The following is a 144,179-nucleotide window of genomic DNA, read 5'->3' as shown; positions in this document are numbered from 1 at the left end:
AGTGGAGAGTTACGTCAGATTGTAATCCTTGGTTACTCCAGTCCGGCATTTGCGGCAGGTGTCTCAGCCAATTCATCTGCCTACTCCATTGTCTTGCGGATTGTCTTTTTGAGAAAACAGGTCTAACAGACCAAATCGTGGAAATAGTGTCGGCGGATGCAGAGGTGATATTAAAATGACGCCGAGAGGAGCGGTGTAAATACCACAGACGAGCAATGCCAAGCTCCATACATAAGCTGTAAGTCATCGTATCTAGTCTGGGGTGCATACGGTAAGTGCACATTTGTGTTATGTAGAGTAGGTAATCATCTTCAGAAAAAGCAGTAACAGCTACCACCACATTAGCCAGAACCCACAAACTAACTCTATTTGAGCAGAAAACAAAGTCAGCTAAGAAAGTAAAGACTTACTCACCAACCATGCTGGCTCAGGGAGAGTACAGGGGAGAGGGCTCGTGGAATATAGGCAGCGAACGGAATAAAACTTTACAAAAGGACCAGTATGAATCCAGTGAGTATCCGTCCATAAAACATTAAAAGCACAAGCAAGGCAGAGGATGTAGTAACAGCAACAAAGCAAAACAGAGCAAAAAGACACTAGTAAGAAGCGGCAACCAAATTGTGCACAGTGTACTCTCATCCAGAACTGGAAGCAATTTGCACTGCTACTATAAAAGATGTAGTATGTTACATGCTCTGTAAGTTTCCAAAACTTTGTATAAACCAAAGCTTTATAAGCTTATAGGGTCATGAAGGTCATATGTAGAGAGTACAGTGAAATTCGTACTTGCATGTGCTAATGAACATGCGACATATCGACACTCTCTAGTGCTAGGATTAGCAGGTATCCCAAGTTTAGCTTGAAACTTCTGTCTTCCTGAAAAATCTTAACAGAGTTAATGTTTCCGATCAGCTGCTGTACAGCTATGATACCACACACACATACAATGGGTTAAAATACTCCAAGTGGTGCACTAAGAGTAACAGCACTGAAGCAGCTATGGTATTTGGAATAGTTTGTTTATTGCGTGCATCATTATATTGGTACAGAATGATTACAGTCAAGTGAATTAAATTTGTGAAAAATATGCAATCAGTTTTGGTGTATTTGATGAATTCCGTGTCGCTGATGCAAATCTGAAAAAAGAGAGACAACACAGAAACAGCAGTACTGTTTTGATACTGGGTGCCGCCAGTTTGCACATCTGTGCAGAAAAGTGCGTACACAAGGGGGAAGGCTGGCGTGAGAATGTGCGTGGCTTTACACCAAGTTCAGTTTTTATATATCGTGATGTGAGCATGGGAGCGGGCGTGCGCAACATTTTTGTGTGTACACACTGTTTATACACGAAGGCCCTGGTGAGGTGCGATGTCAAGGTTGTATCAAGCAAACATAGAGGTCCCTCAAGGATTGGTACTGAGTTCTTTCCTTTTCTTTCTGTACACCACCTCACTAGGGCCTGTCATGCAGTTTAATGGTTTTTCCCGTCAGTGCTTTGCCAATGACACTGTCATCGTTTTTGTTCAGGGTGGAAATAACCTTTAACTTTTTTTCTTTGCAGATGCATGCTGACATAACCTTACATTAACACTATAGTATAAATATTATTTTTTAAATACAAAACAATATTTCTTTGTCATAAAAAAAATTATTTATTGACCTGGCAGTATGATATGGCAGGCACTGCCCCTTGATGCCAGTCCAGAATGATTAGTCTGCTCTGTTTTATGGATTGGTGAGGGGCAACAAAGAGTTGTTTAGGGCAAGAAGAATTTATCCACTGATTTTTAACATATTTACATTGTCTGTTACTAAAAAAAAAAAATTAAATTAAAAACAATAGCCGTTATTTAAGATTTATTTTAGTAATGTAATGCATCTATATTTTGAGTCAGTCATCCCTTAATCTCCATCCAAGGTGGTAGAACCAGAGTATGTTTCTTTGTTTTCGCTTCTGATAGATGTGTCTCTGCAAAGGCTTCGAGCCAGCATGTGGATTTACCCATACTCACTCACCTCCCTACTCTGTGAGATGGCTTTAAAGCCACCCTTCATAAGTCATTTCTGACTAAATAAGGAAATTATCTCTGAGGCTAGGACAGTCCTTCTGTGACTAGAAGTATAGTGGTAGCCTCACATGACACTTGGTTAGCATTGTTTTAGCACTTCTTCATTTTCTAAATATTGCTTATGGAAATAATAAAGCATGTACTGTAAATGACTTATTGGAGGTGTTACAGAAGCATAAGTAACAAATACATGGGAGAGCCTTTTCTAATTTGTGTAGTACATAAGGAAAGACAATGCATTTTTTGTAAATTACTGGAATTTATACTTCTAGTAATGTTTACATGACATTCATCATTTGACATTTATTATTATTGTTAAAATAAAACATTTTGTTCTTACCATGCTGATGTGAGCGTGATTTAAACAAACTCCGAAAGAACAGTGCAATGTCAATCATGAAATACTTTATCAAAACTGCTGCACAGAGCATTACTAATGTGGCAACCCCAAAAAATGTTACCACAAAGTGAGCCTTGCTTCCCTCTGTTAAAAAAAGAAAGTATTAATTAGAGTGGAAAATGTGATGAAAAGGAGAAGATCTATTAAAAACAGACAAGTGAAAGTACTTGTAATACTAGGCTCGTGAGAAAAAGGCACCGTAAATTAGGAAAATGTTGTCTTCTCACTGTAGAGAGCAGGTTGAAGGTATAATGGATTTTTTCCAGCGTAGGTACATGTTCTTTGTGAATTTGTTCTTTAAGATTGCAGCCTTTCTGTGCCAAGACAAAGACAAAGCAATATGGCACTATAGAAAGACTTAGGAGCCTAACGTGTTATTTCAAAGCTAGCTGAGACTTACAGATTGAAAAAACAGATATACTTCATTTACTGATTTCAGATCATGGCATGCCTCTAGCTCTCAGTGCCCACAACAAGCCCTCTATTTGATAACATTTGGGGCCAGGCTGGACAAAGAAGCTTGATCTGTAGTTGGTGTCCATGTTCAATCAATGCACGGAGGCCTACATTCTTCATAACCATTAATAAAGCTAAATGAAACAGCCACTACCACTAAACAGAACATACATTTTAGTCATTAAAAACTAGACCTAACTTTCAATAACAAAATGACATACATAAAAATCGCTGCAGTGCAGGGTTGTGTGGCATAAGAACTTATCTTAGAAGCACTGGGTACAAGGCTGGAAAAACACCAAGGTGCATTAACAAACACAAAGGACCAATTGATAATCAACAATTAATTTTTGTGGATGTGAGAGGAACACCAATGCAGACATGGGGAGAACATGCAAACAGCCACCAGGATTCATGATGGCACCAGCTGCCCTTTTAAGTAGAGAGTACAAGTACTGTATATGTATTTGTCTTTTTCATATTATTTCTAATATGCATGTACTAGGCAATATTCAGAATATACTAGTACATGTACAATTTTTAATTTTACAATTGGGGCATAACCATGTTAGTGAATTTGCTTAAGCACACACAAAATGTAATACAATTCTTTTTGAGTTTTAAATTTTCTCAGCCTCCATTTACAGTATATATTTTGCAATAATTCTTGTTCTTATCTGGGGTTTTTGAAGGCAAGAATTTCAATTTTCTGTTTTATTTTTACAAATAAAATTTATTTAATGGTGTTACGTTATTTTTGTGTATTGCCATGAGGCCATGTTGTTTTTTTGTTGACATTGTTATTTTTACCAGTAGCCTTACTGTTACTAGCACGGCTAACCAAAACACAAAATTTGAGCATCAGAAATGCAACCATATAAAGGTCAAACTATAATTATCTGACTTTAAAGATAAACCTCTAAAAGGTTAGTGTGTGATTTTGATCTGCTTTTTCTCAAGTAATTAAATTGTTTGGCAACAATTTTTTTTGGGTAAAATTTTTGGGCTTTGTATTGGGTTATGCGACTGGACAGATTGATTTTTTTGGGCTATGAACTTTGAATGTTTTTGACTACATCTGATTTCCTGCTCCTGCTTACTAAAATGCTCTCCTGTCATTTTTTTGAGTCAGTATAATGGGACTCAAGCAGCAATGTTAGGATTTTAAATTCAGTATCTTAGCTATTAGATTACACTGTCATACAGTATATTTCAAATGTAAAAAAAATTAACAGTACAAAGAATTCAAGATACAAATGCTGCCATCTCATAAACTACTGTATATCATTATACAGTATATAGATAGTACTTGATTTAAAGCTTGCAGAAACTTTGAAAAAGTGAATAATCATGTTTGCATTTTGATGGATTCCTTCTCCAAAAGACAGTTGCATGGTAGGTGCCCAATGTGAATAGTCTAGGGTATTGCAGACTTTCGGACTAAACAGTGGATGTGCCAGCTGGGCCAATGAAAATGAACAGTCAGTTGGGGTGGGCAAACAAAGTTGACAAAGAACACGCCTGAACAATGAGGCTGAATGTCACAAGCAGTTTCAGTGGAGGATTCTTCTACTCAACATTGTGGTAATCTTCTGGGTACAAGAAGATTAAATAAACTATTAGTAGGTGTTTTCTCTTTATTAAATAATTTTCTACTAATGTTAAATTCCAAGTCCTGCGGTGGGTTGGCACCCTGCCCAGGATTGTTTCCTGCCTTGTGCCCTGTGTTGGCTGGGATTGGCTCCAGCTGACCCCCGTGACCCTGTGTTTGGATTCAGCGGGTTGGAAAATGGATGGATGGATGGGTTAAATTCCAAATTCAGTATATGGACAGTAGGAGGTGCTCTAATATCATCCACCTAAACCCAGAACAAGACAAAGGAGGGCACAATACTAATTTACTTGCAATAAATACAGACATACAATGAAGAGTTATACAACAACTGTACAACATAAAGAATATGGTGAGCAAAGGGAAAAATAACAAACTGATTCGCTCCCTGGGCCAACCTAAGCAGGACAGTCCTGTGTATATTTAGTGGGGTAGCTGACCCATCCCCTACCACAGTACTGCACAAGCACTCCTGTCTCACACCTTCTGTACATCCCTCGATACACCCCTGGCCCTTTGTTCTCCCACCATTTGAGCTCTTGTAAAAGATTATCCTCCCAACTCCAAGTTTACCAGATTCAGGTTCTAAGGTGGCTTTATTTCTCCTTCTAGCATCACTTGCAGTACTGCTCTGACTTACATCTGGGCCAGGGGCAGGTCAACATTAAGAACAGAGACATCAAGATGGAACTCTAATTATTGTCCCCTGTTGCCCCTTCAGCAGTAGATCTACTACTGGCTTTACAATTTTAGGACTGAATGGCAGCTTCTTAACTGTCCCTATCCGGGGACAGCCTGGTGCTATCTGAATACATATAGGAATAGGTTTCTCCTTTCTGTGCTGGGGCTCATATTTAATAGATGGTTGGTACACGCTGCAGACACACAACGCACAGTACAAGTACCAGATTTTGCATTGGCACTGCAAAGTAAGTAATCTGGCTCTTGACAATACATATCACCTTTGGCTTGGCAGGGTCTTCAAAGGGCCTTGTGCTCCCATTTACCTACAGTTCCTGCACCGACTTGTTACCCCACTACAAGTATATATCAGTCTTCAAAGTGCATTTGTCAGGTGGAGGGGAAGACAGTAATCTAGTTTCTGATCTGCCAAGGAAGTTCATTTTCACATGACAATGCTTGAAAATTCAACGTTTCATATCATGCTTTCTGTTCCCTGTAACACTGTGAAAAGTAAAATAAAACCTAATGCTCAACTTAAATGTGGGCAGAACACTTAGAAAATGAATTAATGAAGCAGTGGTAAACAGTGAGCCACCCATGTGAATATCTCAAAGCAATGCAAGTACTGATAAAATACATTGCTTCTATATTCCTTTAAATCCTGCAAAAATGAGAAAAAATGAAAACCAAGACACTTGTGCTGAATGCATGAATTCAAACACATCACTCTGAAATACAGGTATATTGTAGTATATTATCATATCCATTTATCCCCACCTCATGCATTCCTTAGAAACAAGCCACCTTTCCTGTGACCCACTGTAACAAGACTCAAATGTGAGAGCCTAGTCAAGTTATGCTTGCTGTCAAAAACATAAAAAGCTGCTTGAAGGAACTCTCCTTTCATTCAGTGGAATGGCAGGCTTTTTGTCCTATTCAGGACATGAATGTTTTTTGCCCTGTTTGTAGAACAATGCAGGGTGACAAAGTGTTATCTGTGGGGTCTGTTAATAGGAGTTGCTCATTGTGTGAGCAGCAGTGAACATGAACAACACGCTTGCCACTCATAACTCATAATGCATAACCTGGTCATGAAATACAATCCTTTCATATGCAAGATACATTTATTTCTACTTGTTATCTTTATATATAATACACCACCATGGCTATTCGTTTGTCTGTCCAGGATTTTAAGTCACCTGTAGTTCGCAAACCGTTTGACCTATTGACCTGAAATTTGGTACACATATACTACGTGACATCTACTATCCGCTTTAGGGGTGATGTTTGACCTCCAAGGTTATTCCTCTTTTTATTTTATTTTATTGTAGAATCAACTCTCGGCAGCGGCCAGCAGGGCAGCCGTGTGACGCATGTGTACGGGTGCCGTTCTCATCCCTACCACCTTTGCCGTCAATTCCCCTAACTATTCATATCTTAAATCATTCTTGAGGCAGATTGAAGACTTAAGTGCCAGCTTAAGTGAAAAATTAATGAAAACGTACTAAGTAATTGCAACACAAACACTAACTTAATCAGTTTTCACGCAAAAAGATGCCGACAAAGCGGGCCGCTAGGGTGGAGAAAATGAGCTGCTCAGGAAGCAGCAAGCGCATCAACCTCTGAGCAAATGAATGCTAAATGTACAAAGAAAGAGTGTGAAGACTATGAATGCTCAAGTCAAGTGTATTCACTGCACGTTATTGTGCAGTGCGCCGTTACTGGTTATTATAATGTTACATTACTTACTTTTCCTTTGTATTAAGCATTTTTGATTTATACTTTCATTAATATGATGTATCAATCTGTGAGAGAAACACTGAGAAAGTCCTGTTTCCAGAGATTTCTGCCAATAGCATGTGAAGCTATTGCGTTGAACACTGATTAGTTTATTGTACCTCAGCAATATTATCTACTACGGCACTTGAAAACCCCACAATGGCTGGATCCCAGACTCCATGGAGCACCATAACTGCCAACCTGCCCAACCTTGGGTCATTTGAATTGCTCTTATCTTTGAGCTTAGAGCTTTAAAGCAGAGCTTCAAGAGGATTGCATCCTAAATGATTCTTACACAATCTACAGTCATATGAAAAGGTTTGGGAACCCCTCTTAATTCTTTGGATTTTTGTTTATCATTGGCTGAGCTTTCAAAGTAGCAACTTCCTTTTAATATATGACATGCCTTATGGAAACAGTAGTATTTCAACAGTGACACTAAGTTTATTGGATTAACAGAAAATATGCAATATATTATCATAACAAAATTAGACAGGTGCATAAATTTGCGCACGCCAACAGAGATATCACATCAATACTTAGTTGAGCCTCCTTTTGCAAATATAACAGCTTCTAGACGCCTCCTATAGCCTTTGATGAGTGTCTGGATTCTGGATGGAGGTATTTTTGACCATTCCTCCATACAAAATCTCTCCAGTTCAGTTCAATTTGATGGCTGCCGAGCATAGACAGCCTGCTTCAAATCATCCCATAGATTTTCGATGATATTCAAGTCAGGGGACTATGACAGCCATTCCAGAACATTGTACTTCTCACTCTGTATGAGTGCCTTTGTAGATTTCGAACTGTGTTTTGGGTCATTGTCTTGTTGGAATATCCAACCCCTGCGTAACTTCAACTTTGTGACTGATGCTTGAATATCATCCTGAAGAATTTGTTGATATTGGGTTGAATTCATCCGACCCTCGACTTTAACAAGGCCCCCAATCCCTGAATTAGCCACACAGCCCCACAGCATGATGGAAGCTCCACCAAATTTGACAGTAGGTAGCAGGTGTTTTTCTTGGAATGCGGTGTTCTTCTTTCACCATGCAAAGTGCTTTTTGTTATGACCAGATAACTCAATTTTTGTCTCATCAGTCCAAAGCACTTTGTTCCAAAATTAATCTGGCTTGTCTAAATGAGCATTTGCATACAACAAGCGACTCTGTTTGTGGCGTGAGTGCAGAAAGGGATTCTGCCATACAGATGTTCTTTGTGCAAATTGCGCTGAATTGTAGAATGATGTACAGATACACCATCTGCAGCAAGATGTTCTTGCAGGTCTTTGGAGGTGATCTGTGGGTTGTCTGTAACCATTCTCACAATCCTGCGCATATGCCGCTCCTGTATTTTTCTTGGCCTGCCAGACCTGCTGGGTTTAACAGCAACTGTGCCTGTGGCCTTCCATTTCCTGAAAAGGGAATTGACGATCCCATGCTGTCACTCTTCAGAGGAGAGTCAAAGGGAAGCACAACTTGCAATTGACCACCTTAAATACCTTTTCTCATTATTGGACACACCTGTCTATGAAGTTCAAGGCTTAATGAGCTAATCCAACTAATTTGGTGTTGCAAGTAATCAGTATTGAGCAATTACATGCATTCAAATCAGTAAAATTACAAGGGGACCCAAATTTTTGCACAGCCAGTTTTTCACATTTGCTTTCATTTCATACAACTAAATACTGCTTCACTAAAAATCTTTGTTCGGAAAACACCCCAGTACTCAGTGTTCCTAGGAAATGAAAGACATACCACTGTTATCTTTTTTGTTCAATGTAGAGTAAATTATTATGCAGGCTGAGAGGGGTTCCCAAACTTTTTCATATGACTATAAGTATGAAATTAATACTTGTCCCATGACTGCTGTTTGTTGTTGTAGTTGTATTGTTTCTGTTTTGGCTTTGAGGCAATACTGTAAGCAATTCTTCTAGCTTGACTATTATTTTGCATTTTTCTGAAGAGTTTTCACCCTTACTGAATCCTAAAAATAACAATTAATAGCAATTTAAATCTGGGTGAATTACTCTGAATCCTAAAAGACATCTACTTTAATGACAGACCTCCTAGTTTGATCATTGGGAAATAATGGCTTAAACAATTAGAGAAAAAAGCGAAATGAAAGCTATAATGATGACGCTATTGAAAACCTTAAAAACTGAGATAAAAAACACTATCTCCATTTGAAACATGTAAGTGCTTGGAACACCGTAATACAATTAAGCAAACCTAGTTTTGAAATTTCTTGTATCAAGCTGGTCGTCATTTGTGTCTAGATGTAGTCTACATTAAGGTTATGTTGTAACATCTAATGGGAATCAGCAAGAAAGACCTTAGGCAGTGCTCCTTGAAACAGCTTGGTAGAGTCAACCATGTGATAAAGGTGTCTACAGGCTGACCACGGTGTCGTTCAAAATGCATTGTTTATGGCAACCTGCAGTTTAGGCTGCATCCTTCTGTTTACTATTCTGTGTCATGTTACAACCTCTAGGGAAGTGAAAAAACATGCTTTTCAAATGGCTGCCTGGTCCATGCAGATGGGAGTAAGCCCAGTAAAGTAGAAGGATGAGAGTGCTGTAGCCATTTAGTGCATTAAAGCTTTAGGTTAATGATTCAGCTAATTGAGCTGAACTCATATTGTAGAAATAAATAAGTGTACAACAAAAGTGTGATTTGTAGTCATATAACACTTGCTAAATATCTTTATTTGATGTTTTGCATTTACATCTATACACTACAGTACAAAGCATAAACTTCTAAATGTATATGAATTTCTTGTAAAACAAATAGCATAATTGTGAGTTGATTGTCAGAAGTTGGAATAATTTCCTCCAGTTTAAAGAAACTGCCAGAATAAGAGCACACATCCATATGAGAGGACCCCAATTATACATATCTCACCAAAAGAAGCATTTTTTGACAAAGAAGAATAGAAAAACAAGAAAGGGCAAGCAAAAGTCAACCTTATCTATAACTACTGTAACTGTGCTATTATGAATTGAAAATAATGAATCTTGGACTATGTTACTGTCATTTTTCATTGTTTTATATCCAGCTAAAAAGACTTACCTTTAATAACATGCAGAATGTTAATATTTGCTAATAATGAATACCTGACCACCTTTATCTTCCAATATCATTTGTAAAGTGGGGTTGAAGTCCTGGTATGGTTAGGAATATGGTACACTTTGACATCACTTTGTGTAAAGGTGTTCATGTAGCTGTTATTCATATGTAAGAGGATTGTAGTGACTTGCCAAGTTTCCAGAGATTCACCTGTCTGTCTCTGGTAGTAGTTGTCACATAGACATGGACTCAAACGCATATCCACTGTTATTTACTTTTACCACACCAATGAACCTAACAAAGTCATTTTTAAGATGTTTAAAGTGAAATGCTCACTTACCTCTTGGTTTTAAGGTTATGAAGCTTTGCACCCACTCCTCACTATTCGCAGCAAAACATCTGTAAGTATTAAAATGCTTTTCTGTCACTTTCTTGATGCTCAAAGTTAACCGGTGAATGGTCATATTTTCTTCTTCACCACTTTAGAAATCAGATAAAGCAGTACATTAGTGGATCTTTCCTGTAGTTGTAACATAATTTTTTTAAGTTTTGCACATATTTTTTGCTCTGTGCTTAGTCATTTTTCAGCACCATTAGTCAACTATGGTTAAAATATGGGCAGCAAAGTATTCTTCAGGTACCCACTACTAAAATGGTAAGTAATGCTTGCAAAAGGTAATTGGTAAAATCTGCCATTTTCACATCTCTTGTTCCTCTCTACTTACCAAGTCAGTTTTCATTAAATGTTCATATATGCTTTATCTTATATCTGCATCTGCATTGGAGTACATTTTTTTCCAGCTGACTGTCCCAATTCCTATTAGAGATGCTTCTGTGAGAATCAGTTTTGTTTTGACTCTTTAATGATTTATTTCTGCCTCTACCCGTCTTACCCATCTGATTAATTTTTCTTGTTGTGTAATTTCAGCATTGAAATATATTAAAAATAACCATTAAAGAAATAAAATATCCAACATCATGTTAGTGAAAAGACTCTACACCCATCAATGTAGCCAGCCATGCTTCTTCTTAACCCATTTGTTCCAATACTAGCTGTGTAACCCATCTAAGATGGGTTGAAATCATAGAAATCAATGTAGAACTTGGCTTTAACCTTTACAGTGCACCATCTATTAGAATGTATTTTGTAATGCATGTAGTACTAAAATGCATTGTATTTGCCATTCCAACATATATATATATATATATATATATATATATATATATAGATAGATAGATAGATAGATAGATAGATAGATAGATAGATAAATAGATAGATAGATAGATAGATAGATAGATAGATAGATAGATAGATAGATAGATAGATAGATAGATAGATAGATAGATAGATAGATAGATAGATAGATAGATAGATAGATACTTTATTAATCCCAAGGGGAAATTCACATGTATTACTACAAATGTTTGTGATGTGCCATCTGTGCCATAGTGTATTGATAAGCATTTAACCAATTTGCCGTGTAACCAATCAACATTTTTGATGTTAATTCGTTTGACTTCATCTTTTCTCTGTGCTAGGATTGCCCGTTAACTCATTTTTTCTGTTGATAACTGTTCGTGCTGAAATTCTTCAATAAGAATTGGACATAATATTGTTTTCTTCAATTGGAAACTTAAAGTGAGGGAAAACGTTCAAATTTATAAGAGCCAAGAGAGCAGGAACTGTGTCTAACAAAAGAATTCACACGAATGAGAGGTGTGAGTACTGTGTGCGTGTTTGAATGTGGTTGAGAGGAGGGTGTGACTTGAAAAAATCTCATGGCCAAAGTCTCACGGGACTTGAAAAAAATCTCTTCAAAAAGTCTTGTCTTGTCACAGGATTTTTTTATATAACAGAGAGACTTCCCTAAGTAAATTGGTGGGTTCCTGACTTCGACTACAGCTGTAAGGGTACCACTTTACATATCTTCAACCTCACTGCAGAAGACTAACAGAGCTGTTTCCTGCCTCATGCCCAGTACTGCTTTGATAGGTTCAAGCCCTGCCCAACATATATAGTTTCCACAAACATGAATGAGTGAGTCATACTGGTTATTTGCCATTTTCCCTTTTTTGTTATTCATACCAACCTCTGCTTGTGTAAAATATAATCGTCCTGGTTTTTCAAAGTGGTCCCATTTAATTTCCACTGTATATTGCTTATATCCTTTGAGTTAAATCCAAAGAAAACTGTGCACACAATGTTTTTAGGAGAACCTGATAATACAAAAGGGAAATGTTACAATAAACTATATTAAATTGTCACAACAGTGCACTTAAAAAACTGGAGATGATATGGTACATATCACAATCTGAATAAAATTATCTGTAATTTTGTGGAAAATTACTGGATTTCTTTAACTCTGTTTAAGTGTTATGGTTAGCTAGAGCTCACTGAGGTGAATACAGGAACCAAGCCTGGATGAAATGTCAGTCTACTTCAGAACCCCTTGACTCCCCCCAGCAGCAGTTTAGAACCCCCAATTAACTTAACATTCACACTTTAAACTGAAGTACCCAGAAATCCCCATCCTCCACAACCCCTCAGATACAAGGTGGACATGCACACTCCATAGAAACTTGAGACAGGTCCAGGAGTCAAACCCTGTGAGACATGAGTGCTGGACTCTGTGCCACTCTGCACATGTCCTCATAATGTCTAGATTAAATAATGGGTGCAGAGTGACTGGCATGACAACCCTGTAAAGGATGATCTAAAGGCACATACCAAGATCTACCTCCACAGTCTCATTGTTTGGACTCTTAATTATTGGGGGCAATGAAGCAGATGGAACTGTCAAAGAAAAACAGACATAAAAGTGAGAAGCATAAAGCAATTCAAATGTTAATATCTTTACATGTAATGTAGGACAAATGTAATACACCTGGTATTAGGACTTACTATGGACTTGGGGAAAATGGAGGGGCATTAGGATAAAGCAGCTCATTGCTAATTGTTGATTCCTTTTAATGTGGAAGGAGCAAACACACTAGGACGACAGATTTAAGCTCACTAAAACATGTACCTTTGTCATGAACGGGTTGAAACCATAGTAGTCGAGCAAGCTTCACAAAGCAGGGCCCCACCAAGCCATTGAAATGAAGTTGGAAAAGAAAAAATGCCATCATCCTTAACAATAGAGGAATCTTAACGGTCAAAGGCAGACCATGCTTGCTTGTTCAGCCAAAACAGCTTTATTAAAAATGCGACAGATGGATTATCCAGGCCTCTACTTTCTAAGGCTGCTTTTATCAGTACAGAGTTGCACACAGCTAGAGGGTATCCCAGTGGCACTGGGTGCCAGTCAGTTGTAGTGTACACTCACACTGGGCCAATTTAGAGCAACTAATTGACCTAAGAAGCACAACTTAACCTGGAAACTGCTCTAGGGCGCTGAACAATGGCTGACCCTGCACTCTGACCTCCCCCACCACAGGTCATGCGAAAAGACAATTTCTCCTCAGGGATTAATATAGTATATCAAATTAAAAAAAAATCTTTGGGATGAGGGAGAACATCAAAGCATATATACAGGAACATTTGAGAACTACCTACAATGACCAAAACTAGAAACCTGGAGATGTGAGGTACAGTAGCAGTTACAAAATCACTGACTAGTTCATAATTTAAATATACTTGGATTCAATAGTACAACTTAAATTTGTGACATATTTAAAATTACCTGTTAAAACAGTCCGTACTATTCCAGACAGCTGAAATGGTTTCCCATAATGCACTCCACTCTTGATACAAGTGTAAAGTGATTCATTTGAAGGGTTAGGGGAGTGGAAGTAAAGCTTTGGTCCCTTCTCTGGCAACTTCTCAAAAGTCTTGAAAGAAAAAAATCAAATATAATCAATGGCCTTCCTGCCACACAAGTCCAAGTTACACAGAAAAATAATATGGCTGAGCAGTCGACACAGCTTTCTGGCTTGATAAAGGAATGGGAAAGTATTGTAAAATAGATTGCATGGTGGTGGCCTTAGCTGGGCATTTGTGTGAATATCCTCTGGGGAGGTTTCTGTCTCTCTTGCACCAATGGCTGCTGCCAGGACAAATTCCCGCTTCCTGTCCCTACCCTTTAAAGGAAAATCACAGCACTTTGGCCAAATTGTTCTATTTTTCTTATTGTTTCCATCCAAGCCTTGAAAACAAAGGAATGAAGCTTAAATTTTAGGTAGCAAAATACAAAAGCCTTAACTAGCTTTCAAAGTTTATGGCCATTAAATATGAAGAGATGTAATTTATTTTATTTTGATTCTTATTTATTTATATTATTTATTTATGTAGGTATAATTTATTTTATTTAGGTGTTATTTTAGAACAAAATAAGCTTATAAAATTGTGGTAGTAGCAGTAGTAGTAGTAGTCATGTCACATGTAGTGAAATTCTTACCAACACACAGCAGTTTGCAACTTTTTAGTGCAATGATAAACAAAGTTGCATTAAAATATCTTAAAGATCTTCATTTTATTAATAGTAAGACTGTAATCAGGAAACTTCATCCAACTGCTCCAGTTGTGAAAATCTGGGACAAACTACAGTGAAAGTGAAACCTTGACTTGACCTTTGTAAAGTATCTGGATGAAATTCATTACTAGTACATTTATAACAACACCTCTGTGGATTGACTTCCATGGTAGATAAAGCACTGTTGTATTTAATCATTTAAAAACTACTGAAGCTTTCTGAACTTTACATTTATATATTGTGGTATAGGGCCGGCAGTTTATCCCGGCCAATACCCCCACGCCGCCAGATGGAGCCCTCCCTGCAACATGGAGGTGCCCCGAATTCCAGCAGGGCATCATGGACCTTGGAGTTTTAATTCACAGCCCTGCTGGATACCATGGTGGCCGCCAGGGGACGCTGCAGGGAGGCACAGGGACTTATGTTTTCAATATAACCCGGAAGTACTTCCCAGTCACGGGGACAAAGGAAATGACGTACTTCTGGGTTGAAGAGAAAGAAGAAGATTTCATCTGACCCGGAAGTGAAGGACTGAAGCATTTCTGGGTTAAGAGATATAAAAGGACTATGGGAAACCCCAGCAAACTGAGCCGAGTTGGGAGGAAGGGTGACCAAGCTGCTGGGAGTGGAGCATAGTGTATTGTGATTGATTGTTGATTGTTTATTGAGTATTGTGGAGTGGAGGGTGTTTTGTGCACTTATTATAATAATAAATTTAATATTTTGGACTTTTACCTGGTGTCTGACGAGTGGTCTGAGGGTTCAAGGGGATGACAGTGCCCCCAATCTGTCACAATATATAATAATATATATTATTATTTTTAGTAAATCTGCAAAGATTTCTGGGCAGCACAGTGGAGCACTGCTGCCTTGCAGCAAGGGGACCAAGGCTCACTTTTTGGGTTCCCCATGAATGGAATTTGCATGCTCACTCCGTGTTCCCATGGGTTTCCTCTGGGTGCTTTCTGTTTTCAGGGGTTGAAAATGCTAGGTTAGTGTGCTCAGAAGGTGCAAATGGAGATTAATGTCTGCATTTTTCAATGAAAATATGGTTGTGTGGATGCAGCCTAAGGCTAATGCACAAGTTTATCCTTCAATAGGACGATATTCCAAAGCCCAAGGCCAAAGTAACCTAGAAGTAGCTCTAAGATAAAGCAGTGGATGTTCTACAATACCATACCATTTTTATTTGTTGAGCGCTTAAAAACACAGCATTACAACTGACTGAAGCGCTGTACAGTAAAAACAAGCAAGACTAAAAATAAAATATGAAAAACAAACATTGAAAAAGAATTAAAACAGAGACAATAAAAAACAGGTCAAGGGACCCAATAAAACAGAGAAATAACAAAAAACAAAAGGAAATAAGACAGGTTAAGAATTAAAAGCCAGTGTGAAGAAATGCGTTTTTAGGTGTGATTTGAATGTGGCGACTGAAGCGGCTTGCCTAACCACTAAAGGTAAGGAGTTCCAGAGCCTGGGTGCACAGACGGAAAAAGCCCTTTCACCACGAACTTTAAAATGTGCCTTGGGAACGGTTAGGAGCAGCTGATCAGCGGATCTAAGAACACGAGGGGGATTGTGACGATGGAGCAAGACACTCAAGTAGGCAGGGGCTAGACCATTTAGTGCCTTATAGGTTAAGAGGAGTATCTTAAAATCAATTCTGAAGCTAACCGGCAGCCAGTGTAAGGTTTTTAGAATCGGTGTAATGTGTTGGCAAATGCTGCTTCCAGTTAAAAGCCTTGCAGCCGCATTTTGAACCAATTGGAGTCTCGAAAGAGTGGCTTTACTAATACCATATAGGCAGGAATTAGAATAGTCGAGCCGGGACATAATGAATGCATGGTTTACTGATTCCAGGAGGTGGTAAGACAGAATTGGTTTGAGTTTGGCAATTCGCCTGAGATGGAAAAAGCAGGATTTTACTGTGCTGTTGCCTTGAACATCCATTTTCAGGACCATATCCATTTTGATTCCAAGATTGGAAACAGACGAAGTTACTGGAATGGGAAGAAAGTCGAGGCCAAAGGGTAGGGTCTGTTTGCGGTCAGGACTAAAAACAATGACCTCGGTTTTTGAATCATTCAAGTGAAGGAAGTTTACAGCCAGCCAGTCCTTAATGTCAGATAAGCAGTTGAGAAGGGGTTTAGTGGAGTCAGTTGACTTGAGGGAGAAATAAATTTGGCAATCATCAGTATATAGGTGGTATGAAATTGCATGTTTTCTAAAAATTGCACCTAGAGGCAGGATGTAAATTGAAAAAAGTAGTGGCCCCAAAATGGAACCCTGGGGGACACCACATGGGAGTGGGACTGATTCAGATGAAAAATCATCTATCATGACTCTAAGAGTCCTATTGCAGAAATATGACCTGAACCAGTCGAGGGTTAAGCCAGATACACCAGCCCAGGATTCAATGACCCATTCTGATCTCAATCCAACAGGAAATTTGTTATGATTTATGTAAATTACAGTACACAAACATTATCAGACAAACCTGAACAAACTGCAGCACTTGTAACTGCAAGAAACCATCCTTGAACAGTGTGCAGAGCTGGTACATGCTCACCCCAAACACTGAAATCCAGTGCTTGTAGTAGGCCGGTACTCACCAGAGTGGAGTACGGGTATTCTCATATTTTGCTGGCACTCTAGCATACTGGGTCTCATCACAGTTGACCTCCAGCCCTTCCAGACTCTGTGCATTAAAATCCTAAGGTAGTCGCTACCCTACTCTTCAATCACAGTGCTTGAATTGGGCAGCACCTCAGTGCTAGTCTTAGATTGTGGGGAATGGGGAAAGCCACAGAACTTGTGCTGTGACGTTCAGCTACTGCTCCACACTCCTCACCCTACACATTATTACATCAGTGTAACAGACTCCACTTCAAGCACTGCTAAAACCTGTTATAGCTGCAAAAGATGGTTCTATAAATATTAAATCGTGGAAGTTATATTTCTTCCTTTCAAAAAACAATGTCATTTAAAAAATGTTGGTTTTAATGCTTCAAAATAAAAATATCCAGATGACATTTCTGAATTTCTTCTTCAAGTAAAAATGCAAAACACAGTGAAATTGTGAATTCTAGTGGGCACTGTGTATATCAAATAAGCCTTGTTAGAAACAATTTCACTTGCATGCCAACATATTTTTGAGATTAATATTCTCCATGAAGATAGTTTATAAAAATATCTCTAAGAACACATAATCCGGAAAGTCTCCAAATTTTTTTTCCGTTTCACTCATAATATAATTGACTAAAATGTTATATATGTATAAATGGCGCGTACGCACAAAAATGTTCTGTATGTCTGTTTTCATGCTCACTTTGAGATGTATAAAAACTAAACTTGGCATAAAGCCACACACATTGTGTATGCATTTTTGGGCTTGGTTTTGCAAATGGGCGGCACTGGGTGTCAAAGTAGTGCTACTGTTTCTGTGGTCTTTCTTTTTTAGATTAACATCCATGATGTGGGCTATACCAAATACAAACAAAATTAACTGGATATTGTTTACAAATTTAATTCACTTGATTGTAATCAATCTAATGGTGCATGGAATGGCCAAACTATTCCAACTACCATAGCTGCCTTAGCATTGTTAGAAGACATCGCAAATGGAAGAATTAGAAGACCAGAGTGCATACTTATAGGTGATGATGACTGACTTCTAATTCGATTTTCATTTCCAAGAGCTATATTCTAGGAGCTGTGTGCTGAACTGGTGCTGGTTTTACAAAGGGAGATGTGAACTTGCTGATGATCGGGTATTTCACAAACATCACTGAGTTGCACCATGCTAGCTGTATAGGATGGTATTATCCATTTGTCATCCAGATATATAAGATTTTCTTACACTGAGGCTGAACTGGGAAACATCAAAGTACAATTTGCAGCAATGTCCGGTTTTCCAAATGTAATTAGATCGGTCAACTGCATGCACTTTGCTGTTGGACAAGTTACATCAGCCAGGGGTGAATCACCAAAATGATGAGCGCGCATTACATGATCTATAGCATTGGAGCCTATAAAAACAGTAACTCCCCACAGTTGCAGGTGTTTTTTCCAACTAGTGCAGCAAAAGGCAAAAAGTCCTTTTAAGGATAGTGCTACCTGTCGAAGATGGGTCAAAATCTTAGTATTCAACGTAGACCTCACCGTTAACATTTGTAGTACACCATGAAATGCATTTGTCTCTGTTATATGCATATTGGTATGGGATTTGTAAAAGCAGCGTTAATGTTAGTGATGTGCCATCTGTTGGAAGAAACATTCTGATACCCGCCTCAGGTTTAAATAACCTATTGTTAAATAGCTATTGTTGCTACATGGTGTAGAGGCGACTTAAGGTGCCGAAAGCATAAAAGAAGCAGGAAGCAGATAGGAATCTCTGACCATATTTGACTTTATTTTAATTTGCCCAAAGGTGTGTATAGTCTATAAGTTATTAAACAGTAAAACATTAACATTTAAGAAGTAAAGATATATTGAGCACTACTGGAGTGGTTTGGGGTAAACTACATTTTAAAGGCGCCATAACACAACAGGTAATTAGTACTAACCGTAGTTAAAATGTATTTGGATTATCTCTTGGTAGTAGATCCCTTGTGAAAGGCGCTACACGACCGCTGTGGTATAGAAATTACATTTTCTATGTGATCGTCTAAATTTCTGCCTGAGAACCTTGCACTAAGTGCCTGTGATTTACTTCTTAAAATAATTCATCACAAAAGGAACTTTGAATGTTGCGGGGTTTTAGTGACCCGAACTCACCTTAAGGAACAGTAAGTAGTAGTGCAGGGTAATTTACAAAGAGTCCTGCTTCGATGGCGCCGATTACACTCATTCACAAAGATTTCCACTCTCCCAGGAGCCGATGGGGCAGTTGAAGTGTCACAAACAGTGCGAGAAGAGAGGACGCTGCCCAAAACTGCGAAGCTCTCGACCCCATGGAGCTGCCCGACATTCCGTGCCTCCCAGCGTCCACTTCGTTCTCACGCACATTGTTTACAGCTCGCTGCAGTTAAAAAGTAGAAAGACGCAAAGCTGTTTTCCTCATCTCTTCTACTATCAAGTACTGCCAACTAAAAAAAAATTACAATGTGGCAGTTTCCGAAACAGTCACGTGGACGAATAAATAAAACTTCTCTGTCAGAACGCGACTGGCGGCGGACGGCTCAGCGCTGTAGTCCAGAGAGGAGGGCTGGGAGAGGACGATGCGGGGTGTACTTCTATGGGATAGATCGGCGTGTTTGTGTTTACTTCTTTTCAATATCAGTAAAATAACTCTCATACAAATAATAACAGTTCGTAAAGACGATATAATAATGGCGTCCACAAACGAACTGATTAGTTCCTGTATTATAATATGTTCTGTGGTCATACGTAATTTCCGTTTCATACGTAATTTCCGTTTCAAATGCGAAAAGAATTTTATATATATATAAATATACATACTAGGGGGCTTCGCTCGCCAACCCCCCAGCCTGGGCAACATGCCAGCCACTTCGCATCTTTGCCGCTCGTGTATGTGGATTTCACTTTCACCAAACAACAAATCTTTTAATTCTCGTGGATAAGACTCTTCATTGGGAAGTAACACTACTTTTCCCTGATGGCAACACGAATTAGACGATCTACAAGTCTCCGACTTAAAGTTTAAAGCCAAACAATATTTACATATTTCTGTCATATCACCTATGTCCATATATTCGATCTCTTTTCGCTGTTCCGTTATTTCACAGAGTAATCATTTCCGTTTGTTTGCACTAATGCGATCTTTACTATCCTTTTTTTGAATTTTCATACTTCCATTATCTCTAACCTGCTGTGCAGGTGTACTGCGACAACGTTTTTGAATTCTTTACGACATTCTACTTTGTCATCTACCCTTTCTTGTATTTCCGGCCCTGGGCATGTTTAAATCTCTTGGCACTAAGACTCATCTCACAGGACGTGAAAGTGTCTCTCTGAGAAAATAATGTGTCGTTTCCTTCCAACCTTCCAAGATTTTTTTTTTATAATAGATAATATAAATATATATATGCTCAATTTTACTGAAACTGTTGGTGATGTGCCATATTTTGGTGTGACAGAGAGATAAAAGCAAGACAGGGAAAAAGACATACACACAAACACCCTTTATTTAAGGTGAATAGATTAATAAATAAAAACAAACAAATAAACAACTCTGATAGTGAACACTTAACATATATAATGGTAGTAGTAGTAGTATAACTATCAAAACTAACCATACATTAAATTAAATTAAACAGATTATTACCTTATTTCCATTCAAAACTGTAGTGTCCTTTGGCCACTGAAAGGAAAACCAATGAATACTTTCCGTCATAACACAAAGCAACAGGCTAATACAAGGAGTGACAAATGCTGCTCAGAATGAATCAGCTAGAAATATTTAGCTTCTTGTCCTCCAATTCTAACTAACAAAACAATTGTTCAAATTTAAGGTTAAACTGAGTTGAGATTTCAACTTTCAGTTTCAGCTATTGATATTAAAAGTCACACATTCTTGTTCAAAAGTTTCAGTTATGTAAAGAATTTCCCTTGCCTTGATCTTGTTTACCTTCTGTACTTTTGACCTTAACATATCCAGCATGTTTGTATAAATATCAAAAGCGCTGGTTGTGAAATGTGAAATCTAAATTTGAAAGTTTTTTCTTTAAACAGCAGCATGAAGGAGTCTGGTGAGCCCAGTCCACTTGGCTTTACAGTACAACAGTTAGCCCCAACAGCCTGAAGTCAGGTTACATGTCTAAAATAAATCCAGTCCAACCAGCTAGAGTTGCTAGAGTCACTAGATCACATTGCCATTTTCAAGCTTATTTTTTATCTGGCCACTATGAGCACCAGAAGTTTAACCAGCTTACTGAGAGTAGGTTATTGCTTGAAATTCCTTGTGTGTGTTTTACTGTCCAATTATTTAGCAATAAGGATGCTCAGCCTTCCTAATTCAAATGACCATTTTATACAGAAACAAATTATAAAGGGTCACCTTAAGTGTCGCATGTTAAATGAGACACAAATTTCAGTATTTCACATTATACTCTGAAATAAGAGCAACATATTTTGCATAAACATTAATATAACACATATTACCTTATACCAGGTCACATTTACATCAGGCAGTTCACCAGGACAAGTAATTTGTGAAGTTGGTAAAATTAATTTGCGAGTAAATAGCAGTGCTTCATTCATAATGTCCTTTTTATATACAGTTAATTCAAAATTATTCCTGTGAAATCAAAAAAGTAAAGAGGGAATTAAGTGAAAGGCCCCAACATGAACAATTCAAGTTGAGATCCGTCTATAAGCCCACCTTGAAAGTTCATTGTCTTTGACTTCGAGGGAAACAAAGATAAGGATATCTTGAAAAGAGTAAGCAATTTCTACCCACACCGCTTACCAATTCATTTTCAAATAATGTGTCTAAAAGAATGAGATGGAGTTTTTAAGTTCATTTGGGTGAAATGTGCCCTTAACCTGTTTCTATCTAAGCATCTGTCTCTTTGTTGAAGAGCAAGGAAACACTTGCATGTGGAGCACTTTATTCAATCCTGATGAGACAGCACTGCGACTCATCACTGCTTAATGGTGAGTAAGGGAATCTCAGGGGAGAAGCAGCAGCACAGGACAGAGGCAAGGCCCACCAACGCCAGAGCAAATGGAGAGGAGCTGAGGCTGGCACTGACAACACATGCTGTTATGCTGGGACAGAAATACTGGGACCGCTAGAGGGCCATTGGCCCTGTATGTGTGTGTGTGTGTGTGTGTGTGTGTGTGTGTGTGTGTGAGTGTGTGAGTGTGTGTGTGTGTGTGTGTGTGTGTGTGTGTGTGTGTGTGTGTTAGGATCATCTGAAGGTCAATTAATGTGGGGGCATTCACACAAAGCAGAGGTAGCAGCCTGGAGAGAAGCATGTCATGCACTTAAATTGAATATCGGGAGCTATCTGTTGATATGTAGCATGTCAGAGTGGCCACTCATTAATCAGTTTTATATTATCCAGTGCCTATTAAAAAACAAGGGAATCGTTACAAATAAAAGTGCCAAAGAAAGATTTGCAATTACCTCTAAGTACCAAACTCAGCAAAAAAATTTTATTTTTATAAAAGGATATCTTGGTTAAAAAGTTTAAGTTGCTTTTCCCCTCTTCCAGATGCATACTCTATGACTTTATGCCAAAGAATTTCATACAGTCTGCCACTCTGTGTTACCAGCATTCATGTGTGTGACTTAATGCATAGGACTAATAATAATCAAGTTGTAAGGGGTCTGTAAACTGTTAAGATGAAGGCCCCATCCACACTATTACATTTCCATTTAAAAACACAGACATTAGTTTTTGGTTTCACTTTTTGTTCACACTACCTTAGTGCTTCTAGCCCCTAAAATTGGAGATTTTTGAGCCATAGACTTTTGAAAACATGGCCTCAGTATTGTAATTTGGATGGGTGAAAACACAGACTTTTGAGATTGCAGACTTTGATTGCACTCTGATTGGCTACTGCTTATTATGTGGCCCTTCCTTGATTGGATCCTCCTCATTACAATGTCTCATTCCTTGACTGGTCACCCTTCACAGAAGAAAACCATAAACCAACACAATGGACAGAGAAGACTTGTTTGTAAAGATGAATATAAGCAGGAGATTTAAATCACAGTAATATTTTTAAAGGAATAAACAAAAATCATTGATGTAATTAGAGAAAAAAAGAAGTCAATAATTAGTTTACACAGAGAAAAATAGAGATACAGATAAAAATAAATCAAAATGCAGAAAAATTGCTAATAAAATAATAAATATATCAACAGATTTACAAAGATGGCAACAATATACTAATGAAATATATTATTCAATGTCTATCAGTGAGTAAACCAACTTATACACATCCAAAAAAAAAAGAAACAGAAAAATAAATAGAACACGAAATAATAACCAAAATCTAGTATTTCATTTTTGTATTGGACTGTGTTTTGTTATTGTATTTGTGCACGGTAACTGTAATTATAAATATTATGGATGTGTATGAGTTGCTGTACTCATTGATAGATATTAACTAACATATCATTAGCTCAATTTTGCTATCTATATCCATATCTGTTTATATGTTAGTTTATTATTTATAAATTATATACATTTAAAGAGTGTATACTGTATATATATATATTTATAATTTATGAAGTTTAACTAATCTTATTTAATTTTTTAATTTTTTGCATTCTCGATGACCAATTCATTGTCATCTGTATCTCTATCTCTATTTTTTCTTTATGTTAAGAGATTGTTAACTATTGTGTTTTTCTATGAATATACCATTGCTTGCATTTTTGCTTATTCCTTTAAATAGACTACTGTGGATGGCACCATTTGTGTCAGCACAATGTCCTTGTTTCTCCATTGGGGCATTGGGATCCACACACAGCTTCAGGTGGATTACCTGTTCTGTTGTATTCTATTCTAAATCTGAAGTAAGTAGATGGAGACCATAATACAAAATGAAAAACTCCTTGTCAGGATTAACAACATGAGATCCTAAAATTGGTTATCATTAGTTGTATGTGGTATAGAAAAGGAAAATAACACTTTGGACATATCAGATAGGGAGATATGTTGGACAGTAAAGGTATATTTATAAAAACATGTCTTGCCTTAAAATTTCATCGCTTCCAAATTTTGGAATCTCAGATTCGCTACTGTGGAAAAATAAGATTAAAGCGTGTTAGCCACACTCAGACAAGAGCAGTGAATAACTGACTATACATACAGCATGCCCACCCAGAAGTGCCTCTCACTCTCAGTCCTTTGACCTGCTGTGACTGTTACACAGAACCACATCATTCATTTTCTGAAACTTCCCATCCAAGGAGCCCCAGCCTAAATCAGCAGCATCAGGAGAAGACTTGGATCACAAAATTAACATCTAAAATATTTTTTTTCGGTATTAAAACCCCATTATATGTAACCATACTAAAACATTTCAATGAGGCACTAGAAAATCAACAAATAACCTCTTTATCAAGACAAAATACCTCTTTGTGTTATAATTGATCTCTTTTTCTGTCAGGCATGATAGTTCACAAAGAAACTTGATCCAAGTAAGTGTAATCTCATGCTTTAAAGCATCTGAAAATCCCTAATTCAACAAATATATTGCATTTTATTTGTCCACTAGGTGCAATTTAGAGAAGATATTGTTTCTGATTTGAGAATTGTTTTTTTTTATTAATACCCATCTAGCCTTGAAACTCTGTAACTCATAAAAACAGCACTCTTTGAGCGGGTCAGCTAGGACAGGTGAACTTCTCTACACTGTCTGTGTGGAGACAGTGGAAACGACAGCTGGAACTTCATAGTTTAGCTTTGTGCTCCAAATTGTTCAGTGTATAGCTCAGTCTGATATATTTACACAGTTTTCATTAACCTTCACAATGCAGTTGCCTTGTGTCAGCCCATGTATGTAGTAAATTCAGTTCAGGTCCATCTGGAAGAAATTTACAGACTTTTCGCTATCCTACACATCTATTGGCAACTTTAAATTCTTCATTTTTTTATTTTAATAATAGTGATTTCATTGCAAATGTTTCTGTACTGATCATCATGTGAACTTATTACTTAAGTGAGAAAAAGGATGTGTGCACCCTGAGTTAAAATTTTTTAAGCTTAAACCAATTCTGTACTCCTTAAAGCGTTGAATTCCTGCACAAACAAGATGATCAGTCTCTCTCATGGGGTGTGAAGATGAATACAAATTGTTTTAGAAGTCAAGTTAAATACTTTATTATCATAAGCTTGACTGTAATCTGATGTTGCTTCCATATTATATAAGTCTAAACTAATGCTAACTCTATCTTAACAAATTTTAATGGGATAATGTAACTGGTACCGAAGGTGATTGAAGCTACTAGAAGTTAAGCTACTAGATCAACACAGTAATCATTTTATCCATTGTGGCGTGTGGCTGGGGGTGGTACCCAGCCGGGACACCCAGGAGGACCGGAGGAGGGCTTACACCTCCTCCAGACCACGAGGGGGCAACCACCCTGGTGGCTTTGGGGACCACGGGAACTGAGCTTGGAAGCTCAACCTTATAGGGGCCTGTGGTCACCGACAGGGGGTGCCCCGATGCATGGAGAGCCTATATAGTGTCCATATCACACTAATTTTTTATGCAGGTCCCGGCCCAAATGGACGGACCAAAATCCTGCCGACTACGCCAGTGTGATATGAACGTTATATAGCTCCCGACCCGACACAGACTCACACTGAGCCACGTGTAAAACACTAAGAACTTATATTTTTCTTCACCTGTGGGGAACATCTCTCCCGTGAACCTCACAGGCAATACATAGTCCCAAAAGCACTTTAAGGCAACACAAAACACTTTTCTGGCACCACCACTCCTCCCGTCTAGCTTCGTTTTCCACCTCCCGACTCTGGCCATCGAACGGAGGGAGGAGGCCCCTTCTATAATCACCCGGACATGCTCCAGGTGCCTCCCGATAATCTTCCGCCTGCATTCCCCAGTGTAGCTGAAGTACTGGCTGCACACCTGGGAGCACTCCGGATGTCCCTGGTTGTCTTCCCCCCAGCACTTCCAGGTGTGGCAGAAGTGCTGAGGACCAGGGCTCTCCAGGCAACGGGGTGCCCCCTGGTGGTGACCACAGGCCCCTATAGGGTTGTGCTTCCATGCTCCTTTCTCGTGGTCCCCATAGCCACCAGAGCGGTCGCCCCCTCCTGGTCTGGAGGAGGTGTAAGCCCTCCTCCAGTCCTCTTGGGCGTCCCGGTTGGGTACCACCCCCAGCCACACGCCACACCTTATACACTTTATCAATTCTGTATCCAAGTTGTGTGGTTGCATTAAATTAAATAATTTACATTAAGTTCAATTTGCAAAAATAATTTATAGCACGCTTGATTTACCAAATACAAATGTACACTGCAGAGTCATTCAAAACAGCGGGAAGGAACCACAATTTGGATGAATGATAATGTATTCTTTCCTCTTCTTTTGATGATAATTCTTGGATCTGGCTGCTGTTTCTGTACCACTTTACATAAAGGACACCTTCACAAGCTCGACATTTTAAAATACAAGCCTCTTCTTCAATTGTGTTTACTTGATAAAAGTTGTCGTTTCCTGTTGAAAGGGAAAGACATAACATTGGTTTTCTGCAAAAAAAAAGGCAAAGTAAGCCCTGAATATATTGGAGATCTTATAGAGATGAGTAATAATTTCATATTGAAACTTTAGTACTAGGGTGTTGTACCGTGTTAGCCATTATGAATGTAGAGAAAAGCCAAGCAAAATGACACCTTTTATTGGCTAACTAGAAAGATTACAATATGCAAGCTTTCGAGGCAACTCAGGCCCCTTCTTCAGGCAAGATGTAATCTTGCCTGAAGAAGGGGCCTGAGTTGCCTCGAAAGCTTGCATATTGTAATCTTTCTAGTTAGCCAATAAAAGGTGTCATTTTGCTTGGCTTTTCTCTATATTGAAACTTTCAAAATAACAGTGCTTAAAAATTGGAGGAGGTCACAGGACAAAAAAAACAAATATCAGAGATCTAAAGCTGAAGAGGAAAAGTCAATATTAACTTTCAGTTCTAGAGTATTACTGGGTTGCAAATACACATATTATGAGATTATGGAAAATTTCAGAAATAAGAGAATTTCTACTTCTTGCCTTGAAAAGGAAATCCTGCCCTATATCTACACTGTATGCTTTGCTCTGTATAGATAAGAAGCTGACAAATAATGGAAATCCACTGATTCAACACTCTCTTAGAAAGTCAATCCAGGAGATGCTTCAAGGCTGAGATGTTACCTTCAATTGGACCTTCCAAGACTGTAAGATTATTCCACCATTGCTTAAGTGCACAATGTATATTACCAATATTGCATATTAGGACATATTAGAACCCTTCATCTATTGACAGTATATTTATATCATCTAAACAACTGTGTCTTTAATATAACCTTTCATTAACACATTTCTTTTGTTATATACAAGTTACAGACTTCGTTAAATGAAATCTGCCCAACCTTCTTAATATTCTCTTAGTATCAATTCTATTTTATTAATGTGATTAAAAACATAGGCAGTATCTAGAAGCTATTCCAGCATTTTCAGAAGAGTGCAACTCTAGGCAATATACACCATAAGACAGTCTTGGGATCACTCAGTACAAAGGAACAAGTTACTGTAATCTGACTGTATTTCCCAGTAACGAGGTAGGGTAAAGCATTACACTTTAAATTCTTGTAATCACATTAAACTTACTGGCCTAAATGGAATTGTGTTATTTGTATTACACATAATATTTTTAAGCAGGCAATATGTGAATATTGTAAATGTTGTGAAGAGGCAGTGTTATACCTCACATAACTTTCAAAGATACAAGTTGCACTGCTCATGCACACCGTTATCACACAAGGGCAGAACACATTGAGTTTTATGCTTCAGTCAGATCTGTACCGGAGATGTGTATTATTTTACAGCATTAAACGATAGCTCACTTTAGTTATATAAACCCTTGTTGAATATTTTTAATAAGTCACTGCGTACTGGGGAAAGTCTGAAGGATGGGAAAATGGAAAATATTATCCCGTTATACAAAAAGGGTAATCAGGCAGATCCAAGCAACTATAGGCCAGTAAGCTTAATATACATCACAGGTAAATTAATGGAAGGAATTATTAAGGATAAGGTTGTGCAACAAATAGAAAGAACAGGAGTTTTACTGAACAATCAGCATGGCTCAAAAGAGGGAGGTCAAGTTTCACTAACATGCTGAAATTCTATGAGGAAGCAGCAAAACGATACGATCAAAGTGGAGCTTATGATATTATTTATTTGGACTTTCAGAAAGCATTTGATAAGGTGCCACATGAGAGGGCGTGCATCAAACTAAAAGAAGTGGGAGTTCAGGGTGTTGTTTGTAGATGGGTGCAGAATTGGTCAGACACAGGAAGCAGGAGATTTTGATGGCTTATCAGAATTGGCTGATGTTAAGAGTAGGGTTCCACAGGGGTCAGTTCAAGGGCCACTGCTATTTTTAATATATATAAATGATTTACATAGGAATATACTGTAAGTAACAAGCTAGTTAAATTATCAGATGGTACCAAGATAGATGGATTAGCAGACAATCTCAATTCCATTGAATCTTTACAGAGGAACTTGGACAGCATACAGTCTTGGGCAGATCTGAGGCAGATGAAATTTAATGTGAGTAAATGTAAAGTATTATATGTAGGAAGTAAAAATGTTAGGTTTGAATACACAATGGGAGGTCTGAATATCGAAAGTATGCCTTATGAGAAGGATTTAAGAGTCGTAGTGAACTCTACGCTATCAACTTCCAGATGGTGGTCAGAAGCCATTTAGAAGGCTAACAGAATGTTAGGTTATATAGCGCCCTGACATGTAGAGTACAGGTCCAAGGAAGTTATGCTCAAGCTGTATAATGCACTGGTGAGGCCTCATCTCGAGTACTGTGTGCAGTTTTGGTCTCCAGGCTACAAAAAGGACATAGCAGCACTAGAAAAGGTCCAGAGTAGAGCAACTAGGCAGATTCATGAGCTACAGGGGATGAATTATAAGGAAAACTTAAAAGAGCTGAGCTTTTACAGTTTAAGCAAAAGAAGATTAAGTGAAAACATGACTGAAGTTTTCAAAATTATGAAGGGAATTCGTACAGTGGATCGAGACTGTTATTTTAAAATGAGTTTATCAAGAACACGGGGAAACAGTTGGAAACTTGTTAAGGGTAAATTTCGCACCAACATTAGGAAGTTTTTATTTACACAGAGAACCACAGACTCTTGGAATAAGCTACCAAATAATGTGGAAGACAGTAAAACTTTAGGGACTTTCAAAACTCGACTGGATGTTTTTTAGAAGAATTAAGTGGATAGGAATGGTAGGCTTTGTTGGGCTGTGTGGCCTGTTCTCGTCTAGATTGTTCTGATATTCTAATTCAGGATTGTGTTGAGGTTGACATTGTGTTTATTGAGAAATAAAAATTGCTAATTTTAGTTTGAAAGATAATAACTTCTGCGGTGGGTTGGCACCCTGCCCAGGATTGGTTCCCTGCCTTGTGCCCTGTGTTGGCTGGGATTGGCTCCAGCAGACCCCCGTGACCCTGTGTTCGGATTCAGCGGGTTGGAAAATGGATGGATGAAGATAATAACTTTTCAGTTTTGCAACATATTGAAAGAATATGATTAACAATGAGAATTTAATTCTAATTTAAGGGAGACTGAGTGAACTGAACTACAGGTGGAAACTTATATAATTAAATGTTTGCTAAGTTAATATTTTTGTTCTTTGTGATATATAGGCTCTTGATCAAAGAGTTCATAAGGAATTAGATTTATAGAGACAAAAAAGTCTTTGATATTTAATCAAAAGAAAAAGCTAAAAGCATATTGTGTCTTAAAACGGCACAGCATATTCAGACAGGCATTTCAATTTTTATTTCACATCTCTTTGACATTCCCACAAAAATGGAGAAGTCAGTTCACAAGTAAGTCAACTGAATTTTTACATAAGTTGCTTTTTTATGTGAGATATTGCAAAAGTATTGCCACATTCCTCTTTGATAGTGAAAACCACACAAAGAGATGCAAACACATTGACAGTGTTACACAATAAACACTGCACATAGCTCGCTCCACCACATCAATAAGTGCTCCTCTCTGCGGGCCATCACACCACAAAAAATGGTACTGATTACCAACTCCATGTTTGGAAGTGTTTGAGTGGTTAAGTCTGATTTATTTTTAATTATTAAGATTTTTTTTTTATTAAGAATTTTTTTTCCCGAATGGATACCTCTACTTACTGGTTTATATGTTTAAAATGGTACAGTGCTAATGTAAGTCATGCAGTTTATTTGTTTAACCGCTCAATTCATGCTTACTGTTATTTTTTTTACTCCTTATTAACATACTAAAAGAGCATGTGGGAGTCCTCCTTGTGCTTTCCAAATGATCCATATTTGAATAGGTTTATAGAGTAACAGAAAAGCAATTTGTAATATGATTAGCATTTCTACACAGTAATGAGTAATCCCATTACATTTCAAGAAAAGTGATTAGTAATGTGCATTGGATTACTTTGTTTGTAAGTACCTCACCTCTACCTGAGATAATGTTGGGAACAAGACCTTTCAATGGGATTTCATATTAAGACAAGGCAGCACTTGATCAAATAAATTCTTATTAGCATTTGCAGCACAATGTATAATTCAACTGAAATATCTCCCTTGACTTACTCAAATAAAACCATTCATAATGTACTTGGATCAAAATTCTATTTCAGAGCAATGTCTTTAAGTGCCTGTTTCACCACGTCATATATTTTAGGAATGTTCTCTGCTTAGACATCCATCTTAATAAAAGTTCAAGTGACTGTGTGTTTGTATGTGTGTGTCTATGCTCGTCTGGTTGCTCTGTCTCTGTTATATGCCATTTGGTATAGGATTCATAAAAGCAGTGTTAATATTTGAGATGCACCATCTATTGGAATGAAAAATGCAATGCATTTCATTACTACATGCATAACAAAACATATCCCAATACATTCTGCTCTACAAACATTAACATTGAATATGTCCAACAGAGAACAACTGCAGGACAGACAGAATCAGCTTATCCACCTTAATAAAAGGATAAGTGTCCAGGTGTCTGTGTGTCTGTCTGGTTGCTAAGGTTAAGAAGAAAATTTTTAAAATAGGCAAAACATGTAGAATAGGGTAAAAAAAATGGAAATGATAATAAAAATACCAAATAAGGCATATTTGGTTGTCTGACATTATATGCCAGCAATAACAGCATGGTAGCAACTTTCTTGCACTGGCTCAGACCACATGTATGAGGTTTATAGCTGTAATGGTAATGACTGACAATTATGCATGGTGGGCAATCGAATAGTGAAAACAACCATAAATCGACGTGCACATGGTGAAACCTAAGCCTGATGTGACTAGGCTAGAGATGCAAAAGCAGGCCAGTTAGAGGAAGTGAAAAAACAGGTGGATCTATCCAAAGAGGAGCAGACTGCTGTGAGGTAAAGGGATTGAGTGCATATTACTATACCAGACCAAATGGATAGCCCATATATCAAATGAAAACATGAGGTCTACATTGATTATTCAGATTTTAAACCATCTCAGCCTTGAAAACACAAGAATCCTTACAGCACTGTTAATAATAATTATAATTGATGTTGTCTCTGCTTAATGAACAATCTGTTGTGATACCTTACACTTCACTGCTAACATGCTATTGCTATCTTTGCATCTGTATTTTAGTATATTTTATGTTTTATTGTTGTTTTTAAAATATTATTTTTCACATTGTTATGTCTTCCTCATTATAATACAATTTATATACTGTGTCTTTGTGAATCCATTCCTTGCACTTTGTGGGTGGAGCCCAAGGAGGCAGGGCCACCCTGAAATCACTGCTGCTGGGTCTTCCCTCTGCTTTTATCTGGAGGACAGAGCAAGATGGCTAGTAAGTGGATCATTAAAAGATGTTTATTAGATTAATGTGAGTATTGCAATATTCTTTTATTCCATCTAGTTTTGCAGACTTCTTATTTAATTTTTAAGGGTAACCATTCTGGATTAGTGTTTTTGAATTTGTTTGCTTAAAGGATAAGTTTAGTATTTTTCAAGTTGAGGTAATTTCTAGTTACACATGCACACCAGAGGATCGCCTTCTAGGCTTGCGTAAGGTATGCCGTAACAGCCCTGGATGATAGGGGACACTGTCGCTAACAGTCTTGTCCCCTTTTTACCTCACAGCCTTAAAAAACTGCCCCACAAGGGCAACAGAGCCAGGGAAATGTCACTCCTTCTGGTCCGTCCTTTATATTTGGACCTGACAGTTCAACTAAGAGGGACAACTCCAGATGAAAGGTCTGAGCAGCTTAGAAGGCTTCAAGCCAGCACTTTTCTTAGCACCATCGAGCATGTGTTTTCATTTTTGACTTTTTTTCTTTTCAGATTAAACTGGGTTTGTCTGACTGGCACCCTAACTATTTTTGGACTCGCCCTGCCTCATCACTTGTTCTGCTACATTCTTCACAAATGTGGTATATATGCAATTGCCATGTGAAACTGTGATGTAAAGTTAAGCATTTTCCATAAATTTAAAAAAATATCTTGTCCGCACCGGCACTTTATAATGGAGGAAATTGGGCACGGAGCACCACAGGAAAAGAAAAGTTTATTTTCACTAGGCAAGAAGAACATCTGACATACTACAAGAACGGATCTAGGTAAATAATTATGTTGAGCATATGACAGATTGTTGGATGAAACTGCTTAAGAAGACAAAACTGGGGGCTGTTATAAATATTTCAATTATAAATTAAATAAATGAGGGAAGCTCATTACTTATTTTGCACAACATCTTGTGAGTTCTGTACCACATTGGTTCTTAATACAGGGACACCTCTCGTGTTTTGTTCTTTTGAGTTAAAATCATTTCAGTTCTTGTATCATTTGACCTCAATAAAGTGCAATCACAAAAATCAGAAAGTGAGCATGCTGAACCATCAGTAATCAGTAACTTTCTATAAACTTCAATATGTTTGAATGGTATTGTGAGAATAAGTCATCTTTCTTTCTTTCTTTCTTGACGGACAGAGGAGAGGAGAGGAGAGGGATTGTAAAGTAGAAGAAAAGATGCAGTATTTTAATATACTTACAGTCATATGAAAACGTCTGGGAACCCCTCTCAGCCTGCATAATAATTTACTCTACATTCAGCAAAAAAGATAACATTGGTATGTCGTTCATTTCCTAGGAACATCTGAGTACTGGGGTATTTTCTGAACAAAGATTTTTAGTGACGCAGTATTTAGTTGTATGAAATTAAATCAAATGTGAAAAACTGGCTGTGCAAAAATTTGGGTCCCCTTGTAATTTTGCTGATTTGAATGCATGTAACTGCTCAATACTGATTACTTGCAACACCAAATTGGTTGGATTAGCTCATTAACCCTTGAACTTCATAGACAGGTGTGTCCAATCATGAGAAAAGGTATTTGAAGGTCACCTTCAAAGACCTGCAAGAACATCTTGCTGCAGATGGTATATCTGAGCATCGTTCTACAATTCAGCTCAATTTGCACAAAGAACATCTGTATGGCAGGGTGATGAGAAAGAAGCCCTTTCTACACTCACGCCACAAACAGAGTCGCTTGTTGTATGTAAATGCTCATTTAGACAAGCCAGATTCATTTTGGAATAAAGTGCTTTGGACTGATGAGACAAAAATGGAGTTATTTGGTCATAACAAAAAGCTGTTTGCATGGCGGAAGAAGAACACCGCATTCCAAGAGAAACACCTGCTACCTACTGTCAAATTTGGTGGAGGTTCCATCATGTTGTGGGGCTGTGGGGCTAGTTCAGGGACTGGGGCCCTTGTTAAAGTCAAGGGTCGGATGAATTCAACCCAATATCAAAAAAGTCTTAAGGATAATGTTTAAGCATCAGTCACAAAGTTGAAGTTACGCAGGGGTTGGATATTCCAACAAGACAATGACCCACAACACAGTTCGAAATCTACAAAGGCATTCATGCAGAGGGAGAAGAATTAAGAGGGGTTCCCAAACTTTTTCATATAACTGTATTTAATTCAGTTTTTAAAAATAATAAAATATATTAAAGAAACAGAAATTAACCAAAAAATAAGAAAATAAGAAATGAGAACAAAGTCATTACAGTCAAGATAATTATATGAACATAATTAAAAGATGCCAGCCTTTACTGTCTTCCTAAAGTTTATTTTATTTTTTTTAATTATTCTTTTAAGTCACATAATATGTCTGTCAGTATAGAGTTTTAAGGTTTGATATTTGGAAGAAAGATAACATCTGTGTAAGGCTGCTCATTTAATTTTTATTTTTCTTGTGCCATTTTTCATGTCTGGCAATTTCTAGAAGTGCCTTTTAATTTAAATACAGTATAAGGAATCTTGAATTTCAGTAATTGTCAATAAAGTATGATGCATTGTGTGAACCTTTAGCACAGTTACATTGTGCAATTATAAGAAAGTATGAGAATGCATTAAAGGAATACTCCACCTGTATATATATATATATATATATATATATATATATATATATATATATATATATATATATATATACATACAGTGCATCCGGAAAGTATTCACAACGCATCACTTTTTCCACATTTTGTTATGTTACAGCCTTATTCCAAAATGGATTAAATTCATTTTTTCCTCAGAATTCTACACACAACACCCCATAATGACAACGTGAAAAAACTTTACTTGAGGTATTTGCAAATTTATTAAAAATAAAAAAACTTAGAAATCACATGTACATAAGTATTCACAGCCTTTGCTCAATACTTTGTCGATGCACCTTTGGCAGCAATTACAGCCTCAAGTCTTTTTGAATATGATGTCGCAAGCTTGGCAAACCTATCCTTGGCCAGTTTCGCCCATTCCTCTTTGCAGCACCTCTCAAGCTCCATCAGGTTGGATGGGAAGCGTCAGTGCACAGCCATTTTAAGATCTCTCCAGAGATGTTCAATCGGATTCAAGTCTGGGCTCTGGCTGGGCCACTCAAGGACATTCACAGAGTTGTCCTGAAGCCACTCCTTTGATATCTTGGCTGTGTGCTTAGGGTCGTTGTCCTGCTGAAAGATGAACCGTCGCCCCAGTCTGAGGTCAAGAGCACTCTGGAGCAGGTTTTCATCCAGAATGTCTCTGTACATTGCTGCAGTCATCTTTCCCTTTATCCTGACTAGTCTCCCAGTCCCTGCTGCTCAAAAACATTCCCACAGCATGATGTTGCCACCACCATGCTTCACTGTAGGGATGGTGCCAGGTTTTCCCTAAATGTGACGCCTGGCATTCACACCAAAGAGTTCAATCCTTGTCTCATCAGACCAGAGAATTTTCTTTCTCATGGTCTGAGAGTCCTTCAGGTGCCTTTTGGCAAACTCCAGGCTGGCTGCCATGTGCCTTTTACTAAGGAGTGGCTCCCGTCTGGCCACTCTACCATACAGGCTGATTGGTGGATTGCTGCAGAGATGGTTGTCCTTCTGGAAGGTTCTCCTCTCTCCACAGAGGACCTCTGGAGCTCTGACAGAGTGACCATCGGGTTCTTGGTCACCTCCCTGACTAAGGCCCTTCTCCCCCAATTGCTCAGTTTAGATGGCCGGCCAGCTCTAGGAAGAGTCCTGGTGGTTTTGGACTTCTTCCACTTACGGATGATGGAGGCCACTGTGCTCATTGGGACCTTCAAAGCAGCAGAAATGTTTCTGTAACCTTCCCCAGATTTGTGCCTCGAGACAATCCTGTCTCGGAGGTCTACAGACAATTCCTTTGACTTCATGCTTGGTTTGTGCTCTAACATGAACTGTCAACTGTGGGACCTTATATAGACAGGTGTGTGCCTTTCCAAATCATGTCTAATCAAATGAATTTACCACAGGTGGACTCCAATTAAGCTGCAGAAACATCTCAAGGATGATCAGGGAAAACAGGATGCACCTGAGCTCAATTTTGAGCTTTATGGCAAAGTCTGTGAATACTTATGTGCATGTGCTCTTTCAGTTTTTTTATTTTTAATAAATTTGCAAAAATCTCAAGTAAACTTTTTTCACGTTGTCATTATGGGGTGTTGTGTGTAGAATTCTGAGGAAAAAAATGAATTTAATCCATTTTGGAATAAGGCTGTAACATAACAAAATGTGGAAAAAGTGATGCGCTGTGAATACTTTCCGGATGCACTGTATATATATAAAAGTAAATGTATGTGTATATATATGTATGTTTTAGCATCATGTCCGAACGGCTGGTGCGATTCTCATGAAACTTGGTACACATGTTTCTCATTGGTCAACTAAAAATACTGTAGGGTCAGATCAGTCCTAACCCATTCCCTTCTGGGTAGGATGGGAGGTGATCTTACGGACTTGTATGCATGTTATCATCCAGTTGACACTCGGAACAACTACCAGAGGGTGAACTGGAGGTGACTGACAGCATTCTTTATGTTTGAGCAGCACCACGTCCCTGTTGCTTTTGAAATTAAATAGAGTTGGCCAGTTCCGAGCGTCAACTGGATGATAATATACATACAAGACCACAACACAAGCACATTAGTGAGTTTTCATTGTTTGTTAATTTATTTTTAAAGTTGTGTTTTTTTATTATATTTTTCTCAAACAATTAAAAAAAAAAAAAAAACACAACTTTATTTTCCTCCCAGGCAACGCTGGGTATTTCAGCTAGTGTATATTATATATATATATATATAAAACCAGAATCATTAAGACAAAACAAATGTGAAGTTAGAATATCTGTCAGAAAATAAGAAACCAGAAAATAAAAACCTAAAGCACTTTGTTTAGTGGAGGACTGCATTCAAGAAATTCAAATATTAAGTCTTTTGATTCATTCATTGATTTACTGGAAAGTTACAGGCTATACTGGCACCCTTAGGCACACGCTATAGAACCACTGGCTCCACCAAGGTGCCAGCTCATTGCTGGGTGCCCTCATTTAAACATCCAACTTGATGAGTAAAAATTTCAAATTATGAAAAGAATCAGCACAGTTGGTCCCATTTATTACTGTAAATGAAGTTCTTCAAGAAGAACACAGGGACGTAGATGGAAGCTTGTTAAAGCAGATTTTGTACAAACATTAGAAAGTTTTTCTTCAGGCAGAGAACCATAGACAAATGCCATAAATTATGAAGTAGTGTTCTAGACAGTAGGAGTTTGGGGGCTTTCAAAACTCAACACAATTAGACAAACAGCATTACAAAGCTTTGTTGGGTTGAATGGCCTGTTGTTTGCCAAAACCATGCTAATGTTCAAACAACTTAAACTTATCAATCAACATGAAGTGAAACCTTATGGAATGTTGGAGGGAAGCCAGACTACAGAATTCAGGAGAATGTGCAAACTTTGAACAGGCAATGCCTGACATTAGTTAGCTCTGCTGCCTTACACTGGAGCTCCAGGAGACAATTGGAAACAATTTGGATGAAATATTTGTTGTTCTCAAAACGTCTACGTGGACATCAATTCCAGGCCCTGTGACAACACTTCTGGGATACACAGTTTCACAAGAAGCGACTATGATGCCAATAACAGCATAAACAGGGTGAACATGATATCATCAACAACAAATAGCAGTCTAAATGTGCAAATGTAAATAATAAATATGAATAATCTATATATATAAAATTCTTTTCGCATTTGAAATGGAAATTACGTATGAGTGTTTGAAACGGAAATTACGTATTACCACAGAGGAACAGGAAAAACATTCTTAATAAACCTGTTTCTTGCCGAGAGGGCGAATGGTGACATAGCTCTGGCTGTAGCGTCATCGGGAATCGCTTCTACATTATTAGATGGAGGCCGTACAGCACATTCAGCATTGCAATTACCATTAAACCTCGCTCACGACGAAAATCCAATTTGCAACATACGCAAGGGCTCTGGAAAGGCAAAAGTCTTGCAACATTCAAAGATAATAGTTTGGGATGAGTGCACCATGGCACATAAAAGAGCTTATGAAGCCTTGAATCGAACAATGCAAGATCTCCGAAATCCTAGCAAAATAATGGGAGGTACTGTTGTTTTAGTCGCAGGAGATTTTCGTCAAACATTACCAGTTATTCCATGAGGGACACCAGTGGATGAACTCAACGCGTGTTTAAAATCCATGCTTCTCCCATGGTCAGTTATATGTCGCGTGTTCTTGGGTAGGTACACCAAAAAATGTATACATTTATGCACGTAATGGCCAAACAAAAAATGTAGTATACCCAAAAGCACTGCAGTAGTACTCAATGTATCTTTACTTCTTAAATGTTAATGTTTTACTGTTTAATAATTTATATGCTTCTTATATGTTGTTCAAATTCTTTTATCAAAATATTTTACTGTTTAATAATTTATATTTATATGCAATGTGCTTCTTATATATTACTTCATATTCTCATATGATAATGATGTTAATAATGTTGTTTATATTAATCTCTATGTTATTGTAAATGCTCTTTATTTGTTGAAAAATAAAATTGGCAATTAACAAACTTATTTTATAAATACTACATTTTATTTTTTTCCCTTGCACTCAGTGAGTGAAGCCACTGGTTAATCAGCTGGTATTTAATAATAATAATAATAATAATGGTGTGGTGCACAATATGGACAATGTAAATAGTGAAAATAAACGTGTGTTGGGTGACATGAATGTATCTGCCTGTCTGTGTCCGAGCCAGTCTCCACAATGGCTTTTATAGTTCAATTAAATTTTACCTAAATTTGACCTTTTCTAGGTAATAATAATAATAAATTTTATTTATAGCACCTTTTCCATGCTCAAGACTTGTTGTGCATGCTGACATAGCCGATATATATTACCATTGTGTTAAAAATTTCATAATCACATATTTGGGTAAGTGGCATATTCTCATGCACACTTTTCATCAAATGAGATAAGATATCACATAATCTTGTACTTTTTAGAAAACAACAACTAAGTCTGCCTGTTTCCTGTAGGCACAGTCAGCATGATGAAGGTTTCAGATACATCCTGTCAGGACTTCTAGTTCTATTACAGCTATTGAAAATGAGAGAACAACATGTGAAAAAACCTGCTTAAATTTCTCCAAATGTTATATTTAACCTCTCCAAAAACCTTTTCCCTTTCTTTTCCCCTGTGTAAGCAACTGATTTGAGATCATCCTACAACTTTCTCTTTATGGATTGTGGTTTTCACTTTCTCTTCAGTGATCTGAACATTCTTTTTTTTTACTAAATATGTTCATCTTGCCAAGCAGTTTTGCCCAGTTTCTTTTCCAAAAATGTTTCCTCATGTTAGTGTGTTACTGTGTTTGTCAGACCTGGTATGTTGGGAGCACCACTATTCCAGTTACTGTAATATGGTCTCTATGGGGCTCTGCACCATCAGCATCAATAGTGTATCCAATAAATCTTTTAATATGGAGTGGAAGACATGAGGCTGATGAGAGGCACTGTTACAGAGGAGAGCAGCCAAGTGTATTCCAGGACTTAGGACATGTCCTACTCTGACACATTCCGAGAATTAAACCTGTTTAATCGTGAGCAGAGCAGACTACGTGGGGACCTAATCCAGGTCTTCGGATTCTCAAAGGCATTGATAAGGTAGATCCAGCAGAATACTTTCAGCTTAAGGGTGAATCATGTTCCCAATGACATCAGTGGAAAATAAGGATGAAGTTTATTTAGAACTGGAGCCAGAACGTTTTTCTTTATGCAAAGATTTGTGGGGGTCTGGAACAAACTATCAAGTCATATTGTTGAAGCAGAAACCTTAACAACTTTAAGAAGAATCTGGATGAGATATTGGGAGTGGGACAGCTTAGCTATTAGCTAAACAAAGCAAGCTTGATGGACTAAATGGTCTCATCTTATTTGTCAAACTCCTTATGTCCTTAATTGGTTTTCATCATACTAAAGACATTAACATGAACAAGTGATCTCAAGAAGAAGACACTTCTCAATACCTGTTAGAAGATTCAAGCAAAAAGGGGAGCACTTTTAGGGGTGGTTTTGTTGCAGACTGCCAGAACAATGGAATCAAAACCTGTAGCTACTCTGGCCTTCTGGGGGAACTGGCACTCTGATGATTCAAGCATATTTTATTGCTTTTGACTCCTGACAAATGTGCTTCCACCAAATATTGACCCAAAGGGAATGCAAAACTGTGTAATTAGTTATGTTCTCTTTATTTGAAATGAATTTTATTTTCCCCTGAACATCATAGATTCATTGAGCATGAAGGTGGTACGGTGGTTTTTGCCATCGCCTCACAAGAGACTGGATTCAAATCCCAGACTGGACGTGGCCTGTTTTGAGTTTTCATGCTCTCTCCATGTCTGTATGTTGTTTTTCTTCAGGTACTCACGTTTGTCTCCCACACCCCGAGAATGTGTGTTTAGGTAATTTGGTGACTCTAAACTGGCGGGTTTATTTGTGGACTGGAATTCACCATCTAAGAATTATTCCCATTTTGTGCCTCATACAGCTAAAACAGGCTGCCTCCACAGCTCTGGATTACAGTAACTTTTGATAAGGATAGTCAGGCATTATAGAGATTTGCCAGTTGACCAATACCAAACAATTTTGATTAAGTAAATTCAAATTCCTACTGCAACACAGTCCACTGGATTCATGGCACCTATAGCCACATTATTTGAGTTATTGTCATTTAAAAACTGCCCCTCATTTTCATATCACTGAATCAAGAAGTTTGTGCCCAGTTAACACCTTCTTGTTTCCTCAATGATCAGTCCTAATAAAAAGATGGCTATCATTTGTAGTTCCTAACTACTAAGTTGTAGATGACTGAGACTGTCATTTATAAGTATTGAAATACTGTATAACAAAAATATGCTTTAACATTGCACTGTGTCCAGAACTAAAATGGAGGTTCATCCTGATGACCAAATGTGATGCTATTCAACATCTTTCTTTAATGAACATCCAAAGGTGCTTTGCAAATACAGAAATATTAAACAATTATGTACAAGCTGTAGGTACATTTGACACACTTACAGGGAAAGAGGCCTACTTGCTCCGAGTGACACAGAGCATTAAAGAAGTTTAAAGTCCAACACATCATAAACAAGGGGAGCAATGAAAGAGGGTAACTTGTCATTCAGGGTAACTATTTAGTTTCATGTTTAAAGAGCATTTTCTTGAATTCCTCTATGCTTTATCATCTATTATAGGGTAAGTAATATTTTGTTCTCATTTTCCAAAAAAGGTGTTACATCCTTACCTGAAGACATTATTTTAGGTGGAAGCACAAATGAAATGAGGCAGATGAGTAGCACAATTTCCATGGTCCTAAACAAAAGAAAAACCTGTGTTGGTAATGCTTGGATTATAAAAAAATCAGTTAATAAATATTGTAATGCACATCATTAAAAACAATGACTGAATTCTCTTATACAGTTGTACAAAAAGGAGACTGGTTAAGATAGATAGATAGATAGATAGATAGATAGATAGATAGATAGATAGATAGATAGATAGATAGATAGATAGATAGATAGATAGATAGATAGATAGATAGATAGATAGAAAAGGCACTATATAACAGATGGATAGATAATAGATAAATGCACTATATAATAGATTGAAACTAAAGACACTAGGTAAGAGATAACCAAACAGATATGAAAGGCACTAGATAGGTGCTATACAACAGATATGAAAGGTACTATATAATACATAGATGACTAGATACATACTATATAATAAAGATATATGACAGATAAAATGGCACCTTATAACAGAATAAAAGGCACTATATAATATTGACTGATGATGAGTTATCCCACTCTAGTTCTCGGGTACAACTATTCTGTGGCACACTCTACTGTGTGTCCTGTGCCACAGCAAGCGTGAACCTTTTCTTGCACCTTTCTATGTTATTCTAACATAGAGAAGAATTTTAACTTTAAAAGGTGATAGATTAAGTGTTTAGTCTCTTAGATAAACTGTATTCATCTGTCAGTTTCTGAATCTGCTTACTCCATTGCAGCCTGGCAGCCTGTTCAAAGGCTGGCCAACGTTGCCTCATATATGGCATTTTTAGTGTTCAATCTTTGAATTTCTAATGTGCTTACCAAGTTATAGTTTTAAATTATAATTTTTTATAGGTGCATATTAATACAGGGTGAGTCAAAATAATGTTAACATTTGAATAGTGGAAAAAATGTATTCACAAAACATACTGCAAGATGATTTACAGGAATGTCTCAACCTGATTGCCATCATGTTCAACACATGTACTATGTGGCACATAAATTGTCCACAAAAATTGTATATATTTTTTTTGTTCTTTATTTCACCTTATACAATTTCTTGTATTAGGAATTTGTTAGTTTTTGCATAACCCTTGGGGTCAGAGCACAGGGTCAGCCATTGTACAGCACCCCTGGAGCAATTACAGGTTAAGGGCCTTGCTCAAGGGCCCAGCAGAGTAGGATCTTTTTTGGCAGTGACGGGTATTCAAACCAGCAACCTTCAGGATACTGGCGCAGATCCTTAGCCTCAGAGCCACCACTCCACCCTGTAAGTATATACATAGCAGTACCATTAGAGTTAACATAATTTTGACTCGCCCTGTATTCTGATCACATATTTTGCATGCTTTCTTTTGAGGAATCAGTCCTAGGATCAGCCCTGACTCAGTCAAGAAGAGAAGTCTGATTGTTTCTTGCTCTTTCTTGTGAACTTATACTGTATATTAGTCAAGTTGGGATCAAATACTAACTCATTAAATGCTACTGAGTTAAAGATGGATTTACACCAAAATCTGACCCACATCCTCCATGAGCAAGCTCAGTGGCTTTGCTTGTGCTATGTCCCATGCTCTGCAAATTCTCAGCAGTTTGCTTTTTTTTGTGGTGATTACATTAGTGTAAAATGACCTTTTCAGCTTCCTCTGAAACATGACAAATAAGCAGTAAGTAGCCATTTCTTTTTAACTGAAGTACTGTAAATCAAAGGCTAAATTATGACAGTGCCATCTTTGACACCATATCGGACTGATCTGGATTTGATACACCTCAATTGTGTGCTCAGCTCCCATTTTAGCATTGTCTTCATATTCACAGATTTTAATTGCTGGATACGTAAAGCAGTGGGATTTTAAAATTTTACTTTTTACCATTTACCATCCTCACAGGTGCTGCAGTGGTAGTGCTGCTGCTTTGCAGTAAGGAGACTGTGGAAGATTGTGGGTTCGCTTCCTGGTTCCTCCCTGTGTGGATAGCGCTTTGAGTACTGAGAAAAGCACTATATAAATGTAATGAATTATTATTATTTATTATTTGTGCTACCCCAACTCCTTTAATGCCTCTCAAAACCATTTGCACACTCTTTGCACAATCTTTCACCAAGGTACACAGCTGTATTAGTTATCCACCAGACAATAAGAGTCATGTGTGAGACCCCCTGGAGTCTAAGTGAGAGAATGTTAGAAGTGGATATTTCCTGATTTCATAACAGTGATATCAAAGGTGAACACCATATTTCTACGCTCAGGGGATGCCTGACATTCACATACTTGAAGTTAAGAAAGTCTTTAAGAAATCCATGAATTTCTTAACACCTCCGGAGCTCTGGATTTACAGTGAAAGTATGACTACAGAAGCTCTAAATGCATCATCCTGTTCTGTGGTCACTTGTTTAACCTTATCTTATGTGCATTCTAGTAGCAGCAGCAACAACAACAACAATTTATTTCTTGTATAGCCCAAAATCACGTAAGGAGTACCGCAATGGGCTTTAACACGCCTTGTTTTTTGACACACCTCAGCCTTGTCTACCTAAGATTAGGCAAGAAATAAACTCCCCACAAAAACTACCTTTATAAGGGAAAAAATGGAAGAACTCTTGGGAAAGGCAACTCAGAGAGAGACACCCCTCTAGGTAGCTTGGGTGTGCAATGGGTGTTAGAAATAGGGTAAATAAAATACACAAAACAGAACACAAGTAATCTTCTTTAAAGAGCTAGATGGCCAATCTATCTTTGCCACCTCAGGAATACAACACAGACTAGTGCTGGGCTGGCCAATCTGATGGAGGATTCGTCCATCAGATGATTCCAGGGCTCAGAATTGGCGCCAAGAAATTATTAGTGTATTTGACAGATGGGGGCTGGGGGGTTGGGTAGGGCCACCAAGCCCGAAACCCTGAACACAACCAACACAAATACAGTCACAGGTTCAAAACAGAGGTTTGTATTATAAAAATATCTCACAAAGGTTTCTACAGCAGAAGTACCAGTAAATTACACTTCTTTTTCCTTCCTTCTCTTTTCTCTCCATCCACCTCCCTCCAGTGAGTGTTGCCTTCTATCCCTCCAAATTCTGACTCTCTGAGGAAGATTGGGTGGTTTCCTTTTATGTTGGGTCAAGTTGAAGGTCCCAAAAACAGGGATCATGAATCCCTGAAGCATGATTTTCAGAGAAGCACATGAACAGAAAATATCATTATATGCAAATGATGTGGTACTGTATATATCAAACCCACAAAATTCTGTGCCTGCAGCCCTAATGGCACGAGCAGAATTTCAAAAGATATCTGGGCTCAAAATGAATTTGAACAAAAGTGTGCTTTTTCCATTGAATTCTCTAGCAAACAGCAGTAGATTGGACACCTTCCCTTTTAATCATTGCAGATCACTTTAAATGTCTAGGGATAAATGTCACAAGTAAATATAAAGCTCTTTTTCAACTAAATTTTGCTGTCTGCTTGTAAAAATTGAAACAAGACATGCATAGATGGTCTACTCTCCATCTTACATTAGCAGGGAGAATTAACACTATCAAGATGAATATCCTCCCTAAGCTTCTTAGTTTCTGTTGTAAAACATCCTCATATACATTAATAAAAATTTTTTTAAGAAATTAGATTCAATCGTAACTTTTATTTGGAATTTGAAATATCCACGCAATTCAAAGGGCAACCCTACAACGACCTAAATCAGAAGGTGGCATGGCTCTACCTAATTTTCAATTTTATTAATGGGCAGCAAATATATAAACTATAAAAACCTGGACATTGACAAAAAAATACATGAACAAACATTAGCTTGATCCACAATAAAATTGAAATCCTGCAGTACTTCTTTATATTCCCTATTTTGTACACCAGTAAATACAGGATATCGTCAATATACTAACAACCCAATTCAATCAGAATATGGAACCAATATAGGAAGCACTTCAAGTCAGAGAAGCTTTTATTTGTGGCACCTCTATATGATATCCACCTTTTTCCACCCTCTCAAACTTACACAGTTTTAAATGTTTGGAAAACATATGGGATGAAATCATTTAGAGATTTGTATATAAATTATGTCTTTGCATCCTACAAACAATTACACTCCAAATTTAGCTTCCCATCAACACAATTTTTCCACTATCTCCAAATTAGAAACTTTGCTAAATGGAATCTTCCAAATTGTCCTCACTTCACACCTATTTCTATTCTAGAAGAGATATTGATCAGTCTTGAGGACTCAGACAGCATTTCTATAATATATAAAACCATTTTAAAGACCTTTCCTTTTAAACATCCCAAAGTACTTAGGGAAAAGGATCTCTTACTCAACATTTCAGAAAAGGAGTGGAAGGAAACCATGCACAGAATTCATTCGAGCTCCATATGCACAAAGCATACAATTATTCAACTCAAAATTATATATCAAGTGATTCTCTCTCGCTTAAAATTGTCCAAAAATTTTCCAGGGCAAGATCCAACCTGCAAACACTGCAATCAAGTTCCAGCCTCACTGGGCCACATGTTCTGAACCTGCACCAAATTTACATCATTCTGGACCAAAATCTTTAAATGCCGTTCAGACAGCTTTGGTGTCACAATCCCTCCTAACCCACTAACAGCTGTGTTTGGTGTACTCCCAGATGGGCTTAAAGTGGAGAAGGACAAACAAACTGTAACTGGCTTTACTACACTATTGGCACATAGACTCATCTCGCTCAACTGGAACAATCCTAACCCACCTCTGTTAAATCAATGGGTAACTGATGCTATATAATATTTGAAACTGGAAAAAGTCAAATTTGCACTTTGAGGATCTGTTCAAAACTTTTTTAAAACCTGGCAGGATCTAATCAATAACATTTTAGAATAAACATTTATATTGGGGAAAAAGACTTCCTTTTCTCTTTACTACTCTCAAAGTTTTACTCTGGCTGTTGGCCTTTCTCATGGGGGCGGGGGGGAGTTGAACTGAATTTACTTTTGTTAAGTTTGACTTGATTGTATGAGACGTTACATGCTTTTAATAACTTCAATAAAAGAAAAACAAATCCCTGAAGCACCCCATGGCAGCACCCATGGCACCCAGCAGGGCTAATTTAAGGTGCTACAACTCCCATCATACCCTGCAAGTGTCCATATGGTTACCAAGGTCCTGGGATGCTGCAATCTAGCAGGCTGGGGACAAACATCTTTCAGAAAACGAACCTTTCCCATTACTCCTTTGTTTTGTACTCCCATCTGTGTGTTAGATTACTGATATCTGTTAGGAATTTATTGAAAATATTTGTGTTTCAGTTGGTTTACTTATTTTGAACAACATTGTATTTTTGTGTTTAATATTTTACTTTCTTTGTGTGTCTGGTCTCTGTGATGCTGCGGTTATGATTCTAATTTTTTCCTAACAATTTTATATATCTTGGTTTTCCCTCACCCATTTAGGCATTTTGTTTAAAGAAACTGTGGTTTTCTGTATGGTTTTATTTTTTGAAATTTTATTTGTGCCACTTTATTATTATCAACGAATGGTACAATTTGTTTAGTTGTTTCCACAGAAATGAGCCAGATGTTATTCCCAGCAGGCGCAAGAGTATAGAGGGCAACTTGAAGATGAGGAAGAGGACAAAAAAAAACAAAGTGAAGGTCAGAACTAGGAGAACAACAATCAGTAACCAAAGCCAAGAATCACGAGAGAAATTTGAAGTCAGAAGGAGTGCAGAGATTTCAAACAACAGAGAAACAAAACAAAGACAACTCTTCAAAAAGGTGTGAAAGGTTTTGGAATTCGTGTAGGCGGATGGGGGAGTATACTTCAGGTGACCTTTCATTCCACTGCATCACGATTGACAGGCCATGGCCTTGAAGGACATGCCCACTCCAGGACATTCCTAGCAAAAGGAATAAACAGTAGCACCATCAGAATGGCAGCAATATAATGGTAAAAATCTAAATTAAAAGTTTAATTATACAGTATTTCCAAAAAAAAATGAACCCTACGCTTCCTGGGTCCTCCCTGCGTGGAGTTTGCATGTTCTCCCCATGTCTGCGTGGGTTTCCTCCGGGTTCTCCAGTTCCCTCCCACAGTCCAAAGACATGCAAGTTAGGTGGATTGGCAATTCTAAATTGGTGCTTGGCGTGTGTGTGTGAGTGCCCTGTGGTGGGCTGGCGCCCTGCCCAGGGTTTGTTTCCTGCCTTGCGCCCTGTGTTGCCTGGGATTGGCTCCAGCAGACCGCCGTGACCCTGTAGTTAGGATATAGCGGGTTGGGTAATGGATGGATGGATGAGCCCTATGGGTAACTTAGGGTATAAAATCCCCAAACAGAAGCGGCACATGATGTTATCAAAGCAACAGGATATAAGGCCATCCACAATAACCCTTCCTAATCTGAGACTGAGGTTTTTTCAAACACTTAGCACTTTGTTTATCTAGGGTTTGGTTGCTTGCTTGACAAAATTTTCTTCTTGGCTTTTTCAACTGATTTTTGATTTGATTAACATATTTTTGTTCAGACATTTGCATGTTTAAATGACTGCACTATTTCAAACCACTACTAGGTTTTTTTCCTCCTCTTCTGGTACAGCTGCAGGGCTCCTAGGCATACTATGTGACCCGTGAAAGCGTGCTGCCCATGACATGAGATGGTCACTCACATCATGCAAGTGTCCAAACTTTAAGGACTCCAATTAAATAAACTTGCTTAGAGAAGTTTTATTTTCTATGCCTGTCGTTATTTTGTGGGAAAATGTTTTATGGTTGCTACATGTTGCCATGTGGGAACAAGCAGAATTGTGTGACATGTGATGTTACTACTGCTATGCTGTTAAGGTCAGCATTGTGTATTTCTTGGTTGTCCAAGACTATGGCTATAATTTAACCAATCTGAATTGACTTTTTTCTGTTGTATTTCTGGCTATAGATCTGTTTACTCTTGAGATTTGGTTGCGATTTTTCTTAATGTTTTGACTTGATATCTCAGTCTTTTTGATCTTTCCTGTTTTAGATTTTTGAACACATTCATTCTCCTGATACCTTTTTTGTTTTTCTCATATATTTTTGTTTCAAGCAGAATATCTTGTTACTACCTGTGCTACACATCTAAGACAAGCTGAAATCTAAGAAATCAACCAAGACCTCATGTTTTGTATTTGATACATGGACTATCCATTCGGTTTGGTATAATAATACACATCCAATCCCTTACCCCCATGGCAGCCTTTTCCTTCCTCGTCTGTTTTCACCTCTTCTTCTCGCCGTTGCTTGTCAAGCTAACCCCTCTTATGGTCATGACATTTTGCTGGGAAAATGTGGCTGTGGTCGGTACTGCATTGGCCTGGTAGTCATGTTGAGGCTTTGGTTTCCCGATGTGCGCATTGATTTATGCTTATTTTCATTCATTCATTGCCCACCATGCAAAGTCATCAGTCATTAGCATTACAACTATAAGTCTCGCTCATGTGGCCCAAGCAGGGGCAAGAAAGTGGTTACCACGCTGCTGTTGCTGGTGTATAACTTTGGACAACAGAATAGGCCAATAAGAATACATTTTCTTTTTTTCAAACCCTTATTTGGTATCTTTGTTATCACTTTTGTTTTTTTTGTACCCTCCTTCAACATGTTTTGCCTATTTCGACATTTTTCTTCATAACACTGGAAACTGGATTGACACACAGATACAGAGACACTTGTGCTTTTATTAAGGTGGATGTTTGAATTGTGACTTCTAGTTTGCATTTTGGCTGTAGTCCTTTTTCAGTTATTGAGTCTTCATGTTACTGACTCAGGCTGTGTCTGACTGTCCTTCTGTTTCACCGCAAAAGGCTTCTTTATGTGTCTTTGCTCCTTAATATGCAAATCTTTCCTGACTGGACCATCTTATAATCTAATACAAACATAACACTGTCTGAACGAGTAATTTCACTTAATATCTAACTAAACAAAGGGTGGTTGAAATTCTAGATGATTTAGACATATCATGCATACTTATTTATGTCTAACAGCCCACTTCTAATGCTACAGGTCTGCAAGTATATCGCGGCTTTTGGACTCACTTTTCATACCAGTAACAAACGTACTATTAAGGGAGGACTCCTTTTATACTACTACTCCTTAGAAAGCCATCTTAATTCTGATTAAAGGGCACTATACAAGGTGTATTGCTGCTCATTGGCCTTGGTACACTTCAAGTTTTAAATGTGTGCATGAATTGAAAAGTGCAACATGGATATATTGAAATACAGCAATTTTATTTTACAGATTTGAACCTTTGAGATAGGACGAGAAGCACAGACATCTGGAGGAGGCTATGAGTAGAGCTGCTGATCCTCCACATCAAGAGGAGCCCATTAAGGCAGTTCAGCATTTAATACAGATGGCTCCTGGATGACTCTCTTTGGAGGTTTTACGTGCACAACCAGTTAAGAGGAGACCCCAAGGAAGACCCAGGGCTCACTGTGAGGATTATATCTCACAGATGACCTGGGAACACCTTGGGATCCCTCAGTATAAGTTGGCAAATGTGGCTGGGAAAAGGGACACATGGGGTTCACTGCTAAAAGGAGGTGGAAAATGAAAAAAAAAATTGAAGTAAAAATATTTATGTACAAGTATTCAACTTCAGTCTTTTACTTATCACAGGGCCAAAAATGCTATAATTGATTATTATATGAAGCAAAAGTATTTTCTGACATATAAGAGAATACAGTTAGGCTGCCATTCACAGTTATGATTTGAGCAAGGTCAAGTGAAGCCATCTTTTGACATGACTTAGAAGATAAAGAAGCAGGCTGCTCGAATGATAACTAATGGTACTCTAACAGGTAGCACAGATGTTCAACCACGGCTCAATGGCCTCAGTGTGATAGACGGATATTTGCCCAGCTTTCTCATATACTGGTTTAACCTGAGATGAAGCATTGCTTATTGAAAACTTTATTATGTAACTCTTTAGTGGTGTTGAATTCTCTCTCTTGTCCAATGAAGAGCACTGAAGGTCAACAACTGATAAGATTTATTGTATAATTCCAACAGCAATCTATAACATCTACTTATCAGCAGTTAAGAAGATTCAGGGATCTATTTGTTTTTTCACTCTATTTTGTTTAGTGGATTTCATTTAAGTTTCAGAGTCCACCATGTTATAAATTAAAACTACAGATATATAATACGCAAAATGATGAAATAATTTTGCATTAATTTATTGCAGGGTTTAAGAACAAAAATAATTTGACATTGCTCACTGTAAATGTTTGATGCAATAGTGATGAATGTTTACTACTGCCTTGGGTAAGCCTCTATGGTTAACTGCAGCTTTACCATCGATGTCAAGATGTCAAGTTCATGTGCATTAGTTATACATATTATAATGACATGCAAATTTTAGCATGGTACTATTTCACAATTCTTACAAAAATAAAGTGCAATATTTCCTTTATTACATAGCTGAACTCCACTCCAACCACTGCACTGGCACTGTATAGAAAGATGCTTTCCTAATCTCTATAAACATATAAATATACATGTGCATGCATCTCTCTCACTATATATATATATATATATATATATATATATATATATATATATATAAATATATATATATATATATTATAGTAAACATGAGTTTATATATAGCATATGGAGGAAACTTACCAGGCTCTTGACTTTGTAGTAAATAACCTGGCAGATTTTTTCTTCTCCTTCTTATAAAGCTGTCAGAGCAGTACAGTGCTCAGTATTCTTAGAATTTTAGAACCTGTGAGATAAGATCATTATGTGTCATATTATTATCTTACTAGCAAATTGAGCTTGCGAAAATTTTGCAAGAATAAAAGCGTTAATGAAATGATGATGAGGGAGAGAAGAACATACAATGCAATACAATACAATACAATTTATTTTTGTATAGCCCAAAATCACACAAGAAGTGCCGCAATGGGCTTTAACAGGCCCTGCCTCTTGACAGCCCCTCAGCCTTGACTCTCTAAGAAGTCAGGGAAAAACTCCCAAAAAAACCTTGTAGGGAAAAATGGGAGAAACCTTGGGAAAGGCAGTTCAAAGAGAGACCCCTTTCCAGGTAGGTTGGGCATGCAGTGGGTGTCAAAAAGAAGGGGGTCAATACAATACAGTACAATACACCGAACAGAACAAATCCTCAATACAGTATAAAAATAAAAATTTTAGAAGTACGGAGCAGAATTTAACAGTAAATTATATCACATAAGAAGATTTGAATATATTTAGAGTCCTGGAGACCTCATCCATCAAGCTGCCTCCCCCATTTGGCCATTCCATGGCTGAAACAGCGCTGGGCCAGCCAATCCGATGAAAGGACCCCTCCTTCCTATGATTCCTGCAATCCTCCATCAGGGATGACTTTACCTTGGGCAGGCAAAACAACATGGCAGGTGGGCCGTGGCACCAAGTGCCACATTTGAGTACCGAGAAGAGAAACAGAATAGGTGAGGGTTAGTATCCAATTATAACTGTCATGTTACTTATGTTTTAGTGCTAATGACTAACAACAGAGATGCAGTCTGTACAGTTAATCAGCAGCTCTAGTCAGGATATGCTAAACTGAAGTAGTGAGTCTTCAGCCGGGATTTAAAAGCTGAGACCGAAGGGGGATCTCTTATAGTAGCAGGCAGACCATTCCACAGTTTAAGGGCCCTGTAACTAAAATCTCGACCTCCCATTGTTATTTTATTAATCCTTGGAATCATAAGCAGACCGGCATCTTGAGATCTTAATGTGCGCTCTGGTTTGTAAGTCATGATAAGTACTCTTACTGTAACATCACACATTACAGTGTAGTGACTTGTTAGAGAACTCAGTATTACAATAGTCACATGATTAGTATGGGATGTTATTATAGTCAGTTACAACTGCATGAATATTTACAATACAAAATGTAACATGAACAGTTTAACAGAACATACTGGATAAGAAGGGAAATGTAGGGCACATGTCAGTCAGTATGTGTGAAGTGTGGCCGTCAAATAATGTAGTATACCGATGTCTATAATAATTGTTGGAAAACGCAATTTGTTGCAAAAACGTTATTGTCAGCAAAAATATTCCCCTGTGTGTAACCCACAAGTGCCTGTACATTTAACCCAGGTTTCAATATAAATGTGAAAAATGTAGTGTACAACTGGCCATGGGTAAAAACAGGGCCTGGCAAATAAACTCTGACGTTATTAAACGTATGTCGTTGTGATTTGGTGATATGCTAAACAAACGGGGAATTGCTTACACCGTAATATAATGGGAATATCTTGTTTTGAGTTGTCACTGTTATGGAATCACTGTAGTTTTTCCGTCATAATTTTTTCTTGTTGTCTGGCAGTTTGCCTCTGCTGTTCAGAAAGGTTGTGTGTTTAATTTGTTTTTCGTTCACTGTCTAGGTGTTAGACTTGCTGCTGCTGATCTTTGGATAATGTCGCTTTCTGGTTTGTCATACGTTGTGTTTGTTGTTCTAAGGCATCTTGCCTGTGCTGGTTGGTCTGGCGTGATGTAGATGTTTCTGCTTCTGTGTATTGGTCTCAGTATATAGGCCAGCGAGACCATTTCTGTTGGTCACAGCTAGGCTGTAGGTGCCTTTTCATTTTGTTCATGAGTGATATTTATCCGAAACCCTGCTGCTTACACACGAATTTTACTGAGCCATTTGGCCAATAATGCCGCCCCCAAAAATGTGCCGCCTGGGGTGGACCACCCCCTCCGCACACCACTAGTTACGCCAATGTGAATTACTTAACTGAATGTTTTGAAAACTATTCACTCAGTATAAAAGATTGACTAAGGAATGCATTTGGTAGAGCAGTGTTAAAAGATTACAGTAGTAGCAGTAAGATTATATTGATGAAAAAAAATACTTATCACAAAGTATCTTGTAACAAAATCGACTCCAGACAGTCACAAAGGTTTGGGGCAGCCACCCGTATAATATGTTCCTGGCTGCAAAAGGTTTGAAAAAAGGTTGAGATGTTTACAAGACTGAGTCCAAAACAGAACTGATTAAGTGGAGGTAAGATGGCGGTTTTAAAGGTAAGGAGAGGAAATGAGGTCATCCAGGCTGGAACCGGAAGTGACATCTTCGAGACCGGAAGTGACATCAGTGGCACCGGGACCGGAAGGGCCATCATCAGTGGCACCAGAACCGGAAGTGGCATCATCGGTGGTGCCGGAACCCGATGGGATTTCCCGAGAATGGTCTGCAAGAGACTAAGAGAGACAGTCAGCACACTCTGCCACCCCCTGTTCTGGCATAGTATTACCGTTACTTCCTAATCGCACGTATGTGACAATCTATTGTGATAGGAGTAACTTAATAACTTTGTTTTCATTAGTGATTTAAAATGGAACTCTCCACGTCCCCAAACACACACTCAAACTTATTTTCTGTTTTTTCTGTTTTAATGTTCTCCACTTTCAAGAAGTTAAACAATTTTCTGCAGCAATTCTGTGCTCTTTTTCATTCAGTTATTTCATCTCTCATCCTTTAGAAATGTATGAAAACTCTGTGGCTTGTCTGCATTACCACATTGCTCCCATGATAAGTGAGATTTCCTCCACATACTTCAATGTAATACAGCATTATGGTGTATAATGAAATGCCTTTCCCTTTCTCACAATGTGCTTCATCAAGCTGGTTGCAAAAATAGATGTATTCATGAAAATTACACACCCAGAAAGAACAGAACCATAATTTCTGAATGTTGTGATGGGGCAGTGTTTAGTGTTGATACTTTCCAGGTTCAGAGTAATGGATTCAAACCATGCTGGCCTGGTAGCAGCTTTTTGCCAGATGCCACTGGGATGTAATTCCACCTCTGCAGTTTAGAACTGAGTTACGTGATTTCAAAATGGGTAGGTGGATTACTGAAAGTGCCTGCAGTGTAGGTGTATACACAGAAATTGCTGCTACTCCATAATTGTTGCCGATCTTGATGTGAAGGTCTTTCACAGCTAAGGTAAGGTTAACAGGTTCTGTGCTTGAATTGGCTTAATGGCTGCCTACCTGTAATGTTCAGAGCACTCTGTACTTGTTGAGTATTGATCTATTTTTGATCTATTTTTGTAATCTAGTCTTACAAAACCTATCTTCAAAACACACCCTTAAATGATGGTATCTTGATTTTGTTGACTTCATCTCTAAGTCACTTGGGACAAAAGCACTTGCTAAATAAATTGATATAAATGTAAATGTAAAGAATCAGTGCTGGAAGCTTGAGAACATTATTTGCTAATGTTCAAAAAATCATTCAATTTGATTTACAATTGCTAAGAATCATATCTCTATATTGTTATCAGAGCCTAAAAGCACACTTGCCTCCTCCATATTATGGACTTGAATAAATGTCTACCAAAATGAAACTGTGAAATGTACTACAGTAATTACTTTTACTCACTCAAACACCCTTAGTTCCCTTTCCCTTTACCATATGCCCAAAAAGAGCAATGCAGGACACCCTATTAAAAAAAAGTAACTGGTTTGTTGTTCTTCATTCTGTTTCTCTGAGGGCTAGCGACATTTTCATACTTGTACATGTCATGCCACAGACAGCGCATAGCACTGAGTGTTGTTTGGTATTATGACCTTAGTGCATGTGGCGATTGGTATTGGCTTGTTGAGAAATCTAAGGTTCTGATTTGACAAAAAAATGTAATGTAAACATCAACTCAGTTCAGATTTATTGTCATGTGTATGGAGCAGAATGAAATTCTTATTTGCATACTTGACCAACATGGCACTTTCTAGTGCTGTAAATCTCAGTTGACAGATTATGTAAAATATAATAACATAGCACACATTAGGCCAAACGTAGCCCAAATCCGTATGGAAAACACAGTTCTGTGGTCCATTGGTGAACTTATTGCCATATAAATTTACTTATTTAATTCACCTGATCAAATGGCTTAAGTGCTTTTGTAGTAAAGATAAAGTTTAGTGAGAACAGGCTATTCAACCCAAGCCAGCCCACCAATTCCACCTTCAATAACTTCTGCAAAATATCATCAGTTTTACATTTGAAAAGCCTCTGAAAGTTCTCTCTATCACACTCCTTGGTAAATTATTTCAGGTTACCCTGTGAAGAAGTAGTCCCTGAAATTATTAAGAGATTTACCCTTAACAAATTTCCTTCTGTGTCCCTGTGTTTTTAAAGTCACATTTGACCACTCCCTTTATCTATTACCCTTCAGAATTTGAAACACTTCCATCATTTCTTCATTTAAACTAAAAAGATTCACATCTTTCAACCTTTCCTGAAACGTATGCCTTGCAGTGATGGAATCAGCCCAGTAGCTCACTTCTGGACTTTCTCTATAGGTGACATGTTATTTTTCGGCTGTGAAGGGGGTGACAGTGAAGAGTGTTCTCTTGCTTTTGAGAATACAAGCCTAGTCATGTGCTGTTTACACTGATTTGCACAAAGGAACAGAAACTTGGACACACATCTCAAGTTAGTTATGTGCAACAGTGGCTAGATAGCTTTGGGAAATGCAAAAGAAAGATCAAAGAGGTGTCCCACATGTACGTCAGAGGGTCGTCTTTCAGGCTCACCTAAGGTATGTGATTCCAGAGCGGGTGCTGCTACTAACAGTCTTGTCTCCTTTGTCCCTCACAATGCTGAGAAACTGTCCATTGAAGGCAATGAAGCCCTGCTCCTTCTGGTAAGGCTGAGATAAAGGGGAGACATCCCAGGAAGGTGGCACCTCATTTGGACCTGAGAGCGTGACTGTCAGGGATGACTCCAGACCAGCCCTTTCTAGGAATTTCACTAGAGGGTAATAAGAGGTTGTTAGCTGATTGTTTATTATAGCGCCATTAAGTTCTTTTTTTGTTTTGAATTAAACAGGATTTGCCCTAGTTGGCACCTCAAATATTTTGGAACTCACTCTGCCTTATCGGTTTCCCCACTACTGAGGTCAGGAAAGTGTGCTTTTATTGATGGGTGAATGGGAGAAGCCCTCTGCTCTTAAGAGCAGCTTTGGCTTGTCCTCTTTTAATGTTCTTAATTCATAACCCTTCCTTTTGTGAGACGCAAGAGCTATACGTAAACATGGGTAAATGAACACAGACATTTATCAGCTACTTTATAATATCAGCTATACTGTAACAACATGTAGGACAATGTCTTCTACAGATTAAGGCTTCCTTATTGCATGGGCAAATGGGTGAGCCAGGAATGAGACAACTGCATAGTTGGGCCCATTCAGCATGTATTTTCAGTCTGTGCTACTTGCCCAGATTGTGCCTATAGAATTTTATATTGTGCTATGTGTATACTTGTGGTGTTGTTTAAAATAGCTGAAATTGCTTCAGTGGCACTATATACTACCAAGTGAAGAATGACAAGCTAAAGATTTTGGCAAAACAATGCGGACTGGGTGATGAGAGGGATAGTGAGTCAGTAGTGATGGTGTTTGCTTTGCCATGATTTTGGTGAAACCATGGAAATGTTTGGGAACTTTGCAGAATTCAAAGAAATGCATTTATATCAGTGGGGAAAGAAGAACTAGTTTTGAGTGATTATACTGGTGCAATGGTCATTTAAGTGCTGGATTGAGTATTAGGTCCAAAAATGTGACCTGAGCTGTGAGTCAGCAGTGCTACCCACTGCACCACAGAGCCTCACACAACTAAAGATGCAGACTGAACAATAAAGACAGCAAACACAGAGATTCAGTCTTCAGGGCACAAAATGATGGCATGGGACTGGCTTATTGTTTGACATTGCTTGAAGTCACTAAGAAATATTTCTCTATCTTTATTTCACAGGGTCTCATGTGTGTTCTGACTCCATTGAGGTTTTTTTTTCAATCATCAATGTGCAGCATGGCTAATTGCACATGCATTCGGCCAGCATATGAATTTAGCCACACGGTGTGTCTGCGAATGAGAGAGTGCACAGGAATGAGTGCTGTATATTTGGCAGCAATACTCATAATATTCTCACTGTGGTCAGCTAATGTACCCCTTAAACTAAAATATTGCAAGTTGTTTTTTTAAACGCATGTAGGGAAAATACCAAGTATGAAGTAGGTAGGACATCATGTATGGGCAAAGCAGACTGGGCAGATACATAAAATGTTAACAAATATGACCTTGCATGCATCAAAGTTCTGGGCATGGCTGTGAGAGCTCTGTAATATCATGCTGGCCTTGAAAAACATCATGGAACACTGGGGAAAAAAACACTTGTCTAAGCTGGCCGCAAGGCAGATTTCCACGAAAACATTCAACCATCAAAGTCACTGATGAACACAGCTTATTTGCTGCAAAAAATCCTCTGGCGTAAGCAAAGCAAGAGTCAGCAGCCAGCAGAACAAAGAAAAAGGTCACCAAAGTCCAATACAGGAAACAGAAATAAAGTAAAAAATTCAGACATGAGCATCAGTAGGCCTTGCGCCCTAGGAACCAAGTTACCCCAACTTTTCTATAACATTTCAGTAATTATTTACCGCTCTGATGCTGACTGTTCAGATCATAAAATAGATTACGAGCTTACATACTGACAACAAGGTGACGTCATGTGTCAGAACTTCCTGCTGTTTTTAAACTATCAATGCTCTAAAAAAGACAAAGCTTTCAGTTAACAAAGTCAACTGTACTTGCAGAAGCTGGGAGAATCCAATGTCTGACATACAGGCTTTGCATTGCTGCATTGCATGTGCTGCATACTGTTATCATCCTTGGTGGTGGGTTGTACTGACGGTCTGGTGCTGCATGTTGTCTGTGTGTGAAACTTGATCAAAATAGAGTGTTTGCTCCTAAAATTTCATTTTTGTTTGCCACTAAAAGCTGGTTGGTCCTTTTTAATAGTTGTTTCTTCCCTAAATTAGGTTTTTCATCTGTTCTTTTAAACTACCCAGTGTGATCCAAGTAACTGTGGGCCTGTAAATTTAACATGTGTCACATGTAAATTACTGGAAGAAATTATTAAGAGGAAGATCAAGCAGCACATGTCTAAAACAGAAGTAGCAGAACATGCTCAACATGGGGGCAGATGAGGAAGGTCGTGTTTCACTAATATGCTATAGTTCTTTAAGGTAGCATCAAAAGCATATGATAAGAGAAGCAAACATAATATTCATCTTGAAGACTTTTCATAAGGTAGCACACAAAAAGTTAGTGATCAAAATAAAAGAAGTGGGAATTTAGGGCATGGTCAGTAGGTGGATACAAATACAAGATGTAAAGGATAATGGTGAGGGGAACTTTTAGTTAGATGATGTTAAAAGTGGCGTCCCTCAGGGGTCAGTGCCTGGCCACTGATGTTTTTAACAAATATAAATTATCTAGGTAGGAATATACAACAACCTGGTTTGCTTTGTAGATGATAACAAACTAGGCAGAAGAGCAGGTAATGTAGAATCAACCGAATCATTACAGAGGGACTTGAAGAGCATACAGGCTTGGGTAGATCCGTGGCAGATTAAATTTAACGTAAGTAAACGTAAAGTATTACATGTAGGAAGAATTTAAATTCACAATAAGATGTCTGAAACTCCTGGCTGGGGTCTGTTTTATTAATCATTTATATAAACACTAATCATTTATGTTTAAGCATATTTTATTATGTTCCCTGTGATTTGTAGGTTGCCCCCCAAGAGGTGGTGTCTATCACCATCAATGGAGTGCCCTCAGCTCTATAAAGGCCAAGGATAACCCACAGTTTCTTGTGGTTCATTGTGAATGCGCTTGTAGTGTGGTGAGTTTTCTTGAGTTTATTCTGTGCTTTTTGTGATTTCTGGATATTCTGAATCCTTGCCCTGATCTTTGATTACTCTATGGATTTCATATTGGGAATTTCTTCACTTTTGATGTTGCCTTTTGAAGGCATTACCTTCAGTGTTTTTGTGATCCGTTGAGTGTTTTTTTGTCCTACAGAGATTTTTTTTAAATAAATCTTTTTATTTATAAAGATTCTTTGCTGCCCTTTTTGTTTCTACAGGGTGGGGCAGAAATAACTCCCACATTTCAAAGGGGGATTGAAAAAAAAGATGTAGATATAAAAAAGTTTTTTTACTTTAAGTTTTAAAAATTATATCGTCCAAATGGTGGCCTTGATGGCTGATACACATTTGGAGCCGTTCTTGGAAGTTTTCCATCACTCTCACTAGCATGTCGAGCGAAATTCCTTCAGTTTCTTCTTGAATGGCCTCCTTTAGTTGGTCCAAGGGCCGAGGACGATGTTTGAAAACCTCGGCCTTGAGGTACCCCCTTCAGTGCATATCCTATTGCCCTTACTCTTTGAACCCAAAGCAAAATCGTTTTCCAGTCTGGAACACTTTCATTAGCATGTAAACCGAACCGCGTACGAAACGCCCTCTGAGTCGCAGTTACAGATTCACCATTTTTGAAAAAAGCCTCCACTACAAAGCCTCGATGCTCACCCGACCACGGCATGGTGACGACTGAAAACTTTATTATGTACCCTACCTAACAGAATTGACTGCACCCCTCTACCTGCTTTGGGGACCCCACAGTGATTTTTTGAAATGTGGGAGTTATTTCTGCCCCACCTTGTAGCTGGGGCCCAATGGTAATTCCCACACTAGTATACACTTTGAGTATTTTTTGATGGATTTGCTTGGGAACTCTTGAGTTCGTAAAACTTATAATGCAAACAAAACAGATCAATGGAAGAACATACTTCATTTAAAATGTTGTTAAACACATCACTAAAAAAATTAAGCGTAACCACTGAATTCTTTAGTTTCCCAAACCCCCAAAACAACATCTTGATGATTTTTAAAAGTGAAGGAATGAATATAAAAAATGAAAAACATGACAGTTCAGGGGCCTCATGCATAATGGCGTGCGTAGAATTCACACTAAAACATGGCGTAAGGACAAAAAAAATCCAGAGGCATAAATGCGTTCGCCAACTTCCACGTTCTTCCATTCCATAAATCCCAGTCAGCGTGAAAAGTAACGCACGTGCACGTGCCTGCTGCCACTCCCCAAACTCCTCCCAGAATTACGCCTCTTTGAATATGCAAATCAATATAAATAGCCCTTAAGCTCAGCATTCTGTGAAAAGGCAATGGCAAAAATAGAAGAAATAGAAGAATTTCAGCGAATACCAAGTGGAGGCAAGGAAAAACGTATTATTTATTTGTTTAAACAGTGGTTTAAACAACAAAAGGAAGTTGATTGAGTGAGATAGAGTGTTGGAGAAACTCGAAAGCTCAAGTTCACAAAGTCGCACTGTGCCCGAAATACAAAAATAAGTTGTCAGATATCAAAGTCGCCGTGAGAAGGCGAGTCGTAGCCCACCGTCTGAGTGTCATATGAAAGCTTATTAGGGTACAGAGAATTAAAATAGGCACACAGTGATAAAAAAGCACGAAATGTCAACTTTAATCTTGAAATTTCCACTTTAATCACATAGTTTATTTTGTCATTAAAGTAGAACATCATAAACTTCATCCCATTGTAACTATAAAGTAACACATTAAATGCTTTGTTTTGTATTTGATCTTCTATGTGCAGTATATGCTTCTTAAATGGGCTTTCTCTTCCTCCGACAGGACACAGAATCCATTACATTTGTAATATTACAGCTCTCTGAATAATTAAAATACCGAGATGTATACGTGATATCATTTTCATGATGATAGGAGTTAAAGCATGCTATTAAACATGGGAACATGGTGGCACAGTGATTGCTCATGTCTCATGAAAGATGCTTGCTGCAACGTGCATGACCTTCGATGAAATAATTTATTGTAGCAGTACTGTCTCTTTCAAATGTACTAACCCCCAAATCCTGTCCTTACTTTTCTTTCTCCAATTACCCAATCGCCACACAATCAGCTCTGTAATAGACGTTAAGCCATCTGTAAGCTTAGAACGCTGATTCTTCAAAACTTTTAAGGAACATTGAAATATCTTCGTAGTGCATGTTTAATTATTCTATCCTTCCAGTATTGCACCAGCCCCAGCTAGAATACAGCATGAAGCAGGAACAATCTGTGAACGGAGCACCAACTCCTTGCTAGCGCAGCGACACCATGTCCTCACGTGTTTAGTTATTAACAATATAGATTGTGGGGAACAGCCCGGACACAGACAGGTAGACATTATTTACATGCACCACACATTTATTTACAATTGTTATTTACAATTGACACAGCACAACCCAGTACCCTGTACCAAACACCCTCAGTCCAGGCCTCTCTCAATGCCTTTCTCTCTCTTCCTGACCACCTCCACTCCTCTCCTCCAAGCTCCGTCCTCTTCCACCCAACTCCAGCCCTCGAATGGAGGGAGGTGGCTTCTTTTATATCCACCCAGACGTGCTCCAGGTGCCTTCCAATGAGCACCTGCCGGCACTCCCTGGTGTGGCGGAAGTGCCGGCTGTGCACCCGGAAGTACTCCGGGTGTCCCTGGTCTTCTTTCCCCAAGCACTTCTGGGTGTGGCGGAAGTGCTGAGGGCCAGGGCTCCTCAGGCATTGGGGCACCCCCTGGCAGTGACCACAGGCCCCTATAGGGTTGTGCTTCCATGCTCCTTTCTCGTGGTCCCCATAGCCACCAGAGCGGTCGCCCCCTCCTGGTCTGGAGGAGGTGTAATCCCTCCTCTGGTAATTCTGAGCATCCCAGCTGGGTACCGCCCCCAGCCACTCGCCACAAGATTACTTAAATGAAGTTAAAGTTTTATCTGTATAATATAATAAACATATTTTGCTGCATTTCATCTTAAAAATGATATCGTCATCATATGTAAATACGCGCTTTATAAAGTGACTCAGGCTGTGCAATATTATAACCGTATCGCAAGTTTACAGTGAGGTAATTGTACTTATAAGTACAAAGCATTCTACAAGGAGCACTTGATGGACTGATTGAGTGTGTTTATAGTTCTTGGGATGAAACTGTTTCTGAACTGCAAGGTCTGTATAGGAAAGGCTCTGAAGCGTTGGATTGTGAGAGCATTTTAAATAGGCAGCATGGCTGAGGCAGTGTAAGCTTGATGCTGTATACCGGTAATTCTCTTTCTGATCAGCTGCTGTAGATCTGTGATTCAACACTCAGATACAGTGATATAAATACTCCGACTGATGCAGTAAGAGTAATATGGAAAAAGATGAACCGCTGTGGCAACACCTAACGGGAGCAGCTGAAAGAAGAAGAAGAAGGTGCAGTGAGAGTAACAACGCTAAAGCAGCTATAGTATTTGGAATAGTCTGGCCATTCAGTGGATCATTATATTGTTACAGGTTAATTACAATCAGATGCCTTAAACTAATAAACAATATGCAGTTAATTTCAGTGTATTTATAAAGCTGTGTCAGAGAAAGGGAAACCACACTTGAACAAAAGCACTGCTTTGACACTGGGTGCCGCCAGTTACAAAACCGAGCGGAGAACTTGCATACGCCAGGGTTTTAGCTAGCATGAAAATGTGCATGGCTTTACGTCAAGTTTAGGTTTTATACATCGTAATCTGAGCGTGGAAACGGGCTTACGCAACATTTTTGTACGTATGCACCGTTTATACATGAGGCCCCAGGACACCAGGAATCCAAGAAGTTCTGATCTTCTTTTTTAGACATTGTTTATTTGTCATACATAACATATTACACATAATGCACTATTTATATAGCCTATGTCCTGGATTAGCCAGGATTTTGGCCCTGAATTATGTATAGTTTCCTTTAATTTAATATATTTTTTGTTTATTGTACATTATACTAAATATTTTGTTATTGGAAATGTGTTTGTTTCTCTTATGTGTTATTGTTGTGTCAGTAAGCCAGCTTGCTTTATAAGGGCAAATGGGAGACTAGATGAAAGCTTGAAAAAAGGGTCAGAACCAGGGGATCGAGTAAACAAAAGCATCAAAACCAATACAAGAAGCAAAATATTAGTCTTTGAATGTAGCTAAAGTCAGAAAACTAGAGATCAAAAAATAAATGTTCTTTAAAACGACATGAAGCAAGGTTTGCTATCTGCAGCTTGGATGAGAACATGGTGAAATGGGCAAACTTTTTAAACTCATCACTGCAATTACCTGTCAGTCAGGACCCACACAGTGATAGGAAGCTACCAAGACAATGGAATACAACGTGGTGGCCAGAAATAAAAAAAAAATCCCAAATATATAACTAATTATATTTTGAATATTATTTTGTTCTTTCATTATTTAAGTATATATCATGTTTATTTTTATGTTTTTGCTTTCATGTTCAATTATGCTACCTATCCCCTTAAGAGAAAGAGAGAATCAGGAGGCGGGGCCACAATGACACTTAGCTGGAGGACCACCCTGAACTCATACTTTCAAGGCAGAAAGTCAGTATCACCCAGAACAGCATTGCGAGTTGAGCAGTTCTAATCATTAGTGAGTATTGATGGATTTTCCTTTTTATCCTTTATAATTGTTGACTAAAACTTTGAAAAATTATGGCACTATTTTTGTCCTGAAGACCAGAGGTTTACAGTAATCATAACCACTGAAAGACAAAGTAAATAATTGTATGATTATTTTGTACTTTTTAAGTCTTAGTCACATTTTGGGCCTGAAGCATGCATTCTTAGTTTGGGGTTAGACTTCCTAGGTGAGGCCTATTTTTGGATTCCTAAAATATGTAAGATGTTTTGATATATATATATATATATATATATATATATATATATATATATATATATATATATATATATATATATATATATATATCTGCAGTGGGTTGGCACCCTGCCTGGGATTGGTTCCTGCCTTGTGCCCTGTGTTGGCTGGGATTGGCTCTAGCAGACCCCCATGACCCTGTGTTCGGATTCAGCGGGTTGGAAAATGGATGGATATATATACATATATATATATATATTGTGAGGGATGGCAGGCTAAATATTCCGGTCCACACCTCCAGGCCGCCAGATGGAGCTCTCCCAGCAGCATGGAAAGTCCCCAAATTCCAGCAGGGCATTATGGACATTGTAGTTGTTATAAACAACCCTGCTGGATACCATGGGGACCACCAGGAGCCGCTGCAGAATGCTTACAGAATGCTACGTGCCCTATAACCCAGAAGTGCATCATGATCACATGACTGGAAGGAACGACGTGCTTCCAGGTTGAAGAAAAGGACTTTTAATCTGACCTGGAAGTGATGAGGACTTATGGATTGTTGGGATGGAACCACTTCCGTGTCAGGGACTATAAAGAACTCTGGGAAACCCCAGACGAGTGAGCTGAGCTGGGTGGAAGGGTGGCAACGCATCTGGGAGTGGAGGATTGTTTATTATTGATTATTGATTATTGTTCTTGGATTTATTGGAATAGTGGTGCTTTGTGCACTTATTTTTAATAATAAATATTCACTTTGGACTTTTACCTGGTGTCTGACGTCTGGTCTGAGGGTTCAAGGGGTCACGGGGACCCTTAAATCTGTCACTATATATATATATATATATATATATATATATATATATATATATTTGTGGTTAAATGGACATGCATGACTTGTGCCAGCTGCTACTGCCTTTAATTAGAGGACTGTAGGATTAAGCAAATCGATAGATAGATAGATAGATAGATAGATAGATAGATAGATAGATAGATAGATAGATAGATAGATAGATAGATAGATAGATAGATAGATAGATAGATAGATAATTTATTAATCCCAAGGGGAAATTCACAAATATATATATACTAAATATTTTAAATATTCCATACAATATATACTTGTATGGAAAAAAAACTTCACTAGGGCAAAACAAGCAAGGAGCTGGTAGAATTGTAACCAACAGTCAGACTGAAATCCCACATGTGGAATGGGCGAAGAGCAATATCAAAGGAGTGAAACATAGACCTGTAAAAAAGGTTGCATACAAAATCAGACAAAAGTAGCAAGTGGGCCAGTACTAACTGATACTCCATACCAGCACTTCCCTGTTCAGCCATTAGCTGTTCAACAATGAATGTACGCATATTAGAGCACATTGGCACTTTTCACAATGCACACCTCACTACCAACCCAAATGAATCCCACACAACTTTCTGTGGTCAGGTTCCTACTTTACAGGGCGCTTAACTTAATTTGGAAACTTAAGTTCACTCCAGCTCTCTCCATGGACTTGACGTAGCCTCAGACACCAAGGCGTTTATGTCACGCCTTCACAAGGGCCAACCGTCACTGCATCAGCCAGGGTCCTTTTCTCAATTTCCATTAAACACATTAAATGTATAACTCCTAGATTTTCAGACTGAAACAAAAGACAAAGTCTTCACAATAAAAAAAAACAACATTAAAATTAGAAGAGTGCAAAGTTCTTAAACAGCCCAGTAGCACCTCCATTTCTGTATGCTTCCCACTTGTGCAGCCTTGTTTTCTGGCTGTTTGCCTTCTGCTCAGCTCTTATTTATCCCCCTAATCAACAACCATCAAATCATTGTCAATTGACAAATTAAAATGGTAAAAAACAAATTAAGCAAAAAACAAACAAAAAAAAACCCCATTACATCATAAATAATTCATTGCCCCCCAAAAAAGACTAAGTGTAATCCAAACAAAAGTGGGAAATAATCTTAAAACTACATGCAATAAATAACAAATGTGAATAACTCTAATCTATTTAACACAAGTATCAACAAAACTTATACTGTCAATTAGCAGATGACACTTGCACTTCAGTTTCCAGAATTGCTGTTAGGTTGATTGCTTACTCTAAATTGGGAGAGTATAATTGGGTGTCATGAATGTGACCTGCGATTAACTGGCACCCCATCTAGGACAACAATTTGTGCCTTCCTTAGAACCCTTCCTGGCAAAAGCAGGCACAGAAAATGAACAGAGGACCAAAGCATATCCTGAAAATACTTTTGAACACTTGTGACTAGTTTTGATTATTTTTTAAAATTCAAATAAAAAATAAATTAAACTTTATTTTGCCTTTCAATGATAAGACTGTATGGTCAATATGCTGAGGACCAAGCAGTTTCACTTTCAGTAAAATGTGAAGATATTATTAAACATGAAACTTACTTTGCTAATTTTTATTGACCTTAATTGTTTCAATAATCATAAAAAAATTAAGGACATTTAAACGGATAGTGCAATTGTAGTAACCAACAGCAATAGAGAGTCTCTTTGTGAGGTGATTGTAACTTATTTATATGTTCAGTCACAACCTAGAGGGGCATTGGCATTTAAAATCTATTTTTTTGCTTTTCTTTACCACTTACAGTTCTACGCTGTAGATAATCCTGTTTTTACTCGGAAACGAGGTTACACAAACTTACATCCAAAAATCTCAATATGAATTTTTATGGTGAATTTGCAAATCAAGAAGTGACGATTGTACATTCAATCAGCAGAAGGTGTGAAGCTACGAGGGGGCCAGCCAAACACAAATGCTTAATTCTAATGTATGTTAATCGTCAATTGTCAATCATTTCAGTCGCTCACTTTGCAAGGAGACCACCCCCATGAACTTTACATCATCCATGAATGAATCGAGCCTTCAAGAGGGTAGAACTTTAGATGGATTGTTGATAAACTGAACTGCTTGAAACTTCAAGGGAATCCTCCCCCTCTCAGAACTCACCTCCTGGCCACAAAATGTTTTAGAATTTAAAAATGGCTTTTGGCCTGCCCTCCCAGTTGTTTCTAGCCTACCTTTGCAATTTCTGGCAAATGGTGGTCTCACGTTTGTCAATTTTCATATGTTCTTATTTAGAATATACAATACTTATTTGAACTCCAGGTTAGTAATTAAGAATTAATTAAGAAGTTATACTAGTTATACATGGGTGCTTAAAACAAGTTGTGCAACACACCATTTAAAAGTGCTATACAGTAAGTGAACACTTTATTATGTGCACCAGTTGTGTTATATTCAAAAAGAATGACAAGAGAGAAACCATCAAGAACCCTGGTAACTCAACAAAATTTAATAATTTACTAAACTATGTAAATTAAAAAAACAATTCAAAATTCTAATTTACAATAATACAAAGTTCAAAAAGTCAAGATAAATACTAGGAAAAGCAAAAAGTAAAAAATTAAAAAAAAAAACCGAAAACATAAAGATAAAGAAATGCATAAAACAGCAATAAAGAGCCTACTTAACAAGTCAAAAATCCAAAATCCAAAAGAAACAAAACAAAACACGGTGACAGAAAGAGCCTTAAGTCGGTTGATGAAAGACAATTGTAATCTATTTACAATGACATAATTAACATAAGATAAGGGGTACATCATTAAACTAGCTAAACAATATAAAAATATTTAATTTAAAATAATTAACAGAAATAAACCTTAACCATTTGAAGAAAGGAAGAAAAAAATACAACATCACAAAATAAAATAAAGAAACATAACAGTATCTTCTTAAGAACATGTTTCTCTTCCATTTTCTGCTATGTGAATTCATTGTAGTGTGGATTCAAAAAGGTGGTGAAAGTGTCCCCTGGAGATGCCATCGCAAATCAGCTGCTATGAATAATAAAAGTGAAGACATGCTTTATGGGATATTGATGCCTGCGATTGTCTGTACTTTATGCAGTGATTGAGAAACTAAGAAGCTTGAAGAGCCTAAGCTTTCCCTGGACAGTGCGGTTGGGTCCTAGCAGATGTGAGCATGAGTGCCTTCCTACAATAACTAGCTTCTAAACTAGCACAAACAACAACACAGTACTGACAAAAAAGGCAAATAACACAAATGTAGTGTGCTTTCGTCATGAGTTAAGCAATAGTGCTGTTTTATTATACAATTCATTTGAACATTTTTAGGAATTCTGTCAGTGACTTCAGTACCAGTAACATTTCTTAATTCTGTTGCATGTTGATAGAAAGTATTAGCACATGCATGAGACATAGATGTAAGTGTGCATATGTGAGGTCACAAGATACGGATTGTTTAGTGTCAGCACTTGGTTTGTCAAGGAAAAGACTTGCTGGGACTATATTAGCTTCTCCTTATTTGTTTTTAGGTTTTGATCTTTTACCATCTTACAATTGCTGGTCCCCCTTTTGATTGTCTCAGTCTTCTTGGAGATCAACCCTTTTCATCATTTACAAATAAATAAAATCTATGTGCTACAGCATGACATCTTTATGGTGCCACAAATGGGCTACTAAAGGCAAAACTTTAATAAATGACCAAACAATTGTCAGGAGAAGAAATCTGACATCTTAACATTCCTTCAGGTCTATTTGTATAAGGAGAAAATGGCTAGCAAGACATAATATGTCCCCATGACGATATCATTATGATATAATCACATCACAGTCATTGGGAATCATTGGAAATGATGGACAATCATCAGCCAACAAAAACACCTGTGAAGTAAACAATAAACAGGCCCAAAACTGTGAGTTTGGTAAATGAAAACATCCTTCACAAGCTACCCTAGTAAGTATACTTCCTACTGGAGCTAAACATATTTGTAATATCTACGAAACATGCCATCCCTTTGAAAAGAACACTTCAAATAATCTGTGAGAGCTTTGGGAACAGAGCTGGACCACAACAGCTGTTGGTAACTCCTGAACATGCAAAGCTGAGGCCAGTTCATGGAGAGCAGCTAATAAGAAAATGCTAGGAATAGCAGCAAGCACATTCAAAGGGCCTCACCTTGACACGAAAAGTTCAAAGCTCCTGAGACCTGACCCAAAACTCAATGGTCAAGTTCTGGGCGGCAGCCAGGTCCTACTATTTCACACCTATTGAGCAAGAGCGATTTTTGACACATTAATTAAATGATGAAACAAATAATAATAATTTTCTGTGATCTTGCAGGTAGGAAAGACAGAAGTTTCAAGATAAGGCTGATGGTTAAAGTAGGTAGGATGAATATCTTGAGGTAATCATGGCGCTGGAATGTGGCAATGTGTTGAATGCTGTTTAGCACATGCAAGTATGAATTTCACGTGACAGTAATGACCTTCTTAACCTGCATAGTTACACAGCAACCCATTTACATCCATCCATCCATCCATTATCTAACCAGCTGAATCCGAACACAGGGTCACGGGGGTCTGCTGGAGCCAATCCCAGCCAACACAGGACACAAGGCAGGAACCAATCCTGGGCAGGGTGCCAACCCACCGCAGGACACAACCCATTTACAATCATTCCAAATCATTTTACAGCAGTTTTAGTGTAATTAAAAATCCGTCTAGAGTAACTATCGATAATGTTACTACACTAGTACATTTTAGCATGTTGGCTAATTCAGCTCAGCTGGAATAATTCTAATGCACCCTCCATAACCCAATGAAAAAAAGGATATTTTATATTAGCAAAAACACGTGAAAATCCAATTTTCTTTGCATGGAACTGTGCAGAGGTTCGTTAGAATCTGGCAAGACTTTATTGATGGCATTTTAGAATGTGTCTGCTGGGCTCCTGCCAACCTTTTTGCTGAGCTCCTGTGGTTTAAAATCAATATGAAAAAGTAGAATATAATGGACTTTCATGACTAATTAGATTTCTGCCCTGGGTAAGGATGGGTTTTAATGATTTTTTTAAGATTAATGAATTTTAACTGTTTTTACTGGATTGATTTTCAATCTTTTATTAATAGTAATATGTCATTGCTTGTTACATTACAACTCATCTCTTGTAATGCAAATAAGCAAATAATTCTTAAAAATAAAAAAACTAGCATTTTTCTCTTTTTTCAGATGTATGCTGACACAGTTGTGCGATGCATGAGTCAAAAGGTTACACAAATCATGCTTATTGTTAATCAGATGAACAAAAAGTACCTGAAGGGGCCTCTGCCATATCAGTTACCATAGCACCGCCAGTGTCAGCCACCGCTTGACATGGATCTGTAACTGTTAACAGCCTTGGACAAGTTCAGATAAGACTAACTTTATTAATAAACCGAATGTGAAATTGGAGAGATCATTTTTGAAGAGCGTATTGAATTATCAGGTGTCTATTTCCTTTGGATTTCACTGGGTTGGTACTTACTTCTAGATAAGCTTTGTTTTACTTCCTCATATAGTTTTATCGTACTTTCTGAAAAGAGAAACTTGATAAAGCTTGTTCTAAAAATTTGCAATCAATCCATTTATCAATTTCCTAAACTCACAAGCTATCATTGTAGAATCACGTTAAGTACAAGACCTAAAAAATTTTCAAAAGGATGCCAATATGCAATCAAGTGTTACAGAAGAAAACATGAAGGCCAGTGACGCAGATGATGACTTGTTGTTACTGTGTGTTCTGTGCTCAAAGTGAAATGGTATACTGATGGGACAGACCGGAGTGTGTTTTAGCAGTCAAAACACCATAGTGAATTATCGGTCCACTCAGCCACTTTGTGAACTCAACCGATTGACTTCAAATCAATTAAACTAGGAAACACGTCAACTTTCAGTCTTCAAATAAGTTACAGCAACACGCACCTCTGATCATTAAACCTAGCAACTACACAACAACAATGGTGTTTATGCAAAAACAATATGGTGTCAAAAGGAAACATTCATAAAAAGGCCACAGACCCAAAAATAAATGAAACCACCAAATTTCTTGAATTCAGAAATCCCCTAAATGACAGTTTAATGACTTTTTGAGGGCAACAAAAGAATACAAAAAAATGAAAATAAAATCAAATTATGAGAGGGTCATACTCTGGCCTCCTGCCTGTGTTCCATGGTCTTCACTTTTTCCTCTCAGGAGTTTCAGGCATCCCTGTCAGCTGTTGGGTCAGGTGCTGTCTGGTGTCTGGGAGAATGTTGTCAGTTGCTCCTGGGTTACATGTCTGTCTCTGCCGAAGCTTACACCTTTGTTTTGATCTTTTGAGTATGGCAGCCCCACATACTGTTGGATGTACCAGCCCAAGCGATGCCCGTTTTCCCCTACTGGTGTGACAATGTGCTTAGCCACTGCTTTTGCACATTTTCATCTTTCTCCCTCTCTAGATGTTTTGCAGAGACCTGTTCCTGTCCTGTGCCTATCATTACTCCCAGGCAGCTGCTTACCCACCAGATAACCCAACACGGTCATGACATCATCCTGACTTTGTGCCTCTGCTTTGTTTTTCATTCAGCACTGCATTTGTCCATCTCTGATCTGTTGCTTTAGAGAACACATGAACTCCATTTCTTCTGTAAATTCTCATATTCCTCAGACTGACACCTCATACACTTCTCTCACTGTAGTGCTTGGTTAGGATCCTGGCCCTTCCGTCTGTTTTGATGGTAACCATTTGCCTGTCTGGGTTTAGAAAAACATTGTAAGATAACGTTTTTGTACATGTTCCACATCCTGTTTTGTAACATTTTCATTTAAACTCAAGATTCTAAAAAAGATATACAGTTCAGATCAGCTAAGCACTTTATCTTGAAATACCGTACATCCGTGATCTAATGTTTAGTAAAACAAAATCCAGGAAATTTTTGTTAGAAGAAGCTGTCTGAAGTCTGTGCCTAGGTGACAAGAGACCAGATGACTTTTACTATTGGTCACCCCTTTGCCCCCTTGATTTTAGAGTTAAGTGGAAGTGAGTTGGTAGTGTAGAGACCTCTGGGAAGACTGAAGTCCTAGTAGTCTGGATGGGCCCTGTGTGCCAAGTGCTGCCTGGCACTTGTGTGTGCTAACTCTCCATTGTGGGACACTTCCTTTTGTTGGCTAGGGCTTTACTTTCTATTAGAATTGTATTTTTTTTTGGAAAGGTGGCATTTTGTTTGCACTTCCTGCATCTTATAACTGTTGCTGTCAACATATTTAATCAAAGCAGCAGACTCACCAAGGCCAAATGAGGAACAACTTCATTAAGGTCCAGGAGTCGAGAACATCTAACACAGTGGCACAGACAAACCAAATAGCAATTTCTGTTATAGAATATGGTGATTTGTTTTTGAATGCCTTTCAAATACTTTTCAGTACAGGTACCATTTTTGGTAGGCATTCAGCTAGGTGCCGTCTCCTGTCAAAAAGTGGGTGTGAAAACAAGGTCATGTGAAAAAGTAAGTACACTCCATGGAAACGTTTCAACATATTTGAACAGGCAAACATTAGTTCTTCATGCAAACAGTGCCTACAGATTAAGGTGATGTACTCTAATATATTTACAAGAGAAATGTGCTTTTTTAATCATTTATTCAACAAAAATATCAGAACTGGGGGAACCCTTGGCCTCAGAAGCTGGTATTGCCCCCTTAAGCAGAAATGACTACCAGCAGTCTCTGGAATCAACTTGGTGAAATGTCTGACCACACCTCCATGGAAAATTCCATCAGTTGCAAGATGTTTGGGGTTCTCTTGCATTCCCTACTCATGTCAAATCCCTCCACAACATTTCAATGGGATTCAAATTAGGGCTTTGACCAGGTCAGTCCAAAGTCCTCCATGACTTGTTTTTGAGCATTTTATTGGTGGATTTGCTAGTGTGCTTTGGATAATTATCATGCTGAAAGGTCAATTTCTGGATCAGCTTGAACTTTCAGACAGATGGCCTCACATTCTCATCAAGCACAATTTGATATGATGCAGAATTCATAGCTGACTTGAAAACTGCAAGCTGACCAAGCCCTGAGGCAGCAAAACAACCCCAAACCATTTCTACCACCATGTTTCATAATATGTATGAGGTTTATTCTATATTATCTTATACTATATGTTTTATTTAGTTTCATAAAATGTTACTGTTAAATTATTATTAACTCCATCACCTAAATCTCTGATACCTGGCTGGGTCACAAACCATATCAAAAGGATCACCACTGACTTGTCTCATCCAGGTTATGATTTGCTTCAAAAACTTCCCACTTTAGATCAATTAAAACTAAAACTAATAGACACCTATAAGGTTTCTTTCTTACAGCCAAAGCCCAGGTAAACCAGTAATTTTGCCTGATTTCCTTGCTGACTCGTGTGTTCTCTCGTATACTGTACGACGGTGTGTATATGTACAGTATGTGCAAACACGCTATATACTCAAGCCATCACTTGCACAGCATCATTTGAACATCTCCTTTACAATTGCTCTAATCTGCAACTGTTTATGACGTATGTTATTTAACTTACATTATTTATTTTATTGTTATGTGATGTCGAGTTATGTTATACTAGTCGCCCCCCTCGGCTTCGCCTGCGTAAGAGTGAAACAAGACAGAGAGGAGGGCCCTGCCCGGCTCCCTACTCCTGACGTCATGCTTCCCCCTCCTCTCGGCCCACAGCCTCTGTCTCGGATTAGCACGAATATATTGCTCCTGCAAGCGAACTATGATTGTTAGCACGATGAGGGAAGTCACAAAATCAACCGGAATGTTCAAGCAAATTCTAGAAAAAAACCCAATCTAAATCCTTTAAGTAGTTCTCTCATTTGCTAGTTAAGCGAATGTAAGATACGCCCCGAGGCTGGCGCGTGAGTGAGGAGGGCCCTGCCCCCCCCTCCCCTCAGCCCGCTGCGTCTCTCTTGGATTTGCATAAATAAAACTGCAAGTGAGCTATAATATTTAGCAAAATGTGAGAAGTCGCAAAATTGACCAGAATGTTCAAGCAAATTACAGAAAAAAAAGATCTAAATCCATTAAGCAGTTCTCTCGTGAAAAGCAGACAGACATACAGACAGACAGACATTGGATTTTATATGCATAGAGAAGTAGCTCCAAAGCTGCCAAGTTAAATTCCTTGCAAATTAAAAGGATTCAGATTCTTTTCTTTCTCTATATTGAACATTTCAGTTTAAACATCGTTTTTGACATTTCGTGATTGTCTCATGTTGTCCGTCTTTCCTGAAAGATGTGCAGTATCGTAAAAGCTGTTATATTGCTCCAGGTCATTCCACTATATAATTATAAAATTAATAATTTTAAACAGCGGAATGATGCTGCCTCAAGGCTCCAATTTCTTCAGTTCAAATCCAACCCTTGATTGTGGTCTGTGTGGCATCCGCACGTTCTCCCTGGGTCTCCATGGTATTCCTCCAAATCCCCATTTTCCTGTCATGTCCCTGAAGACTCCAAATTGGCCAAATGTGTTTGTGGTGTGCACATGCATGGGGCTGGTAATGGAATGGCACCCTACCTAGAGTTCCTTCCATGGTTCTCCTGATGTTTCTTAGGTAGGTTATAGTCCCACCTGAGTTGGTTTGAGAACTAGGTTCAGTAGTCTCTAACCAACACTACTGCTAATTTCTTTATTTCTAATGTCCCACACCACTAGAAGAGGCTTTCTAACAGGGCAATTTGATTTTATGTGTTTTAGTTTTCATTCCAGTTATTACAGTTTATTTTTCTTGTATATCTTTATCCTGTCCCTCCTGAATTATTTCACCTTTATCTTATAGATGTAATCTGTTTTATTGGTTCTTCCTGTTTATAGCACACCTTCACCCATGCCTTGTGATTGGGGATTAACTAGTGAAGGAGCAGTTATGAAAGAATCTCATCAAGATAACCAATATCGATTTGTTTTTCAATTTATTCATCTCTGGTTTCACATATTGGTATGACAAGGCATGTGCACTTACACTTCCTATTTCTGTTTGTCACAAAATGATACAGCGTGCTTTTCAACATGTTGTCCTGGGCACCCTGCATATAGGGGTTCATGGCAATGGCCAAAGCTTTGAAGATTCACAGAATCTATGAATTTGACTAAACTGCTATTACTGATTACACCCTTCAAGAGAAAGCATTTCTGGATTAAACATTTAATCTCCACACACATAAATACATACATTTGTTGACTTCTTGTAATAGCAGAATATTTTATTAAGGGGGAAATGATTTTTGTGAACCCATTTATCCATTACAACAAACAGGCCATCAGACCATCAGTGGACAGAGCTTGACACCATATTCAGCTACACAGGAAGGGGTATGGAGATGGGAGATAACATTCAGGGACACATGAAGTGAGGACGGCCCCCCAAGTCCTGGAGGTGCATGGCAGCTTAGAGTGGATGGCAGGGCAGCTTAGTGTCTTGATACAGACATTCACTCTCTGTCAAGTCATTCCCTTCCCGAGTCAGTCATTTTGGTTTTTTTTTGTTTGAACTGAACTTCCAGCTTAGTAAATTAAGTCTAAAATATCATCGGATGATATGACACATAATTTTGCTTATGTGTCATCAATAAACTAAAAGCTTGCAATTCATTTATGTATCCATCTTGAGTCTGAGATTGGATTCAGAATGCATTCAGAACCCTTCACTTTCAGTACATGTTATTGTGTTGTAGACTTTTAAATGGATAAATTTGCCAGTTTTGCCCATCATTCTACACTCAATAATCCATAAAGACAAAGTGAAAAGATGTGTTCAGAAACATTTTCAGAATTTTTAAAATGTAAAAACTGAAATCTCCCTTTCATGTAACTATTCAAACTATTTAACTATGGCACTCCACATTGTGGTCACATGCATCCCGTTTGCTTTAATTCTCCGTGAGACATGTCTAGAACCTGACTGGAGTCCTCCTGTGGCAAACTGAATTGACTAAATATCATTTAAAAAGGCACATACCTGTGCATAGAAGGTCCCACAATGCACATTGCATGTCAGGACAAAAAAGTCCAAAGAACTCTAGTAGACCATCCATCCATCCATTATCCAACCCACTATATCCTAACTACAGGGTCACGGGGGTCTGCTGGAGCCAATCCCAGCCAACACAGGGCGCAAGGCAGGAAATAAACCCCAGGCAGGGTGCCAGCCCACCACTCTAGTAGACCTCTGCAATCAAATTGTGGTGAGGAATGGATCAATACAATGTGGGGAACAGCCTGGACACAGACAGGCAGACACCGATGGTTCAAGCACCAACACACGTTTATTCATATTTCCAACAAATAAACAGCACACACCCCAGTGCCACAGCACCAATCACCCTCAGTCCAGGCCCTTCACACAATGCCTCTCTTTTCTGACCGCCTCCACTCTTCTCCTCTCCTCCAAGCTCCGTCCTTCTTTCACCTGACTCCAGCCATTGAATGGAGGGAGGCTGCCCCTTTTAAACCCACCTGGACATGCTCCAGGTGTCTCCCAATGAGTGCCTGCCGGCACTCCCCGGTGTGGTGGAAGTGCCGGCTGTGCACCTGGAAGCACTCCGGGTGTCCCTGGTCTTCTTCCCTCCAACACTTCCGGGTGTGGCGGAAGTGCTGAGGGCCAGGGCTCCTCAGGCATCTGGGCGCCCCCTGGTGGTGACCACGGGCCCCTATAGGGTTGAGCTTCTAAGCTCTGTTCCTGTGGTCCCCAAAGCCACCAGAGCAGTTGCCCCCTCGTGGTCTGGAGGAGGCATAATCCCTCCTCCGGTCCTTCTGGGCATCCTGGCTGGGTACCACCCCCAGCCGCTTGCCACAACAAGCATGTAAAACCATTTCTAAAGTTTTCAGTGTTCATAGGAGTATAGTGCCATTAATAATTGAAAAATGGGTGAAGTTTATAACCACAACAACGTTTCCAAGAGTTGGCCATTTGGACCAACTGAATAACTGGACAAGAAGGTCCTTGGTCAGGGGGTGACCAAGAACCCAATGGTCACTCTTACATAACTTCACAAGTGCTCTGCTGATATAGAAGAATCTTCCAGAAGGACAACCATCTCAGCAGCACTCCACCAATTATGTGTTTATGGTAGAGTGGCTTGGCAGACATCCCTCTTGAGTAAAAACCATATGACATTCCAGTTGGAGTTTGCCAAGTGGCTTTAAAAGGACTACAGGAGCATGAGGAAAAAAATTCTCTGATCTGATGAGACAAAAACTGAACTATTTGGGCAGAACTACAAGCATTATGTCTGGGGAAGACCAGGCAATGCTGAATGCAGCCAAAACGGAGAGGTCCATAAAGAAAACCTTAAAAGTGCATGCGACCTCAGACTCAGGCTACATTTGAACTTCTACTAAAATGACCTCTGGAGTGAGTTCAGGACAAGTCTCTGATTGACCCTGAGTGCCTCAGCCAAAGTCCAGACTTAAACACCATAGAACATCTGAGGAGAGACCTGAAGATGGCAGTTTACAGATGCTACCCATTCAATGTAATTGAGCTTGAGAGAGTCTACCAAGAAGAATGGGATAAATTGCCCAATCAAGGAGTACAAAACTTGTAGAGACCCACCCAAGAGGGCTCAAAGCTGTAACTGCTGCCAAAGGGGCTTCAACAAAAATAGATAGATAGATAGATAGATAGATAGATAGATAGATAGATAGATAGATAGATAGATAGATAGATAGATAGATAGATAGATAGATAGATAGATAGATAGATAGATAGATAGATAGATAGATAGATAGATAGATAGATAGATAGATAGATACTTTATTAATCCCCAATGGGAAATTCACATACTCCAGCAGCAGTATACTAATAAAAACAATATATTAACAATAATTAAAGAGCAATAAAAACACAGTGCAAGTTAAAAAGTGCAAGGTGGAAAGTGCGAGGCAGGTATAACAGACAGTAACTTTGCATAATTTAACGTTTACCCCCCCGGGTGGAATTGAAGAGTCGCATAGTGTGCGGGAGGAACGATCTCCTCAGTCTGTCAGTGGAGCAGGACAGTGACAGCAGTCTGTTGCTGAAGCTGCTCCTCTGTCTGGAGATGATACTGTTTAGTGGATGCAGTGGATTCTCCATGATTGACAGCAGCCTGCTCAGCGCCCGTCGCTCTGCCACAGATGTCAAACTGTCCAGCTTCGTGCCTACAATAGAGCCTGCCTTCCTCACCAGTACCAAAGTACTGAACTAAGGGTCTGAAGACTTGTATGAATTAGTGATTTCAGTTTTTAAATTTGAATAGATTTCAAACCTTCTTGAAAACACGATTTTGCTTTGTCATGATGGGCTAGTGAGTGTAGATTGATATGCAAGAATGGCAAATGTATCCATTTAAAATTTAATTTACAACACAAACTGTGCAGATACTTTCTGAATCTGCTGTATGTATTAAATGTCTAAGTTTCACAATCTTCACATTTAATATCTTGATTGGAATTGAGCAGGTCATTCGTCATACAATTAATTAAAAGGAGATTAGGAGGTGGCATGATTGAAGTTTTTAAAATTCTAATACAATACTAAGTAGTATGGTATAAAGTAAGACTTTGGGGTGGAGTGGTGGGCTCTGAGGCTAAGGATCTGCGCTGGTATCCAGAAAGTTGCCGGTTCGAATCCCCGTCACTGCCAAAAGAGATCCTACTCTGCTGGGCCCCTGAGCAAGACCCTTAACCTGTAATTGCTCCAGGGGCGCTGTACAATGGCTGACCCTGCGCTCTGACCCCAAGGGGTATGCGAAAACTAACAAATTTCTAATACGAGAAATCGTATAAGACGAAATAAAGAACAAAAAAAAAAAAAAATCTTCAAGTTTGACTGGGTGTTATTTTGGAGGGATTAGGTGGATAGGATTGGTGAGCTTTTTTGGACTGAATGGCCTGTTCTCGTCACAATTTTTTCTAATGCTGTAATTTATACAGTATATTAGCCAAAAAACTAATTTAAAGCATAAATCTTTTTGCACAACATGACACAATAAAAAGTAACTATAACATGGGCTGAAAAATTGGAAAAATGTAACTTTATTTTACAAACTATATAAATTATTTTGCTTGCGGCAAAACATTCTCAGTTGTCCCAGTCTTCACAGCCTTACCTGCATGTGTAAACATTATGACAGTAATACTTCAGATGATTACGTTCAGTTTGCAGTTCATATCCAAAGCCATTTAAAACTGCTTTTATATATTTTATAATTTTATATGGGAAACAAGGCAATAAGCACAGCTCCATTTATTTATAAAATGGTCTCTCCAGAAGCATCCACCCATTGCAAAAATGGTCTAATCCAGTACAGGGTCATGGGACTGGGGCCTGTTCTTGCTGCCTTGGGTGAGAAGGAGGAACCAACAATGGATGAGCATGAGTCAGTTTAAAATGGTTAATTAACCTAACAAACATGCATCTTAGGAATATGGGAAGAAAACAGAACCTGGAAAAACACATTAAGACAATTAGTGAGGAGACTCTACAGAGACAGTGGCCAAATTGAACCCTGGACTCTGGAGTTGTGAAGAGACAGAACTAACTCCTTTTATTTTTTAATTGTAGCCTGAAAGTCATCTGCTCTCCTACATTCAAAAAGGATTTGCAATTCTGTCCCCCTCCACATCATCCAATAAGTGTCTTTTGATTCTCGATTGTGCAGGCATCTGGTATCGTAACAGCTTCCAGAACCTTCCATTTAACCCACAGGCTTGATTCCACTGCAGGACGCCTTGTCTTTTTTTAATATATTGGAGCGATTCTGGAAGGCTGGAATACTGGATATTCTTATCCAGCTCAATTAGAATTACTTTGTTTTCATTTTTAACCAATGAGGTGTATAACCCAATCTGCTGCTCACATATTGTCTGCCAGTGGTTCTCTGTGAGGCACCAGTTGGTGAGGACTATTATAAGTCTTCTGCTTTTAGAAATCGTTTCTTCAATGACAGTGGGAATTGCTGAAAGAAAAACAAATATTAATATTATGATAAAAGCTGAAGTCACTTTACATAATATTAGGTAACATACTTAATTAAGTGGAGAATTATAATCCTCTATTACCGCTATATTCTCATTATGCAAAAAGTTGTGGTGTCACAGCCTTTTCTCTGATTCTCCTGATATCTGCAACAGTTTTCATGCCAACTCTTTGGACTTTCTCTGGGCCTCAAAACCCTAGACAGTCATAGCCCACCTTTGTGCATGCATTTGGAGACACTGGAGCTAACTGTTTCAGGCCAGGTGCCCTTTAGCCCTAAGAAAGGTCATGAAAGTAATCATATGAAGAAAATCAAAATGATACATGTCCAGTCCTTTGACTAGAAGGGCTGAAAAAAAGGTTACCCTTACCATTGTTCTCAACGTTACTTTTGATTATGCCATGCATTGAATACTACAAACGTTGACATATTTTTAAATGTTTATAAAAAGACATTAACACAAATCATCAGTTGCATGTATATGTAGAATATAGAACAATTGTGTGTGCGTGTGTGTGTGTAATTATTTTAAAAAAAAAATCCTCCTGAAGTGGCTGTGCAAGTGTTTTTTTTCCCTTTATACTTTTTATTCGTTTTAACTGTCATTGTCATGATCAGAGCCGAACTTTAGGGTCTTATGGCCTATGGTTGCATCCCACGTGTCTAGTGGAGTGTTTTCCAGGATTATGACCTCAAATTTATGGGCACAATGGGATAAAAAGTCAGCACTCACCCCAAGCTTTATCTGATCTGCAGATAAATCCTTTAAAACTTCAAAACAAACTGTATCTTTGTTTTTGATATTTGTGTTTTGCCTGGTTTTTACTTCTTGCCTGATTTTTGTCTTTGGTTCTTGTCTCTCGTCAGGGTTGCAGTTGCTCCTTTTATATATTTTATTTGTGTTGTTTTATCTTTTGCATGCATCTTAGAAAATTATTTCTCTGTTTCCTGCCAAGCCAGGACAACAATGTTTAAAGGAGAAGAGTCTGTGGTTATGTCATAGGTGCATGGCTATAAGATGGACAGAATATATATAAAAAGATACTACACAAATTGTCATCAGTTTATGAACAATTACAGACCCTTTTAAACAATGTATTACTTTTTTCATCTTAATCACTTCATCTTCATTTAGTGTGCTCATGCTTACTTGTATCTGAGAACTGCATCACTCAGTCAAGGCTTATGTCGACGTATGTGGCCATAATAGTTCCAAAATGGCCAACTTTTGAACAGTAGTAAACTATGCGATGCACTCTATACTGGTTGTATTTTTGTGCTTTATTCAATAAAGGAAACATGACAAATGATGTTTCTTAACTACTGACTTGATGAGTCCTTACTTTTGCAAATTATTATATCTTTACAGACTTGTTTTATTCAAAATTTTCTGAAGTGCTCACCTGTAAATAAATATTACCAGGGAATATTCATGAATTGACTAATAATATGATGATTACAGAGAGGGAGAGGAGTAGTGTCACAGACAAAAAGGCTGAAATCAAAAAAAGAGATTCTATAGAGTGATACACTTATCATACATACTGTATATTAAAGAAGTATTTGGCCTAAAAATATTTTTTTATATGTCACTTACCTCATGTAGTTTGTAGAAAAATTTTTAATCTTATGTTTTCATGCAGAACATAAATAAAAACTTTCTGATGCAATGCTGCATGCATCATACAGTGAAGCTGGGAAGTCGAAAATCGCAATTGCATCATTTGTGACCTCCGAGTGGTCTCAGTGCCCAAGTGGGAAAGTAAACATGGATGTCCCTATTAAAGCTGGTGTTTCAGCAACAAATGTTAACTAACAGTTCTATTCTCAGAATCAACGAAGAAATCGATGAGCAAGAATGGAGCAAATAGTATGTTGTCATGTCTAAAAAAGATTTTCATGCTCTTGGTCACAATAAATAGTTCAATTTCTTCATGGATGCCGCAATTAAAAAACTGCACAAAGCAACCATTGAGCACAATGAACAAACAATAGCACATATCAAGTGAACATCAGTTAGTCTGTTACTTTTGGTTCTGGTAATGTTAACATTCCCCTTCCTGATATTCAGTATTATGGATTGAGCTGATTCATTTAAAGTAAATTCTTTGGATAAATAAATTAAATCTTTAAAGTTTTACTGTACTTCCTGTTTGTGGTGTGCATCACCATTTTGGACTGTTATCATAAGCTGAAGTTGGAGAAACTCTGACTTGAGAGACCAGTCCTGAGTTTGCAAATAGAAATTTTGAGTTTGCTGTGCGCTTTTTTTCCATTTTTGAAGTTCCGAGTTTTAGTTGAATGCAGCATAAATCTATGGTGACTAATGTTGGAAAATGGCAAACAATATTAAAATTTTTTATTAAAAAACATCAATGTTACTCATGTTGTGTAATCTGCATATTAGGTCATCCTTTTGTACGCTCACAATGTCCCAAATACATTTGTTTTTATTGAAATATTTTGTAAAATAAGTAACTTCCGTAAAATGATCTTTCATTGTATTGAATTGCAGACTGTCTCCCATCCTTAAAAATTATTTTCATATCCACAAGTTGGCTACCTCAGGATTTTTTAGCAGCAGGCTATGAAATGACCTTCTGTTTGTTGACGCGCCTGAGAAATGCACAAGTCTGAGGTATATTGTCTCTTTTTGCTAAACATTTCATAGTTTTTTCTTCATACTTTAATATTTAGTTTTACATGTCTGTCATAGAACTTTGCACTGTCAATATCATTTGAGATGCAATGTTAACCAATGACCAAACTGCTACTGGGCTGGACTAGCTGTGACCAATGTGGACGCTGAAGTCGAAATCAACGGGATACAAAAACACCAATTTAAAATAAAAAACAATTTCTTTAGTCTTGGTGAGTTAAAGAGACTGCATACCCCCCCCACCACCACCGAAGAGACTGGAGCCTCCCCAGCTCAATGCCACTGACTGGTCAGAACAGACAATCTGCCTAAAAAGAAAGAAATCCTCCCTTATATTACCAGGCTTATTCATTAACCAAAGAGAGAAAAACATGGCAGTTCATTTTGAGGTCATACATAGATTGCTGTAAATTATGGTTACATCCTAATTTATTACATGCAAGAGTGTACAGAGTTTATTACCAACTTAAAGAGTCATCAGGGCACTCACATTCCTAAAAATACGCTGTTATCAGCTCACACACACAAAACCAGTTTAAAGCAGTTTCTATAGTTCAGTACTTTAGTTACAAAGAAATTACATTCTTATAGCTTTAATATCTTCATTAGATTTTGTTTGGTTGATTAATAAATCCTTATTTATTAATCCATAAGTGACATGTTTCTTATAATTTTAAGCAAGGATTCAGAAACTATCACATTGATTTATAATATCACAGGTGTTCTGTTAGTATCAAGAGGTCGGCATTTTCTCATAAAGAATGCAAGTTAGTCTAATAATTCTGTGCACAAGCTTAATTATTTTTCTACCTAAATGAAGAACAAATCATATAGAAATAATAAATCATATAGCTCTCTGCAGCATGATTAATACAAAATACAGTCCTTGGTGTTTGTGAGTTAAATACTTATAATCATTACAGTCAATAATGTTTTTTCTTTCTCACCAATGAAGGGGCAGGAGGGGGCAGGTCTACAGTTCAAATGCTATATCACATCTGAGCACAATTCATTAATGGACTTTAGAGTAGGAAAAGGAAAAAGACTATCAAATGATTTAACAAGCTACCTAGTGGAACTGATGGCGTTAATTGTCGTGCTAGAATGGGTAGAAGTAAAGCCATCAAGTATAAGCATCTGTTCAGATTAACACTCAGTATTAATGTCAAATAAAGCAGGCAAATGTTTGTCAAGACAAGATATGCTTTTGGGAAATCTTGCATTTATAGATAGATAGATAGATAGATAGATAGATAGATAGATAGATAGATAGATAGATAGATAGATAGATAGATAGATAGATAGATAGATAGATAGATAGATAGATAGATAGATAGATAGATAGATAGATAGATAGATAGATAGATAGATAGATAGATAGAGACTTTATTAATCCCAAGGGGAAATTCACAGATTTTGTTTTTTTTTTCACATATATAACAGTACAAAGCAGTTGGGAATTATGATAGAGTCTGTCAGAGTTCCCGCACATGTTGGGGTGAAAGGAAATTAAATTGCTGGTACATTAGCTAAAAAAAACTGTGGAAAAGAAAAGAGTTGAAATTAAAGCAGGAATGGGTTGTAAAGAAATCAAAAGTAGAATAAAAAAACAGGTTTTGCAATTATAGCAAAATAAGTGGGAATGAGCAGTTAAAGGCACAGACTCTTGTATACGAATCATAATAATGTTACCCCCTTTAAATATGTAAGTAAAAACAGAAGAAAATTCGTCATACTAAGCAGGCTAAGGCTAGGTCTCTGTGCCTTAAATCAAGGACTGTATTTAATAGGTCGACATGGAGATGGAAACTGGGCAAAATGTGTCTCAAAGAAAACAATTGAACATGTGTCACTTCACCGTGCTCTGTATAGAAATCAAAGGTGAACACTAATTAAAAATCTCTGCAAAACTAAAGTGTAGACAATATCATTAAAGGATCTTCTCGGTGGAGGAAAGACAACAGCGGCGATAAATATCAGGATCAAGTGAAATGCATTAGTAACACGAGACTGGGAAAAAGAATTTAATATATTGAAATGGAATGAGCAGTTTCCCTCCGTACAGTAGGTGGCAGTAATATACCAAGAGTGTCCAAAGTACCTTAAAACAGAAGAAACACAATTCATTATAGTTCATGAGAGCATTTTCCAGAGGTGATTTATTTAACAATAACTTTTGTGAGCATATGACTGGATGGTTTCACATGTTGATTTTGCAACAAGAGTAAAATGAGATTTTTTTTATGTTTTGATATTGCTTACTGTTGTTCAACATTGGTTACCACAGACTTTGATTGTATCACAATCTTTCTTTATCTCTGTTTTACATGAAAACCTGACTTTACAAATTTGGCATCTTTCTCATTTTTGGCTAAATCGCTGCCCAGTGGGGGCTGGGTGGTCTCATGGCCTTGGAACCCCTGCAGATTTTGTTTTTTTTCTACTCTAGCCCTCTGGAGTTTTTTTTTTGTTTTTTTTTCCTCCTGGCCATCGGACCTTACTTTTTTCTTTGTTAATTAGTATTGCCTAATCTTTCTTTCTTCATCTATAAAGCATTTTAAGGTACATCATTTATATGAAAACATCTATATATATAATTCACAAAGTCGCCGCCAGAAGGGGAAGACACCCATGAAAGCACGCACACCAAAACAAGACACCCTTGAAAGCACGTAGGAAGGGGCGTGGATTCACTAAGCCGCCGACAAGTAGGAAGGAGCCATGCCCACCAACTCTATGACCATTGGATATGACGACAACTCGCAGAGCCACGCCCACCACCTCGGACGCGTGCCTCAGAAAAAACGGCGTCATTTATGTTCGTCTGTGCAACAGTACACATGGACCTCTGAGCCACGTTGACTTTTCATTAGTCAACCTCAGTGGAACCTTGGTTCACACAGAGGCAGCGCCAGAGAGAGACAGAGGCACATACAGGCAGCCCAAGAGAGAGAGCCACGCACACACAGGCAGTGCGACAGGGAAACAGAAGGACACACACAGGCAGCGCGACTGAGAGAGCCGCGCAATCCTTTAAAACTGAGGTTAAAACACAATGAAGGAAGCAGTCTTTAAAAAACAATAAGCCCTGTGCCTCTATTTTCATTAGCGTCTCACCTGCTTCACCACCCTGCAACAGTCAAGACGCTTTCTCAGCAGCTGACCTTTTCTGTGCCTGACTCCACTACTGTCAGTCGCCTGATTAAAAATGGTGAACTCCTGCAATGTTACTATCTTGGTTGGCTTTTAAATAAAGTTCGGATTTGTTAAAATGTTCTTTTTTTTCCCCTCTGTGCTTAAAACTCATTTAAAAAAAAAAGTGTTTATACAACTGCGGCAATGTTACAGAGAGAGAGAGAGAGGGCTCCCGTGCTTCTGAGAGACAGAGGGGGAGGGGGCTCGCGTGCTGCTAAGAGAGAGAGAGAGAGGGGGGGGCTGGAGAGGCTCCCGTGCTGCTGAGAGAGAGAGGGGGGGTGGGGCTGGGGATGCTCGGGTGCTGCTGAGAGACAGAGAGGGGGGGGGGCTGGGGAGGCTCACGTGCTGCTGAGAGAGAGAGAGAGAGAGAGGGGGGGGGCTGGGGAGGCTCGCTGTGCTGCTGAGAGAGGGGGGGTGGCTGGGGAGGGGGGGTGTTTGTGTCAGTATTATTCAATGTTTTTACTATTACACTGTTCATTCTATGGTGTAATAATTAACTATATTTGTGCTTAAAAATCTTTAAAAAAATATATTTACATACAGTTCGTACGGTCTGGAATGGATTAATTGTATTTACATACAATCCTATGGGGGAAATTGCTTCGGTTCATGACCAAATCGGTTTACGACCAGAGGTTTGGAACGAATTATGGTCGTGAACCGAGGTTCCACTGTATATTGAGTCTAGAAAACATGATCAGCAAGTCTTTGATAGGCTGCAACAAAATGATGAAAGAACGGACACATTTTTTTCTCACAAGCTGGGTGGGTGGGTGTTAGTTAGTTAATTAGTTACTCGAAGGATTTCAAGATTTAATATGCACAAGCGGTAACACTGCAAAACAAGCCCAAACCAGAAAAGACGGCTGGCAAATTAAGCGCGTGTGCATTGTACTTACTGAAAGTGGCATTACGGATTTTGCAAATGTTCATTTTTTCCCTCTGCTTAAAAAAATTAAAAAAGCGCGTGATTATGTGGCATATACTACGCCGCGGGTTGGTATGCAGCGTGTAAAACAGTTTGTTTGTCGCGGATAATTTGCCTTTTACTTTAACACGAAGACAATTTCCTGTTAGATTTGCCTTTGCGATGTCAATTGATAAGGCACAGGGCCAAACTTTCAAAAAGATATGCATGTATCTGCCAAAACCAGTTTTCAGTCACGGACAGTTGTATGTTGCTTTCTCCAGAGTTCCATCTTTTCATTCACTTACTGGTATGCCTGCAGGAACACGTGCAGCGAGCGAGAGAGAGCGAGCGACACACACACGCATACAGGTGCGCGAGACGATCCCGCTTTCAGTCACGGACAATTGTATGTTGCTCTCTCCAGAGGTCCATCTTTTCATTCACTCACAGTGGTATCCACAAACCCACCCCATTTGGACAACTGTGTCGTTCAGCAAGTGTTCACCCATCAATACATAATTATGTGGCGTATGTTACGCCGTGGGTTGGCTAGTGCTATATAAATAAATGTTGCTGTTGTTTCTTCACCCCTTAATTTGTATTTTCTGTAAATCTCTACATAATGGGAGAACTCCATGTATTTGCACTACACAAAAAAGGTGATACAGCTAACCATAGTTACAAGAGGACAGTTAGTCATGGTGTCACATAATAATATCAAGTAAACATTGGAATAAAGTGTGTCATTTTTTGTAGTATAAACATGTTGGTTTTTTTTGGAGGTGAGACCATTAAAAAATAAATTACTTTCTAATTACTGTGCATCATGCAGAAGAAGGAACATTCTGAAACAAGACAGAATTTAGTAGTAAGACCAATACAAGTTAAAACAGCAAGGTATCATGGAAAAAGGAATTAAGCAATTAGTACAAGCAATTAGTAAAAGCACACGCACAAAGATGTATAACATTGTTACGTATTTTGTAACATACCTTCTCCAGGCAGTTCATTTCTGCCAAGAATAAACAGCTTGTATCCATATTTGTTTTCTAACATCTCCGGTAGAATCTCAAGGGCAAAGGTTTCAGCTTTGTGTGAGTTCATCTCTTCAGTTTTTGGATAAATCACATATGCGTCATAAAGTTTTCCATCTGCAAAATGTCACAGGTAAGTAACTGTTAGAAATGCACAATGTGCTGTACCAAATGTGTGGGTGTCATGGGGAGAGCCGATAGTCGTGTTAACTTTTTTTAAAAAGAGTATTTAAGAAAAGTTTCTGGAAGATGTGGGTCCAGTTTCTGTGCTCTTGAAATCACTACAACTAATCGCAATATGCAGCTGTCAAGTGGTTTTATTTACTTGCTATAGTTTTGAGAGCAGCAGTTTATTTTTTATTGTATTTTCCATCCATCCATTATCCAACCCTCTATATCCTAACTACAGGGTCACGGGGGTCTGCTGGAGCCAATCCCAGCCAACATAGGGTGCAAGGCAGCCCAAACAAACCCTGGGCAGGGCACCAGCCCAGAGCAGATTTTTTATTGTATTTTTCATTATATTAATGGTGCAGAATCCTGAATAATTCCAAAAATGATAATTCCTCTAATAACAATCTACATTATTGGAGCAACAGTAAAGGACTCAATTAGCACGCACAAATAATGTGCAGACAGCCCAGTTTACTTACAGTTTTAACATCAGATCATAGGGTCTTAACTGGATTGGTTAAAGTAATTTTAGATAAATGGTGGCAGAAAAGTGAAAAGGGATGTGATGATTGTGACATTATGTCTCTCTCTATGACTTAGGATGAGTAAAGCAAACATTCATTAGCAAACAGTTTTACAAAATTGTCCCTCAAACTCATTTTGCACCCAATTTTGCAATTGTGAAACGTGAAACTCACTAAATTTTTTTTTTTTAGGTGGAAAGGATGGCTACCTCCGTAACCAAAATGCTGTCTCCTTCCTTGGCTGCTCTCCATTGATCTTTTCATGCAGCTCCACACACTCTCTCCTGCCTCATGTGTTACTTTCCTGAACCTTCACACTGCTGGTTTCAGCTCGGAATGCTCATTAGGGGTCAGCACTATCAGCGCTCATTTTCCAAAACTCTGTATTGAAGCCAGGATCTTTCTGGAGGAACACTGGCAGCCACATAACCAGGCCAACAGATTTCAGCAGCAGAAAAATGCTTGCGGGTAAAAGCTGTCTAACTGCTGCCCCTTTTCAATGTCTACACAAGAATAAAGTTTGCCTAGTTTTGCACATGGAGAAAAAGATGAAGATGAGATTTCAGATGAGATAAAAATATATGTGCTAATGGAAGAAATTTTGCTTGTGGCAAAATAACATTTCTTTGTAAAGTTCAATTTTGCTTGAATCTTTTTGATCATCACTAGCAAGTAAACTCTCTATTACTGTTTAAACACCTGCCCTTCCCATACAATTGACTGCTAAAGAAGAGAAAATCTCACTTGTGAAGACATTACTGACAATCAGTTATATTCTTTCATGGTGGCTAAGAAGGGAATTTTTCAGCATTACAATGCTCCAAAGGCTAGTAAGCCACTGGATTTAGGTTAATTTAGAGTCCCTCCAAGTCACCAGGGGCCTCATGTATAAATGGTGCGTACTCCCGTTTCCACACTCAAATAGCGATGTATAAAACTAAACTTGGCGTAAAGCCACGCACATTTTCACGCTAGCTCAAACCCTGGCGTATGCAAGTTCTCCGCTCAGTTTTACATACTGGCGGCACCCAGCATCAAAGCAGTGCTATTGTTCCTGTGTGGTTTCCCTTTCTTTTTTAGATCTTTTTTAGATCCACATCCCAGACGCGGCTTTATCAAATACACTGAAATTAACCATATATTGTTTATTAGTTTAAGGCATCTGATTGTAATTAACCTGTAACAATATAATGGTCCACGGAATAGCCAAACTATTCCAAATACCATAGCTGCTTTAGCGTTATTACTCTTACTGCACCTTCCTCTTCTTCTTTCAGCTGTTCCTGTTAGGGGTTGCCACAGCTGTTCATCTTTTTTCATATTACTCTCACTGCACCACTCGGAGTATTTATATCACTGTATCCAAGTGTGGAATCACAGTTCTACAGCAGCTAATCGGAAAGAGAATCATTGGGATACAGCATCAAGCACACACTGTCTCAGCCATGCACACATTCTATTGAACTGCTCTCATACGGCAAACACTTCAGAGCCTTTCCTGTACTGACCTCGCGGCTCAGAAACAGTTTCATCCCAAGAACTATAAACGCACTTAATCAGTCCATCAAATGCTCCTTGTAGAAATGTTTGTACTTATAAGTACAATTACCTCACTGTAAACTTGCGATACAGTTATAATATTGTACACCCTAAGGTACTTTAGCGCACATTTACATATGATGACAATATCATTTTTAAGATGAAATGCAGCAAAACATGTTTATTACATTATACAGATAAAATGTTAACTTAATTTAAATAATCTATATTGTTAATAATTAAACATGTGAGGACAAAGTGTCGCAGCGCTAGCAAGGAACTGCCGCCCCGTTCACAGATTGTTCCTGCCTCGTGCTGTATTGTTACTGGGGCTGGCACGACACTGGAAAGATAGATGGATAGAATAATTAAACATGTACTACAAAGATATTTCAATGTTCCTTAAAAGTTTTGAAGAATCGGTGTTCTCAGCTTACAGATGGCTTTACATCTGTTACACAGCTGATTGTGTAGCGATTGGGTATTTGGAGAAAGAAAAGGAAGGACATGAATTGGGGGTTAGTATGTTTGAAAGAGACAGTACTGCTGCAATAAACTATTTTATCAAAGGTAGCACACGGCACAGCAAGCATCTTGCGTGAGGCAGGAACAATCTCTGGACGAGGCGCCAGCTCGTCACTATCACTGTGCCACTGTGTTCCCATGTTTAATACATGCTTTAATTTCTAACATCATGAAAATGATATCAAGTATACATCTCAGTATTTAATTTATTCAGAGAGCTATAATATCATGAATGTAATGGATTCTGTGTCCTGTTGGAGGAAGAGAAAGCCCGTTTAAGAAGCACGTAGTGATTCACACACATAGAGCACATAGAAGAACACATACAAAACAAACCATTTAATGTGCTACTTTAGTTACGATGGTATTTGAGAAACTAGTAAATTAATCGATTTTATGATGAAGTTTATGATGTTCTACTTTAATGACAAAATAAACTACGTGATTAAAGTGGAAATTTCGAGATTAAAGTTGACATTTTTATATTTTTCCCCACTGTCTCCCTGTTTTTTTTTCTTTTCTCTGTATCCTAATAAGCTTTCATATGACACTCAGACGGTGGGCTACAGCAGATACTTCTGAGCCCCCTCCATGGCTATTTAAGGTGAGTTATAAGTATTGGTGTTTCACTTGGATTTTTCTGGGTTTTTTTGCTGACTACTTCTTTCAGTTTGAGCATGTTATTTAAGGATTCTGTATTGGAAATTGTTTACTGTAGAACTGCCTTTTAGGCAATTCCTTTTTTCCTATTTTAGCTGTTTTAAGTATTTTTGCTTTACTCTTCTATTTTGTCTAATAAATTCTTTATTTTTAAAGATCATTTTTGTCCTTTTGTGCACAAGCCTGGGGATTACGGTAATCCCCTCTCTTGTGCAGTTTTTTGATTATTTTGTGACATTTACATTTTTTTGCCAGCTCTTCATTTTTGAGACCCAGCCTTGACCAGAAGCCAGTCTTCTTAGGTATCAAAAAAATAACATATTTGACTGCAACTATTAAAAGATCTAACTGAATTAATCATGAAAAATATACAGTATAGAAGAAAATCAGGCATGAAAAAATTCATTTAGACAGCAGTATATAAGGATTTATTGTCACAGAATGGTTTTGTGAAGAAAACTGGTTAGAAAGTGGAATGCACCACAGAAATGTTGATCAGTTATGCTTTTTTATCTGTTGTGTATTTTGGCTTCATAATGGTAACAAAAGGTGTGCATTAGTAATCAATCTATATTTGCATAAGTAGAGCCAATTATAGAATGAACCATCATCATGAACTTCACAAACCTTAAACATTTCAACATATTACTTCTATAAGGAAAACAATAACTACCAGTTCAAGAGACCAATATGAGTTTCATTTGCCGAGTGGCTGGACTCAGGATGAACAGCTGGGCATGTCAGGAGAGCCGCTGCAAACCCCCCACATCAGCTGGCCTTGGGATACTTGGAAACAGCCTGGTGGGGACTGGGACTTGGACTGGGACTGGGACCATGGAGCTGGGAGTTTGGTATGACCTGCTTGGCCTCTTGTGAGCTGAACTTTCACCAGTGTAAGTGAATTTTTAATTTAACAAATTCTGTTTTTATGTGAAAATTATGAAAAACGCATTTTGCCATTTTATATAAATCGTACTAAACATATTTGTAATTATTCAGGAAAATAAAAATATTTGAATAACATAATACAATTTTTTCAAGTAACTTCTCTGCATAGATAGATACATAGAACTTTATTTGTCTCTACAAGGAAAATTTGGATTTTCACAGAAGCTCAATAAATTAAAAAAAAAATTATTATATTATAATAAGCAACAAACCCCTCTCAAATACGCACTGGAAAAATTAAAGTGAAAGAAAACAAAAAAGAAAGAAAACTGTGGACTTGGCTAAAGATAAAAAGAGCAGTCAGAGAGAGGGACTGTAGTGTGTATTGCTGTTGGCACAAAGGAGCCCCAATTGCATTTCTTGATGCACTTCTGCCAAATAATTCAGAACCAACCAGTTTGTGTTTTACAGGGCAGCATGTTCTGCAGGTGCATAACTAATGGATTGTACTGATGAGTACACACAACTTATGGGGGCTAAATTGGTTGAAAGTACTGGTGCCTGAAGGCCAGCCTCCTTCATCAAGGGTGGAGTGGTGGCTCTGAGGCTAGAGATCTGCACTGGCACTAAGAAGGTTGCCGGTTCAAATCCCGTAAATGCCAATAGGGACTCTGCTCTGTTGGGCCCTTGAGCAAGGCCCTTAACCTACAATTGCTGAGTGCTTTGAGTAGTGAGAAAAGTGCTATATAAATGCAAAGAATTATTATTATCAAAATAAAGAAGAATGGTTATACTGAATGTTTCTAAGATGCATGAAGCTTCATTTACTTTGACAAAATGACATTTGAATGCTAGAATCACCGTCAACGCAAGTTTGTAACTTTGCTTTTAGGAAGCAAACTAACAGTAACCAAGTTCCTGGGGAAGAGAAACCACACATGTATGAGAGAAATGAAGAAAGGAAAAGCAAAGAAAATAACATAACAAAAACACTTTCACGCCTGCTGAATCGAATTCAAGTCATAGGGTAGCCAGAGCTAATTCAGGTATTTTTGGGCATAACACAGTAAATAACCTTGAATCAGGTAAATGTAAAGGTAAAAAAGTTTAGAGATTCTAGAGCAGGGGTGTCCAGCTCCAGTCCTTGTGGGCCGCAGTGGCTACAGGTTTTCATTCTAACACTTTTTCTAATCAGCAAGCAGTTTTAACTGCTAATTAACTCCTTTTCCCTTCATTTTAATAGCCCTGTCTTTAAGGATTTAGTCTTCTGAACTGTTTTGTTTCTTCATTAAATGGCAGCCAAACAGAAATGAGATGTGAAACGAGCCAACAGATGACCAGCAAAATTGGAACATCAAACTTAAGCCAATTTCACTCAAACCTGTTTCTTAATGAGAAGCCAATTATTGCTGTTAATTAAAGCCGTTATTGAATATCATGACTTGTTGCTGCTCTCATTCTACCAGAAAGAAACAACTAAGGGGTCTGAGTCACATCAATTAAAACTAAGGCAAAAGAAGTTAATCAGCAGCAAAAATGGCCCAATAATTAAGAAGGTGGTTAGAATGAAAACCTGCAGACACTGTGGCTCACCAGGACCAGAACTGAACACCCCTGCTCTAGAGAGTATATGAAAATCCCAGGAAATCAATAGTTACAGAAATACTCAAGCGAGCCACTGAGATCACATTTTTTGTGATTTTTGCCCTTGATTTGAACATTAACTGAAGCTCCTGAGCAGTATCTGCATGATTTTATGAATTGTGCTGCTGTCACCTGATTTGGTAATTGCTTGGATAAGCAGGTGTACAGGTGTTCCTAATAACTTCCTCAGTATGTCGATGTGCACCTTCTCAACACATGCATCAATGTGCAGGACCATTCTCCATTTCAAAGTGAGCATATGCAGTAACGTTTAAGACCTTTCCTCCATGTCAGCACATGGGCGTCTATTGTAAGTGAAGTGAGAGATGTGGTATTGCATGCATTTCTGTTTACTCAACAAAGTAATTGTCTGGCGCGATTCACAGCAAGCCACTACTGTGATAAAACAGCCCCATCTTCAAAGATACCAAACCGATTTTTCATTTGTGTGGTTTCACAGTTGGCTAAATATGCTAGGTGTGTTACTTTTGATTTTTACTCAGCTTATATTTTTGATGTTTTTCTCTGCACTCCTACAGCTATTACACCAGTGTAAAATCAGATCAGGAATACGTACACTGCAAGGTATGCTGTTCTTGCAGGGTGGCCCAGAGTGTTTGTGGCATTGTGGTAACCCTTCATGATGCTCTTTCACTGTTGTCTTTGAGGTTTCATGTAGCTGTGTATTTTTGTTTTATTTGTTTTGGGCTTGTCAGCCCTCATTTTGATGTCTGTACTGCATGTTTTGGTGCTTTTGTAATATGATACACTTTGGAGCAAGTTTGGTATAGCTATTTACAGGGCTTTATAGAGCTTAAGAAATTTTTAAAAGTCTTTGCTGGCACAGCTTAGAGATCTCATTTAAGAAAATGATAGAGCTTGTTAGGATTACCTTACTTAACCTTTTATCATAACTGAAAATAACTGAAGTTCATAGGCCAGACATTTTTTTATTCTGTTCCGGCTTGGCCCTGATGTTAATATTGTAATGAATTCACATCTCATTTACTCTAAGCCTCATAGTCTCGCATTGCTTTAATTCTCATTGTTAATGGTTTTGCAGCTTAGTTAATGCATTTTTTTAATCAAAGTGCATATTAAAATGTAGCCAGCATAAACCTTTAGAATGGCTACAAGAATCTTGAATTTCATTGTGCTTTTAAAATGTCATTGTGGAATTGGAGAAATGCTCCTTCATATCCATAAGTAATTTTATCAGCATATCAAATGCCTCACTGCACAGAGATGAATAAACACTTTGCTAATGTTGTGAAAGTGTTATGAAGTGTTTGTCATGGCCTTTGTACATAAGAGTAAATGAGTCAGGGATGCATTTTTGCATTACCTAAAGTGTTACTGGTATTTCCCACCCTCCCAGTAAAGTGTTACTAGAAGTCAATAACCCGTACTAGCACTTCTAGGATTTAAGTTCAGAGGTTATCTGGTTAATGATTAAGTCTCCCAGTATTAAATGTTATCCATCCATCCATCCATCCATTTTCCAACCCGCTGAATCCGAACACAGGGTCACGGGGGTCTGCCGGAGCCAATCCCAGCCAACACAGGGCACAAGGCAGGGAACCAATCCTGGGCAGGGTGCCAACCCACCGCAGTATTAAATGTTATACATTTGAATTTTAAGGTCTAAGATGATCAAATTAAATGTGTTGTTAAGGTTTTTCCCAAATTTAGGCTGAAATTTTCCTTTATTTCTTGGATTATTTTACCTTAAAGATTTTGTAATAGTTTTGAATGTATTTTGTTTTTGTTCTACTTGTTTTTACGTGTATTATATTTTCCATTTTTATGTCTCTAAATATTTTTATCTTAAAGTATCTGCTTAATTGAGCTTTTGAGAAAGGCATTAACTCTAGTGGGATTTTTATATATATTCTTATACAGGTTTGCGTTTAAAGGCTTAATTCATTCCCATGTCTGTATTCTTATGTATTAATGCCTAGCCTAGTTTGTTCATATGCCATTCTACATATGGACATTTATAAAAGGTGACTCTCTCCAATTCATCCCTCCAAAACATTTATCTAATTTGTCACTTCTTAGTTGCACTCCAATATTTTGGCTGCATAGAACTCTCTGTTTCACCCACAAAGACCTGTTCATCAACACACCTTTGTGCGGACAGGGCTGGTGTGATGTTCCGCTTGCATTTAGCCTCACGTGAGCATGGACAATGCGTCTTAGAAATGCTTGCTTTAGCATCATGTAGATATACTCACACTTGTGTGATGTTTCTCTCCTTGTTGATTCTGATATTTTAAGAAGCCATATATGCTGTGTGCCAAATTCATGTGCCTTTTAGAAGGCAACACTAAAAATGCAATTAGGAGTAAAATGGAACTTTTTCTGGATGTGGTGTCTGAGCACAGAAACCCAGAATGCAAATGTTCATTTTGTGATTGGTATGAAAAGTGGGATGGGAACTTTGTTTTTTTATGTACAATGCATACTGGGTGTTTATGGTAGGAAACAAATTAGAAAAATGGAAGAGTAAGCATCACTGAGGTCTGAGAGAAATAAAAATTTGTTTATTACCTGAAAGGTCTGCTGCCAGTGTCTTTGGCATAAAACCGTGAGAACAATCACCCCCAGTTGAAAGCCATCAAGAGTCACCAGGAAGTTTGTGGAAAAATCAATACCATGCTGACCTCTAACCTGAAGGCAGTGTCAGTAAGCAAGCTGAGGTTAAGTGCCAAAATAACAATGAGAGAAAAAACAAGAGGCAAAAATTGCAGCGGAAAACAAATACTGTACCTCAGCCTGGTCTACCATGCTTCCCTATCTATCTAAAATCACACTTAAGATATTTATAGAAGAATCCAAAGATTTGAAAATGTAGCAATCCACATCTCCATCTTCTAATGTGTTCACGTCAAATGACCTGCCCACCTGACCTCATGTGCACATGACCCGTTCCCACCATTATTGCTACGAATAACATGGCAATACCTTTACCTAAACAGTGCAAAATGGAGTCTGCCATAAAAACAAAACAGACATTGGACAACTGTTAATTCCTAACTGGTTTTGTCCATGCTCTTGGCTCTCCACTCTTTTCTCAGGTGGAGGTTGAATTTTGTTTTGGTAGGTTGTGTCATTATTTTTTTTTTGTTATGGATTTCTTTATTTACCTTTCTGGTGTTTTTTTTTTCTTCTTATTTCTAGTTTGACTATAAAGTCATTTGTTGCATAAGTTGGACTTGATTGTGTGCAATGTTATTTTGTTCTAATAAAATAAAATTTAAAAAGAAATAAAATACCATTAAAACAGTAATAATTAATTTCAAAAGTTCTTAGATTTATAAAGAATAATCAAAATATAATTTCCGCATTGTGGACAGGATACTTACCTGTTGTAGTTTTGAAGGGCTGACACATTTTTCTGTAGTAAAGGACAATTTCAAACTTGAAATATTTGCAAACAAATACTGCAAGTAATAAAATACATCCAGAAATGGCCAGGAACAGAATTAACCGAATATGGTGGTTGTCCACTAGGAAATAAAAAAATAGAGAGAATTACATGGCTCTAAATATGTATATCGACATTGCTTGTCTTAATTATTATACAAATTATGTTTCATTTATCCATTTTCTTTGCAGCACCATTCAATTTTGATTAGTCTGAAAGTTTATACAAATGAATCCATATTTACAATTGGGCATCTTAATCCATTTTGAAATCCATTTTGTTTATTTATTTTATTTTTTTTTCAAATCAGAGGTTTAGTGATCTAAAGCAGGAATATATTGATGAAACTCCAGTCCATGTCATCCCACACACCAGCTGTTACTCAAACCAATTTAGAATCACTTTCCAACCTAGGCGCATGCCTGTAGACCACCACAACAGAGCCAAGGCACCATATTTAGAAAAGTAACACTTTGCGCTCCAGCCTGAAGTCAATGCAGGATTTATAGTAAGTGCTCTGAGGTGGCAGCCACTTCTCAGACTTACTGGTTTCCAAATGTTCCGCCGTTTGAGTGTAGAAATATATGTTCCTGTACACAGCAATAAAAATAATTTTGAAATGAATGAATATCTAGGCCCATAGATCATTGGATAATGAATACACAAATGACAATTCAGTGCTTAATTCTTAATTTAAAGTGTTGTAAAAATGATTATATTGGTTAGCGGATGTGTTTCCTGGGAAGGACTAGGCATTGCTTTGGCAGATGGCCATGAAAGGCTTGTATTGAGCTCAGAAGAGGGTTTACTTAACACTAAAAAGACCTTGACATACCACAACAAAGAACTGGAACGCTTTGTTTTTATTTCTTTCTGCTTAGTGGTTCTGGGCCTCTCCACTGTGTAGCAGTTGTGTGGACACTAAGATTCACACTGTCCGAAGACCGAGATTTCATTACTTTCTTATGTTGACCCCAGGAACACACCCATTCTTGACCTGGCACATGTACACTCACAAACAGAGACACTGATAAGCAGCTCAATGAATAGATCAATAATAAAGATAACAATATATATGTTAATTAAATAATAACAAGAAAAAAACAATATTAAACAAAAAAGCTTGCGCAAAAGCCTTCTCCAGTTCCCTGATGGCAATAATTATTTATATACACTACATGCATGAAACTGAATCAAACAACAGATTCAGTAAACAAATAATGCTAACAATAAAGTCCAAAACAGTACAGTACAGCAGATGCAGATCACGATGGTGTGTGGAATGAAAAACCCAGTGAACAGCCCTCAAAATGAAATGTAAAGTTTTGTCCTACCAGGTTCCAGTTGTAGCAAGAAGATGTGGCATGATTTGGAGCACTCCCCAAATGAAGAGAATTCCAACCAAGACAAAATCACATGGACAAGCAGGCACAGGACACAATATATATTTAGAAGAAACTGTAATGTACTGTGGTTGCAGTTGTAATCTAATAGTGTGTGTGATGTGTAGAAACAAATACAGAGCATTGATTGTGATCCCCTCTGTGTCTTTCTGGCTCCTTTTTAAAGAGCCCACTTAACTATCCTTCTTCCCAGTAACTCTTGTGCCCTCTGAATTTGCCCAACAGTGTAATACTGCCAGGGCTGCTGGGAGCTGTAGGCAATTTTAAGTAGGGCTGCTACAAATGTAACTAACTAAGTTAAAATTCAGTACTCTGGATGTAGATTATTCATTCTAAATTAATAATAAAATATTGGACTGTTTTACTAATAGTGTCTTTTTTCAATTCTAGCTCAGTTTTGTTCTAAAAACATCTCTGTGAACTTTTTTCTTCCTTTCAATAATATACTTTTAAGTTTTGGTCAAAATGAAGAAAAAAATCAGTTTATGTTTGTGTGGATTGTAAAATGAGAACATTCTGCTCCCAGATAAGCTTCTGGCCTCTCTTCTGTAGCACACTGTCAAACTTAACACACTAATCTGTTTTCTTACTGTTTGATCTTTCACACTGGCATTCTAATATTTTCTTGCTCTGATTAGTAATATTAATTTGACAATTTTACACTTGTACTGTAATCTGAATAAAAGTAGTCAGCTTTTCTCAGCTCAGCCAGCAGAAACTTCAAAAACTGACTCACATTTCTTGGGTGTTTCCGGTCTATGATACATTCTAAGAAAGGATGTGACAGTTCCACTTAAACTGGATAATTAACCAATCACAGTGAGGACTTGATCAGACAGTTTTTTTTCTTAACAGTGAAGCTCTTTGCTCAATTAAATATTCATACAGAAAGTAAATCAATATCCTCGTAAACACAAGCTCTATTTTTCTTTCGCAAAATTTATAACATTGAAATCTTAATGAATTATTAAACATCCTAGATACACTAAACACACTTTCTGATAAAGTTTACAACAAGCAAAAAATTTCTACTCAGTTGATTCCTGCCTTGTGCATGATGCCCCTTTCCCCTGTAAACCTCATTCAATTTAATAGTTCTAACAAGGGAAGCATATTTAGCTGTATGCATTAAAATACACAAAAATGTATATATATGAGGGTCTTGAGATACATGTGTGGCATGAATGAACATGTTATTTTTATTCAACAACAGTAATGTCCATGCCATATTAGATGACCTTTTCAGCAATTTTCAGTCATTACCTTCATTTACATAATCTTAAAGAGTCAGAGGCGGATGGTGGTACAGGCCTGTAAAACTGATCGCATAAATTGACATACCCAGTGATTTACTCCAACTAGTCTGAATTGTGTCTAATAGCATCAAACAAGTTTGATTTTGTCTTTAGTTTAGGGATGGGATGGGCTCTGTGTACAGGAGAGCTGACAACCAATGAACGCTCATCTGGAAGTACGAGGAACGTTCAATTATAAACAAGAATTTTAATGCTCTGTCCTTAAGAATGCAAGGAAAACATGACTCGTTGAACAAACACATGCATGTTTAAACTTGTCGTTAGTAGTGCTAGCTGATTCTTCCCCACTCCCTGTCAGTTATAATCAACATGTCAGAGCAGGAGGTACACAGTAGTGTTATGCAACAAATTATTACATTTTTGACAAATGAAGGAATCATTCCATCTCAGATTTCTTTGAAACTTGAGAATTAGTTTGAGGATGAGTGTCTCTCTCAGTCTATAGTGTATGATTAATGCAAATCATTCAGAGAGGGACTATCATCTCTTCAGTCCGGTTAAGGAATTTTTAGGAGGGAAGAAATTCAAGTCGAATGAGGAGGTTACTGACGCTGTACAAGAATAGGTCAAAAATTCTGCAGTCAAAAGACTTCTACTCTTCTGGGATTAAGAAGCTTTCTGAGCGCTGGAACAAGTGTATTGCATTGGCAGAAGACTACACAGAAATGTAGTGTGTAAGTTGCTTCATTGTATTCAATTCATAAAGTGTAGTGCATAAATTCCTGTTTATATATGAATGCCCCTTGTACAATTCCTGCAATGCAGTGACGTGGAATAAGGAGTGTGGGAGGTTTGGATTTTGCAAACAGAGGTTTGTCTGTCTGATGTCTCATGTGTTTTATGTACCACAACAGAATGGAATGAAGAAAAAAAGGCTGAGATTGCAGCTGACCTCACCGTAGCTGTTAACCCTTCATAGAGCACCAGCTCTATCAGGCAACATGATTGGCTGTCACAAAAGGTGTGCTAGAATGTTAGCACAAAGTTGGTAAATGTGACATGCCCAGCAATTTTCAATGGTGTAAACAGACATAGTCTGGCTATGAGCTCAGCAGCTGCAGAAAACAAGTTTGGTACACCCAATGAGAAGAAGTCATGCTATGTGACATTAGCTTAAAGAACGCTCCAGTGTAAGTATGTGATTAGAAATTTTACCATATTACAAACTGAAAACCCAAAGGCTTTCCCAATTAAGTAGTAAATACTGTAGAGAATATTTGTAGTGAAGGTTAAAATCAGCATGTCGTATTGCTGAGTTTAATTTTATACCGCTGGAAGATAAAGCTGAATAATTCCACCATTATTGAAGATAATGATGGAAAATGGCAAAGATGTAACAGCAAATGGAGGAGAAAAATTGGACTAGGGGACTGGAAATGACTGTTGTAACTGTAACATTTCAGGCTGACCAGGAGGTGTCCTCTCTGAAACACTATAGATTAGGACCAGCTGGTGATTACTTTTCATTGAGGTTTTTGTAGCTTTGTCACATTTTAACCAATGTACTTGGATTCTGGCATGAAATCTGACTGTGTTGTCCCCTTTGTTGATTTGAGTCCATGTGGCCTATGGGTATAGACTTCAGTTTTCTAAGTCGACTGGCCATTTTTCTATGCTTCTAAGTCGACTGGCTACTCAAATCTGCCTAATGTGAGTGAAGGTGAGCTCTCTGTCCTGCACTGATCCCTACCTTTTGCCCAGGTATTTTCCAAATAATTAATTTAAGGAGGACTGATTCAGTAGGCTGTATGGAGATAAAGCATGTGTCTCTAAACCAGAATGCTGCCGGTTCAATTCACACCACTGACCTAGTGAGCAAATCACTCAGTCTGTCTATGCTTCAATGGTTAAATTACATCAAAATACTTGAACTGTGTTTCTGTATTTGTAGTGTACATTGGGACAATTTTTAAGCATACAAAATAAAATAAAGGGTGCGTAATAATTCAATTTAAGGACCTACCTGATTTTAAGGTAATATTTCCTGTATGCCTGGCTAAAGCATTCATGACAACGCATGTCAAAGGAATTTCATACAAATCAGCTGTAACTCCTCTTATTAAAAGATCAACTTCAACATATTTTTCATTATTCCATTCATATTCTCTGAAAAAAAATATTAAAACATTATTAAGTATATTTTCAATATTAATTGCTGAGTTTTGGACCTTTTTTATTTTACAATCCAAATAATTGTGCCAGGTTTCTTTTGGATTGGGTGCTTTATTTTTGAGTAATCATCTCTACCTCTCAGAATGTGGTCAAATTGTGTTCCAAGACACTTAAAAGGTCTAAATTGGTTGAAAACTGTAAGATAATACTTTGGGCCCCTAACAGTACTGTATACAGTGGAACCTCGGTTCACAACCATAATTCGTTCCAAAACTCTGGTCGTAACCCGATTTGGTCATGAATCGAAGCAATTTCCCCCATAGGATTGTATGTAAATACAATTAATCCGTTCCAGACCGTATGAACTGTGTGTAAATATATATATTTTTTTAATTTTGAAGCACAAACATAGTTAATTATACCACAGAATGCACAGCGTAATAGTAAACTAAATGTAAAAACATTGAATAACACTGAGAAAGCCTTGAACAACAGAGAAAACTAACACTGCAATAGTTCGCGCTATAGTGCTAGGCACCACTCGCTAACAACACTTTTTTTTTAATGAGTTTTAAGCACAGGGAAGCACAGAAAAAATGAACATTTGAAAAATCCATAATTTAATAAACTACCAAGAAAAGTAACATTGCAACAATGCACGCTACGAACCGATCACTGTAAACCGAACTGAAAACAAAAACAAGCCTTCTCTACCATATGCGTCCCTCCCTTACTTGCTCGCTCTCTCTCTCTCTCTTTTGCGAGCCTGGAGAGCCTGTGTGTGTGTGTCTCTCTAGCGCGCTCCTGTGTGTGTGCGCATCTGTCTCTCTCTGGCGCTGCCTGTGTGTGTGTGCACGGCTCTATCTCTCTCTCTCTCTCCCTGTGTGTGTGTGCGCGGCTCTCTCTCGCGCTGCCCGTGTGTGTGCTGCCTGTGTGTGTGTGTGTGTGCGTGCGTGTGTCGCCCTCTCTCTCTCTCTTTCTCTCTCTCTCTCTCTTGCTCGCTGCACAGGAAATGCACAGGGAGAGACTGAACATGTACAAACCGAAAGGGAACCTGGCTTGTTCGTATACTGAGTGTGTGGTCGTGAACCGAGGCAAAAGTTTGGCGAACGTTTTGGTCGTAAACCGATTTGTGGTTGTTTTCACCTCTAACTCAAACACTAACCAAACTAACACTGCATAAAAATGTATTTAATCTCTCATTATAAACTTGTTTGATTATTTTCTAATCTGTCAGTAGTTTAAATCATGGATTTCAGGGCAATGATGAAAAACTCGACAAGTTTATAAAATATGCCCATTGAATCTTGATCACTGTAGTTTCTTTCTGCTGAACTGTAGATATATGTAAAATTATTCCTGGATTTTTCTGAGCTTATCTGGCACTGCAGTGACTGCATTTTAAGGAACACATGATAGCTACATATTAAAAAGTACTGTTTATTCCGATTAAAAATCCACAAACATTTGAAGAGGCAGTGTGATACCAGCGTGGAAGGACTGGGAAGCAAGCGTGGTCAGATTGTTATCTCCCCCAAACGCTAGGGGGGCATCGGTGTCTCAGACACCCGCAGGGCTTCATGGGAGTTGGAGTTGCATACAGCACTGTTGGGATCTGGGGTGCCACCAGGGGGTGCTGCTGCTGAACCCTGGAGAGCAGCTCTTCTGCCACACCCAGAAGTGCTGCCAGAAACACACCATCAGACACCTGGAGTACTTCCAGCTGCCTTATTTAAGGGGCCAGCAGGCACTACTCGGGAGCCAGAGTTGGAGTGTAGAAGAAAGAGAGAAAAGGACTGAGTGATAAAGAGGAAAAGAAAGAAGAGAGATAAAGAAGAAAAGAAGGAAGAAACAGAAAGTAAAGAGTATGTTTGAGCTGTTGGGGACACTGTAAATAGAAATAAATCATGTGTGCTTTTGGTACTTGTGCCTCTAGCGTCTGTATGTGTTGGGTTAGCGTGTTATAGTGCCATCTATCTGCCACAATATACAGAGTTCAAAACAGTCCTTTGCCCGTTGTAGTTTCAAAACTGGTGTTTTTAAGACTGCAATCCAGAATTTTGCAGCACAAAACAAAACTGACATCAACTGTGTGAGTATCATGAGTTTCTCATAGGGGGAGATTTTAAGAGTTCCTATTTGAACTGTGGGTGGTGAACCAGTAAAAGAACATTAACATCACTTCAGGCCTCACCTCTGTTCCTGTCCCTTCAGGTATTCCTCTTTAAAGATCCCAAGGAACAGGAAATGAACTTCATTTGAAACACTGGCAGGGGACAAGGCACATCAGTATTGCCCTAATACTCTGTCATTTTTAGTTCAGTCGTTACCTTTTACACCACCATTTAAATTAGCACTTATCGCTTATCATTTTCTTCTTATGCGATCAACTAGAAGGCATGCTTCATTGACTTTGCCAGCTCATCAAGCTCTAAATCAGCGGTTCTCAAACTGTGGGGCGCAAACGCAACAAAAAAGGGGGCGCGAATGTTGCCGTATGTGGCGTAATTTCGCTATTCATAGGGAAATTTTAAACTTGTAGTGGTGTATCGGCAGCAAAAAATATAGGAATAAATTTTATTAGGGTTTCAAAAAAAAGTTAGGGGGGCGCAATTAAAACTGTTATGAAACTCGGGTCACAAATACTTTTCTCTAAATTGAGGATATTCTCAGTCAGTAGAGCAAAAAATGGACAGTTCTATCAGGTAGAGTTATGTGTAAAATGTAATGTTAAAAGCATGGTGTCTAGAGTGATCTGTGCATCATGTGATAATAAATTCTGTGACTTTCTTTACTTTATTCTAAAACATATGTAAAGAGATAGAACAAAATCTGAAAATCCTGGAGATCTTTTGAATGACTAAGTAAGACAAAAGGGCTCAATAATGGCAAAACACACTGACAGTAGAAATCAAATATTTTGGACATGGGAATGTACTAATAAATCAATCATTGATATTTATTTTATCAGGGACTTTTGCAAGTATCTACATTGTCAAAATTGAGGTAACTCACCTGTTAGGCATTTGTGTAATCCTTGAATCATTGAAGAATTCAAGTAGTTTGTGGTTTATTGTCCAGTAAATTGTGGTATGTGAAATCATGTCACCTCCAAGATATATTGTACATGTCAGATTTAAGTCGGACCCTGTAAAATCAACATTTACAAAGTTATGTCAAGGTTTCATATTTATTGTTAAATTTCTCTTGAAAATACCTTGACTTTCCTGTTCAATGAACAATCTTTGGGTTGCAAAATATGTTCATATTTACAATGATATCATTTTGCTACAATTTATGTACTAATATGGATATACAAGTGATCCCCTGCCTATCGCGGAAGTTACGTTCCAGACCCATCAGTGATAGGTGAAAATCCGCGATATAGAAAGACCATATAAATAAGCATTTTTTTTATAGTTTAAGCCTTAAAATACCCCTCCCACACACTTTAAAAACATGTAAACTTATTAAAACACACTTTGTAAACACATATGATATGTGGATGTCGGGCTAAGGATATGAGTAACATCTCTCTATTATAAAATAAAATCTTGGCAGGGAGACCAGGGAGACAAGGCTTGATCTTCTCAGAAGACAATTTGACATCCCGTGAGAGACATTTTAATATCATGCAAGACAAGGCAGTGAGACAGAAGGACAGCTGCTGTACAGACTTTTAAATGATTGACGCACAGAGCGACAAGCAGAACAGGCATCTTGGCAGAAGCAACACAAAGCCAGTAGCTGATCTGTCCACTTCTCCTTAGCGTGTGTTCAGCTCCCCCCTTCACAACGCGAACGGGAGAGACGTGAAGTGGCAGGAGTGTAGCGCGCCTCCAGGGGGAGTTGAGCAAAGCGATCGAGACTTTGACGACACGCAAGACTAAACATTACAACCTTAGGAAGCAAAACCCCTACTTACAAACAATTTAAAACAAGTTCACTGACATCTAACCTAGTAGTTGTTGGAAGGCTTTTGGCAGACACACTTCAGGTGCTCCCAGCTCTTAAAACAACAACAAGCGTCAAGCAGAACACACAGCTCGCCAGCAGCAGCTGCAGCAAGCCAGCAGATGATCCCAGCACTTTTCCTTAGCGTGTGTTCAGCCCTCAGTCCCCAACCCCTTTCCCCTTCAGAACGCCAGTGGCAGAGGCGTGAAGTGGTAAAATGACAGCTGCTGTATAGGCTTTTAAGTGATTGACACAAAGCGTGATAAGCAGAACACACAACTAGCGAGCAGCTGCAGCAAGACAGCAGCTGAAACGATCACATCTCTTTAGCGTGCATTCAGCCCCCTCTTCACAACAACAGCAGTGTTAAAAGTCCCATGAGAAAGAGATTTAACCATGCCCGGGGCAGGAAATAAAGAACAAATATTGTTTTTACAAAGGTTTTAAAGTAAAAATGAAAATAATGCATATGTAACAATTCCCATGAAAATAACAATCTTTTTAAATTGTTATACGGTAAAGTTTACCGTATAACAATTTAAAAAGATTGTAAAAAAGATTTTAAAAAAAATTTAAAAAGATTGTAAACCAAACCCAGGGGTGGGCAAGTGAAGCCCCCTAGTAATAATAATAATAATAATAATAATAATAATAATAAATCCGCGATGTAGTGGGGGTGCGATAACTGAACCACGATATAGCGGGGGATCACTGTATTGTAGAGTACCATCTTAGATTAAGCTATTTTAGGCACTAAATTTTTGGATTATTTTGTTGTTATGCATAGCTCACTTATTCTTTTTTTAACCTTTGTTGGTGTTACTTTATAGTTTTAGCTAAATACGCACACAATGCAGGTGTCAGATACCTAAAAGGATAAAATTCTGTTGTGAAACTGCAGTACCATAATATTGAAAACAGTGAACAAACCTACAAAAAACACAAGTTAGACTGGGACTTCACTGAGTCTGAGCCTCAGAAACAGGCCTCACTCAATGCAGCCTGGCTCCAAACTCACAAACAGGCTTTCCATCCTGCACAGACCCAAAATGGGGCTCAGGTTTTTAAAAGTTGAAGACAATGTCCATTAAGGAAGAGGATAACCATCAGCCTCTGGGTTAAATGGAAAACAAAAAACATATATCCCAAAAATTCAAAACAAGAAAATAACAGAAAAGGCAGGGCACAGAGGAAAAAGGCTCCCAACGTTAACAAGTCCAATACGTTATCCAGTACTCAGAATCTAAAAACAAAGCAACAAAATCCACTATATCCAGAAAATAAGAAATGTACTCAGGAAGAACTACAATCCATAATACTCCTTTCAATGACACCCTGAGCCTGAGTTTAAAGGCTGAGGGTTGTCCCTCAGGAGTGTTGTCAGGTGGCACCACCCACAAGACACAAGAAATTTAGCTTTGAGGCACATATAACATCATACATAATAACTGAACAATATTTACAATAAATAATATTAACAAGAATGACATAAAAATAAAAAAGCATGAAAAATAATACTTCAAAATTAACAGAAATAATGATAAAGAGACATAAATAAGCCAGAGAACAAACCCAGGCTGTAACATAACAACATCATAGACCAGGTCATGGTGTCAGCAATGATCTTAATATCCCAAAGTGATGCACAGGGGTATTTGAAACAAACATTGTGTTATAACCAGAATGCCTACTTGGGTACTTGATGTTTTTATTTTAGTGGTACAAAGGTCGTGGGGTCCAGCGGCTGTGGGGCATCTGTTGGTGAAGAAAGCTTCACTGATCTTGACTTTGCTGAGTCAATGTAGGATCTGATCAGGGCTCTTGAGAGACTGAGTGAGGAGTTTGAGTGTCTGGGCTTGCAAGTGTCCTGGATAAAAACCAAGATCCAGGCCTTTAATGACCTCTTGGGCATAGTCAGCAGCAGTGTGTCTGTTTGCGGAGAGAGTGTTGACCTTGTCAAAAGGTTTACTTACCTTGGCAGTGACATTCATGTCTCTGGTGACTCTTCCTATAAAGTCAGTAGACGGATTGAGAGAGCATGGGGGGGGTCATGAGGTCGCTGGAAAGGAGTGTGTGGCGCTCCTGATATCTATACAAAAGGATGAAGGTCCAAGTCTTTGGATTCCTGGTGTTTCCTGTTTTGCTATATGGTTGCGAGACATGGATGCTATCCAGTGACCTGAGACAAAGACTGGACTCCTTTGGTACTGTGTCTCTCCAGAGAATCCTTGGGTAACATTGGTTTGACTTTGTGTCAAATGAGCAGTTGCTCATGGAGTTCTGAATGAGGCACATAACCTGCATTGTGAGGGAGCATCAGTTATGACACTACAGCCATGTGGCCTGATTCCCCCGTGGGTGATCCAGCTCATAGGACCCAAGGGGTCGCCCACGTAACACCTGGCTGCATCAGATAGAAGGTCATTTCTGGAGGGTGGGACTGGATCAAGTGTCTGCCTGGGGGTTCGCCAACCGGGATTCCGAGCTGTTTCGTCATGTGGTGGGTGCGGCAACGCACTTTACCAGTGCATGCTCCCCAACCTGACCTGACCTGACCTGGCCTGGTACAATTTTGAAAAATGAATCACAAATAACTGGAGAAAATTTATTTGGCCTCAGTCTCCAGGATTGTGACTGTGTCCAACTTTGTCTGTCATAGTTGACTGTGAACACCCAGAGGTTTATTTTCTTCTCTTATGATGCTGACTGGAGGTTTTGTTTTCCACTCCTCCGCTATCTATTGGCTATAGATCAACAATAATATCAATAGGCATGCACTGTGTATTTGAACTAATCTGTATTTTTACATGTGTGCATTTTGTAATTGATAAAGTTTGTAACTGTATTTAACATGTGTACTTGTTACAGTGCTCTTACCCTGCACTCAGGACAAATTGTGGAAGAAAAAGTAAGCCACGATAATAATTAACAAAAAAAGGTCTTTACCTGAAAACATTCTTATAAGACGTGATTCTGTTCTCTGATAAAATATCATTTTCGTACATCATGTCTTATCTTATATACGTAACAGACTGAGAAAAACAGGATTATGCAGAATTCGCATATCCTGTTTTCCAGTTCTTTTATTTTTTATTAAAGAGGAAAGGAAATGTCTTTTTTTTTTAACATAGCTCTAGCAGACATAGGTATAAAGTCAAAGGTAAATTGCAAATTCAACATGTTAAAATAATATGTATTATTTTTAATTTGCCCCAAGAGCAAAATACAAAAATAAACTTAGAAAGACTAGACTTAGAAAAAAGCAGACTTCTAATGATGCACAGAAGCTACATACACAATAATAACACTAAATAAATAAACTGAAAACATGAGAAAATGTTGAGGTGGAAACACTGTTTTTAGTCCAGCAGAGCTTGTCAATTACTATTCACTTGTCTAAATTGTCATGGTCTGAAGATCTTGGAACCTACCCAAACACAACTCAAAAATGTAATAAGTAAATGTATTAAGCTTAATTGCCTAATTAATTACCATTGTACTTGTGATTATTAAATGTAAAAAGAAACAATAAATAACTCTAGCCATCGATATTACAGCAACAAAAAAAGCATGTAAAATCCAACTTTAAAAGATAAGAACCCCCAAAACAAAATGTACGTAAAATCCTACATCTTCACCATACAACACACACAAAATGCCAACCACAAAATGCAAAATACTCATACTAAGAAGTATGTCCTAAACATCTGAACTTTCTAAATAAATACAAAAGGTGGAATGAATGCTTAAAAGGAAAAGCAAAACTTAAGAATTTTCATATGTTTCTCTTAATTAGACAAGAATGAGATGACACTCTGCCAAAAGGTAAATACCAAACACAAATCACAATAATATCAAACAAGGGGAAAAACAATGAAGACAATTTAAACAACAGTGAAGTTCTGACAGAAAACATCATTGACATTTGGGTCAGATTAACTTCACCGTTCAGAAAACTTGCTATACATAGTTACAGCCCTCTAAAAGAAGAAATACTTGTAACATGTAAATGAAACTACCAGTCTTGTCACCATGTGCCTTCATGTTCTTGCTGAAGAGCTGATTTTGGGATGCTGTCTGGAATCCACCTAACAAACCCAAGTCATAATTTTAAAAATTTCAGCTGTCTCTGCTTTATGAATTAGCACAATGAAGTACGTAACTGGACTAGAAATGTAACTGCTTTCACAAGCAAAACTTGGGGAGAGCACCATTTGTTTTTGTTTGCTGCCATCTTCTGGGTGCCAATGCACAAGTAAAATGAGTAAAACATTAAAAATAGCTTGCCTTAATGCTAGAAGTATCAGAAATAAAAAGGTGAGTTGGAGTTGTATGCAGCAGAGCATACATAATTATGATATTATAATGGAAATCTGGCTAAATAACAAAGATTGGGATGAGTATAACATAGACAGAAACACAGTTGTGTAATATAATACAGTTCTCAGTGTTTTGTGAGAGTACAGATGCAAAGACTAAAATTGTTAAGTTTAACTTTGGTAGGACAGATTTGGCAAAGTCCAATGATGATAGCCTGGGATAAGCTTTTAAGTGTCGACAGTCAAGGAGCAGTGGAACAGGTTTAAAAATATTTTACAGATAAAGCAAGACAGGTACATATTAGTAGGGATTAGTAAGAAATTAAAAAAAAGGGTAGACCACTAGTCTAAAAAGAAGCTGCAAAACAAAAAAAACAGCTGTATAAGGCGTATCATAGGGCGTATGAGAACATGAGGGCAACCATTAAGAAGGATATCAGTGAGGCTAAAAGACTGTTGGAGAGGAATATGGCAGATAAGGCGAAAGACAATCCTAGGAGATTCTTTCAGTATTTTAGAGGTAAAATAACAGTCAAGGAGGAGGTGAAGTGCATCAGGAGTAGTAAAAGGACAAAGAAATAGCAGATGGTCTAAACTCACATTTTTCTGAGGTATTCACATGTGAGGAAGTGAATAACCTCCCATCGGTAAAAGGGACTACAAAGGAGGTACTGAGGGATTTGGAAATTTTAGAGTGCTGCTCAGAGTAAATATGCTGAAATCAAATGAATCACCAGGACCAGATAATATTTACCTTTCAGTTCTTAAAGAGGTTAGCAAGTTCATATATAAACACTAGATACATATTTTTAGAAAGTCACTGCACACTTGGGAGATTCTGAAGGACTAGAAAATGGCAAATAGTATCCCATTATATAAAAAGGGTGCAACTATAAACAACTATAGGCCAGTAAACTTAACATGCATCACAGGAAAATTATTGGAATGAATTATTAAGGATAAGATTGAGCAGCACATGGCAAGAACAGGAGTTTTACTAAACAGTCAGTATGGTCGTGTTTTAGTAACATGCTAGAATTCTATGAGGAGGCAACAAAAGGATGACATTATTTATCTTGACTTTCAGCAAACATTTGATAAGGTGCTACATGAGAGGTTGGGCATCAAACTAAAAAAAAGCTGGAGTTCAGGGTGAGGTTTTTAGATGGGGCAGAACTGGGCCAGACATAGGAAGCAGAGGGTGATGGTGCGAGGAACCTCATCAGAATTGGCTGATGCTGAGATTGTTGTTCCACAGGAGTCAGTGATAGGCCAGTTGTTATTTTTAATATATATAAATGATTTGAATAGGAATATAAGTAACAAGCTGGTTAAGTTTGCAGATGATACTGAAATAGGTGGATTGGTGGATAATCTGAAATCTGTTAAATCATTAAAGAGGGAATTGGACAGCATATAGGCAAATTTGTGGCAGATGAAATTTATTGTCAGTAAATGTAAAGTATTACAGCTAGGAAGTAAAAATGTTAGGTTTGAATACACAATGGGAGGTCTGAAAATCGAGAATACACCTTATGAGAAGGATCTAAGCTATCGACTTCCCAAAAGTATTCAGAAGCCATTAAGAAGGCTAACAGAATGTGAGGTTTTTATAGCACAATGTGTGGCGTACAAGTCAAAGGAGGTTATTCTCAAGGTGTATAACACACTGGTGAGGCCTCATCTGGAGCACTGTGTGCAGTTTTCATCTCCAGTCTCAAAAAGAGATATAGCAGCACTAGAAAACGTCCAGAGAAGAGCAACTAGGCTGATTCCAGGGCTAAAGGGGATGAATTATGAGGAAAGATTAAAAGAGCTGAGCCTATACCGTTTAAGCAAAAGAAGAATAAGAGGTGACATAATTGAAGTGTTTAAAAGTATGAAGGGAATTAGTGCAGTGGATCGAGACTGTTATTTTAAACTGAGCTCATCAAGAACATGGGGACACAGTTGGAAATTTGTTAAGGGTAAATTTCACACAAACATTAGGAAGTTTTTCTTCACACAGAGAACCACAGACACTTGGAATAAGCTACCAAGTATTGTGGTAGACAGTAAGACTTTAGGGATTTTCAAAATTAGACTTGATGTTATTTTAGAAGAATGGAATACATAGAAATGACAAGCTTTATTTTTATTTATTTTTTTTTTTGTTCTTTATTTCGCCTTATACAATTTCTTGTATTAGGAATTTGTTAGTTTTCGCATACCCCTTGGGGTCAGAGCGCAGCCATTGTACAGCGCCCCTGGAGCAATTACAGGTTAAGGGTCTTGCTCAAGGGCCCAGCAGAGTAGGATCTCTTTTGGCAGTGACGGGGATTCGAACCGGCAACCTTCGGGATACCAGCGCAGATCATTAGCCTCAGAGGGTTGAATGACCTGGGCTGAATGACCTGTTCTCATCTAGACGGTTCTAAAATGCTAATAAAATGTGTTTTTCTATATTCTTTAAATGTTGTTACATATGAAGCATAAACCACACAAACCAAGAACACAGAACAGCTACTTCCTATTATACTCACTTTTAGTCTTAGCAGAATAAATGGCTGGTTCAGAGTTAGCAGTGGAGATGTTAGGATTAACAGTTCAACAAACTACCACAGCTGAAGAAGTGGCTGGAACTTTACTGTGAACTAGACCCATTCCTCCAGCTAGATTATAAACTTGAAATCAGTATTTGTTATTAGTTATATATTTTTTATCAGTTCATGTTTTACATTACTCCATTGCAGTCGTGGAGGTTGTTAGTGACACGTGTGCCATTGCTTAAAAGTAAGCTGAAATTTAATTCAATATTTTTTAGTCAAAATAAGAGAAGAGAATGTTAAGAATTTTACTAGGACATTTTTAACTTCATGTTTATTAGGCCCATTCAGATTTGACTTACATTTTATGTTATTTACTTTCTTTTGTTATTTACTTTCTTATGTTATTTACTTGCATTTTTTGAAGATAAGATTGCCCAGCATCCTTCATCTCTCCACTCACATATAAATGTGAATATGGTAGATCTATGTGTCGTTCAAGGACACACTCACAACACCAGGACTCACCCATGCTGCTTTGTGGTTTTAAACTCAAATCAATACAAATTTATTAACTCCACTGAGGTTTAGACTACAGCCTTGTCAGACACAGAGATGAAAAGTTCACATCTGACTCAGACTTCAGTCAATTTAAATGCCCTCTTTTAATGAGCGTGCTATATGAAGTTAGTCTGACTGGACCGATTTTATAAGACAATTCTTTATGCCGGCTTACTTTAATACAAAACACAGTTGACATTTGATTTTTCAATTGCATGACGAATTTTTTACTTAATTACAAAATATTGTATGTGGATCTAGTTTTGCAGTTAGTAGTGTATTTATAAATATCACAATCCTGTGCAGTGATACACAACAAGATTTCATTGTATGGTATGTAAAGTCTTTTATTTATATATGTTTTGACACACATTAGCTCACAGCATCTACAAAATTTATGTAAAATTGTGTAAAGACAGATATTATAAAGCTGAAAAATATAAAACACAGACCAAATTTTAATATCAGCTAGCTTTGCTACCTGTCTAAGATGCGTTGAAATCAATATAATCAGTGTAGACCTCAGCGTTAACTTTTGTAGCACACCATGCAATCCATATGTCTCTGTTATATGCCATTTTCATGGGATTTGTAAAAGCTGTGTGAATGTTTGTGATGTGTTCCCTATTAGAATGACTACTGAAAATGTTTGTGATGAGACAGCAACCGGATGGACACACAGACACTTATCCTTTTATTAAGGTGGATAAGATTATAAGATTTCCACTTAAAAGTAATGAAGAAAGAGTCTTTGATGCGTTGTCATAAGGAAGTTTACCACAGTACTGCATGTCTTTATATTTTAGGTAATCAAAATCACCTCTGTCTTACCTTCAGCAACTTCCATTGTTTTATTTTGTGGATATATCACAAGTGGTTCCTGGATATTTGATTCACCTTTATAAAATAAAAACAAATGGGATTTGAAGATTAGCACAAGTTATGCAAAAAGGATACAAAAATCTACACCATATTTAGAACATAAGAATATGTTTAGATGTTAAATGGGCATTCAGCCAGTCCAGATCTGAAGTGCTGTTCTCAGATATGCAACTTGTTTCATGTATCTAAAGTTCAACAAATGCTCAGTATAAGAAGGATTTCTTATCCTTCTTATACTTTAACCTGCTTCTGCTGCCATCTGGCCCTTGCATTATTGCTGAAGGACTCACTTTAATGTAAAGACAGGTATCCACCCTCCTTATTCTCTTTAATTATACTGAACACTGCTCTTATATCATCTCCCAATTTTCTGCCTAAACTGAAAACGTTTAATTTCTGTCCTTGTTCCTCACTGCTCACACCTGAGCTCTCCACTGAATGCTATTAAGTGATTTTGCTACTTACTAGTAAAGATACCTTCCACATTTATACTCTTTCTGTATTCCATTGTTAATGTCATGTACATGTGTTTAGTTAGCTGACACTTTCATCCATTGTGGATAAGTGACTTGCTCAGGGCCAGCCAGTGTGTCAGCAGGGGACTCCTCATGCATTACAATCCAGTGCTCTGCTACGTTCCCTGAGAGTAACAAGAAATTATTTGCAGCAAACTACCAGTCACATAACTAATCATGGATGCATCCTTCAGCCAATGCACATCTGTCATTAGTGGTCTGCTAATACAGGTTTCAGGGTCTCTTGGAAGGCAGGAGAGGACTGCAGTCTCCTAGTGTCCACCAAACTCAATCCAAATCTCATTAACTTGACCTTGTATCTCTTGCTAATTAGTTGCTTTAACTTGTATGCTTAGTTTACCCCACTGACATTTTTCACGTAACTCCTTACTATGTTCCAGGTTTGTTCCAAAATCTCCTGCTGCTCATGTGATTGGATAGAATTTGGTTAACCAAGGAGACACATTGGCCTTGCACTTTGTTGTCCTAGCAAAAATACACCTTCATCATGAATCCATCATTTAAATCCCCTTGGTTATGTTAGTTGGTCCTTTTCTGCTCAACCTGTTTCATCCCGGAGACTCTCTAGTTTAGGGATTCCTTCATGGCAGCTCAGCTAATCTGGTTATTTACCACAGGATTACTGAGGCTAACCAGTTTGCATCTCTCAATACTCACACCATTGGCGTTTTTTGTTCAAATGGAATCTAATTGTGTGGTACACAATGGCCTTTATGATTGCTTTTGTCCTTAAAGATGCAGCATGTAGAGGTCTGTCCCTTTGGCATGGGTGACTATGATTGTAATTCTTGATAAATCAGTAAATTTAAAAAAAAAAAACTATTTCTTTGTTTAAAAGCTTAAGGCTTTAATGCGTCATGTCTTGAGCAAGGCTAGCTGTAGGGCTCGTTTATACTTCACGTTCAGAACGCATACGCGTCCGCATCATGGCTGCCACACGTTCCCAGCATTCATTTAATGCGTCCTCTGAGCAGGTCCTCAGAAATGAACGCGACACGTGCGCGAGTTGCAGTACCATCAAAAAGTCGGGGGGCGCAGTGTGCTAAAAGTTGGAATGTGACATCACAGTCTCTGTTTACTATCTACATGTGACAGAAAGCTTTGCGGATCTTACGAGATTGGTGTGCGCGCTTCAATGTTTGATAAATGGTTCGATGTGTGAAGCAAAATGCCGACATACAGATGTATTCGTGGTGCTTTTATATTCAAGCGTCTCATATTCCCGATCGTAATGACACGATACATTTTAAAAGTCTCACATACTGTCTTCTGTGCCGTCTTTTTTTCTAGAGCTTCCATCCGGTCCTGACAGCAGCGGATCGCTAGCTATAGATCGCCACATCGAGCACATTAAATATATGATATTCTAACTCTCTGCACATTTAGAATCCTTAGATTTATATTTGATATCACTTTCATGATGAAATGCATTAAAGTATATATGTTACAGATAAATCGGTAATTTCGTTTAATAATGAATACTGTTAATAATGACACACATGGGGGTTACACGGTGGAGGAGCGTTAGCGCTACTGTCTTGCAGGGAGTCACATCGCTGATATTCCCTGCCTGGAGTTTTCATGTTTTCCTGCTGGGTTTCTTCAGTGTGCTACGGTTTCCTTCCAATGATATGCAGATTTGGTGACACTAAAATGACACTAGTGTATGTGAGTGCTTGTATTCACCTTGCAATGAGCTGATGCCTTGTCCAGGGATTGTTTCTGCCTCGTGCCCAATGCTAGTCATCGGAATTTAATGGGTGTTCCAGGCAATTCACAACACAGCGAGGCCAAACCTGTTCTCACCGTGATAATATCTCGCACTGCCACCTGGTTGATTCCTCCAGATTTACGCAAAGTACGCGTGCAAGTATAAACAGTACAACGCTTGCGTAGAAGGAGCGTCCGCTCCAGCATGCGTTGCATCGCGTTAAGTATAAACAAGCCCTTACAGTTATGGTCAATCAGCATCAGTAATTGCACAGAAGCTGTCAGCAGGGAGGAACCTCTTAGGGTCACAGCACTCTGCATTTCACATCCTCAGACAGACAGGATGGCTGCAAAACCAAGACTTCCAAGTTAGCAAGTGGCAGTTCATCCAGGTGAGCTAAAGAGAATTTCCCTCCCCCAAGTGAATCAGTGGGCCTGCAAGTTGTAAACTGCAGCTGGGATGGTATCATATTACTCAGCGGCAGGTGCTATCTCTGTCTGTCCGCCCTAATAAAATCTCTAAGCTTAGTTAATGTGATGACATTAATTCACCAAAAAGAACCTGCCAGAGCCTTCTCAAGTGCATACAATATAAATCTACATCCCATAAAGAAGGTTACTTTAAACTAAGTCTGCCATCTTGTGTTCCCAAGAGTTATGTGCTGGGTGAGGGACCTGGCAACATCACTACAAATAGTACTCATTTCACTTAAAAGAGTATTACATTTTCACAATTCTACTAATGTTTTGTGAAATTCTGAATATCTTTTTAAGTAAGGCCATTGATCCAGTTCTCCATATCTGTTAAGTAAGGTTGTTAATACTGTTGTGTGTTTCCTTGTTGTGTGTTTCCTTGTTGTGTGGGAAAAAAAACTAGTCCATGACAAAGATATCCATCAGGAAGCCTTGCATCATTAACTGCACACTACCCAGATGTATTCACCAGTACATACAAATTGAATTTAGGGAAATAGATACTGCTTAACAGGTCGTTGCTCTGGCTGAGGGTATGGAGCTCTTTTAGCGTGCGTCCATACCCCAAGCCTGTGAGCAATCAACTAATCTGAACTTCTGCTGCACCAAGATAACTGCACCACAAGTACAAGTCACCCTGAACATTTGAGTAGTACAACAACAACCCCTAACGTTTCTGGTCACTACAATATACAGCGCCACACTGGTTCATTCTTGACATGCACATGTCACTATATCCAGGTTCTGTTTACATTCTTCTACAAACAACCAATCCAGCACCATTATTTTTAAGAATGTGGACAGCACTCTTCTTGTCAGCTGTTTCTACTGACACCCATGATTGAAATTTGGGACTTGTCTTCTGCATGGAAAGCTCTAGCTTTAACAGCTTTAGCCAACTGAGTCAAATGAGAACTCTTTCAGGGAATATTCATTCTTTTTTGACAGTGAGGGTGTCTTTTTCCAATTGCAGGCTGATTAGACTTGAACTCTCCTACGCCATTCACTCCAGTTGCATTGCCCGCTAACTGCTCATTTATATTTGCATGTTGAGAAATCTGCGGATACTTTCCCCAGTCTTTAGGAATGTTTGATAGTGTAACACTGTATTAGATTATAAGCTCTTTCAAGCAGAAATTAAGTATATGTTCAAGTAAATTCCTCTCATCTGAATAATAATTTGTGTTTTGTCCAAAATGTATGGTGTGATTGGATCTAAGTTGTCTGCTACACACATCATGACATTTTTCACACACGGTACAACTGCAGTACAGACTATAAATGATCTTACCTGCAATATTTAAAAAGCTAGTACTGGAAGTTACATAATCATGTCCTTTGTAGGTAAAATTAATCAAGCAGGTATAATTCCCCATATCGTTGCGGGTCACATTTGGTATAAGAAGACCATCACTTGTTTGCACCATTTTGCTTGAGACTTCCTGAACTGGCCGACAGTCCTAAGAAACGGAAACAAAAATCAGCCTGACTTGTGGAGTAGCACCCTGGATAACTTACATGTTGCTTGTCTTTGTACAATAAAACTAGAACCACATATCTTAATATTTTTGGCAAATTTCTTACTGTATGAAGGCTCAACAGCTAAAAGTCTTCATTTTATTTCACAACATGACATTCATTTTCTGCTTTTTGCTTTATCAGATGCTTCTGTGCAGCATTAATGTTTGTCTATGACATGAAAAATCATGGCCTGTATGCACTTTCTTCACATTTATAAAACTTTTAAAACATCTACTAACCTAACAAATTTAAATGTTGACAGATTTTTTCCTTCAAGCCTAGAGGGTTTTACATTCATTTTAAAGGAGAGGTCTACATCAGGGGTTCTCAACGTCGGTCCTGGGGACCCTCTGTGGCTGTGGGTTTTTGTTTCAACCCGCTTCTGTTTTTAATTGGAATCCGCGGCTAGCTAAGTGAACTGTTATTGCCCAGATTCTGTGTTTTGGGAACAATATGGAATTTAGAAAACTAAGTTTGGTTAAAAAAAAAATATATTAAAATGTACTAAGCAGTTATATGGGAATAATGTATTTTTTTTTCTTTTTAACAATATTTTCATCTTGATGTTCACTCTGTTTTTCCAGGTGTTCTAATTGTTTAATTAATCCATTGTTTTCCAATTAGTGGGTCTAACGCTAAAGTAGTTGCAGTCTTTCGTGATTCAGTGTCCTTTTCCTGGGTGTCTGCTCTGCTAGTTTTTAATTGTCATTAATAAGATACAACGAAGGGGGAAAACTGCACAGAGAAAGGGCAAAATATAAAGAAAGCAACAAAAGTGAGTTAAGCATTTAAATCTATAGCAAAAATGGAAATATTTCTAAATGTCTTATAATAAATGTAAAAATCATGCCTCTGTGCTTTCTTAATAATTAAAAACACTGTCGGGCAACCGGTGCGTCGAATTTTCTAGGGGCGCCGCAAAAACTTTTGTAAAATATTTAAAATTGCTAGTGTTTTTGAACTTTTGGTTGATTAAAAAGATAATGTTTTAAAAAAAATATTTTATGTTGGAAAAACAGATAACGGTTAATCAGACTGTTGAATAAACGAATGTATTTATTTTGAACGCAAGTTAAAATTTTCGCTGTTCACCATTTACGGAAATGAAGTCTAAGAAACGCGAGAGACTTCAAATGATCGACAAGGAAATGCGCATCTGTCTTTCGAAAATTGATCTTCGCATCAATCTCATATGTGCTGAAAAACAATCTCAACGTTCACATTAATTAAATTTAAGATTTATCCTTTGATTCCTTTATTAATAAAATGTCTTTCAAACTTGTAAAATTAACTGTTTTTATTGGCGATTGTCCATAGATTGTGTCGTCACGACTTTATTTATGGGCAGTTCCTCAGGTGCGCCGCGAAAGAAAATTTTTGGACTTAGTGCGCCGCAACTCGAAAAAGGTTGCCTTTCGCTGATATAGAATAAGAGAAGAGAAAAAAAAAACCCAGCTAATTAATTGAGATCAGTGTTAGCAGTTTCTCACTGATTATGAATCTGGTTGAAGCAAAAACCTGAAGCCACAGTCGGCCCCCAGGACCGACTTTGAGAACCACTGGTCTACATATATATATTTTGTGAACAAGAGATTTTATGTACCTTTAAAATCATTAAATCATGTGTAAAGGTGAGTGTTTCTTCATGCAGTTCCTGCTTTATCATTTCAGAGGCTCTCTTGGAGTGGCAACTGTATTAGGATATATGCAAGAATAACATATACACAGCGGTGTCGTCATGATACTTAGTTTGGAAACACGTAGACTAGAGTCCCATCTGAGTCATTTTCGAAGATTTTATTTGGCAATCCTTACCATTTTGTATAGTTTTGGATGGGTGAAGCCATTTTGAGCATTGTAATGATATCTGTTCCTAGCCATGTTCCTAGACATTGTAGCAATGGATGAAATCAACACTATTTAAGATGGTGGCACAGTGTTATTCAGTGCCCCAGTGCTGGGTTCTTTTAAAAGAAAAATTTGAACTTAGCCTCAATGTTAGTTCAAATTCAAGCTCAAGTTAGAGGATCTCTTGGCTCAGTTCTGCTTTGTGATTTTTGACTCTGACTCAGCCTCAGGTTGTTGTTTCAGTTACTCTATTTTGTTGACTTTCTGGTTTATGAACTCTAAGTCATCTCTAATTACAAATTTGGCAATCCTTTTTGGTGCTTTCTCTAACCTGGTATATCATTTGCTCTTTTCAAATTCACCTTGAACACCAGCTTCCTCTCAATGTTCATAACAGGTATCTGCTCTACCATAACCATAAACACCAGATGCAGTGTTCTTCTCTTCCCTGCACACATTGTCTCTGCTCCACCAGGATGTCATTCATTAAAGTTACTACTGATGCCAACAGTTTTTATCATTACAATTTAGCATCTGTATGGAATCATAATACTGGCTTTTAGAAAGTCTTAATAGGCTTTTGTATGGTTTGATTTTATCTGTTACTCCAGCTGCTTGTGTAAAAAAAATAAGGTAGTTTACATCATAGGATATTCTTCTTTGAAGCTGGTACTAACTGTCATTTACAACACTTGGTAAGGATTTTTACAATACTCTCCGCTTCTGCACAAAGGTTACGTAACACAGGGTGTTGCAAATGCTACAAAAAACATGAGACACTATATTACATTAATTTTTAATTCCTCACAGCTTGACTTCCTCATCAGAGAAGCTATGCCTGGAGGTGTGAGTTGAAAGAATGACTGTTTCTGATAATATGGTTGAGGAGAGTGCTGCTGCAGGACACATTTATTTGAACTGATCATTGCATATACTAAAGGTATTCTTATGAAATACAGACAGATTCATCAGTGTCTAGTAGGGATTCAAATGGTTAAATGTGGTTGGGAACGCAGATCTTCATAGCTCAGGTGGAACAGCTGCAATGGTTACCAGTCAGACACAGTATTGCCTGTCAAACTCTTTCAATATCTTGTAATGCTGTGAACAGGCACAGTAACCTGTATAAATCCACTAGACAGCCATCATCTTCCAAATGCCTGTCTTTTTCACTGTCCAAACACATTCTGCACCATTCTTGGAGAAACTTTGCTCACCTTTACAGCTCCGGACCTCTCTCTAAGGTTGTTCATGAGACTCTTAAAGCTGTAACATTCAGGCCAAGGATGAAGACCTATTCTTGTGTCCTTGAACTGTTACTTTGCCATTAATTTTCTGACTAATGTGTTTTACAGTTCTACAAATTATCCTGTTTAATTTAATATGATTGTGTCTTTTCCTTTATTGCTCATGACATATCTAGTAAAATGTTTAAAATGTGACAGCCCCACATTTTTGCGTTTATTTGTGTAATGATTGAAACTTTGCTTTATTCTTGCATTTCATTCAGTTGATAGTTTGGTTATTTTGTTTGGTTATCATGGTGGTCGACACTGTTAATGGTGGCATATAAAATGTGAAACTGATTGCATGATATTTTAGCAGGCACAGTAGTTAATGAAATGCCAACAATTACCATATAACTATGCTTTGAAGAATTTCTTTGTTTACAACATTAACTGGATTGTCCTGCTTAGGTAAAGTTTGTGAAAAAGCAAATTCACATTTCTGCTGCTACGTTTCCAGCTTACCTTCAGCCATTCAATGTTTGGGTTCTTGTCTAAAGCAATGACATCTTCCTTTGCAAAACACTGGACTATGGTGCTTCTTAAAGGTGATGCAAATGACAGATATTCAGTAAAGAAACATGGAAAGTCTTTGACTAGGACTACCTTTTTTGATTTTGTACACATCTGTGGTGTTCTAAAATTGAAATAAAAAAAAAGTTTAAATAATGGATACAGGTTGTAAGCAAATTCATGTAGCATATGGTGACATTATTCAATGTGTAGTTTTTGCATTGCCATACCACACACTACCATACACAGCATATTTATAAAGGACGTCATTCAGACTCTGGGCGAATGTGTTAACTTCAACCAGATATGGCTGAGAACTGAACTCAGGACCTCTGCTTCAGTGAGATGTTATTTACTTGGGCCATAAGATGGATGGACAAGGAGTAACAACTGAAGAATATAAAGTTTGGGCCAAACATAATTAGACAAACCCAACGAAGAAATAGGATTGAGAATTTTTGGCTCTGGGTTCTTGTTAATAACGATTTATTCTGGGGATCAATATAATTTCTATTCACTTCCACTGGTTAACAAGGAAAGGACCTAAGCTTCATTGTGGAAAAGAAGAGCAAGAGATTTTCGAGGCTTTGAAGGAGGCATTGTATGGACCTCCTCTAGTAGACCCCTCGAGACCTTTTCTGTTAGATACGGACACCAGTTGTGTGGATATAGGTGCTGTTTTGTCCTAACTTAATCCTACAGGTGAACATATGGTTTTTTATTTTAGTAGGGTGATCAGCAAAGAGGAAAATAAACATTGTGTTACAAGACAGGATCTGTTGAAGTGGTGGATTCTATCCGTCATTTTAAACAATATTTGTGGGGAGTACAGTTCACCCTGAGCGGCACAGTGGCACAGTGGTAGCGCTGCTGCCTCGCAGTACGGAGACCTGGGTTCGTTCCCGGGTCCTCCCTGCGTGGAGTTTGCATGTTCTCCATGTATCTGCGTGGGTTTCCTCCTTGTGCTCCGATTTCCTCCCTCAGTACAAACACATGCAGGTTAGGTGCATTGGCGATCCTAAATTGTCTCTAGTGTGTGCTTGGTGTGTGGGTGTGGGTGTGTCCTGCGGTGGGCTGGCACCCTGCCCTGGGTTTGTTCCTGCCTTGTGCCCTGTGCTGGCTGGGATTGGCTCCAGCAGACCCCCATGACCCTGTGTTAGGATATAGCGGATTGGAAAATGACTGACTGACTGACGGTTCATCCTTCAAAGGAATCATTCAGCCTTGCAATTGCTACTCTCTTTTGAAGAACCAGGAGGACAAATAGATAGATAGCTAGAGTGACTGCAAGACTTAAACTTTACAGTGCAACATCAAAAGGAGGGCAATCATCACAATGTGGACGCCCTTCCAAGTTTGCTCTGCTGGCACTTAGATAGATAGATAGATAGATAGATAGATAGATAGATAGATAGATAGATAGATAGATAGATAGATAGATAGATAGATAGATAGATAGATAGATAGATAGATAGATAGATAGATAGATAGATAGATAGATAGATAGATAGATAGATAGATAGATAGATAGATAGATAGATAGATAGATAGATAGATAGATAGATAGATAGATAGATACTTTATTAATCCCAAGGGGAAATTCACATACTCCAGCAGCACCTTACTGATACAAAAAACAATATTAAATTAAAGATTAATAATAATGCAGGTAAAAACAGACAATAACTTTATATAATGTTAATGTCTACCCACCCCCGGGTGAAACTGAAGAGTCGCATAGTTTGGGGGAGGAACTATCTTCTCAGTCTGTCAGTGGAGCAGGACAGTGACAGCAGTCTGTCGCTGAAGCTGCTCTTCTGTCTGGAGATGACACTGTTTAGTGGATGCAGTGGATTCTCCATAATTGATAGGAGCCTGCTGAGCGCTCATCGCTCTGCCACAGATGTCAAACTGTCCAGCTCCATGCCAACAATAAAGCCTGCCTTCCTCACCAGTTTGTCCAGGCGTGAGGCGTCTTTCTTCTTAATGCTGCCTCCCCAGCACACCACCGCGTAGAAGAGGGCACTCGCCACAACCGTCTGATAGAATATCTGCAGCATCTTATTGCAGATGTTGAAGGACGCCAGCCTTCTAAGGAAGTATAACCAGCTCTGTCCTTTCTTACACAGAGTAAATGGAATGTAAAAAAAAAGCAAAACAAGAAGACTATGCTTGTCATACAATTAGACTGGCTGATGTTCAGGCTGAGTGGAATACAAGGCAAGGATAAGACCTAGATTTATAAAGTCTGTGACTGTTTGGAAACTGGCCACAAACCTAGCTGGGAGGATGTGGCACTGAAAGTACAAGGCCTAAAGATTTTAATGGAACAGCCTTGTTATTCATAATGGAATCCTACGACATAAATGCCATAACCTTGAGACAGGAGAGGCCTTTTGGCAGATGGTGTTGCCTTGAGGTGATCAACAGAAGGTTTAAAGGCCATGCAGAGGGGTGTAGGATTGGGCCACTTTGAAACTGACAAAACGCTACAGCACTTGAGAAAGTCTTTCTACTGGGACGATGCCGTATGACTTAGAGGATTACTGTTGAAGGTGTAACAAATGCACTACAAAAAAAAGTCCTCTAGGACAATCAATGACTCTGTTACAAAAGTATCGGATAGGCCTATCCATGCAATGATTGACCATTGATAACCTGGCGACTTTTCTCGAGTCCCAACAAGGAAGTTGCTACATTTTATTAGTGCTTGATTTTTTTACCGAGTGACCCGAAGCAGAAGAAGCTTAAACGATTGCCAAAGCCGGACATTTCAACAAGTGTGCGATTGCTGCATATTATGAAAACACACACCACCCCGCATTATCTGCAAAATGATGGTCAGGTAGAAGATTTACTCTCACCTTGACAACACAACTGGCAAGCACCACTACTCATCACCAGGATGATTGGGACCATCACTTGCCATGACCTTCTTGGCGTGCAGAATGCCTGCACAAGAGTCAACTCATTGTATACCCATGTGATGCTCAGGTTGCCTGCAGCTGGCATACTCTCCTTTAACCCATACCAAGATGATGAGGACACACAGACACAGAAAGAGTGGTGCAAAAAGTGCTCAGTGTTTTCTTTTTCAATCAATAAATAAATTAAAGTATGATGCCTCCATTTACTGTAAATGAATAAATAGTCCATGATAAAAGCAGTGCCTCTGTGGATCTCTACAACTGGGAAGAAATGCTCGATTTCCCTTTAGCTCCATGAAGTTCTGTCCGGCATATTCAGATAGGAAAGTGGATTGATGGAGAGGTGTAAGGTTCAATACTGGCGTAAAACCTTATATAATTTAAACACTATCAATCAAATGTCTAGACACGCCAAGGAGAGTTCATGATGAAGATAGAATTTGGTACCTTTTTCTTTATCAAGATACCATTAAATTGATTTAAAATATAGCCAACACCTTATTGGTTTTTCTAATGGCTATTACTGCTTGAAATGACTGATTTTTAATTTATTGTTGACGTATGACCGCAAACCCTCATTTTCAGCAGCCATTCCTTATTCTTAATTAGTCATGTATATCTGTTAATTGGATATTAGAGAACCCATTGTATTACATTAGCACTCTGTTTCACTTTGGTTTCAAGGTCGTGATCTTCCTAAAGATCTGATATGGATTCAAAAATTACCAAAATAAAAGCTATTCCATGTGACAGATAAGCCAAGAAAGTGAAGATTTCATACAAACGAACCTATTGCTGTCTTGAGAGAAGAGGCCAAACTGGATCTAACCAGGATAGAGAAAGAAGGGGAAGGCCTGGATGTACAACAGGACAAGAGGATAAGTGCGCCAGAGTGTGTAATTTGAGAAATAAAGACCTTACAGATGCTCAGTTGGCTTCTTCATTACACACCATTAACACACCAAATGCCAGTGTTATCTGCAATTGTCAAAAGACAATGCTGAATGTAATACGCTTTCTGGTCATTTACTCTCCAATGTCTATGTTCTTTGGCCCGTTTAATCTTTTCTTTTTATTTGCCAGTTTCAGTTATTGCTTTGTAGTCATATGTGAATAGTAAATTAAAAATCAGCCATTTCAAGCAATAATAGTTATTAGAAACACTAGTAATGCCTTGGCTATGATTCTAAATCAATTTAATTGTATATTGATAAAAAAGGTACCAATTTTTTATATATATATATATATATATATATAGATATAATATATTGTGTACAATATTTATACAGTATATTATGATGTACGGCACACATGGGTGGGTGTCCCAGCTGGAATGGGGCAAAGAATAATACCCGCCCAGGAGGCCAGTGTGATGCATGGACAGGGGGACAGACAGCCTAACAGGACTAAATGCTCCGCAGATATGCTAAGTGGCAGCATCCCTGGGCAATGCTACCTGTACAGACACCCGCAAGACATGCTGGGAAATCCCATGGAGCAACCTTATTGGGTTTTGTGGGTGCCACCCAGGGGGTACTGAAAAGATCCATGATCCCTACTTTGTGGTGCTTCTGTTTGATTCCTGGGTCCAAGATAAAAGAAGCAGATGAGCCTCATCCAGGCAAGTTGGAGTTGGGTGGAACAGGATAAAGATAACAATGTTTATTTAAAAAAAAGTGGGAAAGTAAACCTAATTTCTACTGACAAAAAGGCAAGATCACATAATTCAAGCCTTACCTTATCTCACAGACATAGGATCCGGAGTCTGAGAATGAAATGGGTAGAAACCACAGTGCTTCATTATGAACTTCAATATTTTCCCCAATGATTTCTTCCATTTCCACACCCAACTTGTACCAGGTGAAGTTTATTTCAGAACTATTAAAAAGCTCAGTGAGATAATTTTCACATTTAATTAAATAAGCTTTTCCATTGCTAGTGTAAAGTGTTTCATTTCCCAGATCTTCACAATCATCTGAAAGGTGAAATGATGAAAGGAAATGATTAATTATTATTTTGGAACATAGTGGACAGCTAGTTAAGTGCTTTAATGCATGTGTCCCAATCATTGCACATTGCATTGGATATGGTTATTATTTCATACAGTGCTCAAGTGCACTGCAAAAAAAAGGTATTTCAAGACAGTCAATCGCTCTGCTGCAACACTACCAAATAGGCCGAGCAATGCAATGGGTGGCCATTGATAGTCTGGAGCCCTTTTCCCAGTCCCAACCTGGAAGCAGTTACATTTTAGTAGTGGTTGATTATTTTTTTCATCATTGAACTTTAATGCACGTGTCCCATACATTGCAGATTGCATTAAATACTGTTATTATTCAAAATCCTAAGGCCTGGAGCTAGAGTCAATCCCAGCAGAAGGCACATTGGATAAATTCACCCACAATGTTTTAATTTACAGTCACTAGTCAACTTTCCTGAATTTTTTGAATTGAGAAGGATGTCTGGAGACCCTACCAGAAACAAAATGAGCACAGGGAGAACATGAAGGCTGCATTTAGGAACTGAACTAGGGATCAAGCACTTTGTTATGGTGAGGCAGCTCTTTTAAAATTGGCTTATGGTTGACCTGTGGTATTTACTAAATTACATGAGAAAAAAAAATAAAAGGATGAACTAAAGGCACTAAAAATTTCCCACAGATATTTGAAATACTGATGACCTTGAACTTGAAGTACCTTTGAGACACAAAGGCCCCAGGAACTGGCAAAAACGTACTTTGAACTTAAAATTGGCTTCCCGTAGAGCCAAAACAAGTTCAACAAGGGCTTCTTTAAAAAGGTGCTGTATGGTTACACACTGTTTTACTAGTATTAAGATCATAAGACTGTAATTTGATCCTCAAAACTGAAATGCTGCCAGTAACTTGCTGAATGAAGCTCCTGGTTGATGCATCCCATGAATGTAGCTTTTCTTCAAATTGCACATCCCTGATGGGGCTTTTCATCCTAGAATGTAGCAGTGAAAACTATTTTTCCATCCATCTATTGCTTGAACCTGCTTAATCCAGTTCAGGGTCATGGGTGTCATTGCCTATTTGGGCAGCATCAGACACAAGACAGAAACCAACACTGAACGTCGCACCAGTTCATCAAAGGGCACACTCACGTACACCTCCAAACTCGCTTATTTATGGCCAATTTAGAGCCAGCATTCAATTGAACGTAAATATTAGAATGTTGGGGAAAAACTGGCACAGACATAATGACAGCATATGAACTCAGATAGTTCTGACTAGTCCTCAAATCCAGTCTCTGGGATCAGTCAAGGAGCAACACTAAACACCGTGCCTCTGTACCATCCTGGATTTATTTTACATGACACATCTGGCTTCTGTTAGGCTTTTTTTTCTTTAATTATTTGTTGAAGAGTCCACCCTTTTTTTAAAAAAAGTCCTCTTAAAATAATAGAATGGTGGCTCAGTGATTAATGTCACAATCCAAGGCTTCTGCAATAAAGGAGGAAACTGTAAATTATCAGCATAATTGTAATTCTTTTTGAACTGGAAAGTGTACTTACCTATGTAATTAGCCTTAGAGGGTACAACAAAGAAAGCTGAGAGCACAATGAGGCCAAAAAGAGAAACAAACATCTAAAAAATGAAAATAATGCATAATTAATTCATGGTGTTGTCTGTTTTTTTATTATTTAGTTAATAATTTACAATTTTTTTCCATGCAAAAGTGCTGTTTTTCATTGTATTTAGCCACATTCTTTTAGAAACTAACACATTGAAAAGAAACGAATGTTATCTACGTACCAAGTCTTGAAAGTCCTCACTTTTATTTTGATGTTTTTACATTATCATTATGATATAAAATATTATAAAATGATTAATTTTCCTGCTTTCACAAGGCCATTTTATTTTTGTTTTCTTTCTTGTCTTGTTTCATGGCATTAGTCCATGTTATCTGGGGTTGCTGTCGCTGGTTATGTGTCACTCCTAGCTAAGATGGTGGCACACACAGTTCTACCTCCAAGATTTTGGGTAAACTTAAAACAAAATAAAACAAAAACCAAAGTCAGTAATAGTCAGGCAAAGAAAGCAGTTACAGTCAAGGCTTTTGGCTTCGACCTCCAGTGGTTGATTAACACTTTGGTTTTTGTTGTGGGCTCCATCTGACTCTTTGACACAGAACCACATTGGTTTTTTTTTTGTTGTTTTTTTTTTTTTGAGAATTTCTCATTTTTATCCCCTTGACTCTTTATTTTTCAGTCTTGGCTTTATATTCTGACCAGTCTGGACTGGCCTTTTTCCAACTTTGGCCACATTAAATGAAAGCTTAGCCTTCTAAGCTGAAGAGAAGCAGAGTGTGTATATAAAATAGGCAGTGACCTAGGGCTGCAACAATAAAATATTTCTTCTTTTGCCAAAGAGAGACTGTGAAGACTCCACATAGAGGGCAACAAGTACAAAGAATTGACCTTTGGTGTATAGGCCCATAATACAGCATTGCTGCACATTGTGCCCCCATTTTTTTGAAGAATGAGAGTTTATTATTCTATAAATTGTGACATTATATATTCTAAATGGAATAGCACAATGTCATCAGCACAGGATATATGATAAAATGAGCTTTTTCTATTATTAAATAAAACTCACAAGACAGGGGAAATCATGAAGATAGCTCAAATTGCAAACAAACAAACAGGCCAATATAGTAAACCCTTTGTGGGACATTAAGCCTAGTTATCACAGGCCTTGATACTCGGTCTATCTGCCCAACTCATGTACTTTCTCTCTAGTCACCCTCTCATTTTTTAATTTCACTAATGAGCCTAAAGCTAAACTTTCTACTTTGCCAATTGTAGCTTCATGGCACCACTACTTCAGGGGGACTTTAAATCCCCTTCTCTGGCTACATCTGGGCCCATGGACAACTGTGGGAACAGGGGCTGTTTCAGTTTTGCTGCAGAGACTGTATACTTGAACTGCCATCTTCCTCTGACCCTTGGTATTCCTGTACCCTTGGGCTCTTGGGACCCTGCATTTATGAGGTGGTTATTCATTACACTGATCAATTCTGTCAGTTTTTCAAAATATTTTAAACTCATCTGAAATATCTCAGATGCAAGCTAAATTCTAATGTGGAGTATTTAAAATTTAAAACTTTCAGATGAAGGTGTCATGTGTCAGTCTAGGCTTCTCTTGGCTCATGTTTTTTTCTTGCAGTTTTTCAGTAAAATGCTTCCTCGTTTGTTAATTGTTATTATTTATCAGTAAATCTGGGCTCAAGGATATGAGACTTTCAGTTACTACTAGCTGCGCCAGTTTTGAGAAGGGCTTGTGTATGACAACATTTATTTAAGTGCTTCCTTGTTAAACCTGACAAGTGGATTCCAAGAACAAAATCTGGAATTACTCTAATCTTGAAGAATTTACCTAAACTAATAATACACTGATAATATCTTCAACTACAACTTCTACTGTTCTTAGCAGATTACTTGGCTTCTGTGAGCCCTAATCTTGTTGGCTTCACTGTAGTCACCATGCCATTCACCCATTTTTTCACTTGGTTTGTCTTTCATTAACTCCAAGGTTTCCCCATATGTTTCATTTACTCTTATTTTTCTCTCTGTTTTTTTTTTTAGATAAGAAAAATCCCAGCATAATGTCTTGGAACATGTCCAAGTCCTGAGAAGTGATCTCCTTATATCTTCTAAATATCCGATTGAGGATTTTCTTTAAAGTGAAATATCCTCTGAATTAATTTAATTCTAGGCCAATAAAACTCTTATTATTAAACTATTACACTCTCTTTTTTCTTCTAACTCCGTGTATGGCTGATCTTTCTTCTGAATTTTGAGGTTTAATTTGTCAGTTGTTTACATCTGCTGGCCAGAATCCCATAAACGCCAGAAGTGAGTCTACTCCGTTGGGCCCTTGAGCAAGGAAAGCCCTTAACCTGCGATTGTTTCATCCTGGGTATGACATTAATCTGCATCCAGCCCTGCAAGCAGGTCCTCCAACTTATGGGGAAAACTTGCGGGTTGGTGACAGGATTGGCACTCCAGCCACAGTATAAACCTCTCATTGTTCCAGTGTGGTGCTGAGGTGTCATCCATTAATCCGGGTGAATTGTCATATGGTGAGTGCAGCAATGTGTTATCAGCACATGCTCTCACCCTCTCTCCTCTCTCTTTTTATTGATTGATTCTGTTGTCTTCTCTGTTTGTACTTTACTTTCACTCAATTTATGTTAGTTTTGCAACACTTTCAAGTCTCTTTCTGCCCATTTAAAGTTTTTCCCAAATGTTTAAACTGTGGCTCAGTTTCTCAAAACTGTAATCACAAACTGAAAAGAGCCAACTGCTTTGTCAAAACTCTACATATCTCTTGCAAAATGAAACACAACACTACAACTCATGTTCTCTTTTCTCAAAACTGATTCCTTCCACCAAAACAATACACACAGCTATTATGTGTTTATATCTTACAGAGTATTAAATAAACACTGATGTGATAAATTCAAAATACAACCATCAAACATCTTCATGTGTGTTTTGGCGTCATGAGGCCATGTTACATATTCAAATGCATACAAGTGTGTGGAAAGAAGTTTCCTTTTTCTTATTTTGGTGAAGTGTAGGGTTTTACAGTAGCATTGACAGTACTACATGGATGTGCAACACAAATGTTACCTATTTTACTTGTTTGTAGCAAAACTCAGTAATTTCACCTATGTAATGTAAGTATAATGTGAAACACTACAAAGAAAATCAGTGCATAGATACAAAAAAGTAACAAACGAAATATTTATTTATTACTACAAGATAAAGTGTCCACCTGAACTGGCAAAAACAACTGCAAAATGCAACGAAACATCAGCATCTTGCCTCTGATCCTCGTCAGACCAGAGGACCTCATCTACATCGGCTGCGATGTTCTCCTTGGCCAAGCACTGGGGGAAAAGTGCTTGGCATGGCAGATCCATTCCTGGTATTCATCTGTGCAGATGTCATCACATGCTTCCTCCATTGCCTGGAATAGTGCCACATGCTCATGGGGTCTGCCTTTGTACACTTTCCACTGCTAAAATGAATTCCTCTATTGGATTTAGAAATGGGAAATATGGTGGAAGGTACAGCACTACAAAATGTGAGTTGTTCGTGAACCAGTTGTGGACCCCGCTGACAAATGATAGAACTGTTCTTCCAATGGAGTCTGCACAAGTGCATCATGAGGGAGACTAATTGGTAAGTAGGGTGTTGCATTTTGAAGGCCAGTGCTTCTAGGTGAACAAAGTGTGCTAAGTGATGCAACTTGTGTTCAGAGATTTGCAAAACTGTGATTTAGAATGATATTTGAGTGAAACCAATAGAATTGTGTTTAGAGTTCAGCAGTTTGGGGTCATGGTGTTGATACATGAGCTTCACATTTTCAAAATTGTGTGCATAGTTCTATTTTTTTGTGTATAAAATGGGAAAAAACTGTAATCAAAAAAGACAGTCTGTACAGGAATCATGTATGTTGTTATATCATATTTTTCTCGGACACATAAGGCACATAAGGCACACAGAATGTGATGTGTTGTTCATACTCATTTCAACTGAAATACTTTATAAAGTTTCACACAATTTGCTAATTTAATGAAAATGAAGTCCGCAACTGAAAATCCCTGGAAAAATCGTATAGCGTGACTGGTCCTTTATCAGACACAAGATAGCTGTGACAGACTTGCAGAGTGGTTTGATTTCTTCTTTAGATTGGCTAATTATGCATTAGACTTTGCTCATTCTTCTGCTCTTGTGTCGTACTTTCAGGAAATCCATTCCAATATATCTATATATTTAATATCATTGAAAAATCCAAATCACTAACATTACTGTCAAAATCAGTGTTTTATATTTCTACTACAATGTATACAGAAGTGCTGCACTTGATTTTCAGGAGACATGCATGACATGTAATGTAGACTTTTCAATCCACACTTCTCCAAACAAAGGAAGTGCGTGCCCATTTTGTTTATCAATATTGTCAAACAGTAAGTGTGCCCACTGCTGTTATGGGGAATGTTAGCAGATACAGGAAGGGACGGTGCCTCAATCTAAATATTTATTTGATCTTTCTATTCTTTCCTCTGCCATGTGATTGTCAGCTGAGTACCCTTTTCTAATATATAATGTATCATAAATTCCCAAGATAGATTGCCCACTTGTGCTTACACAAAAAGTATTAAGAATTCAGTGGTACCTTGAGATACGAGTGCCCCAACGTACGAGTTTTTTAAGATACGAGCTGTCACTAGGTCAATTTTTTGTCTTGAGTTACGAGCCAAAATTTGAAATACGAGCCATCATTATATGAAAAGTGTTGACAAGAGCACAACATTCAAATGACTATAGCTCCTTAATCCCAATTTCCTTATTATTAAATGCATAATGTTAAAAGTTATTAAAAGCATTATTTAAAGCATAATCAAGCTGATATTTGAAAATGTCCTTAATTACATCTGTTTTGTAAATTATTGAACATTTCTATGGGTGACTGTCCTAAAAAAAACTTGACAGTGACTGTGCCAAATTTACTCTTAACCAGTTTTCATCTGAATTCCTGTATTTTTACTGAAAACCCATTTTAAAATAACAGCTGGAATCCTCTGTACTAACTCCCTTAATGTTAACAATAATGTTAACTTACTTTGCAGTACAGCCTCGCCCGTGGTAATGCTAGAGTGTCATTCGCCATATTACCTGTTTGCGGTGTGCTGAGTACCGAAATCTGCTTCTCCTGTGTTCTTCATTATCAACAGTAGAAAGACCTCGCATAACAGGCACTCTTTTCACTTCCTTACTCTGTGTGATGGCACACTGTTTAGTATAAATAGATACTGTGCCATTATTTTGTACAGGAACATACAATAGCTTCAAATTGACTCCGGCTGTACTGTCTTAATTGTGAACAACATTGACCACATTGTGATAAGTTGCCCGGACACAGACAGACGGACACCATATTCAAGTCCACCACACGTTTATTGTACATTATAAATACAATGTCCAAGTGCACAAACCCAGTGCCAAAGCACCAATCTCCCCAAAATCCAGGCTCTCACTCAGTCTCTGCCTGCTCGTCAGGCCGCCTCCTCTCTCCTGCCTCGCAACCTTGTCCACTCCTCACCCGACTCCAGTCCTTCTCTGCAGGGAGGCGGCCCCTTTTATAAGTGCCCGGATGGGCTCCAGGTGATCCCCGACACTCCCTAGACACTCCCTTGTGTGGCGGAAGTGCCGGCTGTGTTCCCGGAAGCCCTCCGGGTGTTCCCAAACTTCTTCCCCCCAGTACTTCCTGGTGTGGCGGAAGTGTTGGGGTTCTGGGTCCTTCAGGCATGGGGGCGCACCCTGGCGGAGACCACGGGCCCCTACAGGGTTGGGCTTCCAAGCCCTGCACCCGTGGCCCTCAAAGGAACCAGGGCGGCCGCCCCCTCGTGGTCCAGAGGAGGAATGAGCCCTCCTCCTGTCCTCCTGGGCGTCCCGGCTGGGCACCACCCCCAGCCGCGTACCACAGTACCCCACCGCAAGCTGAGACCCCTGGGCCCAGCGGTCAATCCCGTGAGGGCAGGTTTTCCTCGGCGGGAAGCCGACACACTTCGTTCCAGGGCCCGGTCCTATAAAAAAGAAGACAGAACAAGGGGCGGAGACGCTGCCCTGACGCCGCCACTCGGCGTCTCTCTGACGTCTATACGGGTAACGCTCCCCCTTTTGACCGGCACCCCGGTGCTTGCCAGCTTGGCCCCCCTTTCGTGGCACCCTTGCCCCTCGTGGTGGGACACCGGACGGGAGCGCACGCGCGCCCGTCTCCTCAGCCTTCCGTGGGTTTACCCTCTGCAGCCGCAGAGGGTGGCCCTTCTCCAAACGTGAGCATCCTGCCTCACGTTTGCCCTTATCGGAGGAACCGGCATTCTTCCCTCGGCTCCCCCTTTTACTCTTGGACGCGGTGACGGACTGAGTCTCCTTATAGCGTAAAAAGAGACCCTGTCGCGTCTGCGTCCTTTTAACTCGCCTCAAGGCTGCGGCAGGCTTAGGAGGGAGGGCGCTAGGACCCAGGGCACTTAACAGCCCACGTCCTGCTAGTCCCCTCACTGATTCTCCCCTCACCAAGCACGCAGCACTCACCGCCACATCTCCTGTAGGAGATCCCCCTTTTGGACTCTGATCACAGGGTTCACAGATCCTGTCGGTGGGACCTCCAACATGCTGTACGGGATCGATGAAACTTACCGGTCCCGCTGTACCTCTCCGGCCGAAGGTTTGCTCGCCGCGCCGTTTCGTCCGCTCTTCCAGCGCCTCCTCTGACGCGACTGGCTTCCCCTCCAGCATCTGCTCCCCAGCACGGAGGGCACCTAGCATTTGTGGATGCGACTCCACAGAACACTGATCAACCGCCAGCGCCTGTAGAGCCGCAGACATGGACGAAAGTACAGCCAGCAGTGAGCTTTCCTTATTGTCAGCTACAGCTGCTGGCTGCTCTTTAAGGCTCTTTGAAGAATGCACGCACCCAGCTGCACATTCTCCCTTATCGGAGGAACTGGCTTCCTCAAGCCGCTTCCTCCATTTACTGTGGGACGCCGCATCAGTTCGGATCTGCCCATTGTAAGAGGGCAGACCCAGCCCCGCAGGCGTCCGGAGCTTCACGGGGTCGGTTTCCCTTACCTTACCCACTGTGCCTCTCCGTCCAGGAGTTCCTGCAGCGCGCCGATCCCCTCCTGCCTGCGGCTCTCGATCCGACGCCACTGCCATCCCTCCTGAGTCCAGCGTCTCCGCCCGGAGGGCACATCGCTCGGCCGGCAGCGACAGCACGAGCTGGATCTCGCTCTGCAGCTCCTGCAGTATCGCTGCCAAAGAGGAAGAGACAGTCGGCGGTGTGCTTACCTTCCAGGCGGCGCCACTCGCCGGCTGCTCTCCGTGGGCTCTTTCCTGCAGCCCACTCGGGTTACTTGGAAGCACGGGACAGACATTCCCTGCTCTCGCCTCCGACCAATCGCTGGCGAGAGGACAGGACACGCTGTCCAATCCCGTGCCTGTTATGAGGAGGGACTCCTGGTCCGCCGCCATTTTGGCTCTACTGCCCCTGGTGCGGCGCCATTCTGGCTCTTGGAGTTGCAGCTCCATCCTGTCTGCAGCTCTCCCGACTGCAGCCTCCGCGCTGCCGACGGCCCGTGGACCGGCACGCCTCTGCCACAGACACGGATCCGGGCATACCCTGCCGGTAACAAAAGAGGGAAGTCCTACCCCGCAGGGCAGACCATTGTTACGCAGGGCACTCACCTCCCGGATCCCGTCATCCAGCCGTATCTGCTGCATACTGGCCTTTCCTTCAGCGATACCGTCCTGGCCGCCGTTTCCAACAGCACGTCGGTCGGAGTCTGCTGCACTCCAGCCACGCCCGTTGGTGCTCCTCCGCACCCAGGGGTAAGAGCCGTTTTGCGGACTACTGGCAGTCCCAGGGGAGAATCGCTCCCGCGGAGTTGTGCATGCGTCGCTCCCGCGGCGCGTGTGGGGGTTCCGCTGCTGCGCCGGGCTGCTCACAGAACATTTTTTCTCTACAGGTTCCTGCCTTGAACCAGGCAGACCATCCTGCCGACTACGCCACTGTGATAAGTTGCCCGGACACAGACAGACGGACACCATATTCAAGTCCACCACACGTTTATTGTACATTATAAATACAATGTCCAAGTGCACAAACCCAGTGCCAAAGCACCAATCTCCCCAAAATCCAGGCTCTCACTCAGTCTCTGCCTGCTCGTCAGGCCGCCTCCTCTCTCCTGCCTCGCAACCTTGTCCACTCCTCACCCGACTCCAGTCCTTCTCTGCAGGGAGGCGGCCCCTTTTATAAGTGCCCGGATGGGCTCCAGGTGATCCCCGACACTCCCTAGACACTCCCTTGTGTGGCGGAAGTGCCGGCTGTGTTCCCGGAAGCCCTCCGGGTGTTCCCAAACTTCTTCCCCCCCAGTACTTCCTGGTGTGGCGGAAGTGTTGGGGTTCTGGGTCCTTCAGGCATGGGGGCGCCCCCTGGCGGAGACCACGGGCCCCTACAGGGTTGGGCTTCCAAGCCCTGCACCCGTGGCCCTCAAAGGAACCAGGGCGGCCGCCCCCTCGTGGTCCAGAGGAGGAATGAGCCCTCCTCCTGTCCTCCTGGGCGTCCCGGCTGGGCACCACCCCCAGCCACGTACCACAACATACAGCCAGAGGCAGTGCATCAGTCACTTGAAATGAGCAGACCGATTTTCTACACATTAAATGCATTTACCTCACACACAATACACATTTATTTGTTTCATTGGGGCCTTTTTGGTGGATTTCTCAGTGATGGAGGGTTTATCCATCATAACCACGGACTTGATATAAGTTGGATGACCCTGAGCAGAGCACTAGCATGCTTTGCTGTTTGAATCATCGCCCCTAATTTGAGCTCCGCCTTCCTGAGACATTGGATTGGTTTAGAAATGTGAAATTTAGTGGATCGTCTAACTGTTCCCACCCATATTTAGGCAGAATTTGCTCATGGTAGTCTCCAGTTGTATATATTGTATTACATTATATTATATATTATGCAGTCTGGCTCTGTGAGACTAAATTGAGTGTTATCCACAGTTTTAACTAGCTTGCTAGTTAGATACATTCAATATTATTATGCAGATTAAAAAGAATAGAACTTATCCCTGAGCTAAAACACTCTAAACAATAAGTACTTTTCAGAAAGTCTTTGCATTATAACCTGTTGTGTCCTGCCTTCAACCTGATTTTGTATCCATTCTTAAAATGTATCTTCTGTTCCTCTTTTTTTTTGTTTATGTGGCATGTTATGAAAAGCTTTTTAAAAAGTGAAACAAATAATGTTGCATGCACCCTTCTCATCAATTATAGCATATTAGTGAAACTCAGTATTATGCACAATATACATATGAAATCCATACTAACATATTTAGATGCATAACTGACCTGCAGAATAATGCAGTAAGACAGAAAGTAGATTCCCAGAATACCACTGCTGTATTTCATTTAGTCCAATGTTTGAAATTAATTATAGGTTCTGGTGATGATGCATCCAAGGATTATAGTAAACTGTGATAGAAGTGGCTTTGGTGACAATCTTCTACACCAAGAAGGTGTAACTGAGCTTCAAATGGAATTTTCTTCATTAAAGAAAAAACTGCATAGTGGTAAAGACAAATGGAGAAATCCAAGTAGAAATAATCAAATATAAGAGAACGGGACCTGCTAATCCCCCAATCTGGCCAACAGACAATGGAGCATTACCTGTTAGTGTGGCTCACAGACTTGCTCACCACATCACCATACTAAAAACATCCCCTTTCTCAACCCTCTGTCTTTGCACCTTGGCCTATTTTCTAGCTGCCAACTGAGCGTTTGTCCACTCTACACATTTCAAAGACTACATTTCAAAGTCACTTGGAGAATCACTTCTAGCTTCTAACTTTACATTTTGATCCAGGGGCACAACACTAGAACTTTTTCCCTTGTAGCCTTTGGTATCTCTGCACTCCTGAACCTTCAGCTTTTCCAAAGGGCCAGATCTTACAGGTAGCTTTCCCAGCATTTTCAGACCAGGCAGCCCTTAGAAGGGGGGAAAAATTACAAAACCGCCCTACAGGGACACACTAAACAAACATTGATTATCAGAAAATGCATATTTTATTGATCATGTGCCTGGAAAATTTGTGAGATGGGTGCACGTGACTGTATAGTTTCTCAATTTTGGGAGTGATACATAGTGGGCAGATTCTGATATGATCCTCCACGTGCAAATGTGCCCTTTACTTTGACTTGATAGCAGACAGTGCTGAGAATGTAAGCCAAACTCTATATAATTGTTATCATATTTTCCTTTTTTTTTTAGCAGAAGCTGGCTAATTTTCACTTGACGATGTAGATGCTTGACCCAATGATCTATCTTTTATTTAAAATGTGGATATTTTTTCCCCCCAAAGTAGCTAAACCACCTGAAGTGTGACTGAGCAAAAAAAAATCATAAGTCATTGACACGCATATGAATGACAGCAGTATATACAAAATGAGAGATGCAAGGCTTCACAGTCATTTTTATTGGCTCAGAACATTATGAGAGTGACTGGCACAAATATAAGTTTGTGTGCTTCTGCTCATGCTTGGTGCAAGGGGGTCTCCGCATGTGTTGAAGTGGTTACACTTCTAGATTACTGAATTCCCCTTTAAAAAGTCAAAGTGCAGGGCACAGCAGCACAGCACAGCAGCTAGTTGGGTTTTGATTGGCTGGTGAGATATATCGATGCCGCTGCATGCACACTCCACAACACTGTCTGGATAGTAGGTTGTTTAGCAAGGAACTTTATTGTTTATATTCTAATTGGATGTCTTGGGGCAATTGTTTAAAATAAATGACAGAGAATAAAGGAGAAGAGAATAACTAGACTGTTGGATTTCCAAGTAGACGTGATATTTATGAATTACTCACCAGATTTTTCCAAGTTGTTTTGCGGACCCCCTTTACCATTTACCATGAACTTCACTTTTAAAATCAACGCATTAAGCCAATTTTATACTTGAAGCATCCGCGTTGGGCACCAGGGTCAAACGGCGACAATGATGTTTTTGCTGCACCATGTATCCAAAATGGTGAATTTCAAGGGAAGGTTGGTTACATGGGTGCTAGAATGATGAATGAAGGGCTGACTATGACACAACAGGTCATCAAACTGGAAGGAGGATATGCAAAAACATTTCAAATACACCTGTTATTATGTAGGACCCCCCACTCATGAGAATATTACACTCACCCTTCCTTTTTGGTCAGTAGGTCTGGCACTGCACAACCATAAACCATAAAAAGTCACGTCCAGGCCCGAACCAATGGAGAACGAACACATCCCTGATCCTTATGACCTCACTTCCTGTCTTCCCCTTTAAAACCCTGCCCTTTGTCCTAATTCCTCAGTCTTGTCTTGGACTCAATTGTATGCACACCAGTGCTGTTTATTTACATAAAAACGACTTTTGCAGCCAGGATACCAGATTATACGAGTGGCTGCCCCAAACCTTTATCTGAGTATGTCTCATCTTTATGACTATATATATATATATATATATATATATATATATATATATATATACAGTAAATACATATATTTCTCTATATATATAAAATCCAATGTCTGTCTGTCTGTATGTCTGTCTGCTTTTCACGAGAGAACTGCTTCACAGATTTAGATTTTTTTTTTCTGTAATTTGTTTGAATATTCCAGTTGATTTTGTGACTTCTGTCATTGCACTATGTATCATAGTTCACTTGCGGTACCGATTTATTTGTGCGAATCCGAGAGACGCACAGCAGGCCGAGGGGAGGGGGGAAGGGCCTTCTAGGTGTGTACCTTACCTCCACTTAGCTAGCAAACGAGAGGACTACTTAACGGATTTAGATCGGGCTTTTTTCTATAATTTGCTTGAACATTCTGGTTAATTTTGCATCTTCTCTAATATATTGCTTACAGGAGCAATATATTCGCGCCAATCCGAGACGGAGGCTGCGGGCCGAGGGGAGGGGGAAGTGTGACCTCAGGAGTGGGGAGCCAGGCGGGGACCTCCTCACTTACGTGCCAACTTCCGTTCAAATCGCTGTTCCTCTGGCTATGTTTTGGAGCGGACCTTATCAAGCTGTGTGTTTATTGATTTTTAAAGTTTGTCCTCTTTCAGTACTACGTGGGCGGAGCCATGGGGGTTGGCTAGTATACATATATATATATATATTTATATATATATACAAATACTGTATATATTATATATTATATGTAAGTATGTACTGTATATTAAACTGAATTGATTGAACTAATATCATCAGCAGATTATTATCGTGAAGAACCAACCTTATCAACCTGCAGCTACACGGTGTCTAAACTAATTAATTAGTAATTAATTACACGGGAAAGACGCTGCTCGATAGGATAGGTTTAGAAAGGGGGCTGTCGTTGATTTGTGGGACATGATTGGCCATGCAACAAGGACTGCGCCATACTATTTCTGTAGTGCGCAAATAGGCAAATTGTGCCACAAATACCAAAGACGGAGTAATGCTGAAAAAATTAGCAGTATAGTGTACTGATCTATCTATCTATCTATCTATCTATCTATCTATCTATCTATCTATCTATCTATCTATCTATCTATCTAAACAAAAAATCAGTAGCTTTCCAAGTTCTTAGTTTTGACTAACATTAATAGCTAGATGGGGAATTTGGGGGACTAGTTGGGATACTGTAACAACCCGACGAGAGAGAGGTTGGGAGCATGCTTTGATTACAGTGCATTGCCGCACCCAACACACAACAAACCACCCGGATTAGAATCTGAGTGCAGCCGTGCAATGGGTGACACCTTGGCACCACAATCCAAGGTGCAAAGAAGAAGAGGTCACCACACAAACTCCTCCAGAACAGTGCTGTTTACTGAAAGAAATTCTTAATTTAAATGTCTGCACTACTCCTGCCATTAGGCCTTTGGACAGTGTCCTAAGAAGGACAGCAAAATACACAAAACACTACAAACCAGTACTCTGACAGACTTGTTCAGAGCCTCACTTTCTTTTCAAATTGCAAGCTAATTCTGCACGTCTCTACTCTGTTAACAGCCATGCAGGCTCAGGATTCAGAATTAGAGCTGGAAAAAGTATAGCAGAAGTAAAAGATATTACTGTATCATCTGTAAGAAAGTCAGACAGATGCTGTGTGGCTGGTGTCTTGGAGTGATTTCATGTGGCCTTATCAGCAAGAATATTCTGTGTAAGAAAGATGAGCAGGCCAACTCAGAGACACACTTGGATAACCACTGCTCTTTACTATTGTATATTATTCTCCTGAAGGTACATACTGTACATACATAAGTATTTTGAAATGTATCCTTATTTGCTTTGTAAATTGTCTTCTAATGGTTTATTATATAAAAAGTGGTATATAAAATAAAAATGAAGTTAACTAATTGAAGCATGCAAATGTGACATACATATAGTCTTGCACAGCTTTTCCAAGAATGTAATCCCTGCAGTTGGGGTCCATATTTCTAGATATACACCCACCCACCACACACACAGTATGGTTGTTACCCACAGGCGACAAAGTATATGCAAACATTACACACGTTTTATAAGGTCAAGATTATTTAGGCTGTACTTAAATTATATGTCTGCTCAGTATATTATAAATGTCAGAATTATGGAATTCCCAGCTGTTTATCCAGTTTTATCTCACAACGATCCTGTAAATGTTACACCCTCCACCACAAATCGCAGTAAGTAAGTCTGGAAACAATTTGGCCCCATTGGGTAAGGCGTGAGGCTGTGACAAAAACAATGAATAGGGAAACAGGTGATTAAAAAAATAATAATGTAATCTGTGGGAATCAAATGGGGATTCCCTGCCTTGGCTAACATGCTAGCTGTCACACCATAGTCATAACCTGTGCAGTGCCACCTCTCTGCCAACAGATCTTTATGTAACTTTAATGCCGCTTTTTCTGACCCCATCATAAACCTGACTGATAATAAGAAGCACTTGTGCGCCAAAGTTAAAGTCCGTGGTTGGAAAAACAAAGCTGTTCATAAAGAACAACCAAACAAACAAACCAAGCTTAAGCTTTCTAGATATGGAGATGTTCAAAGTCTAATTGCATTACATGCAGCAAACAGATGAGTGCCGGTGAGTGATGCCTCGTCTGATCTACCACCCTGGTGGGCTTCTTACAGAGCTGGCCACATCGGCAGTAATCGCCTGTGTTTGGTGAACCTTTAATGTCCACACTGGCAGGAGACTGGCCTCTTGTTATGAACTCTGCGCTCACTGCACTATAAAATAATTAACCTTTTTCTTTTTTTGTTTCCTGTTTTACTATCCTTGTTAAACCCAACGCATGTGTAGAAAACATGAACTTAATTTGTCAGGATATGGTTTTTAACCCAGTCATGGTTGGTGCGCTGTTCCCACTATGACTGCTTGTCAATCTGATTCGTGAATCTAGTGAATCTAAATCGGCCTGATTTGAGGGAGCGTGGCCCTGTTTTTTAGGCTCCCGTCTAGAGTTTCCTCCTACCTTACACTCCACACTGTTAGGATAGGCTCCAGCAACCCTGAAACTGCAAAGGAAAAAGCTGAAAGGGCTGGTGGACGGAGGGTAATGCGTGTACCTCGGCCACCAGGTGGTGCCAAAGTGGCACAGCTTGTATATTTCAAAACTCTCCTTTTCTGCTTCTTGGTTTTCTTTCTAGACGGGGTAATAATAATAATATTTTATTTATATAGCACCTTTAGAGTGTTCTCTTCAGTCCACGTCTTCAGTCATTTTATTAAACCTCCAGATTAATTTAATGAATTGCTCAAGCAAGTTCCATTCTAAAGCATACTCCATCCATCCATGGATCCATCCATCTGTCCATTTTCAAATCTGCTTATATGGGGGGCCAGTGAATATCCTGGCAGCCCTGGGCACAAGGCAGAAAGCGGCTCTGGTGAAGTTGCTGAGCTAAAGAGCTTACTGTTATTATATACAGGCTGCTGCCCAAAGATTTCTATTATTTGTGAAGTGCGCCTTGCTTTTTCCTATCTTGTGAGATCCATTAAAATGTTGCATGTAAAAAGTTTTGTAAATTTTATCAGTGAATCAAAAAGCACAAGCTTAAGACTCTTGTCATTGTCTGTATTCAGTGACTTTACGACATAAAGTACAGAATGACTGACAGACAGAAAAATTGCCTGCATTTTCATATTGCTAAATTGCACCCTGGAATATATTTTCTGGCCCGTTCAGTTAGAAGAAATTGAAGAAATCATCTTACCTTGTCACTAACATGCATTTTACCTGCTGCCGTGTCACAGTGAACACCAGAAGCACTTGACTGAAAATGTGGCTGACCTCAAATCGCATGAGTCCCCACCTCCAGTTTCACGTTGCCACGACGTATCACGCCACCCATTAAGTGGAATTTCCCACCACTTCCTGAAGGACAGACCTGCAGCTACTGAAATTAAAAAAAGTAAAAAAACAAAAAAGTAGGCATAACCAATGCAAGTACGCCTGCAGGATTTCAAACAAAAGCATTCTGATTGGGCTTTTCCTTTGGTGTATTTTACTTGTCTGCTTCAGTCCTCTGGCTCGATCACCTTTGTGTCTGCACTTTTCATTTGGTTTTCTGTTTCAAAGCAGATATGTTTAGACTATCACACCCCTGCAAATCCCTGATATT

The 144,179-nt window shown here is 38.7% G+C and overlaps 2 protein-coding genes across 2 annotated transcripts in view; both read right to left on the bottom strand.

Annotated features, from left to right (window-relative positions):
* il1rl1 (interleukin 1 receptor-like 1) overlaps positions 1 to 21,844 on the bottom strand; it is a 28,564-nt gene extending 6,720 nt beyond the window's left edge. The window contains exons 1-7 of the mRNA XM_028801186.2: positions 21,666 to 21,844; positions 20,830 to 20,865; positions 13,752 to 13,899; positions 12,797 to 12,862; positions 12,159 to 12,285; positions 10,409 to 10,548; positions 2,410 to 2,553 (exon numbers count right to left, since the gene is read on the bottom strand). Of these exons, the coding sequence (XP_028657019.2) occupies positions 2,410 to 2,553; positions 10,409 to 10,548; positions 12,159 to 12,285; positions 12,797 to 12,862; positions 13,752 to 13,899; positions 20,830 to 20,865; positions 21,666 to 21,764 (760 nt within the window). The 5' untranslated portion in view covers positions 21,765 to 21,844. The remainder of the gene's footprint in view (positions 1 to 2,409; positions 2,554 to 10,408; positions 10,549 to 12,158; positions 12,286 to 12,796; positions 12,863 to 13,751; positions 13,900 to 20,829; positions 20,866 to 21,665) is intronic.
* A 57,583-nt stretch (positions 21,845 to 79,427) lies between these two features.
* LOC114650765 (interleukin-1 receptor type 1-like) lies at positions 79,428 to 143,961 on the bottom strand. The gene is made up of 11 exons (XM_028800603.2): positions 143,772 to 143,961; positions 128,474 to 128,546; positions 126,674 to 126,911; positions 121,962 to 122,133; positions 118,133 to 118,301; positions 114,071 to 114,136; positions 104,896 to 105,028; positions 101,732 to 101,874; positions 96,988 to 97,131; positions 87,624 to 87,782; positions 79,428 to 79,846 (listed from the first exon to the last, which is right to left on the bottom strand). Exons 1-11 carry the CDS (start codon positions 143,787 to 143,789, stop codon positions 79,479 to 79,481), a joined length of 1,683 nt encoding a protein of 560 aa, XP_028656436.2. The 5' UTR covers positions 143,790 to 143,961; the 3' UTR covers positions 79,428 to 79,478.
* Positions 143,962 to 144,179: the final 218 nt, after the last annotated feature.

The sequence above is a fragment of the Erpetoichthys calabaricus genome, chromosome 4 (assembly GCF_900747795.2).
Source record: "Erpetoichthys calabaricus chromosome 4, fErpCal1.3, whole genome shotgun sequence".
Lineage (NCBI taxonomy): Eukaryota > Metazoa > Chordata > Cladistia > Polypteriformes > Polypteridae > Erpetoichthys > Erpetoichthys calabaricus.
This window is presented reverse-complemented; position numbering and strand designations above follow the sequence as displayed.

Excerpts from the sequence above, each read along its gene's own strand:
- LOC114650765 (XM_028800603.2), bottom strand. Across the intron at positions 126,912-128,473 it reads CTCTAAGGCTAATTACATAG|ATGATTGTGAAGATCTGGGA; the intron begins GTAAGTACACTT and ends TTCACCTTTCAG. Across the intron at positions 114,137-118,132 it reads TAGCTTTTTAAATATTGCAG|GTGAATCAAATATCCAGGAA; the intron begins GTAAGATCATTT and ends TATTTTATAAAG.